A 141,484-nucleotide genomic window follows, 5' to 3' on the forward strand; every position below is an offset into this window, starting at 1 on the left:
CGTCTTGCTCATCGTGCAGGGGTCCGAAGGCCTCCTGTCTCTGTCCACATGTTAATCTTTACAGGGCACTCAAGGAAGTGGCGTTGACAGCCTCGATTTGAGGTCAGGACGAGGCCAGGGGTCAAGCACTTCCTGCTGACATGAAAGCACATCCAAGCACACCTTGCTCTTGGTATCTGTCGTCCTCCCCTCTGACCATCTGTACCTACATAATCTGGGGCTCATCGGGCCCAAACAAAAGCCATGTGTTAATTACCTTTGAAGGTGTAATGACTTCAGGGCCGCAGCCGATCTTCATCTGGTTTCAAAGCGAGGGCCGGAGAACAGGTTACGCTTCAGACATGTTACAGTTGTCCTCTCCCCTACCTGCCTGCCGTGCTTTCATTTTAGAGGGCCTTCTGGGTTCCCCAAGACTTGAATCCTGTCCTGTATCAAATCCAGAGGTACGCAGCCGCTTCACTCTTACTTTTGTGGACTCTTAAATGAGTAAATTAAGGAGAAAGTTCTGACACACGAGAATTAGGCCTACACCTGCCCTCCAGATGTGAGGGCGTTCACTTTTGCTGGAATTTCATCTTATTCTCCTGATGTTTTGCCTTAATTGTGTCTGCGGCCCTCACTTTAGGAATATTAGTTAATGGTAGCAATACAGAGTATTTACTTCTACCTTCATTTTACTTACATCCTACATTTTCTCAGTTTACAGAGCTACAGTGAAGAGGAAAAATGTGGAATCACTCATAGACTGACGAGTAATCTATATATAGTTCGCAAATATTGCCTTCTCTGTTTTAGGGAGTGCCCATGAGGAGCCTGATTCTTGTGAATTATTAACAGATCAAAACCAGACAGACATAGCGAAAGGTGCTGGTAGAAATCTGCCCATTAGTCATCGCAAAAACAGGATGATGTGTCCCGATGACGGCTCCTCTTGCACTCTTTGTGAGTAAAGCCTGAGTAACACTTTCTTATTCCCACAAATGACCACCTTCTTCCTGCCACAGGAGAAAGGGAAGTGGGTGCCGTATATTCCAAAACAGATACAGATACCTTTGTTTTGAATAAATGTTTCCACTGGCCGACCACAGGTGACCTCATAAGCATAAGAGGAGATCTTTGCGGGAAGACACCCAGATTTCAATGGCTTAGGTGGCTTTGTAGGAAGTAGTACTCCACCTCGGTTAAATTGACTTCAATGCATCTCAGTCCGTGTTTCTAATTAGATCACACGATGATAATTATACCGACTGGTGTTTGTAAGAGGATACGGGCTGTATGCATCCGAATACATCAAAGAGCAGTGCGGACATGGCAGCCACATGAGTTATGTACTGTCTATCCCATTTCAGCCTCTTGAAGATATGCAGTCATTCTCTACGTCCCCTCTGCTGAGAGTAAACAAACACTCTCTAATCCTTTGAAATGTTTTCTTCTTTTGAAAATCCTAAACTCTGGCTTCCAGTCAGAGGATGGTCAGGGGCCCGCAGACATGTCTTGAACCTCAGGGCATCTACAGGAGAGTCTGTATGATGTGGGGAGGAGAGGCCGTCTGCTCCTGACCTACAGGTGAAGACAGGCGGCGGTCCTGTGGAGCCGACGCTGGGCAGAGTGGCAACGCTGCCAGCCAGAGGAGTTGGTTATAAATATCCACCTCACACGGCAGTTTCCTCCAAAAGCAAACACTTTAGGTTCTGCCTTGTAATTTATCACTGCTCTCTCCACCATGGAGGGAAAATCAAAGGAGGGGAAATGTTGAGTTGAAAGATTGCAGTGTGTACAGTTGTTGTTATTTTCCATGCTTCATTTTCTCGCTTCATGTTGCTTATTAATATTTATTGAGCTCTATCTGATTTCACAAAGTACACTGTACAACGTGTACACTGTACACAGAACAACGCCTGAGAAAATCGAAAAGCAAATACCTCACAGTACCAACAGTTGAGAGGTATTTGTGAGTAGCTTTGAATGCAAATGCTGTATGTATGCCACACAAGCTTATGAGCATCTCAGATGTGCTTTTTATTTTTAGGCTAAGGGTGTAAAGGCGGGGATGATGAGTTCAGATTCCTGGGAGAAAATTCCCAGGCCTGGAAGAGCCTGTGGAAAGTAATCAAGTAGCAGAGTGATGTCATTTTGATGAAAGGCAGCCTGTCAGACAGTTGGCGACGATGGGTGCTCTTTGGCATGGGCCACAGCCCGCTATACACCAAAATATGACATCAAAGCAGGTACCAGGCCAGGCCAAGAGGCTGGCACTGATCATTGTCTTCTTTGATTACAGTAGCTTCATCTTCTTGCTGAGAGGATAAAAGAAAACGGCTGCTTGGTGTTAAGAGAGTGTCAGAAATAATGAGGTGCATACCATACGCTAATGGTGTCCCTGTGGCTCTGTGGATGGAGGCACATACCATGTATTCACAACATTATGGGCTGATTTCCCAGAGAGGGATTAAAGGTAACATTTCTGCATGAAAATGAGTGACAATGTCGAAATGTGTAATTTTATTCAAGGAAACGGTGTCATGTCCCTTTTACCATCTTTAGTTGTTCGAACCTCCAGGGGAATACAGGAAACACTGGATGATACGTCAAAGGAGTGAGGAAAGAAGTTAGCAAACTAGCTAGCTAGCCATTTTACTGTTTACTGTTGTTTGTATTGCTCGTGATGAAGCACGATTATTCATTTTCGCCTGCAATGGTGGTTAAACAATGAAGACACCAACTCCCATTATCCAAACAGGATGACATCGAGCTCCAGCTTTTGTTAATGTTAGCTCAAGAGACCCCTAGTGGTAGAAATCAAGTCTAGTTCAAGACTGCGGCCTGTTTTAGTGGATATTTCCAATGAGTTCTGCCTTTAGCCAAGAATTAATCCTCATCCCTCTCTGAAAAACTGGCACCAAGAGTTTTGACCAAACTTTGGATTCATGTTGCGGGTCGACATCTCCCTCTCATTCATTATTTGTATACTTAATAAATCAAACATATTTCAAAATGATGTTAATTCTGAGCTCTTCCTTCGTAATTTCTTCCAGGAAAACAGCCTCTAAACCGTTTCACATACGGCTCTCTCATAATTGAATAATGACCATGTTTTACAGCAGGGTGTGGACTTTAAAAAGAATTTCCCCAAAGAGACTACCAGGTTAAAGGACAGAAAATGAATAATGTGTTGTGGCTCTACTGTCATGACCTGTAATAAGGGCTTTTCCATGTCCTTTGGCAAATCTGTGGCATAAATAAACATTTCCGAGACAAAAGAGCCCAATTCTCCTTCTGTCTCGGTGGAGATGAGAATAAGCGTAGGGGAAGGAGGGCTGCCGCCTCTCTGATGATAATAATAGCAGGGTTCGAATGGTAATTGGTCTCTGCTCCATCCTCTGTCTACCTGGCAGAGGGCATCGCAAAGGGTGATTCAAGCACTAGGCATGAATGGAAAACTCCTGGAGGAAGGCCGCGCACTCACACGCCGGTACCTCCAAGACAGCCGGGTCCACCTCGCTCATCCTCCTGTACGCCGGCACATGCAGGGGAAAACATGCACGTACCTCCAACCCGACAGACACAAACATCCATCTCGGCTGCTGTGAATGATGTGGATGTTTACGGGCAACAGCAGCTATTTTGTGACCATCATTCAGATGAAAGATGGACAACAAACAGCTGACCTGTCAGCTGAGCTATTTGATTACCCCTTGGTGCCAGAGAGACCCCTAATGCAAGCTGTCCTATCTTGAAAGAGTTCATTTTTATCAAACAGGGCATCATCTGTAACCAATAGACGGCCTCCTCTTACGAAATGAGAGCCTGCTCGACAGATGTCTCCTGCCTCTCTTACTCTCTCTTACTCCCCATTTACATCCACATCTTAGATGGCACTTCTTGACTTAAGTCAGGATCAAGGTTGTTTACTGATTCTCTGGGTAATATCAGGAACATGTGGGTGGGGGGGCACATGAAAGGAGCTCCACAGCGTGTTAACACCCAAAAGCTCTGTACATGTTTGTTTTGGGTTTGAAACAATAGTTTCAACATGAAATTAATGGGACCTGCTTCCAGAGGTTTGTCTCAACATGACACAGAACAGAAGCTCAAAATGTTCTCTCAGGGGCAGATGGTCTAAAACGTCAAAGCTCTCTAACATTATAGTCAGAATGGCATGTTAATGAAATCTATATGTCTGCATGAATAACAATATTTATTTTTTAAGTGCAATATTGTTACTCAGTTCTTTCCTATTAAAGACAAGCAGGAAACAATGCGTCAAACTCTGGTGCAGCAGAGAAATGTTAGCCACAGGAGAAAGCAAGATTACTACGATACAGACAAACCTCGGAAGGTTTCAACAACTTTTCGACTAATTCGTAACACCTGAGTTGTGTCCCATACACTTCCACTTCCCCTTTAGTCCTGGCTTTTAGCAGATTTCCACACTTAAACACTTTGTGGCCGTAATGCCACTAAGTCTCAGGCTTTGCTATTGTGACCTTTATGGGATTTAGTGCTGCAGCTGAGTCCCACCATCTCCAACCTGCAATCATATGTTTTATGCTGGTGCTGTGGTGTTTGTGCTCTTTGCGTAGGAGAGGGTGGCAATTTAAAGGAATTTAAAGAAACTCCTCGATGAAATATAAAAGTTTTATAGATGGTGATCTCTCCTTTGTTCTTCCAATGAGGACCTCCACCTGTTTCTGATGATGTGAGCCAGAGCCTGTCCCTTTCAAGAGGCTGATCCCTCCTGATCTCTTTGATGTAACCTGACCTAACAGTTCCAACTAGTGGGATTTGATGATCACGGATGGACCCTCGACAACAGCATGTGCAAATCAAAACTAACAGGCATGGGGAGACGGACGATGGGGATGTGTGAGCAGAACTGGCAGGCTGCGCAGATGGAGAGCGCTCACAGAGCTATGATGTGTCTAAACGCCAGGCAGGCAGCAGTCACATGATCAATGCTGCCAGCCCAGACTTAAGCAGTAAAACCTGTGGATCTGTGAGGGCACATGCAACTGATCGGAGATGAAAGACAGGCTTTGACTTTCACAGGAGGCCTGGAGTCGGGGTGGGGGCTACAGGGGCTACAGGAGCTACGGGGGCACTTCTGAGGGACTGCCATCGGAACAGCTGGGTAATTTTCAAATGACCTAAATCTAGGATTAATCCATTCGGACTTGCATGGTTAAATTTGTGTCCACGCTACACACAGACGATGGGAGGCAAAGAAAAAGGGAGAGAGAATTACCAGTGAGAGCCAGAAAGGCTTAACGCTTGGAGTTCAAACAAGGTGCACAGTAGAGAACAAACCACTGTGCAGCAATAGCAGCAGAGCTGACCAGTGTTTCTAAGTCTCTCTCACACTGTCAGGTAAGTTTATCACAGAATCCTCCACGTTGGCTCACTGAATCTACACGTTCAGATCGCTCAAAGTCGCAGCATCTGCAGCTCACACTTCTCACTCATTTGGGTCAGAGGACATTTCGACACACCGCCGGGGCATCTCTTCATGGTAGTGAGTGTGTCAGAGGCCAGCGTCCATCTGCGAGTGATTTAAGGGTTACATTTTTGGGGATGACGTGTGATAAAACAGGGAGGTATGGGTCAAAGTGACTAGGCTCAATCTGTGACAGAGCCTCTCCTCCTGGGCTCTACCACATGTTTTAATCTATACAAGGATCTGTTTGAAGTTCCCAATGAATACCATCAGTCCCGCTGGTGACTTCATATCCATCTTACCTGGCCCACAACAGTTCGACATCCTTTAGGCACACTGATTAACCACGGGGATAGAGCTTCTTTCTGTGAGAGGAAGCGGACCAGTTTTACAGATGATGTTGTTGTGTTCAGGGCACATGTGAGTATCGGCTGAAATGTTTTTTCTGGCTGAGTTATAATGATATGATGAGGTATGATTATAGCCCTTAAAAACATGAACAATCATGGGGAAAAAATGACTGAACTGACTAACACAGGCTTGTAAAAATCACAGTGCCCGAGGAGGAAGGTGTCAGACTGAACTTGGACAGAGAAGGTGTCCGTCAATGGTTCTCACAACTGATATCTGAAGAAACGGGGTCCCAAAGTGAGTCCCCTGAGCTCTCTCCAGTTTCACCACCAAGGCTGATACTGCATCAGTTAGGCCATATAAGTAAGCTACCTGAGAGTCAGCAGCTTGTTCCTTTCATATTAATATGTACAGTTGTTAAAAAGGTAGTGACGTAAAGGTGTGCACTTGTAGTTAGTACTAGCAAAATTGCCATGCATCACTGCAATGCCCATAAAACTACACTGAGTTACAATGTCAGACTGTTTCACGCGGTAAGAATGAGCTCAATCAGAGAAAAATCTCCAAAACACCACCATGAAGTGTTACCTTGATGATTCATCACTTCGGGTCTGCAGGCTACACTTTAACTTAATGGTGTCCTCAAAATGAGAGGTTGTTCGAGGGAAGCCTTCCTCATCCGTAACGAGGCATTCCTGTGTTAAAAAGCTGGCGTCCCATCAGGATGCTCTGCTCGACTTCAAATATACAGTAGACCAGGAAAGTTTGGAAGAGACTAAAGAGGGACGGAGGAGGCGAGACGAAGGGGGGAGAAAGAGTGATGGTGCTTTGATCTTTGGAGGCCCCGTCTGGATTAAAAAAGTATCCAAGTCCCCGATTCACGAACCTTAAGAATACATCAGCAATTTAATAGAACTGAAACTGATTCTTAAATAGAGGTGTGTGTGCGTGCGTGCGTGCGTGCGTGCGTGTGTGTGTGTGTGTGTGTGTGTGTGTGGTGGAGAAAAGGATGATACTCCATAATATCATACTTTGATGCAATAATAATAATAATAATAATAATAATAATAATAATAATAACCAGGTAACATCTCCTGAGATAAAATTTGGCCAAATATTGTTGGAGCTCTGCACGCGTTTTGACGATGTTTTGTTTTTTTTCCCCACTTGATTTTCAGGCAAGTGTGTAACAAGATGCGTATTCTCACTTCATAAATTTGTGGTGGAATGGGAAATGGGCATTTCAAGGCCAATAAAAGCCACCACATCAAATAAAACCTCGCGGATCAAAGGAACCAACGCATGGACATTTTTTCCCTCTATAAATTAAAAAGGGGGGTAGTCTGCCACGCTTGATCATGCCCTGAGTCCTGCCCCGCTCCTGCGATTGGCTGGACGGACACACAAGGGGGGAAAGTTTGAATAAAATACAAGAGCATGGCACGAGTGTTGTCGTTCAGGCTTGTGCGCTTGGTCCAGCAGCGCTTGAGTTGTACCAGATTGGCAAGCGGCTGAAAGTTTTGAAATACATCCAGAGAATTCAGCGGATGACTGTGACTGATCTAAAAGGACTTTTTATTTAGTTGACATTCAATTTATGCGTTCCTGGGAGCGGATGACAAGTGTTGTGGCGTCTTTTAAACCGTGCGTAATTTCTCTCTCAGCTCCATCAGTTACATTTTGTGTTTACTCGACGAAACGTTACATTTGGAGGAAGGACATCTAACGCGGGGATACGATGACAGCGATCAGAATGGTTTCCTCAGTGCTGCTGCTGGTGCTGATGCAGTCCGGAGCGCTTTGCGCACGGAGGTTCCGGGGTGGCCGCAACCCACAACCGCGACGCGCACCACCTCCTCCCACATACCGGGCGGACCGGGGTGACACTACGGAGAGCTTCCCTCTGGATTTCACCGCCGTGGAGGAGAACATGGATAACTTCATGACACAAGTGAAGAACCTTGCGCAGTCCCTCTACCCGTGCTCGGCGCAGAAGCTCGACCACGACATGAGGCTGAACTTTTTGGAGAATACATCAGTCACCTGCAACGACGGAAGTGCCGCGGGGTATGTACCAACTGAGAATGCACATGCACAGTGTGATAAATCAGGATTCCCGTGTGATTGGATCAGCGACAGGTCAGAGCAGGGTCAGCTGTGCACCAGTGCGCCCTGGAGCTGCTAGGAATTGTTATTTCGCTTCAGCAGGGCGCACCCCGTCCTGCTGGTCATCCCGCTGCCCGAGGTAACCCACATGTATCTGGCCTGAGGACAACAATGCTCGTCTCAATGGAGGCTGCACGCAAAACACTTTCGTGATTCGGGCTGCTTTGTTGCAAACGTTAAAAAGCAGATTTCGATCCCTACAATACTTAACAGCTAAAAATTCAAATTTAATATATAAATAAAGCGAAAAAAATAAATGGAGAGCAATGTTCTGGGACAGAATGAGTCGGGATAAGATAGACAGCTGCTTTGCGTCAGCGAAGCGTGAAATTTGCGGATAGCCACATGGCCTATGCTTCATTTCCTTTGCTTCAAATTAGAATGCAGGATTTGCTCTGCAGAAAGTTTAGATTTAACTTTTCAGACCCCCGCCCATCTCTCTGATGATTGCAGCCATGCTTGTTGAATTGTGATTTTACAGCCGTTTAACTGTATGGTTTCTCTACTTGGCTACTGCAAAACGTGTACAATGTGCTGCCAGTGTCTCCGAGGATTTCGTTGTTTGTTTCTGGGACTATTATTGCTCTGTGGTCCATGCGGTAAACAGCGGATCACTAAATTTGTTTGCAATGATATTCACTGTTGACACTGTTAAGCAGAAATCCATTTGGCACAGGCAAAGCCTGCGAGCACGGGATAAGCCATGGCACTAAAAGCATATTAATATCAGACCCATCCACTGCCTCTCCTATTGTATAATACATAAACAATGTATAGACTCCAGACATTTCTTTTCCATTTGGTTGCAGGGAGTCAAATTGTGTACTGTAGGTTAAACAGATTTTTCTACAAATAACTGAATTCAGGCAGGTTTCAAATGAAAAACAGCTGTAAAAGGTGCTGTTTTTCATATTCCTACATGTCTTTTCTTGAACCTTAAGAAAAGCCACAGCCCAAAAATCAATGGATTCCACTTGTGACTCTAACTATTCTGCAGCACAAGAATAAAGTTTTAACATTAATGTATTAATTGTATGCCACTTATTGAGCAGTAATATAGCCACACCGAGAAGCACTGCCGAATCATTATCATGTTGTCTTGCTATTAGTATTTGCTGTTTTCAGTCTTATATAAATGCTTTGCTGTTAACGTTGTTTGTGCCATATCAGGAGGCTTTGATGACTGTCTGCCGTTGTGCACAAGAACTCATCTGGGACCAGTTCAGTGCTGGGCAGACTCGACTGAAATGGGCTTTGCTATACATGTCTCTTTATGGATTTTCTATCCCATCTAATTCCTGTTAAACCCCAAAGTGGTAGACAGAGCTGTCTGTTAGTGCCGTAAAGCTCTTAGCTCTTTAGAGACGCAGCATGAGGACTAGAGCAGGGGACAGTTACTGGCAGATGGCCATTTCATTCATGACCGTAGCTGTTGTCAGTTGAGATGCTAATCCATCAGCTACTAGCAGTATTTTCCAGAGAGGTGTTGTTCCAGTTACACATAAAGGAGGATGCAAAGAGAAAAATCATTCTCTAGACAGAAAGGTGGAACAGTGTGATTCATCATCTGGAGTTGCACTTGTTAGAGCGCCTTTCCCTCTTGGCTTGGTCCGCCTGCCAAGCCCGCCTTCACTTTGTTGTTTGGAGGTAGTAAGTTGAGTGCACTGTCCTCAGCCTGCATCATTGACTGTGGCTCGCAATAATAGCACAAGACATTAACTGCAGCCAAAGTGTGATTCAGTGTCTGAGCAAACAGCTCAGAGCTTCAGCCAAGTCTGTTTTCTTTAAAGTCACTGAAATGTTTTTGGCTCTCTCTTGAGTTTAGTCATTGGTAAAGTCGGGTGGATACTGATTGGATTAAAAAAAGAAATCTCTCAGCATCACAGAAGCACATTTGGAGCATTTTGCTTCTGTGACTAAAGCTACTTTACACACTACAATTGTTTTTAATTTTCCTCATCTGTGAATCTTATTTCCTGGTACTGTATTAAATAAAAACCCTGTTGCAAAAAAAGGATGATGAAGCATCTGACATGAGTGTGTCCTGCAGCATGGGAGAATCACGATAGCATTGCCCTCTTCTGGGCTGACAACATACAGCATGCTTCTACTCTAGCGTGCACCCACTTCTTTCTAAAGTCTAGTCCAGGGTGCATTTAAGCGACATTATCTAAGACAAATGTGGGTCCTATGCAAAAGACAGACCGTGTGTTTACATCTGCACAGACCAAATGTTGTTGTGCTATTTCTCCGTATCTCTTATCATGTGATTCCTCTGGGCGGGAGCCTTGATTTGATCTGCATTTGATTTTGCAGTGAGGGCACTGCTGAGGAATGATGAGCTCAGAGAGGAGAGACTATGATGCTACATTAAACACGATGAACACCATCTACTACTGGCATCTAGAGTACAAACAGGATAGGGGACAAGATGATGTTTATCTCCTGTCTATATCAGTTACTGTACACACAACCTCATTGTTCTCCCTGTGCGCACTCACTGAATTCACGCTGGCGGAATTTCATTTTTGCTGTTTTCTGTCACCTTTTAGAGATAGGAATCAACAGAGTAACAGGACATGCTTGTTAAGATGAAAGTGATGATGCCGTATGTGTTTATATTTCATGCTTGGATACCATAGAAACAGTGAGGGTATTTCTTTTCAGTGTTTATCTCATCTTTCTGAAGAGAGAACACCATATCAAAATTGTGGAATGTGGCTGTATCTATCCGTTGGCAGAGTACAATTAATTTTGAGGAATTTAGCATCATATTCACATATTTTTTTAATATTTGCATGCAAATCAAGCATATGATGTGTTGATTTTTTTATGTCCTCTTGTAGGTACTACTTGAAAGAATCTCGAGGCAGCAGACGGTGGTTGATATTCTTAGAGGGTCAGTATGAAGCACTGATTTTACTAACGTTGCTTGTGCTCCTTTAATGCCCAGTTAAGAATGATGAATACTTAAAAAACAGTTTGTGTGAGAAATGCTCCATGTTTTTGTTTGTCTATGTCCAGGCGGCTGGTACTGCTACAACAAGGAGAACTGTGACAGCCGATATGAGACCATGAGGAGATTGATGAGCTCATCCAAGTGGCCCCAAACTAAAACAGGTTAGCCTCAGCTTGTCGGTATAATTCACTATACACACCTGTAAGCACCACTCCACCTGCAGCAAATCCTGCCCCCCTAACATAGTGATAAAAGTATCCAGATCCCACTATAATGCCTCAGTAATTAAAAGGATCGGATGTATCTGTGCTCATCTGCAGTGTTATTGCAACCGACGCCCCGTCATAATGTAGCTGCGGTGTAGGGTTACCTGGCGCCCGCTGCTGTAGGAAAAGAGACACCTCCCTCTGTCATCGCAGTGTAATAACTGTAATCCATGTGGTAATGATGATGAGGAAGAGGAGGATGTGTCTGGGAGTGCTAGGACGGCTAATGATACATGTTGATCTGTCTCTGCAGGCACGGGGATCCTGTCTCCGCTGCCCGAGGAAAACCCTCACTGGTGGAATGCCAACATGGTGTAAGTTGACTCGTGTTTGCGTGCTCATCCGAGCTCGATTTTTAATCATAGCTCACGATTTTAACTTTATGTTTGTTGCACAGGTTTGTTCCGTACTGCTCGAGTGATGTGTGGAGCGGCGCTACAGCCAAAACAGAGCAAAGTAAGACATGACTGAATCCTCAAAGCGCACAATAACATGCAGCCCTCTTTAAGAAAAGTGCTATTCTACAGTTCTGTTGTCTTTGTGTGGTGTGTAGGTGGCTATGCCTTCATGGGCTCGCTGATTATTCAGGAGGTTGTGAAAGACTTGCTGACCAAGGGTCTGGACAACGCCAAAGTTCTCCTGTTAGCAGGAAGCAGGTATGTTTGTGCATTTTGATTCTCACTTCAAAAATCTACATTTCATTCCTATTCCTGTATGGGCACTCACAAGAATGTCATATTTCTGCATGCAGCGCGGGTGGAACTGGAGTTCTTCTGAACGTGGACAGTGTGGCAGAGCTGCTGGAGGGACTGGGGCACACTGGGATACAAGTGCGAGGCCTGTCTGATTCCGGCTGGTTCCTGGACAACAAGCAGTACCACTGCACAGACTGTGTGGACACTGTCAGCTGCACTCCCACTGAAACAATCAAGAGAGGGGTCAAGTATGGGACCCAGTGAATATTATCATAAAATGTCAAGATTTTATCAGGTGGACTATTTTTCTATTTTTACTAATCATCAGTTCGCTAAAATCTGTCCTGCTCACCTGTCCCATCAGGTACTGGGGAGGAGTGGTACCAGAGAAGTGCAGGCAAGCCCACGAAGGAGAGGAGTGGAACTGTTTCTTTGGATATAGAGTCTTCCCATCAATTAAAAGTGAGTTTGGGGCGTCATTCTGTACTATGTAAAAGGCACACACTGTACATGCTAATGTTAGCGTGCTTCCCCAACATGTCCCAAACATCTGCATAGTACGTTTGCGTAGATATATACTATATGTTAATCTTACGTGTCACCTTCTTCCATTCTCCCTGTGCAGGCCCTGTGTTTGTTGTACAGTGGCTGTTTGATGAGGCCCAGCTGACAGTGGACAACATCCAGCTAACAGGCCAGCCTGTGCAGGAAGGCCAGTGGCGCTACATCCAAAACCTGGGCATTGAGCTGAGGAACACGCTCAAAGATGTCCCGTAAGGCCAAATCTCTGCATAAATACTTTAATTTAAAAAGGATTGTTGCATGGATTCAGACTGATTTTTTTGTAAATTCCTATTTTCAGGGCTATGTTTGCTCCAGCGTGCCTATCACATGAAGTTATCACCAGAAAGTGAGTAGATCCAATGTATCCTGAGTATCATGTGCAGGGGATGCCGTGAAGTTTGTGTTAGAGACTTTGTACGTGTGAGCTGACAGCGCCCTCTTGTGTTGTGTTCTAGTTACTGGATTGACGTGCAAGTTAAGGGCACCTCCTTGCCCCGAGCACTGCACTGCTGGGACCGCAGCCTCCACGACAACAGGAACAACAAGGCTCCACCCAAAGGCTGCCCTGTGCATCTGATTGACAGCTGCCCGTGGCCGCACTGCAACCCCACCTGCCCCACCATCCGAGACCAGTTCACAGGACAAGAGATGAACGTCATTCAGTTCCTCATGCACATGGGCTTCGACGTGCAGAAGATGGCCCAGCAGCAGGGCATGGACCCCAGCAAGCTACTGGGCATGCTCAGCAGCGGCAGCTAAAGGGACACATGTTACACACAGTATCTCCAAGCTAAGCCCACGCAGGGCTGGCTGGTCTCTCTGGCCAGTCTCCCATGCCTGATACCTCCAAGCACCCATCCACCCTCACAACCCATTCTACCTATAGTCGATTCCCCTCTGACCTGCCGTTTACTTTAGTCCAAGCCTCAGTCAAACACAGGGGGCATAGATTGGTCCCGCAATCACTTTCATCACAACTGGTGACAAGTACAGGGGCAACACCCCTCCACGACAAGGCACAACTCTCTGCTACTCTCCATTTGAATTATCTTTTGCTTTGAAAAAGAAAAAAAAATCACGAATGTAATCCAGTTTTAAGGATGCTCATTGATGTTTTGTTGTTGTTTTATATTATTTTCATCCTTCCATATAGAGTCTATTTCGTCATTGTTAAAGAAAAAATGCCACAATGACGTGAGGATGCTGTCTTTGTTAAGTAGTGACTATAGAGTATATAAGGGGATAATTTGTACAAACTGGTTTGTAGTTGGGTTCCCACAACATCTCATCACACCAAAAAACTGACATCAAGGCAGAAACAGGGACATATTACGGTGAAAAGCACTGGATCAGGAAGGAAACTTTGCATTTAAGTGACACCAAATCTCCTGTAATCGACTCGCGGTATCAGACCAGGCTCAGTGGTGGAATGTAACTAAGTACATTCACTCACTTTTTCTTTTCAACTTTAGTTACTTGTGACTTTACAAACTGAGATTTTTGCAGACAAAATATTAAGTTTTAAAAGATGACGTTTTGTTATAAAGGAAACTACGCAACAGTTTATACAAGTACAGCTGAAATGATTAGTCAATTAGCCAATTAATCAGGAAGATATTTTGATAATCATTCAAGTTATTAGAAAAACACAAAACATTTGATGGTTCCAGCTTCACAGATGTGAGGAGTTGCTGCTTTTCCTGGATTAAGTACTTTCAATGCTTTAAGTACATTTTCCTGATTATTCTTGCATACTTTTATTTTCTGAATGCAGGAGTATTTTTACACTGCGGTATTCGTACTTTTACTTCAGTTAAGGATCTGAATACTTCCTCCACCACTGAGCAGGCTGGATTAACACACTCTTTACATAGTCAGGCTGCTGAAATTAAAGCTACAAACAGACAAATATCAGATGCTCCTCCTTGCTAATGAAAGGAAACAGTCGAAAAAAGAGCACAAGGCATACTGTATATCGTAGTTGTGACTGTCATGGGTTTAGAGAAAAGATCCCTGCAGAGGTAACTCATTCCCGACAGCGCTGAAATCCAGGCGGCATATTTTCAGTCGTTGAGTCATTGCCTGAAACTGATTGTGGTGCTAAAGTAAACCTGGAAACACTTCAAGGTCTATGAGTACCTATACATACACCACAGTGCCATTACATCTAGTCGATACCTCTTTCTCACAGGCTACATCGTCACAAGAGGACTGTTAGAGCCCGAGCATGGGGCACACATTCATATTAAATCACCTCAGTAGTTCAGCAATCCTCAGATCAATGCAATGAACATTTAAAGGGAGACAAATATCGTGTATTGTATATTTTTTTTAAGTATCTGTATAGGTTCTTTCAAGTGTTCACCATTGTAACTCCCTTCTTATATTTCATAATAGAGATCGCTTTTTAATATAATGACGACGTTGTATGTAATGATGTCTTTATAAATGTTTTTAAAGGACCTCTATTTCGCATCACACCAGAGAAGGAAAGGTATTACTAATTGTAATTTTATTCTGTAACATATTTTTTAACAGAAAAAAAAAACTCAAGCTACATTGGTAATTTACATATTTATTTTGTTATGTAAATCATATTTATAAGTGCATTTTTCACAGAGAAGTGATTCTTTGTAAATTGTAAATACATTGCTGTTTTTTCTCTTTGTGTTGATTGCATGTCTTTGTATCAGACCTAAAGGAAAAGACACATTACATATTCTACAAGGTAAATACTGCCGTACAGTCTTGTTCTTATTATTATTATTGTTATTATTGTTATTAATAGTAGAACATGTTTCATTGGGGTCTGCACAGTTCTCACACTCACAGCACAAAAACCTTCAGCAGGAGGTAAGGTCAACAGCTCCCTCAGGATCCAAACGCGGTTTGTCACTATTTTTGACATATCTGATAATAGATATGAGGCTTAGTGTACACACACACACACACACACACACACACACACACACACACAGTCAAAGGTTTTTCCAGCACCTCATATTTTAGCAGCTTTTGGTACATATCAAGAAAGTTGGTCAATCTTCTACAACAGGAACATTTTTCAGAGACGGTAAAGTGAATTTTTATTTAATTGACCAATACCTAAATGACCAAACCAGTCTACAATACATTTTCCAGTTAAGACTTACATTCAGTAGCCAAAGCAAGTCCCTGTTTGATGTGCGTGATACTCACAAAATTTGTGACCCATATTCAGCTCTGTCTTTCTGCTTGGTGCACTCACCGTCTTCATGATGAATGGGCTGCAGTTACTTATCCAATGCACCGTGTAGGCACTGGACTCACCATCGGGAGCCCACGGGGTTCTGACTCCAGGACAATTCGACATGTGGTGAGGAGGAGCCGCAGGTCGAGCCACGGCCATCTTTATAAACCCATATCAGCCTCTTTTTCGATTGTAGATCCAAGTATGTCACATACTTAGTTTGGGCCACGTTAATGTACCACAGTGCTAAAAGACGACTCCCTTATTACCACAATATCATCTGTGTATCTTTTCCACAAAGAAACCTTGCACAAGGGTGTGCTTTGGAGTAGATTATGAATGAATGTCTCTTCATGCACCCATACCAACACAAGAATAGGATGAAGCAAAAGCACCGCCCATAGCTGTGCCCTGAGACTGCAAATAATAGGAATCAAAATAAAGTCTTGATTGACTCATGGGAAAGAAACATAGATGATATCACATTCATATGGAGATGTAATAGAGTGATTTCCTAATTTCCTGAAATAAATTCTCCGACCAACTACCTTTCTTTCACTATGGGACAGCGTGATGCAGCATAATTCACCTGGTAGACTCAACACTTCACAAAGGAAACAACAGTATTATGGAGAAGCTGAGACTCATCACCCAGAGCAGCTGATCAATATTCCAGCTGGCTAATTCCTGAGAGTGTGCAGAAGCTGCAGTACTGTTAGTTCCACTCCAAAGCTTGTTGAAATGAAAGTGCTCTTCCAGCAAAGGGATCCCTCCTGAGCATAACCGTTCAGAAGTTTGGAATCACCTACCACAAAAGCTTGGTTCAGTACAGTCAGATGGCTCAGAGAACAACTCTACAGTGTATACAGTGAACGCTCGTTCATGCTTTTGGGTTGTAGAAAGTCTTCCTTACAAAAAGAAGCTGTTTTGCGTGTAGGATTTTTATGTTTTGTATATGGAGAACAAAATGCTGTGCAACGGGACAACCAGACTGACAAATGCAAGGGCAAAAAGAGACAAAGACACAGTTGAATAAGAATATAAGAAATCACCAGTCAGAGGTAACATAAACTGGAAGCTTAGCATTAAAATCTGCACAGATTTAAGTAGGAACAGATTCCCATAAAAATCCGCGTAGCAGAACCAGAGATATCATCCCATTTTGTTCCATGCATTCTTCTTCCTTGTGAAAACCTGGTGCCTACATTACCCACAATGCAACTCCACATCCACACTAGCAGTGGCTGAAGCAGAGATGAGGAGTGGGCTTCAGAGGTCTGCTGGGCTTCTTTATTCCTCCTCAGCCCCAGATGTTTTCCTGTGTTCTGGAGCCACAGGAGGCTTTATACTACTTTTTTCACATGTGTGGTGGTGCTGCCCAAGACCTGTAAGCAGATTTTGATGGAGTGGAGGTCTCCTTTAGAAACACATAGTGGACTGAGACCTTAACTATAAGACAAATATGCTGTCTCCACCAGCCCAATTAGAGTAATCTAATTATTAATCAGGGGTGATCTTGGCCATTTCCATTAAAATACAGAGCTATAAACATTTCTTATTTCACCTATACCCATTTCTTGTTCATATTTTGATTTTCACATTAGGGTATTGCCTGCACTGCATGGGACTAAACAAAAACATTATGTTAGATTGAGTGTTCAAAAACTTTTGATGAGCAGTGTACAATTTTAACATCTTCAAGAACTATTTTAGGCAGTGGTTTTCTCTAAGAATCATCTTGCACACTGTAAAGCAAACATCACAGCACACTAATATCACAGGTTAAAGTATTTTAAGTGACTAGTGATCCATTTCCACTTCCCTTTGACTTGCATCGCTCAAATCTGTCATCACTGATGCATAATCATCCCTCTGGACCTGTATGTAATTTCTGTCTCTAATGGGAGTCTTAGCCTTCCTCCCTGTCATTACACTGCGTATAAATGCCAGTTTCTTACTGAGGGAGCTCTGACTCAGCCTCTCTGGGTGCTCCCAAGAAATACGACTCCCATATTGCCTGCCACATGTAGCCTCCCACCCCTCTGTGGAATATAGACCCCCTATTTATAGAGCTGGCGAGGCCTGTAACCCTGGGCTCGGCACAAACTTTCATTTAAACAGCCGGCCCCAGCAATCCACCGAGTGCGCACTGACACACACATGCAGGAGGAAGAGGGTGTGTGTTTGTGTGAGCACGAAACAGTGGGAGACCAAATCCAAGAGGCAACAGGAGACAGAAACACTGAGACAAAGAGGAAGAGACAGAGCCAACAGTTTGACTGATTTTGACGGGCACTTAGGGGCCTACAGTGAAAAAATTACAAGGACCGAATCATTGAGTAATGGAACTTGACTGACAGGACAACAAACCAGTCCACCTGTCCGCCACTGAGGGCTATTGTTGGAAGACTGATCTCTGGATATGACTTGTAGAGGATCTCACTTCACTTTGACCGTTTGATACACTGGGCAACTTGGAGACTGAAGAGAGCAAGCAGGGGAAAACCGAGATTTCAGAGGACGAACAGGACAGCTTTGAGTAAGACCAGGATCAAATTCTTAATCTCTAAAAACTTTTTAAAAACACAGCAAAAAAGACCTTGATGTGATTTACAGAAATTAGACTCTATCTCTTATTTACAGACTTTTGCAGCCAAGTAGAGACATTACTTTAAAAACAAAGATTTCTTATTTCAATGTCTCAGAATATACCCTTTATAATTGCAAGCTACTGTACGCACTTGTACATAACAGTGTCTAAATGTAACTTGATCTTAAACACACCACTGTAATTACAAAGCAAGCTTAGGGAAAAATTACAGACATTTGTAATTAAGGGCCATCTATAAAAGGCAACCAAGGACAGGGTGAGGTCTGTGACGAAAGAAGAGTGGGCAGCAAGGACTTCAAGACCGAGAACAGGGCATCAAGGATCTCACCAAGGAAGACAGCTGCTTCTGGGGGGACCACAAAAACCATGGATTCTCATGGAGAACACTACCTCAACAAAGACGCTGTGTTGTCACTTTTAGGTGTCGCTCGAATGTGTCAGCTGCTACTTGGTTGCACCATAATGGCCCTTGTGTCCCACAGTGCAGGTTACAGCGCCACCTATGGCACCTTCTGCATGTTTGTGTGGTGCTTCTGTTTTGCTGTCACACTGGTTGTCTTCACCTTGGACATTACCCGGCTCCATACATGCATGCCCATATCCTGGGATAACTTCACTGTGGCCTTTGCCATGCTGGCAACGCTCATGTACATCACTGCCTCCGTGGTCTACCCTGTGTACTTCCTCCAAACAGACTGCCCAGATGAGGGTTGCGAAGTCCAGATATACCGCATTGCTGTCACTGTCTGCTCCAGCATCTGCAGCATCCCTTACGGCATTGAGGTGTTCCTCACTCGAGCCAAGCCAGGGGCTGTGGTGGGTTACATGGCCACCGTGTCCGGCCTTCTCAAGGTGGTCCAGGCTTTTGTGGCCTGCATTATTTTTGGGGCCCTTGCCAATGACAGTGAGTACAATCTCTACATTGCCACCCAGTACTGCGTGGTGGTGTACAGTCTGTGCTTCTCTGTCACTGTTATTGTGGTCATAGTGACAGTTTCTGGGAGGACCTCTGCCCTGCGGTTCCCCTTTGACCGGTTTGTGGTTGTCTACACCTTCTTCGCTGTGATCCTCTACCTCAGCACTGCACTGATCTGGCCCATCTTCAGCTTTGACAAGAAGTACGGCACCACGACTCGTCCTGAGGACTGCCCACGAGGAGAGTGTCCATGGGACAGTAAGCTGGTAGTGGCAGTGTTCACAAACGTGAACATGATCCTGTATTTTGTTGATCTTGTTTACTCCCAGAGGATTCGCTTTGTCTCCAGCTCTGCTGTCTAAAAAAAATGTTCCCTCCTCCAGACTGTTTACACTCAGAGACAAATAAAGAAAGTTTGAGGCGACATCCACCAGCCCTCCATAGTCCAGTCTCTGTGAAGGACTCATTCCCTTGGATTATTCGATTCATGGTGTCATATGCATGTGTGACATTTCTTATTATCACTATATGTCTAGATTTGAGCCTGTAGGCAGCAAAACTGATGCTACAAACTTAAAGGCCTTTCTCCAGTTCTGCAGTGACCTACCAGGAAGAGTCTGGCAGGTGCGCCGATGAGCTGATCTCAGCAACTTTGTCCACAGAGTACCCTGGAAAGCACCAAATACATCCCTCTGCTCCCAATTCCTTTTGGTGGTCACATACAGGACAGAGCAATGGGAGTATGTGATAATGTTCAGAATATCAGAACGACGTTATGTCAGTCAGTCTCACGGAGGCTGAACACTTTATTTAAGTATTAATGTGTGTATTATATATTGAAAGCCATATTGAATATCTCATAGAAATGCATAGCATATGTTAAGAACTGTATGCACTGAGCATAGCTTTTGGTTTTGGCTTTCAAGCCATTTTGCTGTATTTTTTTCCAATTTGTTTTCATGTCCTCCTACATATATAATGCCAGATGATCGAGTTTTTTGGGCTTTTCCTGTTTTCCACTGAATGTTAAATGTATATAATACATGAATTTTATATGGCAAAATTTTGACAGGAGTATGAAATTGATTATTTGGGATAAGCACAGTCTTTCGCTACGTTTCTGACATACTCCATGTTTAATAAAATATCAAACAGTATGTTTTGTTGGTCGTTTTGATTTCTGGATCCTTTGCTTTGTCTTAACTGATATGTGAAGCTTTACTTTCAACTTTGAGAAAACTCCTCTATTACACAGTGAAATCAGTAATCTCATTTGTGTATTGTTAAGGTTGAACTAAAATCAATATTTAATAGTGAACTATAGAGTATTCTGTCTAATTTTAAGCCTTTGTCAGATCCATGCCAAAGCTTGAGTTTTACAACCCCTGATGAAACATTGATAAGCTGAAAGTAGCTCTGCTGATCAAACCCAGGGCCTATAAGGTTAATATGATGAAGATTATGAAATGTAGTTGCTCAATGGAGGCAATAAAGAAACACGTGTATTATTTACTTCCGGCTAGAAGTTGACTTTCTGGGTCAGGACAATATGTTCCCAGGAAATAGTCACCACCATGCCTTTCAAGCGTTTCACCAGCAGATGATAGCAAAGTACGGACACCCTGACCAACTTTTCTGCCCCACGGCACAACCTGATGCAACTGGCTTTTCCAGCTTAGCAAAAACCCGCCCAAAGTTGTTCTAGTGTTACTGCGATTGGCCGAACGTGTTACGTGTCCTCTGTTTCTGTAACCTCATTGGTTTGCTCGCTTGCCAGCCAAATGTACCTCGGCAGGTACAGTAGAGCGCGAGACGGCCGGGCCACGTTGACAGTGCTGGAAATTCAAAGTGTTTTTGTGAAGCGGTTTCTGGATGAGTCGGTCGGCCAAGTGAGGAGCTCTCAAGTATAAACGTAAGTCTTTTCTTTGCGGATATATGGCTGCTGCCGCCATGTTTCCAGATCCGTTTGCTCGGCTTTAATAAGGAAGTAAGAGTTAGTTTACTACCGCAGCACAGCGGCCCCAGCCAGACTTCGAAAATCCTCAGCTTTTGTTGAGATAAAATGTTTCCATCCGTGCTAAAGTTGTCACCTCTGTCCTCACACAGACAGAATGAGTGTGGGTTTCATTGGAGCAGGCCAGCTGGCCCACGCGCTGGTCAGAGGCTTCACAGCAGCGGGTGAGTTTTCAGTCATACTCCACGTATGTCTAACTCACATTTGTGTTGTTGATGTATGTTGATTGCAATCAGACACTGAAATGATTTCTGGACCTTTTTTATTTCCCCATTTCAAGGCGTGATTGCCACCCACAGAATCACAGCCAGTTCCCCAGACACAGATCTCCCCACTGTACAGGGACTGCGGGTGGGTAGGCAATTAGGGATGTCAGTGCTTTATGCCATCAGTGATTCTGTTTCATTACAAATATGTTTGTATGTGTGGGTTTAAAATGTATATAATATTGCTTTGCTTACATGTAATGGATTTCTATGTGTACCTCCCCGGCAAAGTGCTAAATGATAGTATTTTTTGCAGAAATTGGGTGTCAATTTCACCACCAGCAACAAAGAGACAGTGAACAAAAGTGATGTTCTGTTCCTGGCTGTGAAGCCACACATCATTCCTTTTGTACTGGATGAGATTGGACCAGACATCGAAGATCGGCATCTTATTGTGTCCTGTGCTGCAGGTGTCACTATCAGCTCTATTGAGAAGGCAAGTCACAGCCCTCTGAACAGAGTTTTTTAGTAGCAGAACTGGATAATATTGACATTATCTTCTTTTTTTTCACCCACTACTTACAATGTCATGGGTCAGAAAATACATTATTGAAACTGTAATGTTGCTCAGTTTTATGATAATAAAAATTTGAGATGATTCATAGTTCTATGACATGCCATTTATGAATCATCAATCATGTTTTTACACATCTCTCAGCTGTAGATGATGGCCAGTGCTTGTGAATTTTGGGTTTCGTTGTTCATTTTAACATGAGGCTCTCTCTCGCTGTATTTCTGTGCTCTGGTCTCAGCAGACCCTCAGGCAAAACAGTCACATGATATAACCAATGCTTTTCCATTTAAGAAAAAAAAAAAAAAACATGGATGACAAATGCAAATGAAAAGTCAACTATTCTTTTGTCAGTGTGTAAACTATAAATGATCCTCTCAGTCCGACTTTTTGTTCCTATAGTTTCAGGACAGCTCATTGTAGAGCTGCAACAATCAATTAATCGAGATAATCTGCAATGAAAATAAATGTTAGCTGCAGCCCTGGTTCATTCAGTACTCTTTTATCCCTTACAGAAGCTGCACCAGTATCGCCCTGCTCCAAAGGTAATGCGTTGCATGACCAACACTCCAGTGGTGGTGCGTGAGGGGGCCACTGTGTACGCCACAGGCACCCATGCAGAAGTGGAGGATGGACAGCTACTGGAGCAGCTGATGGCCAGCGTGGGATACTGCACTGAGGTGGAAGAGGACCTGATTGATGCCGTCACCGGCCTCAGCGGCAGCGGTCCTGCTTACGTGAGGCTTTTACATAATGTCGAATGTGTTTTACAATCTTGCCTTACCCATAGCAAATGTGAAACATGTTCCTTTTGCATTGTTTTCCCTCATCCTTACACCTCGGCTTGCGGCCCTGCAGGCGTTTACAGCTGTAGATGCTCTCGCTGATGGTGGAGTGAAAATGGGCCTGCCCAGGAGACTGGCTGTGCGCCTCGGAGCCCAAGCCCTGCTGGTATTACCTTTATCTTTTTAACCAATGTATGTGCTACATGTAGGTGCTTTCTTTGCTTTGGTTCCTGTGTCATAAACTTACTGTTGGTTTGGGTGGTTTTAATGAAGGTTTTCAAGATTTGCGGTGCCTGATTTTTGTTTTAAATCAGTTTTATCAGCTTTATTTTTGCACATGGGGCCATTGTAATGTTCTCACGAGAAAACATAAACAGTTTAACGTACACTGTCCCTGTAGAATCTATAAATCCAGATAGAGTCAGCTGCAGCCTGTCTTTGTTGTTTATAGACACAGACTGAACACACAATATCTGTGCATATAATCAGTGCTGTTAGTCCAATGTGGCTCTCCCTTTTTGTTCCTTTAAAGGGGGCTGCTCGAATGCTGTTAGACTCCGAGCAACACCCCGGGCAGCTCAAGGACAACGTGTGTTCACCAGGGGGCGCCACCATCCACGCCCTGCATGTCATGGAGAGCGGCGGCTTCCGCAGCCTCCTGATCAACGCCGTGGAGGCCTCCTGTGTTCGGACAAGGTAAGCTGATAAGAAAAGTGTGAGACAAACACATCATGTTTCCTGTGAAAGGGATGCACAAGAAAGGCTTTTAAGTTAATTGTGATATGGAAATGTCCAAAGGGTGATATATTTCTTTTGAAGTTTATAATTCAGACAGCAGATGGAGCTACATGCAAATAATGTTACAATGAGAGTTTGGCATGTCTCTGGTTACTAATAAGATGATTATGACACTACTGTACTATATGTTATGCTAAATATGAATGCTTTATACTATGTTGTAAATGTCTCTATGTTCCGCCCTTACCTATAAAGGGAACTTCAGTTTCTGGCCGACCAAGAGAAAATCTCGCCAGCAGCCATAAAGAAGACAACTCTGGACAAAGTGTTGCAGCAGCCAGGAGTGACTGCAGAAGCTGTTGGAGTCAGATCTCGTGGGATCAGTATGTTCAACAACAGTAACCCGAGGACCAAGAAGAAGTGATCTTTGAAACAGCACATTTTAATGTTGCCTGTGACATCAGTGAAGATGCAGTATATGCTGTAAATAAACCACTACTTGCAGATTTGTGTTGAAAAATAAGCTAAGCTAGTGAATTACTTTCTAGAAAAACAACTAAATTTGGGACAATACTGGAAATATATTCTTTTTGTAATAAAATTTCTTTGTGAGGCTTTATGTTTTATATTTGTAATGCTGCCCTATTTAAGGTTTAATTCCTGTGCTGTGACATCATTTGTCCCCGTCAGTAGTAGTAATTTCTTTTTTTTATTGGTGCAAAAAAAAAAAAAGAAGAAGCAGTGACTAGCAGTGATAGAAACAGGAATAAAATGTACAAGGGCAAACAGGAAAACTGTGAAGATTTTGACATGATAAATATATAAAACAAAACAATCACGACTGAAATAATACTAATAATAACATCATTCAGCAACTGTGATTTAAATGAATGCAATTTTTAAGTGGATTTCTGCTGAACATTGCTGTGTATGGGCGAGAAAGACAAAAAATATTGATAATACGTGTTAAAAAGAAATAATAAAGGAAGAATGGAAAACTATATAAATAGTAATTTAATCTGGGGGAGTCTGGCAGGGCTTGAGAGTCCTGTTGAACAGTATGTGGAAGTGAGGGCAGCAATAACCAGCAGATGGATACCGGGGTGAGAACGTGTGTATTTATGTGTATTTCAGCAGCGGTTCAACTGAGGAAAGATCTGCTGGCAGACAAAGAGAATAATAATTTCAATAAATGTGCTTGATGTGGATTTTTAAACCTTATTTTAGTCAGTCCCGTCTGATGGCAGCTGGCAAAATTAGGTTTATTAAATAATCATTCAGTGTTATGCAGTGTAGCGGTCAAGATCTGCACCATGCTTGTAGTTATGCATGTTTTAAAACAAGATGTGCCACATGGTATATTTAATGACGCAAATAAACTGTTCTCAAACCTCGTATTATTAAATAATAAGTAACAACGTGGATGTGATTAATTAATGCGAAAGTGCAAGCAGTGCTGTTTTCTACCCACTAAATAGTCTTAGCGGCCGCACTAACAATAGGTGGTACAATTTTGGTTAAAAGGTTTTTTTTTTTCTTGTGAGGAAACATCCTTCATGAATGAAGCCACGTGACCAAACACGATGACGTCTGGCTTCGATACAAGAGAAAGGAATCAACAAGGAGAGCACGAGCTGGCGTTTGGAAGCGCTGCCGCTTCTTTCAGTGAAACTGAAATTTATCCGTGCCGCTAATGTTCGCTCGTCGTCGTGACGGTATAAGAAGAGGACATTGACAGCAGCGACTTGAGACGGCGTCATTTTTAAGTCAGGTGGGTCTGTAAACCAAACAGAGTCGGTGTTGTTATGCTGAGTGTGCATGCCTTCGCCTCGCCGCTGACAAGCTGGCCGCGGCTAGCTTCGTGGGCTAGCACACCTAGCTTCGTACATCTGTCCTCGTCAAGATAGCCCGATTTGTAAAAGAAGTGGTTTTCAAACTAAGAGTGTCCGCATGACTGAAGCGATTAACACGCGTGTTCTCACTCGTCGCGAGTGTATTTTGAAAGCTCCTACCGGAAGCGCTGCTTGTAGTCGCCGGGAACTGACAACGGTCGGGCTGCTACTATGCTGAGATGGCAGCTAATCTTTTGTACACACTCATGATCTGCGAATAAAACATGTCAGTCAGATTTGCGGTTTGATGTCGCGCGACGGCCAGCCGTTTCGCGCGTAAATGGCGAATTCTCCCCCCTCGGTTGAGGAATCGCTCCTTGTGGTGTAATGCCACAGTTATAGTAGGAAGGCTGAGCACGGGGATTTCCTCGCTTGCTTGTTTTGTAGGCGGGGAGTTGTTTGCCACTTTCACAAGCAGGCGATGAGCGGCTGGAGACAAGAGTCGCGGAATGTCAGAAACTGTGTAACTAGGCTGCTTTTGTGCTAAATAGTTTGCCCAGGCGTCGCGTGCCCCCTGTATCACAGCGCTTCTTGGTGGTTTGTCAACTCATGCGCTTCTTGCTGTTCAAACCTGCTGCTTCATCACCTCGTTGTGAAAAGGAGCAAGAGCACGCCGAGGCAGCGGTTTAGCGAGATCAGGTTGGTTCTCAATGTTTTCCTCATGACATTTCTGTCAAAGATGAGCGGGATCGCTAAATCTGTGCAATGTTGTTGTGCTTTTGTGCGGCTTTAAATGCGTGCATGGATGCCGTCTGTTAGGAAATGCGTCCGAACCATCGTTTCGTGTTGAATTGGTTCACCTGAAGTGACAATTCATTTAACCAGTGGTTAAATTGTAACAATGGCAGAGCCAAACCTAACCCGCCGTCCTTGGCTTTGATATCAGCCAGGCAGTTAACCACACTATTGTTTAATTATCACAGCCAACAAACAAGTAGCGGTATTTTTATCGTGCTGAATCATCACAATGATGTATTTAGACGTTCTCAGAATCCACCCCGAAATATGGCACCACCGGACAAAGGTCTGCTCGGTGGAGAAGGGTCGATGTTTATCACCAAGCCGCCGTTATTAAGGAGATGGATCGAAACGGTGCTGATCTGTCGTGCAAGTCAGTCATCAAGCCGTGAGCATCAAGTGATGACCATCATGCATTTATCAATAGCCTCATCTACATTCAGCTGAGAATGTGCGTTTTATTGCAGTGCTGTCATGATGCACATCAACAAACACGGTGTGAGTACATTTAGACTAAGTGCTTAAGTGTCAACTGCGATGTCAAATCCATTTTAAAAATGCATGATAAGCAATATATTATGCCTGTGTTGTTATAATGGAGTCTTGCAATGAGTGGCTGTTTAAATTGGGTCATGTGTAATTATGGGATGTATGGGAAGTTGAAAACAACACATAATTTAGATAGCATTTGAAATACAATGCTTGTGCAGGAAATAAGTATTTTGGATTGTGCCTTAAATGCCTCATATTTTTTATTTTTTTTTTAATTGAATTGTATGCTAAATATAAACACAGCTTGCTTGTGACAGTATTTAATGCCGTATAACACTTCATTTCTTTTATTTTGGGTTGGCAGATGCTCTTGTTTCCCTGTGTGACATGATGAAATTTGCTGCCTATTAGAGTGCACGCTTATGGAGGGCAGGTAATGAATTATCCATGGAGAATCTCTGTGCAATTTGAAAAGTCACCTTGGAAACTGTTGAGCATATATAGGCAGGGCTAAACCGATAGAAGTTACCCATTCTTGCTCAGATATCCAACTTATTTCATCATCTCTGTTCATGCGAGCAGGGCATTGAAGTGTGTTTAGCAGACAGGCCAGCCCTACATCAGAAGCTCAGCTTTGCAATAAAGCGTAATGCCCATCGCTGCCTTTCTCTGCAGGTAACCAGAACAGATGAGGGCCCGTATAAGAGCCCAATGGGGCTGGCAATGGTGTGCGGATGGAGGCAGGGAGTGGTGGAGATCAGCTCCGAGATTTATCGCCTCTTGCATTGAGGTAGCGATGATAAAATAAGGCAGGATACCACAGAGGTGAACCGAGTGCACAACTCATACCCAGTGGCGTTGCTCAGAATGGGCAGGCGGCGGAGGGTAGAAGAGGATATTTGAGGTTGACGAAACAGGAGGCAAGACTTTGCACAGCATAGAGCGCAGTCTGGCCACCAACACCTCTGTATGGCCAACACAGCTGTGCCTTGGGAGTAGTTACGCCTATTCAGGACAATTAATAGCCTCCAGAAAGGAACACAAATGTGGGATTTGTCCACAAAAGTGCTGCTTAAGCTGCACTGGGAAATGGGAATGCCTGGAAGGAAGGGAGAAAAAGATCAATATAGTTTTTTTCCCCTCTTTTTGCAATGGGGAGGGAATGTTGGTGATGAAACCTCTTGCAAGTGTGGTGCGGATTATGATTGCTTAGCATTGCGATATGCCCGCTCCACTTCTCAAAGCAGTACTTTCATCCAGACAGAGTAGCAAGTGTGTTTGATGAATTTCTGTTTGGAACTTGAGTTAGACTTGGCATGTTCATTACTGCTCTCTGTGTGTTCATAATTTAGATTAGCCAATATCGGACAGAACATGGAGAGCATAAGCGGAGAGCCGTGCACTAGCTGCTGTTTTTCATGTAACCTACTTTTATCTCGGCTGATGCATGTTTGGGACACATCAGTGGTGAACTGACATTAAAAACAAGCGATTAAACTGGACCCGTGCTTGTGTGAGAAGCTGAGTCAAATGAAACTAGTGAATGACATTGGGAAGAAATCAAGAGTTTCCAGAGTTTCAGGAGACAAAATTAGACTGTTCTCGCTTTGTTCTGACTCGTCCCGGGCCAGATATGTATAAACAATTTTTAAGGAGGTTAAAGATAGTGAGACCTTGTTCTAAGATAAGTAGTGTAACCCACATTGGAAAGGAGCTCAGGCGGATCATTAAACCGCCACTAGTACTGCCTGTATTGGTGCTTGATAACATTAACAGATTCATTGTAAATGATTCTGGTCTTCCCAAATAAATGCCTACTATATTTGTATTGTACCTTATTACGCTGTATAAGCAGCAGTTAGAGCATTCATATTTTTTGTCACTTGCTTTGTACAGCCAGTGTCTTTTTACTGACACCAATAGACAACATTACAATCAAATTTTTATAAATGTGAGGTGTTTATTCATGCAAAATACAAATTTACAAAAGCAGAATGACATAGATGAAATGTATAAAAGCTGGTGTTCTCTATCACTAAATACAACAGAGAGTTATTTATTTGATATTTATTCAGCTATTTATTTAGCTGTGGTACACAGGGTGAGTAGGCTGTGGTTCAGTTTCTTGCTCAAGAAAGAATTCAGCTCATCTGTGGATGGACGCACTGACTGCTGTGGGCATCAAACTTGTGACCTTACTCTTAGAAAATAAGGTTTCTAACCATTAGACCAAATCAGCATTTTTTGTCCTCTTCTGCATCCTTTGATATGTGATTAAATTAGCTGTTTGTCCCAGTACTCTAAGCTTTAGTTCAGGCTAAAATAAGTGCGCAGGGCGTCACATTGAGGACTCTGTGTGCTGGAGTGACATATTTGTATTTTTTTTTCTTTTGGACAACCACATTGGGTGTGAGGCTCCATCAAATATCCTGTAGGCAGACCTCATCAATCACTGGGCATAATTTGAACTGAGCGCTGGCAGTGTTATTAATAGAAATTAGCATCGATGTTACTTTCAGGTAATAACTCTGCTAACTGGCTGCACTTGAATCAAAGCACTCCCCAGGAAAAATAAGGTGATAATTTTTTTTTTTTTTCTTGTTTTTTTTTCTTAAATTCAGTGATACTGCTGAGCTCTGTTTGTTTGATGGCATTATCACAGAGTGGTGTTTCAGTTGAAGAGAAATCACAGCTGTGCAGTGATACCTATCAAAGATGTGAATTCATCCAATATTATTTTACATTCAGGAGCATTAAAATGTGTTGAACTGCTCTAGTTTAGCCTTTTGTGCGGCAAAGACTGTGTTGTAGATGTTAGGTCAATGCAATATGCATTTAATATGTATGCAACCAGTGTAGTAAAGCTCCTGGATATTTTGCCAGTGTGTGGGTTGCCTGCAACCCTTACTTCCTCTGCCAGTGCAAGGCCGAAGTATCAAGAGCTATTCTCTTCCTGTTTAATCAAGTCCTCCAGGCAGATGCTGTGGAAGGCCAATGAAGTCTCTTCTCCTGTCATACTGCTTGTACTAACAGAGCAGCTATGAGAGTAAACAGCAGCTACTGAGCTTGGAAATAGATTCTCTATGTATCGAAACATTGGTTAATGCAAACCAGTCTAACCAGAGTCCCTTTAAATAAGCTTCACATTATCAGTTACTTCAGAAAATGCAAAATCCCTTGAGGGTGGTGATTCATGTTTTCACTTTAAACCACATGAACTGGATGTAAATTTCAGACATACATGTCTCACATGCTGCTCTGGATGCTGTAACTTACTGGGTTCTGTATGGGACTTTTTTCAGTGCCACGGTTTGTTATAGTACATCATGTTCTGGTGTCTGTTTTCACATTATGACAAATCCTCAGCATGCGTCAGTCTGCAAACTGCTGTCGAAGAACATATAATGATCAAATGTGGAATATTGTGCACCAGGAAGCTCCGGAAAGTTATGGAATATCTACAGATATTTAACTTTCATCACCTGCTATTTGTCTCCATCTTAGAACCAGATATTAAATAAAGCAATACTGACAAATATCTTAGAAATTCATCACAAATTTGACATGAATAAACCACAGAATTGCCACGTTTGACTAGATTATTGTTTGCCTTCGTCCGGAAAAAGACTAGTCTAATCTTAGTTTAGTAATGATTGAACAATTTCACATTTTAAATGTAAATTCCACAATTATGATTATTTATTATCTCTTCACACTGGCTTCTCTAAATGAAGGCATCTAAATAAGTGCATTACAAAAAGGTTCAGGGTGAGCATTGTCTGCTCATATATTTATATTATTTGACAGTAGACTGAACATTTACCCTGGTCTGAGTTAAAATGCAGTGCTTTGTAAAATTAGAAACATGTAGGCTACAAAAGGGACTGGCCCAGATTTAGGTGCTAATAAATAGGCTCATGAGCACACATGCAATTTCCCCCTGGTTTTTATTATGCAGCAGGTAGAAATTCAGTCTTTTTCAGATCTTCATTTACGGTATTAGAGGAAAGGGCACTTCTGAAACAGGAATCACTAAATCCTCGGATGAAACATCAATCGCAAATTTCCTTTCAGAGCAAATTATGTTGATTATAGTGTGTTTTCATTAAATCAATGTAGTCAGTAGGGCTTAGGAGGGGGAACCATTCTTAGATGCATCCAGATTCTCCCTTAAAAGATTACGTCTCGATGCAGAAAGGTCAACGATCGGAAATTTAAAGTCCAATTCTCTCCATTATGATCGCCCGTAACAGTTTTGTAAGACCAGGCTGCTCGTTTCGTAACGTTGAACCAACTGGATGCTGAAACATAATGGATTACGACGCTAGGCTATTTCTTAAAGATTTGGTGAGAGTGAGCAAAGATAATGAAAGTATCCATAATTCATTTTAATTAGGGATCATTACAAATCCATCATGTTTTAAAAGGAGCAAGTAGTTACACAGTGAGAGAAAAAAAAGCTTTGATGCATCGATAATCATTTTATAATCACAGAATTGAGTCATGAGGTGCTGAGAAATTCCCGAGTATTCAGCATCTTTTCTGTGTCCCTTGACTTCAGGTGAGAACAACATTAGGTACAATATCAATACCGGCTGTTGCTACCTACTCTTAAACCCTTCAGCCATAGTCACGGTTTGCATTGCTGTAAGATTTTGTTTAACTGCTATTTTAGCATCGCCCTGAACTTCCTCTGGTCAAAAGTATTGGCTCAATATTTCCCCTCTGCTACAAGCGTATCACATTTCCCCCTGAAAGCTGCTGAATGATTTCCCCTCTCCCTCTTTTTGTCACTCTTATTTCACGCTCTGAATACTTAGTAGTTAATAGCTTCCCTCCCCTCTTCCCATTGTACCTTTCTCTCACACAAACACACACTGTTTTCTCCATACACAAGTTTACACCAGTTTTCCAGTAACTCTTCCAGAGCTATCAGAGGAGTCTGATTTTTAATTTGCAGTTAAATGGCGCCCAACACATGCGGCGTGCTTGATAATTGACTTCACTCAGCTGAAGGGAGGAATGATTAGATCTGAATATCTACTGTAAGCGATCATTTCAACTCCAAACTAGAAGGGAGTAAAAGTAGTGACTCTGCTCAGGCATGAAGTGTTGAGAATGGCTATTTATGGCATGCAGGGTGACAAGGTTGGCTGAGTGCACTGACAGTCTCAAGCCTGATAGAGCAAGTGGACAAGAGAACAAATAAGCATTGAGTATATATTAATGAGCCAAAGCTTAATAAGAAAGTGCTTTTGAGTATCTTTGTGGTCATCGTCCTATTTCTTGTGGAAAGTCCATGATAATCGAGCGAGAGGCTACAAGTCTGATGCATTATTGATCAGGGAAACTGAATAGGTGATCATACTGACTTCACATCTAGCTCCCTTTTTTTGTGTTGTGTTAATCACCTAAAGCCATATTCACACGGGACTACTAACCCCCCAGCCCCCCACCCCCCCCACCCCAAGGGTTTTTTTTTTGTGCGCCTTTTTTCTGCTTCTTTCCCAATTGAGAATTATGGAGATGTCCGTTATTAGTTAAAGTTTTGACAGCATTTTGGATGCAGTTTTTTTTTGGATGCTAATTCAGGAGGTGGTTGTTAGGCTGAGCCTCGACAGCACACCCGAGGGATAATGTGAGTAAATTCAAGTGAAATACAGACGTACCCCATGCGAATTTGCCGCACAAAACACAGACGTGGGAGATAATTTCTAAATTAAAAAGATCCCCTGCCCCCTGGTACTGCCAGTCCCGTGCGAATAGGGCTTAAGATGTGCATGTTTTGCAAAGACAATGGATTGAGAATGATGCTAAGATGCTCTATCATCTAAGGCTGAATTTGTACTTGAGCCAAAGCTCATATGTCTCTTCTCTTGGCTGTACAAACCTTTACAAGTCCGGACTGGTCATAGCAGAAGAAAGAAATTTAAACTCGGCATATGAGCAAAACAAGCCACATTGTTTGTCCTCTCTTTTGGAGAGAAATGCATTGTTTGGTGTGAGATGATATTCAGCTGTTAGTTTCACAGAACTGAGTTGCCGTTGTTGGATGCTGCCTGTGCTTTCCCGAAAACAGTCCTTCATCAGCATGCACCTCCACTGTCTAGTTTTATTCACTTCATTAGCAAGCTGCCAGTGCCAAGTGCGCGGACGCTTCTTCTCAAGAATTGATCATGACAAGTTAAATTTATATGTGCTTGTGTGGTTTTGGTAATCTGTCTCGGTGTGGATACATGTGCATGTGATTAGGTATGTGATATACAATCCACTGTCATGTCTCAGCAAAGCCTCCTCCCCAGCCATGTTTAGTATTCAGAGAGCAGGCGCTGTTGTAATCTGGATTCTGAGGCAGGTTGCTGGGGTTTTTGTTTGCTCTTATGGCCCTGATAATCTTGTTACACTGCTGTCAAGTGGAGCTGGCTCTCCCTGCAGCCCTGAACCACCATGCGTGCCACCTCGAGTACCAGAAATCCAGCCCCCCATCCCCCCTCGCCGCCCCACCAGCCCACCGCCATTTTGAGACAGCCGTTGATGGAAGAGCCTTGGATGTATCCTTGAAGAATCACCTCCTGAGCATCTTTATTCAGCCTCCCACCCCCGCCTCTGTCTCCCACCCCCACCTTAGGCAGCGAACGACAGTGATAAATATTCATCAGGGGACGCAGTGCGTGGATGCTGTAGCCTCGGTTCCCCCTCAACAAAGGGTCCCCTAGCTAATGGTGTCCATCTTTGGCAGCCCCCCTGGAGAGATCCTGTGGAGGGGATGAGATCATTAAAGCATGACACGGGCTCAAGGCCGGACCTATCATGTCACATCAGCATTTATCCCACCAGAGCCCCCCACCCCCCCTTTTTTGAGTCTCAACCCAAGCCAACCCCACCTTCGTGAGCTGCCCTCTATAGATTCAGATGAACACAGACAGCTTTTGAAGGTTGGCTGGGGTTGTTCGCGTCGTGTTAGTTCAACTTCACAACTTCCTAATTGGCACCTTGGTTTTGGTCCTTGCTGAGATCAGTATCTTTTTTTCCCCCTCAACCTGTTCTTCTCAAGCTCCTCCAAATGTGTCGAGCGTGCATTTTTCACAAGGCTGTTTGCTCTCTCTCTCTCTCTTTTCTTCTCACCCTCTCTTTCCCGCTCTCTCCCTCTCTGTCCGTCTCTCTCACCATCCCCTCCTTCCCTTTCTCTGGGTGACCACACTCAGCGATTTCTATTTCCTGTGGGTGTGATGTCTCTCCTCCACAAGCAATCAGCTCTGATTTGTCAGCGTTCTTCCAGGCGATTCATAAAAATTCAGCAAGCACCTACAAAAGACGTCTTGTGTCCCTGCACTTGCTCCCTACCTCTGCTGCCCCTGTGCTCCAAGCTGCAGCTTTTTGCCTCCTGTTCCTTTTGCTCGGCACACACAAAAGACCTGAAATCATTAATAGGAGGTAATACAAGTGTGCAAGGAAGACACTGGTGTCCACTGGCCTCGTTTGCGACTGTTAAAAGGGTGAACTTGTCAAAAGCAAGGGCATTCTGTTGCAAATCAATGCAGCAAGTCTGAAATTTTGCCGTCACATTTTTGGGAAAATTACAGGTGTGTTTTTCCCTTTCTTTTGCTGTGTGTGTTTGTGTGAGCGGGCCTCTTTGTCTCTGCGAGGTATGACATGCCTGGTAGTGGAAGGGAGCAGCTGTGCATTGGACCTTGTCTGTGTTGTGCTGCCATGCCCTGTCATTGGTAGCCGTCTGTTGGCAGCAGCCTGTGCTGGAGGGTTGCAGCCTGGGCGCAATCCTTCCACGGTGTCATATGGTGAGCTTTCAGCCATGCCAAGCCATGCCTACTGTGTTACCCTACACAGCTGTGTGACCGAATACGCCTCTTCAACCTGGACAATGTGCCATCTCTCTGCATTTTCAAGATTTCAACTGGTTATTGAACAATGTTGGGTCTAGGCGGCTTAGGAGAAAATGATAGGCTTGTATGAAATTTGGAAGAAGCAGCCTTTTTTTTTCCCGCTCTCATCCTAGTAGCTATTAGTGGAGTACTTTCCTGTCTATTTGTCCATTATCTGTGCATCATCAGGCAGACCATTATCCCATTATGTTTTGCATCTGTGGTCCAAATGCTTACTGGAAATGAGTCACCACAAAGGCCAGTGAAAGGTAGGTGTTACTATCAGTCAGCTATTCATAGCCAGCCCAACGGGGATGAAAGTATCACATTTAAAAAGTCCTCCACAGAACGCGAAAGGCCTTTTTATATGGGCATCTGCAGCACAGGGAAACATTGCTGTTTTATGAGGAGCCAGAGGACTTTTTGAAGTGAAAGCATCAAGAATGCGAGTCACAATCTGACCCCATGTTATGTCCCCAGCCTGTGTGATAGTGTCGTATTCAGGTCATTTTTAACAAGCGTCTGTCTCTCCCTGTTTGGCTCAGGTGACCGGTCCACCTGTAGCACCCTTTTGTTGCCATGGAAATATCCTGGCCATCTTAGTGCACCTCAGAGCTACATCTCATCTCTTATGTTTTTTTCTCTTCCTCTCTGAGCTTCTCTGCACACATCATACATGATTACTCGCTTAGTGGGCGTGTAGGCTGTAAACACATGCACACATGAGTCTACAGCAGTGTTTTTTAGTGTTTAGGGTTGGGGCGATATGAGGGTGTATATACCATTTGACGCTAGAAATGCGGTCACTAATAGAGATTTAGCAATACCGTTTCCACTGCAAGAGATAATCCCTCAGTGTCTGTGCTATATGTTTGGGACAGGCTGTGTAGTAAATCAGGGGTGGATTCAGCAAAAAAACACATGAAGTAACATGATTTGTGCGGCAGGACTGCTACCTAGGTTCTCAAGTGACATGAGAGTGACAGAAGAGAGTGACAGAACAACATGAAAGAGGACAGTAGAATTGGAAATAAAGAGCAGGAGGCAATATTTTTCTCAATAATATTGAAGCTGGAGTTACACTTGTACACTGTAGTTTATTTTGATAGACTTTTGTCAGCTTTTTGACATGAAAGATGAAAAAAATATTTTGATATACTCAAAATACAGATTTTTGTGATTTTTTTTTTTTTTTGGCTTTTTGACAGAAGTCAGCCTGGTATTTATTTGCACCTTAAAACCTGTAACCCTTGAAATTATTGTTCTCATTTGCAACCTTAAAGCTTTGATTTTGAAAGAATGTCAGTTTTATTGTCGTCTCATGTGAGGCAGGTGTTTTTGTTTGTACAGAAGTTCCAAAAATAATTAAATGTGATGAAGCACGACTTTAAACCATTAGTTAATTGAATGTATAGAACAGTTACTGTATGGTGATATGAACTGTTACGGTACTATGAAATTACATATCCCATGATAGATGATTTTGTCCATATCCCCTACCCCTGCTTTGTTTCCTGTTTTGATACTAAAAAGTTGTAATAGCCCACATGTATTTGTTTATGTGCTCAGCACAAACACACTCTGCTGGGCTGTGTAAATCAGCTTACAGAGGCAATGTGCTGGCTGGGCTGACTGTGGTGGGTGCCTATGTCGCTGACACAGCATTTACTGTGTGTAGTGTAAAGCACCCAGAGCCACAACTGTGTGTGTGAGTGTGTGTGTGTGTGTGCGTGTATCACCATGTATTACTCACATTGTGGGGACATAAATGTGTTTACACAGTCACATCGTGGGGACTCGCCTTACTTGTGGGGACAAAATTCAAGTAACCATAATGCAAATCATTAGATTTTAGGGTGAAAACTTCAGTTAAGGTTTGGTTAGGGTAAGGGTTAGACAAGTAATGGTTATGGTTATGCTTAAGGTAAGTCTCCAGGAAATGAATGCAAGTCTATGTAATGTCCCCAAAAGTGCTGAAAACCTATCGTGTGTGTGTGTATTTATCCTGGGACAGAGCTCACACAGTGGAAGGCACCCAACCTTCTGTCTGTCTTAACACCAGTAGGTTAGGTTTCTTGCCTGCGCAGCCTCTCTTGGTGTTCCCTCAGTACTGACATGACAGAATAAACTGCAGTGCAGCCCTGTTATTCTGGATGGTAGCTGAGGCTCTGCAGTCGTTACAGCATGTCCCTCTTTCATTGATTTATGGGATTATAGTCGCACATCAGCCAAATCTAGACAGGTGTGACTGTCTAGACTGGATAACTCATAAAGCAGACAAAAGCCTGCCCTGCGAATGTATTTTAGCTGAGGTTGTATGTACAGTAGAAAGGCTGAAGGCTTTGCTTTAGTCCGTCCACGTCCTCTGCTGTTTCTGCTCTAAGAGGCTGCACTTAACGAAAGTGACTTGAGTTTTGTTTTCCAAGAAATCATTTGTGAACCACTGCCAGCCAGCTAAATGTCACCCTCCTTGTGACTCGCCTCGCTGCAGTTTGAATTCAGCGCAGGACTCAAGTGAGAGTCCGACGTTGGAGGAGGAAATGCATACCACCAAATTGTTTGTTCTTAGTGACAGATGCAGTAATAGTCCAGGTACCAGTTGCTGAATAGACCTGGCATCGCTTACAAAGGAAGTGTTAAGTCCTTGACCCACTTTGTGCTTTGTGTATTTGAAGGACTTAGTCATGCTGTAGCTTCTGTGCCAGAGAATACTTGTTGTGTGTTTCACTGAAATGTTCTTTCTCCAAGCTTTTTATCTGGTGGGATTGTTCTTACATACTGACGTTGGCTTTTCTTACCCACAGACCGACCAGCAGTACAGGTGGACGCGGCTCTTGTGGCATGACTACCACAAACAAGGGAAACAAAGCCTTGAAGGTAATTAGCATGTATGAAACAGAATTAAATTTGTCAAAGTGTGAAGGATTTTCCGTGCTAAATGTTAAATGCTACTGTAAAGACCAACACTAACGAATCCCCCACCCCTCAGGTGAAGCGGGAGCCAGGGGAAAATGGCACCAGCCTGACAGATGACGAGCTGGTGACCATGTCAGTGCGGGAGCTGAACCAGCATCTACGGGGCCTGACGAAGGAGGAAATCCTTCAGCTGAAGCAGCGGCGGCGTACCCTGAAGAACCGGGGCTACGCTGCCAGCTGCCGGGTGAAGCGTGTCACCCAGAAAGAGGAGCTGGAGAAGCAAAAGGCTCAGCTACAGCAGGAAGTGGACAAGCTGGCCACAGAGAATGCCAGCATGAAGGTGGAGCTGGACGCTCTGCGTTCAAAGTATGAGGCCCTGCAGAGCTTTGCCAGGACTGTGGCCCGCAGCCCCGTCACCTCAGCCAGGGGACCTATGGCCTCTGTCATAGGGCCCCTCATCCCCGGTAAAGTAGGTGCCACCAGCGTCATCACCATCGTCAAATCCAAAACGGAGGCTAGGTCGTAGTAGCAGAAAGAGGCGGGAGGAAGATTTTCAAGACTAAACTCTAGTCAGTGCATTGTAACACGGCGCAGGATCACCTGTGTAAGTTCTCCGTTTTAACCCTCGTCACTAACACTAACAATATGCTTCCCAAATTCACTCTTAAGGTATGACTCAGCAGCCTGCACCTGACGACAGACGCACCGTGCTTTGGGGCGACACAGTCTAATTGTACAATTGTGGAGATCAGTCGGTTATTGTAGAACTGTGAGATATTGGCTGTCGTGAAGCGTTTCATTTAAAAAGCAGATTATTGTTACAAATATTGGGCGGTAAAAGTACAAGTGACAACAAATTCAGACTTAATAGCTGGCTGAGTCTTGGTAAGGTGCGGTCTGTGATGCGTTTTGTTTTTTTTTTTAAGACTGAGCTCTTAAATTTCCGTCCTAAGAACTGACACATGTAGAGTCTCACAACCATTCGAATAATAACCTCGAGACGTTACTCCTCGCCCACTCCACAACATGAACTGTAAAAAGAGCCAGCACGTATCTGACCACGTATGAACCGCTTTGCTTGTTATTATGCACTGACTTCAATCGGGATGAGTAACAAACGGTCAGAAACTCTTGGTGTGGATGCTACAGATGTCTTCAAAACAGCCTGACTAACCCAAAACTAGCAAATTAGTCCAATTTGTGATCTTGTTGGTCGTCTGTCAAGAATATAAGCATGAAATAATGCTCCCAAATCTAGCATTCATTTCTGTTTATGCGTCTGTGACAGGCTTTAATGAACTTGTCATTATTGATATGACTGGTAGATGCAATAATATATGTATGCACTGAAAATACAAAGAGGTCTTGCATATTTATGGTTAAGTGGAAACGTTAAAAATGATCAGCAGTTCTTAATGATATTGTTCCAGAGCTGAGTGCCATTCCAATATGACAAGATTCTTCTACAATATCTGAAAACCTGAATGTTATAACAGTAATATCCTCGTGTTTTGTGGGGACAGCGAAATCCACAGACATTTTGAAACATCGTTTTTGCTCATAGAGAAAATAGGTTCAAGTTGTTTTCTTTAAAAGATATATATTGCATTTTTTGTAATTACTTGTCGACAGGGCCGTCAGATATTTCCAAAAGAAAATCTTTACACAAGCTTTACTGTTTGAATTGTTAAGGTGTAGAAAACTTTGTCTAATGTTGAGTTATTGGTTTTTATTACTAGGTAGATTACCTTCCATTGTTTCTAGAAATACAGATAAAGAAAACGTGAAAAAAAAAAAAAAATCCTGTGACATCTTTTTTGCAATTGTACCGAAAGTGGCTTACTATTGAAGTCTGATAGCTTTTTCTAGTGACTAGGCGCGTACTGTGGGGTAGCGCGTGATGTGATGTGTAAGTGACAAGTTGGCAGTGTCGTTCACTGTATAGATGTCAATGCTGTGCTATTTAAAACAAATCTGTAGAGCTAAACTAGGTGGTGTAAACAAGGTCAATTGTCTTTGTGCGTATTGGCATCTGTGATATCCTCCGCTTCCTTGGTGTTAGTTACGAATCATACTGTCATTAAGAGTTTACCACATTTGAGCCATGTAAGACAGAATTGGGTGAAATGGCATTAGTGGACATTAACTCAAAAGACTTTTTACCTGAAGCTTAAAGTGATTCTGTCCTCGCAGAATCTGAATAATGGTTGCAAACGGTGCTGGATGCCCCTCGGAAAACGTCCTCTGTAACCTGAAAGTAAGTGGCTTCATTGTTGAGAGGAAGATTTCATTATCGTATTCATTCCAGCCATTTAATTGGTCTGAATGAGATCGCAGGGCTGGAAATTAATAACCCTTCAAATTTCGCTTTTGACAGATTCAATGAAATGTGAAGGTAGCGGTTTTGTAGTTTACCTGTGGGCTTTTTTTTTTTTTGTCTCTCCAAGTGTTGAGAAAGTTTACAGTTTGTCAAGACTACAACGAAGAGATTGCATCAATGAACTCAAAGGGTAATCGCCAAATGGTGCAGCATCACTTGTGCAAATTTATCCAGTGGTCTTCAGATTTTCAGATTAAAAGCGGTAGGGTTTGTATGCACTAAGCTCCTGCTTGTTTTGCTCAGGACAAAACAGGTCACTCTAAAAATGAACAAACCATTCTAGATGAGAAGAAGGCAGGCAGGGATGGCAGCTCCGTTCATTTTCTGTTTCCTCTTTTTTTTTTTTCCGGTTTTATAATAAGCATGTCATAAAGGGCTTCAATCCACACTCAGACAGAGACACAGCACGATCACGTAGAATTACAATCAGCAGCAGCTGCCAGCAGCGCTCCTTCTGTGCCAAGTGTCGCGTCACTCTCCTGGTCCTCTAAAAGGAATTTAACAGTGAAGGAGTTTTACACCTCAAGGTGAAAGTAGTCGCGTAGTGACATTAACAGGATGCACTTCATCCAGATCTCGCTCTCCTGGTGGTCAGAATGTCTTACAGTGTCGGCGGTGTTAATCTACAGCCAAAAGTCCATGCCAGAGACCTGGGTGCTGGTTATACAGTCTGTACGCAGGTATCCTGTCCTCACTTTGTCAACATGCTTAGCTATCTACATTGACTGGTTAACTGTGGGAAAATATATATCTGACTCTTGACATAGCCCAGTATTGATGTTGGCGTCCTTATTGCTGTGGCAGTCTTGTGGAGTGAATCTTTTTTCGTGTCAAGTGTCTTTAAGGTGTTCGAGTGGCACCGTCAACCAATCTCTCAATCTCCGCTCGAGGTGACGAGTCTCTCTTTCTCACACATACAGGTGTATAATATGTAGCTACAGTAGGTATTAATGACCATTGTGAAAAAGTGACCCTTAATATGCAACTCAGTGGAAAGGTGTGAAAGAGTAGATGTAAGAGTAATCAATATTGTCAAAGTGACTATGGTCTGTTATTTAATGATTCTTGCTGTTTTGTAGTTTTTTTTTTTGTAAAGTGTGTTTTTATGTTGCCCTCAGATTTTTGAACTGGAAGAAGCAATTGGCCCTTGTTTATAGTAGCTAATATGTTAACACTGTAATAGTGTTTTTAAAGGAATCACAGGACAGTTGCACGCAAGCCTTACTCACTAACTGCTCTGGTCTTGAATTAGCTGAATTAGCGGATCCATGAATTGGACTTGGTTATCTGTCTGGAACATATTGCTATGATAGAAGTGTTCTGGGTGAAACGGATGCCACAGTAGATTCTGTCACAAGGGCCACTTGCAATATTTTCTTTTCTTGTGTGCGCGTGCGTGTGTGTTTGTGCGTCCGAGGTCCCTCTGCTGCTACACCAGTCATTAATGCTCGTTGTTTGCTGTAGCGTCATCCACAGCGTTTCCGTTCTCATCGTGTGCTGAGCGCGTGTTTGAAATTGATCTTAACACTGTAATTTGTTCTGCAGATTTCATTTTGAATTCGTTATGGCTTTTTTTTGTTTGTTTGTTTGTTTGTTTGTTTCTGTGTTGTTTCTACAAGCGACATGTTAGAGAGGATAAATAACAGCACTTGTTGAATTTAATAGCTCTCGAGACATTGGCTTTTTTCATGATATTATGCTTTGTAAACAGGTGACTGTGCAGGTTTTTTCCTCTTACTCCATGGAGTGGGTCTGTGTTTCAAAGGTATAAAAATCTGACTAAAGCGAGTAATACAATGTTAATAATCTGTTTTGTTATTTTTCTGTATGGGTTGTAATAAAATATTGCAGTACTTTGTATGAAAACAGACAATAGTTAATTGTAACTATTTATAAATTAAATTATTGTACTTTTTGCAATCTGTAGATAAGTACTATGTATTCATATATACAGTAACAACTGTGGATTTAAACGTGATTCTCTGAGGTGTCTAAGTTATTGATGTATATATTGTATGTTTGTTGATACAGCTTACTTTATTTTCTATAAGACCAATAAAAATGTTTTGAAAAAGGATTTTAAGCACTGCTCTTCTGTCTTTGGAGGCGTTTAAACGCTGTTGAAATTGGGTTTTGTCATATTCTGTGGCGTCATTGACCCAGTTTGATACTTGCAAAAATAAACTGGCGGGGAAGGCTTTTTTACCGTCCAGGGTGGGTTTTAGAAGACAGCGATCATTTAGATGGCACGATTTCTTTTTCTGTGATCCAAAAAAAGCCGCTGGGCGACCCACTTTGGCTAACCTCGGTGGACATATTTTTGGCCCGACACGAGTAAAACATTAGAGTCATGAAGGATGTCTAGGTGTGCTTGTCCTAGATTAGGAGGAGTAGTGAGTTAGTCATCTGTGCTCCCTGTGGGCCTCCTGAAACCCCCTCTGTCTGAGCGCACCTCATCAAACATCACCCTCCTCAGCAGCGTTTCAACCCCGGCACATTCAAAACGCATCTCATGAGACAGCGCGCAGAGACAAAGAGACAGATGGCTGAAGACGGGCTACATCTTACCACTCCATCCTGCAGGGCAAGTCTAAACCCCAGTGCCTGTGCACCGTTGCAGCGTGGTATTGTTCTCCTAAATGGAGGAGGCTCCTACAGGTCTGTGTGACCTGTGCCTTAAAACAGGCTCCTCGGATGCCTGCCCCAGACAAACCGGATGGCCTCTGAAGAGTTGATTAATTTGGCGGGTTGGGTTTAAGGTGAGCTGGTGGGCAATCTAGGACAGCATTCTTCATCTTCACCCACTTCTGCAGCAGGTGCCTGCCCCAGTTCTCCCGACCACAGCCCCGCTGTACAATTAATGTTGCCATCCCCATCAGCGAGGCCGTTCATTTAGCACGCCTTAACGCTGCCAAAGCTCGGCATGGGGCTCCACTCCGCAAAATGTCACCACGGCAGAGGACATGCCTGTTTGTAAGAGATACCACAGCGGGCGGGAGGTGCGCTTCTCCCCTCACATCAGCAGTTATTTGAAATCACTTGAAGGGACACAAACTCTTATCCTCACCTCCAACAGCATGATTTTTCAGATAGTCTGTCCCAGCAGTGAGGAGAAAGCCAATGCGCGTTCCTGCCAGATGAAAGAAGAAAGACAAGACTACAGATAGCAAGATATTAAATATTACTGCATGGGGGAGTTTACCTTGATCCAGTTTGGGATTATGTGGGTCTGGGTTTCCCTCTGCTGGCACTTGTGTGTAAAGGCTTTGTGTGCTTTAACGGGGTTTTTCCACAAGATGACGCCATAGTATCATAACAGGAGGATTTCCCCAGCAGTGCACAGCTTTACTACACCAGAGAAGTCATTTATTTCTCCACACTTGTTGAATCTGATATAGTCCTCAAGCCAACATCAACACTTTTGTAATTTTGACAAGCAAGAAGTCTCACAACATAGGCTATTGATCTTATAGAACAGGGTTCGTCAATAGTTTCTCTTTTACCAGCGGTGGAAGAAGTATAGTACAAGTACTAATACCACGGTGTTAAAATACTCAAAAGTCCTGAATTCAAAATCTTGCTTAGGTAGATGTCCAAAAGCATGAGCATCAAAAAAGTCCCAAAAGTAAAATATTATTAGCTTATAATTATAGATGCATTCATGTGTTCATAACTGTCATTTTGCAGCAAGTAAAGGTGGAGTTGAATTACTTGATATACTGCTGGGTAGCTTGACCTGTAATAATGCAACATCATGTTTTATTTATATTTGTATTGATAATGTAAAAATTAAGATATTGTGAAGCTACAGGTGCAATTTTTGCCCCTAAAATGTTGTGGAGTTGAAGTAGAAGTGGCATCAAAATTGTACTTGAGTAAATGCACTTAGCTACATTCCAGCAGGGCCTTTTGCATGCTAAAACAATAGGAACGCCCGTGTCATCCAATGCAAACTAAGAGCAGCAATTCCAGGAGCCAAAATCACTGATGTTGGATTGCACAGTTAGACACACACTTCATTTATAACACAGTCAAAACAACAGAAGTGATCTCTGTGTTGAACTCTGATAAGAGCGTTCACGACAGGCCAATCTTTATGAGGATAAGGATTTATTGCACGGCTTATGACACACTTATGATTGAATCTGCCTTAAAACAAGTAAAGATGTGTTTTATTTTTTTGTAGTGACATTTTAGTGACATATTAGATATATGATAAAGTGATACATTCAGAGGGTGTAATGTCACTTTGACCAGTGCTTCTGTATCTATATAAATGCTTTACAGTCTCTATCTATTTAAACTTAAACTTATTGTTTTTTAGTCTTATTTTATCATCATCATTATAATGTTAAATTATATCATTGATGCCTTTCCCAGAAGCATAAGGAAGGCACACGTCCAACAATTATTTTTCTTTATTGCACTCGGGATGTTTACATTTTTTGAAAGATAAAATGAAATGCGATTAAAATATAATATTTTTTTTATAACAAATTGGAGATAACGCACAGAAACTGGCCTCGTATCAAAGGCAGCCTTGGCGGACAGCCTGCTGTCTGTGTCACATGACAGTGGAAAACGCCGCTATTATGTAACAACATGTCGACTGTGCGCACCGGCACTTCATCGTACGATTTAACCTGTGTCGAGTCCACTGTAGTAAAGAATTGATATCCGGTGAAGATTTTTCAAAATAAAAGACTGACCCCATCCATGTGTCGCGCTGAGTTTTACGCTTAGCGCTCCTTTCCTTCACGGTGTATCTGCCCTCTTTGGCCGTCTTGACGTAGCGCGCGTCGTGCGTCGCTGACGCTGCGTCGCCGGCAGAGGAGGCGTTGGCGCATCGCATTGCTGCCGCCGCTGATGCTGACATAGAAACCGGCTGTCCTGCACTGAAAGCGGGCACACAATTAACCGACACGGTCCGTTCACCATCTCATTCGGAGGGTGTCCCTCTGCAGCTATAGTTGCACATTTTTTTTTTTCATCTCACCAGCTTTCAAAATGATCAAGAACGGACATCACCACCACCAAGTGAACACAGCAGCCGGGAAAGACGCAGGGACGACCCCAGGCGCCGCAGTTTGCAGTCCCGAGAAGAGGAGGCGAAGGATCCGGGTGTGGTGTGACGGCTGGTGAGTAGCAGATGACTGACGCGTGATGAAGATGCTACGGTGTGGTCGCTCATCGTTCACATCGAGCACGTTTGAATGAACGCATCAGCGTGACACCTACCGTACTACCGGGACAGGCCTGCTGCAGGTTGCAGAGCTCTCGCTGGACCGCTGCTTTAATTCTCCAGTGATGGACACAAAACTTGTAATTCGATATTCTGTTGTTTTTGTTCTAGCATTAGAGTTTTAATGGCCAAACATATAGCAACTACAATTCAGAAACTTACTGCATGACAGTACTTTTCCTTGACCGTGTCCTCGCCTCAGTTTTCCATTTCGATAGACACACTCTTACATAACAACATCAGAACAGATTTACATTGATCTTTGCAGTTCATCATGACTCTCTGTCATGTAGAAGGAGCCTCCTGACTTTGACCAGCCCTAAGCTTTAATGCTCACACTGGCAGTGACACCTTATTTTAAGTACCTTGGACCAAAAGTGTCTCCAAAATGCATGTATAGTAAAGCCTTTTAAGTACTGAACAAAAGTTAGAGACAAAGAAATAACAGTTACTGTATCAGCAGTGATGCTGTCATATACTAAGATATCACGCTCAAGCTGAGTGTTGAAGTTATGTGTAAAGTTTCACGTAGATCCTCCTAAAGGTCTTTGGATGTGGCCCCTAAATGTTGCTGCATTTCACCCTCTAACCACTGTCATTAACGTCTTGTTTATTGTTCTCCTTAAATCCAAAAACACATTCCTCAAAATTGACTGAACATGAAACTAGCCCGAGGACACATTAAATCAAATCAAAAGCAGTTTTGCAATCTGCTCCTTGAGACACAACCAAGAAGTCATACTGTCACGGAGATGTTCATGGTGTATAAATGCACACTGATCTTCAGGAGACACAAACTAATTAGTCTTAATTAGCGTTATTAGCATGTGACCGTATCAGTTTCATAAGTAGGATTTTTTACAGCCCAAAATTATCTCTGAAATCTGCAGTATCTAAATCACTCGTAAAATGTGTATCTTAATTATATTTTTCTAAATAAATATGAGCTTTCTTTAAAACAATAACTGAGCAGCCTCCTATACCGTCTCTTTCCTGTTTGCTGACAGAACGTGATAAATGTGTAAAAACAGCACACATCCATCTGTGGCGTTCTCTGTTGTGCTTTTTTCTTGCAATCGTGACAGTAAGAAAAATGGAAACTGTAATTTCAACCAGGAAATCCAGCCATCTCTTTGGTTATCAGTGGGCACACAGCAGCAGGGAGAGCAACGACAAAGATCCTTCACATAATGCACCTCAGGCCGCTCTGAACATGCTTAGTCTGACTTTTCTTGGGATTACTTTCATGATAACATAATGACACCTCGACGAACAGGGTGTCTTCTTACAGCTTGATGTAATGGAATACAGTACAATCATATTAGCGCTGGGCACGGTGATCACGGAGCGCCAGGCGTGGCCTTTAATGCCGGACAGGTGATGGATGAATGTGAACACACAGCTGCGAGGAGGGCAAGGCTAACCATGGCAAATTAGCATTTGTGTACACATCAATTGGCTTGTTTATGCTATGAGCCATGACAACCAAACTTAATTGTTAGCCACTCTTCATGTGACAGGCGAGCCTAATGCCGCTTAACACACTGAACAGGTTTCATGAAGGTGGAGTTCAGAGGTTTTCGATTCATTCAAGGTACGAAAACACCTGTCACATGTATTACTGTCGTGCCACCTTACCACTGTCAAGTCCGTAGCAGATGACATTTGAAAAACTTAACAACAACCCGTCTTTCCAGAAACATTCGATGTGAACAGGTTCCATTATTTCCTGCTGAGTGCTGAAAATGATGAAAACGCAATGCCAGGTCTTTGGCTTATCAAAAGTAAACAGGACATAGCTGATAACAAACATTCTTTTCACTCCTTTTTGCAGAAGATAGCTCAAAAAATCAGGGGTGAACTGACTAGAGCTGTAAAGATGAGTCCGTTAATCCACTGACAGAACATTAACCCCAATGTTTTGATAATTGACTGATCGCTTGGGACATTTTTCAAGCAGATGTGCGAAATATCCACAGGTTCCAGCTTCTCAAATATGATGATTTGGTGCTTTTTGCTGTTGTACGTGATAGCAAACTGACTCAATCAGTATAACAAACTATTTGAAGAAGTCACCATTTGCTGCATTTTTCACTATTTTCTGTTTTTTTTTTCTTCCAGACAAAACTGTTAATTATGAAAATAATGGTTAGTTGCAGCCCTAGAACTGACCCTTTAAGGTGGCACCAGCCTTGGTGGACTGGATCTGGCTCCATCCATGGTGCAGCAGTGGCAACATAAATGTTTTGAATTTCTGTGTCTGAAGGCCAGGATTATGGTCCCTTTCTCTAGTAGAATTCCTGCCATTTAGGTGTGGCTGCCTATCTGTGGTTTGATGGAATGTTACAGAATATTTGGGATGCCAGAATATTAACCGGTGGGGTGAGCATGCAAAGAGAGCCAATGTCAACAGAGCTCATGTCATTAACCCCTCTAACCCCTCCAGCCCACACCTGCTACGGCCGCTGCAGCTTGCGCCGCCGTGCCCCCGTCACTGAGCACATTGTTTCCCCCAAAAGCCCTGCTGGACTTGACTTGCTCTCTCTGACATTCCAGCGGTGTCAGCAGCGACAGAGGAAAATTCCAAGGAGAGAGCACCATGGCATCATCTGTTGAGACGTCTCTGACCCGGCCCCTTCTTCCCTGCACACAGACTGCTTTCTTTTCTTATTTGTCACCCTGAAATGAGGCGATGGGGGTTAAAGATCGGTTGTCAGAGAAGCATCATCGAGGAGGAGTGTAAAGTCCACCTCCACTGTGTATCTGCTGAGGTCGTGTGTCCATGCCAGACTATAAACATGCTATTTAAAGCCTCAGTGAGGTGTGTGTTCTCATTCGCTATCTGAGACTGTTCGTATCCTGAGAGTATTCAATAAAAAAAATCAGCACTGTTTCTTCAGTTGGACAAATCCAATCAAACAGTGTGGCGCTGAATTCAACTGAAACCTCAGCAAAATGTCAAGCCTATAACATTTGTGCCGTGCCCTACACGTGTGTTCTACCCCTGTTTACACAGATGTCTGTCTGGTTTTGCTCTTGAGGAGCTTAGGTGTGCTGTTTGGGTGTCCGCTAACAGGCTACGCTAATTAATATTTCATCCTCCAACGGTGATACTGTCGTGATCTATCCCTGCTAAAAAATACAACAGGAATACAGTGACACATGTAGCTAGTATAAACCCCCCAAAAGCAGCCTCCAGGTCTTATGTAACTCTGTCTGGGTCTCAGAGTTTTCTTCTCCATTCATTCACCTCCAAATGCCCCCCACTCCACCCCACCCCCGCTTTACTACATTCTTCTGGCCCTGCGCTATCGCCTCAGAGCCTGCACACATGGATCCCATTTCAGCAGACTGACAGCACAAGACGCACAGGAAATCTCTTGGTTTCTGACGAGCTTCCTCGACAGCAAGCCTCTTTTTTTTGCCGGTTCACCTTTGCAGCTGAATCACACGGACGAGCCCCACGGTCTACGGCTACGGTTGTGTTTTTAGTGCAGTCCAACCTGTTTTCCGTACAGGCTGTGCGTGGTGACACTGCAGCCAAGGCGCAGATGCTGTCTTTCATTAGCATTGCCGGGGGCTGAATACAGCATGGGATTCTGTTACTGTCGAGGCTGTGTGCATACTGTGGTTCTGGCAGTGCTCATCTGTGTACTTATTGATTTTTGCAGAAGCTATTAATAGTGCTGTTTAACACCTGACTCCTGAGAGTGCCGATGTGTAATACAGTGTAGTAAAGAGGGCACAAATTTGCCAATTTTAACATCTTTTTCTCACTTGGGTCCCCATTTTTTTGCTGTTGCTGATGCTTATAGCAGCCACTGTCACTTAATAGATATGAGCAGTTGCTCCTAATAAACTCAGTGCTGCCTGCAGTCACTTGTGTCAGTCAGAGCACATTCTTCTCTTTTTTGTGCATGTAAGACGTCAATATCATATTCAAAGTAGAGCAGAAAGACAAATGATCAGACTGATGTCAGCTGTTGGCAGTAGTAATAGTGACTGAAGGCTAATGCCCATCTGTTCTCTATTACTGTGCCAGATTACCCTGTTACAATCTCAGGCTCCAATCTGTGCTAATCTAATTATCTACAGATGGTATCATAGCCGGGGTGGAGTGAAGAGGGAGGGAACAACACCCTGCCCTGTTGATTTTTTTTTTATGTTGAGACTTTGTTCAGATATCTGGCAGATCACATGAAGCTTGCAGATTATCGATGATATCACTGTAAATATCAAAGGGCCGTGCTGGGACGTGCCCGTTTTAGCACATGAGGTAAAAATGTATTCATCTCCAAGCAGCCTTTCAATCAGTTTCTTTGCCTTTTTTGGTTGAAGTTTAAACACCTCATTGGCACGTTCAAGAACGCTCACACATCTGAGTGTTCTAACTTTGAGCGCGCTGCAAGCTTCAAACACAAAACATGTCAAAACATGTCACACAGCTGTCATCGCCGTGCTTTATTCACCAGCATGGTACACTGGAGAAGAGTTGTGTTTTAAATTTCTGCCAAACCTTATTACTGTAACCCAAGAAATGACCAAATTTAACACAATTCTTTATCTTTGTTTTCTTCCCCAGCAGAGTTGTAAAAATCAGTCCTTCCCTGCTGCTACTGCACCTCGCTGATGTAACGTTTGTGAACGTTCATATTCTTTCGTCTTATCTTTTTTCCTCTCAGCTACGACATGGTCCATTATGGCCACTCCAACCAGCTGCGACAGGCCAAGGCCATGGGAGATTACCTCATCGTCGGAGTACACACAGACAGTAAGAACAAGCTATTGTCACGCACAAACATTGTCCCTGCCACACCTCCAGCTCGTCCATGCATGACTTTTCCCCTCCCCTCCTTCCTTCAGCTTGTACCTGCCACCTGTAACTTCTGTTTGCATACTCAGTCCCTTCATTACCAGCCAGGCACCAGATGTTCCTTACACACTTCAGAGGGGTCATTGTGACAATAGTGCAGCAATTTAGTGATTGTGCCTCACCCTCTTATGGCTCACCGGGGCATTCTGACCCATTATGATAACCAGGATGACTTCATAGTCAGGGCCAGCACAGATACCAGCACCCTCTCCCTCAGCTGTGATGATAAAATATCTCAAACTGCAAATGGAGATTTCTGTCTGTCTGTTCTTTCAATCTCAGTTGACATTATTCGTGTGTGCCAACGGTATCGCTTGAGTGTACATGTTCTGCTTTCAAGGTGAGATTGCGAAGCACAAGGGTCCGCCAGTCTTCACTCAGGAAGAAAGATACAAGATGGTACGGGCCATAAAATGGGTGGATGAGGTCGTGGAAGGAGCGCCTTATGTCACCACCCTCGGGACCCTCGACAAGTACAACTGTGACTTTTGTGTACATGGAGGTACAATATATCACTACCTTGTGTCCTTATATAGATATGCTAATAGATCAATGGCCTTAAACAGTGCCGATCAGGTCCAATTATCATGCTAGATCACTGATTCTGGGTCTGTTTAGTTCGTCATGCCATGTGTGCTGTTGTTCCAGATGATATAACACTAACAGTGGATGGAAAGGACACATATGAAGAGGTGAAGAAGTCAGGGCGGTACAGGTGAGTTTCTTTTTGAAGTATGCAGAAGATGATAACAACAGCCAGGATGGGATGTTGTGTGTGTTTCTTAAGCTGTTGATTTATGTTGTTACAGGGAGTGTAAGAGAACCCAGGGGGTTTCAACCACAGACCTGGTCGGCAGGATGCTACTGATGACCAAAGCACACCACAGCAACATTGTGAGTACAGCCTTGTTCTCTCTATGTGCCCTCAGTACACAGTGCACGCCCTAACTCAAGCCTCCCTTCTCTCCTTAGGATAGTTCAGACTATCAGCAGCACACAGACAACTTTGGAAAGGTAGGTACAAAACACATTTCCAGAGTGTTTTAATGCTTTGCTCGTCACCTTGTCAATATCAAATCCTCAGCTTTACTGCCAGACTCTTAATGAGCGTATGCTGGAAGCCGAATTTAGCTTCCTCTTCCTCGACTGGTTTGTCATTCAAGTAGTTAAACTTCCAGTGTGGGCCAGATGTCAACCATTATTAAGAAAAAGCCTTTACTGTGGACCCACTTTATAATCAAGATGCAGGCCTTGCCAGTAAACAGTGAATGCCGCTTCTGTTCCTGGATGGAGAAAGTAACTCTGAGTTAACATGCTGGGCTTTTAAATAGTGTGAAAGCAGTAGAGGGCTTCATGTGAGGCTGGAAGAGTAATGCTGTGAATTTGGCGAGGGTTGAATACATGTGCTGGGGCTGTGTGGACCGCTTTGAGTTAGCTGGTGACTGAATAATGGCTCTCGCACCACTAGGTGGCGATGATGCCGCGCTCCGGTCTCATAATCCAGTCACGATACTGTGTCTGTGCTGAGGTGCATCTGTTTTATAGCTGGCTACACTGTCACTTTGTACTCATTGTGCCTGTTTCTGGATTACGGGGGTCACATGGTCAGAAGGGCCACAGTCCCTGGACGGGGGTGTCTCAGTTCCTGCAGACTTCACAGAAGATCATCCAGTTCGCTTCAGGGCAGGAGCCTCAACCTGGAGACACTATCATCTATGTGGCAGGAGCCTTCGACCTCTTCCGTATCCTTTTATAAGCTCACCAAAAATTACTTTTTAATCAAACAGCACAGTTTAGAAAACTGAGAAGTTTCTGAAACGCTCTGTCAACCTTGACCAGTCTCCTGTCCAGACATTGGCCATGTGGACTTCCTGGAAGCCGTGCATAAGCTTGCAGAAAAGCCATACATTATAGTGGGGTTGCACTTTGATCAGGTGAGTGCATCTGCGTGAGACGTTCGCTGCCTCCTAGAGTCAAGCGTTGACGTTTTACGACACCTTTCTTCTGTGTTCATGCTTGTCAGGAGGTGAATCGCTACAAAGGGAAAAACTACCCCATCATGAATGTCCACGAGAGAACGCTCAGCGTCCTGGCCTGTCGAGTAGGTTCTGCTTCTTGATCTCTTCCCCATCAACGCAGTGCATTGCATGTATATCTCATGTGCTTTTTTTTTTCCGCAGTATGTGTCAGAAGTGGTGATTGGTGCACCCTTTGCAGTCACAAAAGATTTGCTGGACCATTTTAAGGTACAGGCACCACCGTTTTCTCTCACCACTCGATAATAATTCCCTCCAATTAAACATGAATAAAATAGCGTATGTTTTTTTCCACAGGTGGATCTCGTATGCCATGGAAAGACAGAAATATATCCTGACAAGGATGGATCCGACCCTTATGCTGTAAGACTCGAAACATGCTCCACCTTGGAAATGCTGTAATCCACAGAGATGATAAGTCACATTCACTTGGCAATGTTTTATTCATGTCCAGGAGCCGAGGAGGAAAGGAATCCTGCGTACTGTTGACAGCGGGAACAGCCTCACTACAGACGCCATTGTGCAGAGGATAATCAAAAACAGGTAAAGAAAAGGGCAAGTTCCTTTCAGCTTCGAGAAAAATCCACAAAAGGTCGGCTGCAGAAAGAGCCAAATTTATATTACTTCCACTGAGTAAAACAGTGTTTTTTAAAGGTGAATGAAATGCTTACTGCTGTAATAAATACTGTTTTAGATAAGCTTACTATATGCTGTTCTTAATTTGATTCAGATTGCTATTTGAAGCAAGGAACCAGAAGAAAGAGGCCAAAGAGATAGCTGTGATCCAGGCCATGAAGCGACAAGAGGAGGAAAAGACTAAAGAAAGACCCCAGGCTGTGCTGTAGAGAGGCCCCAGACAAGCACCATCAACCAAGTGTCAACATAACACTGACGAGCTCAATTAATCTCATGTACAGTGAAAAAAAAAAAAGAAAAACAACAAAATCAACCCTTTTATATATGTTACGACACCCTCCACACACGATCCTGGCTAATTACAGCAGCCCGTTTATAGCCAGGGCGGCTCAGCCTGCTGTGGGATCATCAGGTATACAGCGTGTGCGTGTGTGCGTGAGTGTGTGAGTGTGTGTGTGTGTGTCTTCAGTGTATTAATATATTCTGCATATGCAAGTATATGTCCACATAAGTCAACGATCACCCCTACAGAAGTCCTACTGAGTTATGCACAAAACAATAGAAAAAAGATGCGAAGCAAGGAAGATATCACCACATCTTCAAATGTCTACTTTCTGTCTTCAGACATTTGGAATTCCTTAAGTATTTTTTGCCTTCAAAAGATGATTTTTTTTTAAGTATGATATCATGGGCTTTGGACATATTAAGGAAAAGTGTGGGGGTCGTTGTTGCTGCTTCCTGCCCACCTATGGGTGTAGCCCCTCAACTGATATGTCTGTGTATATACTGTATGTTCTGTATGTATGTATGATAAAGTGATCACAGTCTCCCTGGAGGATGCAAAAACCACTAGAGAATGAGGGGAGAAAAATTCCTCCTCTTCTCTGCATCTGCCTCGGGTTGTTTGAGAAGGCGTTGATGGACTCTTTCGGGACCTCATGTACATATCAGACCTTGCTCCCATCGGACTGCACTGACTGCTCAGAAATCGTCAGAACTGTTTTATAGGCAGAGCAGGTTTTTAACTCAAAAATGCACACCTTTGAGACCTGCGCGCCTGGCCTTTTGAGTGCAATTTTTTTTAAAGCAACACTCCTTTGATTTACCTTAACACTGCAGAGTTTTAACGGACTGCTTTTAACCTTTAGTTTTCTTAGTGTAACTAGAGAACTACGGCAGATGCTCAGTGTTGTTGACTTGATCATGAAATAGACCTCTTACTGTCATTGAGCCCTGAACAATTTAACCTCTGTCTCTGTATCAAATGGGATTAAATAATATATTTTTTGTAGATGTATATTTTACTCACCTCCTCTCCATTAACTACTGTATAGATACATAATTGTCTAAAAAAAAAGCATTATAATCTGTCTGTATGTCAAGTTGGAATGTATTCAGTGTATAGGCTGTTATCTATGTTATTGACAACTCCCAGTTGACAAATACTGTAGAAACTGATTGGACTACAGTATACTATTGCTGATAATAATAACATTTTAATCTGAAAGGCTATTTGTCATCTTCTTTTCACTAAAACAGAGGAAGGTTCCGGGTTTACGAGGATTTTAGTGTCTAATTTATTTCTAAGTAATCCCACATAATAGTAATGACTCTAACTAAAAGCAGCAAAACTACACTAAAACAATACTTCAGTCAAAATAAAAGCCCTGCATTCTTACATCAAATGCAAGTCTTTCGTAAGTAAAAATACAGCAACAAAATGCTCTTAAAGTATCAGAAGTACATACTAAATATGCAAAATGACCCCAATCATTGTTGCATTTAGCATCTCAATATGACATTGAAATATTATGATTGATTCATGTGAGCAGCATTTAAATTGTCATGGTAGAGCAAATGATAGACCTTTCATCTTGTTGGATCGTTTAAACTATAACATTGCATATTTTGTAAACTGATGGTCGTATAAAATTAATTTGAAAAGCAACAGCAGCTGTGGCGTAAGTATTAGTACCATAATATAATCAAAAGTATTCATTGACCAGAATGGCTGGGTTGATGCCTTAATATGTGCATCACGTTAATGTTGCAGCTGGTGAAGGTGAACTTAATTTCAGATACTTTATGTAGCTCTGGATGGCTTAATCTATAGTAATACATAATCATTTATTAGTTGAGTTTTAGTATTTTGTATCTCCAAAGGCACTAGTTGCTGTCACATAAATGTGATGGAGTAAAAAGTACAATATTTGTTTATTTATGGAGCAGAAGTATGAAGTAGCAGAAAATGGAAATACCCAAGTAAAGTATTTCAAAATTAAAGAAAATGTACTGAGTTTCATTCCAGCCCTGAACGCAGCATTAAGTACTCCCATCATAAAAATCCATCATGACAAAATCTACACTCCTGTCGTCATTTATCATAATAGCGTCACACGTCATCACGTCACGCACGTGATTTTCCTTGTCGTCTCTCGAACTGGCGCTGAATCAGCACACGTGCCCCAAATTATGCTAATTAGCGCTTCCGGTCCTCGCTAACGCCGTTTGTCAGCAGTTGGGCTGTGAATCAAACGACCCCGGCGAGCAGACGAAAGCAGAGAGATGTTTTGCTGTCTCAATGTTCTGCCAGTCCCACTGCAGGTACTTCATTCACTAAATGAGCAATTTAAACTCGTTTCAAAATGAGAAAGTTTTGCTTCTTATCAAACCATAACCAAAATGTGAGAGGTGCATTCTCATAATAAATTTTTTGTCATACTCTAGTTTGGTCAAATTATGGTAATATTTTGTCATCATTCACTTTAAATTGATATATATTGTCAGTTATAGTTAAAAGAAAAAACAACCAAAAATTTGTCAGGACTTTTGTGACTGTTGAAAAAACATTTTACATGGACATTTGCCACAAAATGTGGGCGACTGACGCTAATTAACCAAACATTATGAAACACCTACAACAATGGCTTCTTTTCAAAATGAAAAGGCTTCCAGGCTATTGCTCAATCACACTCGCATGATACATTTGAGTGCTGTAGGAAACTGTAGCTGGTAACGTTTAAGAGGAACTTCTTCAGCAAATGCACTTCTAGTGAGCTTTGCTTTAAAAAGTTAACAATAAAACACATCCTAAATCTGTGTTTTAATGTGAAATGTCATTATTAGCCATAGGAATGGTTAACCACTGCCCCAGAGCATCCAAAACTGAATTCCTCTGTAGGTCTGCATGGGAATGTGTCTTCACCAGGATGTCACAGAAGAGGGTAAACAGGCTAAACTCCAGAGCTCTAAAATAGAGAAAGACCTCTGTGAACATGCCAGGAGTGAGATGAATGTGGTGAAAATCCTCATGCTTGGTAAGTTCAGCTGCGGCAATGTAAGTGCCTCTTATCACAGAAGTCTTGACATTTTGAAGTACTTTCTGCGGTTTGTGTGTCAGGAGCTGCAGAGAGTGGAAAGAGCACCCTGATCAAACAGATTAAGATAATCCACAGTCACGGCTTCTCCAAACAGGAGCTCATCACCTTCAAGGTATTGGGCAGATGTTAAGCAAACGGAGCATTTGTGTACTCGCCTCAGATATTAAAGCTTCCTGAACCCCGTGAGTTACACTGACAAACTGTCCGCCATCAACAGCCCGCAGTACTCGACAACCTGCTGACCTCCATGAAGTTTGTCCTCCGAGGAATGGGCATGCTCAGGATTAACCTCGCGAACAAGAAGAACAAGGTGAAATGATAACAGGTTTTAGAAAAAGTCTCATCAAATGTGTTTTTCTGTCAGTTTGATCTGGTGGCTCACTTTGCATTGCAGCCCCTCTTCATCACACTAGATGTCAGTGTTCATCTGCAGCAGATACTGTATGATTGGGTGCAGTGGTGGAATGTAATGGAGTATATTTAGTTACTTTAAGAACTGTACTTAAGCACAGACTTGAGGTACTTGTACTGTATTGTTAAAAAGTGACTTTTCAAAACATTTAATAGTTCAGAAATGTGAACATTTGCTGCTTTTGCTTTTCAATATTTTGATTTATTTTGAAGTTTGCAACATTGCTTTTGACAAAACAAGCTCCACCACTGGATTGGTGTTTCTGATGCTGATTTTTTTTTTTTTTTTTTTGTCCCACTGACTGTAGGTGCACGCCCGCTCCATCCTGTCCTGCAGTCAGTGTTTGGGGGACGACCAGGAGCTGCTTCCTTTTGTGGCTCATGCTTTCTGTGCGCTCTGGGCCGACCAAGGAGTGCGAGCAGCTGCGGCCAGAGGTTACGAGTTCGAGCTGAATGACTCTGCACTCTAGTGAGTAGAATGACCTTAAGTGATCTAGGCCAGCCAATTATGACTGACAGCGGAAATGTCAGGGGAAATTGCCCAGTAAGAAGCGTGTCGTCACATCTTATCAATACAGAGCAACGGTAAAGCAAGTGCTTAGAATAACTCATCTCCAGGAAATGATTCCTGTGACATTTGTGAAATGGGAGCCTTAATTGGGACCAAATTATAAAGCACTGTTTGTAGATATCCGGGAAGGTGGGAATTAGGGTGGAGTAGATGAAAGACATGATTAATGACCCAGTTTTCTTGTTTAATGAGTAAGAAGTCAAACAACGTTATCCGTGTGAAGCTGTTAAATTAGAGGGAACAACCTTAGAGGTTCTGTTGAATCTATAGCATTAGCTTTTAACTTAAACTTGGATTTAACCGTATTTTACCACAACATGTCTCACTCCAAGTTGTCTCTGTGTGTTATGAAACACAGTTTAGCGAGTGCCCCCCCCCCCCCCCACCACCACCACACACAGACACACACACATGCACACATCTTTATACGGGACATTTTATATCTATGTGGGCAGAACTGGTTTTTCCAGTCGCTGTCCTTCTGTCCTTCGGTTATTGTGCCCTTTCAATTGTTCATCAAAAAAAGCTGCACTCAGCATAGATCATCTGTTGAGTGTGTGTTGCATCATCAGCTGAAGTGTGGATCATTAACTGAAGTGTTGTGTGGAATACATTTTGCTAAATGGCGTTATTGGCTTGCGCTCTTTGTCAAATTAAATGTTCAGTTTTTTTGGTAAAAAAAATCACCCGAAATACATGTACATATACATGTATGTGTGTATATACATACATGTTCATATATACACAGGATGGAAATTGACATGTTAACCAGGAAGTAGTTATCACAAATGACACTTCTGATCGTCCATCAGTTGTGTATCGTCTTTAAAGTGAAGGTGGATTTTTTTTTTCCAGCAAGTTTTCTTTTAAATAAACTTTGAATAAATGGACTGAGCAGAAGTCCTTATCTCTGAGGCAACAGGGAGGTCTGCCAAGTCAAAATGTACTCTAGCTGGCCAGACTGAGAGAGATGAAGATGTGACAGCTTCATTATCGGAACTCAATAAAGTTGGAGCTGGAAGATGATATGAAACTGGGCTTGCTCTCTTTCAGTCTTCTCACTCTGTTGGACCCCACATTGATTTCTCCCTCCAGAAATATTGGATTAGACTCGAGTCGTGACACACTTGACTTCCCCAGGACCTGAGGGCACCTCGACGTGTGAAATGACTTCTTGAATGACTTTTTTTTTTGCAGTCACAGAAAATTAACTGTTAAAGTGACCTGTGTTTAGATATCCAGTCTAATTAACACTAATTTTTATAAACTTGAGTCACTGCTGTTGAGAGAGAGAAAAAAATCAAATGGAAGTCAGCAGGTGGAGTTATATAGAAAATCAGAGCTGATGCACCTTTACCTCTATGCACACATTATATAAGTTCACCCATATATTGACAGCACAGTCAGCGGTGAAAAGTTTGTGTGTTCTGCAGCAACATGAATCACACAGAACAGACCTGCAGTCAGTATTAAAGGTGAAAACATCCTCTGAGTAGAGTTCATGTCCTGCTGCAGGAGCCACACATCTGGTGAACAGTAGCTCAGGTAACAGCAGATATTGGAGGTTTTGACAGCAGCTTTTGTGAGTGTACCAGGTCAAATTTAAAAGGTCCCTCCACCAATTTAGCATTACACCCTGTAACACTGTCAGACTCATGGTGGACAGTTAAAAAACCCTGCAGCAGCACCAGATATCATCTTTTTTTTATTCCATTCTCTCTCCTGCTTCTTATCATGAAGCCGAAAACACGATGTCACTACTTCCTTTTAAAAACAGCCCAAATATTTGCACACAACTGACTTTTTGATATGTGAACGTTTTCTCCTCCTATTCCCTCTCCAGTTTCTTTGAGAACATGAACCAAATCATCGCTCCCAAATACGTTCCCACCGAGGCAGATGTTCTGCGAGTGAGAGTGAGGACCTGTGGAATCATCGAGACGCAGTTTCAACTTAATGAAATGATCTTTCGGTAAGACTTATTAAACTGGCAGTGTAAATTCAACAGTGGTTGCAACGTGATATAATGCTGTGCAAAGATATCTATGACAACATAATGCTGTATGTTGAGTTCATAAAGGTAAAAGCTTTAATGATTCACAATGGGCTCACGGAAAACTCTGAGGAAACCATATAATGCATTTATTGTTAGTGGGACAATTGAATTCCTGAATATTTCACCTTCCTTCAGTTTCAAGGGACAATAGAACCGCTTGCATCTTCTGCCTTCAAACCAAGCAAAGTCAAGCTGTTGAGGTTTTATGTCACAGTGAAGTGTCTTATTACCTCGAAAGAGCAATCCTAAGAAATCTTGATTATAAACTGGAGTCTCAAGGCTCAAGATATATTACAAGATTCAGATAATAAATGTATTTTATTATGTACCTGCAGACACATACAGATATTCCGTATGTGTAGATCACAGACTGTGCTGTAAATCTGCATTCTTTCTGATGGCCAGCAGGGGGCGAAAAAATAAGTCTGATTGTATGTAAGCTTATGAAAAAATGGCTGTATTTTTCCCTTGACTTAGTAAACATTAATGAATTTATGGTCTTAATCGTCATCTTCAAGTCTTCTTCCATACAGCCCCATGTTCCTTTTGTAAATTACGGTCTCATTTAGTGTAATAAACATTGTTTGTCAGTTCCAGTCAGGATAGAGGTATAGAAATGCGTGTCCTCCCCAGCTCCACCCTAAATCTGGTTAAAATCTTGCTCAAAAACCACAACTGCAAATCCAAACCTGAGGCACAAACCAACGGGTGATGCGCTGGCTACGTCCACTATTCATTATACAGTCTATGGTGTAGATATAACAACTAAAAGAGCTGATTGTTTAGCAAACCTGTGCCTGGAATGTGTTGATAATTTTGCATAGTTGCACTGTGTCATTTGGATGTGTTGTGTGAACTTGCTTGGTGACGATGCACAGCATTTACGATTGGTGGCTTTTGAGTTGTTAGAAAGTGTAGTTCCTCATCTTTTTTGTGATCATTGTTGTGCATTTTTGTCCCTTTTATTGGACAGTTGATAGCAAATAGACGGTTAGTAGACAAAGGGAGAGAGAGCACAAAATGCAACAACGCTACCCGACCAGAACTGAACCAGGAGAGCTGTCGTCACATGACACCTGACCAAATGTGTGGATTGCTTACAAGCACATTCACAGAAGTTGATCTTCACTGTAACTGGTGGCGACTGAGAGGGTATGGAATCAGTCAGCAATGCATGATTAAAAAATTTGCTGAATTCTGCTTCAGTTACTGTTCATGGAGTCGTCACACACACATTAACATGCTGCTGTCCTAGAAAGCGGCTTGTCGAGCCTCTGGAGACTCAGCGTCACCACCAAGTCTTGAAGGGTCCCTGACGAAAGCTGAACTCTGAGGGAGGCGGCTGCCTGAGTGTGACTCAGACATCAAATATTGATGGCTTCTCTCCGCCTGGTTATTCCAGGAATAATACCACAAATGTGGAGGAAGAATAGCAGTGAAACATTGAAACCCCAACCTCCCTCCCTTCCCCTTTGGATGTGTGCTTTCAGAGCAAGCAAGCATTCGTCCCTGTGCTGCGATGCCATTCAGTGTGTCCGGGTCACAAGAAACTGAATCCATACAGACCAGGATTCATGAATATTGTATATACTGTACTGTAGCTTCTTCAATGATGCATCAACATGCATTACTTCATGCAATATTAAGTCTTTTTTTACTTTTGCGTTGATTAGAAAAACACATTTTGAAGGTGGTTCAAGGTAGTCAAGCAAGACTTCTATTCAGGCACCACTAAGCCGACAACGAAAGCAACACAAAAAGCCAAACTTGTGCACCACAGCCGACCATGTAACCAGTGTAACACAGTGTCTTTGTGCAGTCTGTTTCCATGTTCCCTGCAGTAGTTCATATTTTTATCTGCTTATGTTTACCATGTATCTGTTTACAGTTCAGATGATCTGGACTTTCTTTCTAAACTTCCTCAGAGTGAGTCAGTCTCACATCTCTTGGCCTGATTCAGAAACATGGCTTCCTCAGGTCTCGTAGGAGTTCAGTTCACAGGTCTGGTCTTGCCCCTCCACTAAATCTCGAAACAACAGAAAAGCCTTCTTGTGGTCATGAGCGACTATTTTCTTCTCTGCGGTGCGGAAGCTACTGCTGTCAAATGCTACAGTCAATGCTCATTGTCCCCCAGCTTGTTAAAACTGACTCTTGACCCAGGCGATAAACGCTTCATTGCCTCTGACATGAGTACCGCAATCATACACCTGGAGACTGTCTGGCCCAAATGGGAACTCATTACCTGTGTCACCAAGACCCCTCGGCTTCACTTGGTGCCAGATCATATTTTGAAATAGATTGCTCCAATAGTTTAAATGGGTTTGAGTGTTTCAGTGTAATATTATCTCCTAATACTGCCCTATTGCCTATGAATAAGACACTTTATCGGTAGTTTAAAAAGGCTTTAACTGTCTTTGCAGTGAGACTTTTCCAGCACCAGTGGCATCAGTGAAGCTTGCACATGATATTTCTACAGCTAATCATGTTCTTGGAGAGTTCGGTACCCACGAGCTCTCCACAACTAACCTTTTTTTTCCCTCCATATGATCAGCTGTAAGCAGCTCATTGAGTGAATTCAGCATGAATGGGTTTGTTTTGCGTGTTGACAGGTTTTATGATGTCGGGGGTCAGCGGAGTGAGAGGAGGAAGTGGCTCAGCTGCTTTGACTGCATTCAAGCCGTGCTGTTTGTCGTGGCCCTCAGCAGCTATGATATGACACTGATGGAGGACCCTTCAAGGGTATGTTATGAAAAAGACAGTCAAATCAAATGTAATACCATGTGTTTCCTTTGCTGAATGTGGTGCCAGCCTTTCCCAACTTTTCTTTTCCATATATTCTCTTATTAGAATCAGCTGCAGGAAAGTCTTGAACTTTTTAAATCCACCTGCACCAGCACAGTCTTTAGGAGCTGCTCACTGGTGAGTTTATGTGCACTTCCCTCAGTTGGTTTTCACTGGAGATTTGTTCGTCTACCTGTGTGTCATGCACAGGCCGTGCCTCATCTGAATGTGCGGAGATGACTAAAGCACTGAGCGGCTTTTTTTGATGATCGTTCATGCCGAGCAGACAGGACGCAGAGTGGCTTTGATTGCATCTGACGTACATAATTAGCACACAAAGCGTAATTGAGATGTGGGGCTGGTGATTTCTGTTTAGTAAGTTGGCTCTGAACACCGTTTAACATTCGGTGTAATTTGATTTCTGTCTAACTGTCAGTTTGCCGGGATATTTATATGAGCATGAATGACTCACTTGTCGGCCAGTAGCAGTTACATTTGCTCTAGATTGACTGGAGGCCTTTATAGGTGCGGGTTATCTTCCAGCCACTTCCTCTTACGTCATTTTTTTCGAAGGTTGATTGTGTTTTACAGTAAATGCTGGGTATTCAGGTCTTTTCTCAGTTAGAAGTATGAAGAGATTCTATAGAAAATGACTGGAGATACCTTGGAATACCACACGAAGCAGGTTAACTTGTAATGGCAATGATGACCATTATAATGCATTCAAGGCAAGGCTGCTGGAAAGTAATCACACTCTCAGAGCATAATCAATCAATAAGAAGAAAAGCAGAAAGGTCAACAGGGCTTTCCTCTGTCTGTTAACTGGAGCAGCACTATGTGAGTTTAGTGGGGTTTTTTTGTTAAACTGACTCCAACTTTCACAGTCTTCAGTGTTTCTATACAGCAGTATGGAAATAATAGTTATGAGGCTGATGCTGTCAGTTCACACTGTTAAACTTCAGTTTATAATGTCCTAATGTTACTGGGGTTAGACCAAAAATACCAGCTGTTGTTGAGGTGAAAACAGTATTGGGCTTCAGGTAGACGGAGCATGTCTGTGCAGATACTGAAGTGAAACTCTCCTGAAAAGGATCAACTGGAGGGTTTTTTGAATGTTGTCGTTGTAGATTTTATTCTAAATTCACAGCTCTGGTGACTCTCTTTCTCTCTTTCCTTCAGATTCTGCTCATGAACAAAACTGACCTTTTCCGGGAGAAGATCCTACACTCTGGAAGGCACTTGAGATTTTACCTTTCTAGTTATAAAGGCAAGTTGAGTTTTCATGTCAACATTTTTTTTTTGTCTCTTTGTCCTCACTGAGATGTATGTTCTTTTTTCTATGCAGGTACATTGAGTGCAGTGTTTAAACTGGAGTGCTTGCGTGTGACAATATTTGGCCAATAAAGCCAATTCTGATTCTGAAAGCAACATAAACAATATCAATCTATTGGGCCTTGGAGTCTCTGGTTTACATTGCAGCTGCCCAAGTGCTGGCAAAGTTGAGAAACTAATGTGAACTCTGAGGTATCTAAATCCCTCGAGGAGTTGTTCACATGTGCATCTCTTCCTTTTTTTGTTTTGTGGTTCACTGCATCGCTCCTGTCCTCTGGGTAATCAGAATTCCTCGTGGTCAGAGATTATCACTGCACTCACGTACAGTCCTCTGTTCATGTGTCTATCATTCATTCTGGTCAGGCCCTGGTCATACATATTTCATACTCACTCACAGCACTGACAAGCAAACTCTGTCATGTTTTGTTTGCGTATTTGCAGATTGAGAAGGAAAACTTATGCACAGATTCTCACTGGAAGCCAGTGTATTGTTTTTTTGTATGAATATTTAATGAGTTAGTCATTCTTCTTCCTTCATCCCCATCCAGGAGCAGACGGTGACGTGGACGCTGCAGCCCACCACATCACTGCCATGTTCGCATCATGTAACAGCCGCCCCGGCAAGCCCGTGTACCACCACTTCACCACAGCCACAGACACCGCCAACGTTCAGGTGGTCTTCCACATGGTCGTAGAGCAGATCATCAAGGAGAACCTAGCAGCTGTCCAGCTGCTATGAAGGTCTCCTGAAGACTGTGTAGACTGTGTTTTTAGTCCTTCAGCACTGGAATATTCATTTTTATCACATTGTTTTAATGTGGGCAAATATTTTTTCTTATTTTAAGCAGCAAATAAGGTTAATATGAGGTTATTTAAGCTGCACGTCCCTCAATTTATTTTAAAACATTTTAAATAAAATATTTATTGATAAGTACTTTAAATGCTGTGTATTTATTATACCTTTTCCACTTTAAAGAACAGCTGCTTTTAATATATGCATGTTAACTATAACTTGAAAAAATGCACCAATTATAAGAGGTTTTCCTGATTTTAATCTTTTGACGTATTTAATGCTTCTAAATCACCCATACGTGAACTACCAAGATGATGCAAGTTACCTGTTTATTCAAAAAAATAAATTAATTAATAAAATGCAGCAGCTATCTCCAGTATAGATGAGAAGAAAATTCTTTGTTTTGCATTCAGTCACTTCAACAAAGGGCTGCGATATGATTCATTTATTAATGAAAACTCAGATCAAATATGTACATTAATACATTAACAGCGTAAAGTTTTAAGACAGGTTTATCATAAAATCAATAAATAAAATGGTGAAATGATAAATGAAAAGTAGCATATAACACCGGCGTTAAACTTGAAATTGTACAGTTTTTAAATGTGACGCCTTCAACAAGTAGGCTTGATCATCCATCCCAGCTGTTCAGTCTGCTTCACAGTCTGAGGAGTCCAGAGAGAAGAAGACGTCTGCTTTGCACTTAAATGAACCTTTGAGTTCCTGGAGGAGTTCACAGCTCCGCAGGTTTGGTGTAATGTCTTTGATACAAACAGGCTGTTTGGAGAGAGAGAAAGAAATGATGCTGTTAGATTAAAAAAAGATTTTTAATTCTGTGCCCTTGAATCAAATGGTGTGATTTCACAACAGATATCCCTGCGGAGAATTAATACACAAATCAGTAGTAAGTTTGTATGGACTTCATCTCCTGTCATACTGTAACAGCAAAATGTCAAGTACATTTACTTGAGTACTGCACATGAGTATGATCATGAAGTCCCTCAGTGTTTCTATTTTATGCTGCTTGATTCGAAATCATTTCAGAGGTAAATGCTGCACTTTGTACTGCATTTGAGACTGTAGTACTTGCTGGTAACTTTGCAGATTGTAAAATAGGATGCATTATTTCAGACTGAACTGCCAAAAAGTACTTACCTCCACTATCTGCGCTGAAATGCTTCATTTATCTCTATCAGTAATAATCCATGACAGACTTGTCATGAAAGGGATTTACACTGCGCAGACCTGAACACTTTGTCACCTGTGCTACAGTGCAAAAACAACAATCCTTACACCAGTAAGAAAGCCAGCAGCTGGTGTTCAGTAATTTTAAAGAAAATGCCATACTCAGGTTAAACAATCAAACTTTTAAATGTGGATAATTCACTTTTGCGCTCATGCGTAATGGCGATCCCAACCAACTAAAAACGCCTAGATGAAATCGAGCACTGACCATCGTCTTCAGGATGAAATTTTGGGGTGTTAAGTCAGAAAAGACGCTGTTGGTTGGAGACTCTCCGCTGTCTGACGGCTCCGACTCGGCTCTCCTGACGTACGGTGACCTGCGGATACCGGACAGCAAGCCGGACGCCCTGCCAACAGAGTAGTAGCTCGGACCGGCCACCTGCTTGTACCATGCCTGCGTCGGACTGCAGGCGACCAGCACGGAGATGATCACGATGGGGAACACGAGCTTAGCGAGCGTCTCCATGTCGAGCACTGATGCTTGGTCCTTCTGTCTTCAGTGTGGTCACCGCTCGCTGCTCGGATCCTGCTTTTCACAGTCTACTTATAGGGACCCCGTGATCATCCCAGCAGTTTCGTCAACGACAAGTGGCCCGGAGTGGGCCATTCACACACCAACACACGCACGCACGCACACATGCTCCTCCTGGCCAGCTCTGGTTGAAATATGTAATATAATATAATCCTCCAATGAAGGGTTGATGGTAACGATGATAATTAAGGGAGAATAAAGCAGATAACTGACAAAACTGGGATGTGTTGAATAAAATAAAATGATTCTTGAGACACTTTTAAGATTCATAGGTTGGTTGAAAGCTAAAGTGCTCAGACATGTGACAGTACTACCAGAATGCATACAGAGGCTGACTCATACAATGCACTACCTGAATGCCTTGTTGTTGAGAGGTTTCTCTCTTTTTATTCAGTCATAAAGTGATTTTACACTATAATGACATTAGCTTTTCCCATGTGTTTATCACTGTCAAGGAAAAGCATTTCACATTCAGCCCAAATCTAATCCTACATCCACAGTACTTTACTTTCTCGTTATGAACTGTTGTTGACCATAAATTTGATCAAATGGCAAGTAAATGATTTAAAGATACAAACCTCTGACACACTGATGCAACAGTAATAGTTACACTTGGTCTGCACCTTGCTCATCTTGCCAGCTCTGATGTGACCACAACAAAGCATCACCGGGCTGCACAGGATGCAGGTTTTCTACTTACATTCAAATAGAAAAAAATGAAGTGGTGCACTGAGTCTGTGGTGACAGCGACCTGATTTCACAGGCTGAGAACTTTCAACTTAAGGCCTTATTTTTTTTAATTACAGGCAGCTGTACTTACAGTGTGGCATTAAGAGCCAGAAAAAGACAAGACAAATCCTCATTCACTGTCTGTTTTGAGTAGAAGACCGACAAGTACAACCATAATTTGACTTGATTGTGATTGGAAACATGTACATTGACCACAGAACCTTGACACAGACTGGTAAGCACAACGCTGACACGTCATTTAATGCTTTATTATAACGATTTAATCTTGAATGAATCCATCTATTTCAGGTGTTCTCTGCAGTGCATGGCAAGTGGGATATCAGCAGCGACGTATCTGTGCAGTCAAAGGATCATCTGCCGTCGTTCCTGGCTCATTTCACCACTGCGACAAGCTGACAGGGAAGAGTCATGTGGGGTCACGTAAAGTCTCGTCGTCTCATGGGTTCAAGCCACCACGAGAGTTCAGTATGTTGGTGACAAACATCACAATTGTTAATGATGCAAGAAGATACATAGTCTGATCTATTGTAAACAACAAGAAAAGCAGGTCTGGTCGTGTTAGGCCAACGTTAAGGGCTGTTGTTGTTGCAGTCTTTTTCCTTCTAAAACTTGCAACCTGCAAAGTTTGAAACAGTACATTGCTCTTCTAGATTTGAACATTTTGATGTTGAAGGAAGGCATCTCTGTGAATCTGACCTGCATAAACGGCTGTGATGGTGGTCACCTTTCATCTGCTCCTCATCTCTCCTGGTGCAACAACAATCAAGAAACAAAGGAAACTACACCAAAGACACACAGAGGAACATCGGTCTCCGTCAGCCCATCGATGGAGGTCGACGCTGCAGCGACATCACTCTTACCTGCGGCAGCCACGCATGCCCTGAATGGAGAATTGGTTTGAAATAAATGAAAATGATGACATTATGGCTGTAAGGCATCACCCTGTGTTCTTCTCTGATGATGGAGGCCAGTTTTTATGCTGTGCCACCAATAAACATGGAGGTCAGAACTCTTCTGAGACTCTGGGTGGGGGAGCCGCCTCTTCTGATGTTCTTGGATTTTCGGTTAAAGCCCTCAGCCCCCTCTTCCTGTATTCAAACTAGAGACAAGGGCGAGAGAAAAGGAAAGAGGGGTTTGAGGGGGAAGGGGTGAGAAAACTGAGTCAAAGGGAAAATGAATGACTCAGGTAAGTCAAAATGCTTTCATGTGGAAATGGGATGTGTTCAGGGCCTGGTCTTTGTTCCTGAAGCCACAGCAAGGTTGTACCAAATAAACAAACATTTTGTGTTTTACAGGATATACATGAGCAAATTTCTGTTTATTTTGTCATTCACAGACAAACAAATGTACAGTATTTTATAGTGATGTTCCTTGTTTGGGGCAAATTAGACCTCTTGTTAGCAACGAGTTAGAAAACAGAACATTACGATAAATTGAATTAATCTCTTTTGTATTTCATGCCTTGTGTTTGGAGATTGAATAAAGAAACAAAGCTCTCACAGAGCTTACATACTGCCTTTGTTTCACAGCATACTACAGGGTTATATTTGCCAAAGATGTACTTACCATTCTTATTGTCGCTGTGCTTCTGATTGTGACCACGGTTATTGCCGTCAGGAGGTAAACTGTATTTATTATCCCTTCCACACGTTAATCTGACAGCAGTGTAACATGTTCCATCTCTGAAAGGGTCTCATATCATCTGCTGCTGTCTAAGAAATGTAGATAAGGAAGGGCAGCTTCTTCTCTTTTGTGGGGCCATTAGGGTTGAGAGGGAGCATCCTGATTGGCTGAGCACATACGTGTAACTTCACAGGGACATGCAGAGATGAATGACGAAGCCTTTAGATGAGGCTCTTGAGAGAGAGCAATGCTTGTGTAAAGTGCTAGATGGCCTGAAGTATCAAATACCACAAATAAGGTCCTTGCAATATGTTATTCATTGCTCAGGTTCAGTGGTGGAAGATCTTGTACTTGAGTAAAAGGTGCTAATAGCACAGTGTAAAAATACTCCATTACAGCTAAAAGCCATTCATTCAAAATCCTTGGAAACTGGCTTCAAGGTGAAGGTAGTTTTAGCTGCTTTCTATACAGTCAGAGTTTAGTCCAGTGGTTCCAAACCTCTGGGACGGCCCTTCAGAAAGGTCACAAGATAAACCTGAAGGGCCGTGAGATGATCAGTGAGAGAAGAAAGAAGAAAAAACAAAGTCCTTATCTGTTTGAAGTTTTTGGACTTTTCTCAAATCTTTGCTGCTTTTTTTGTGAAATACTGGAGAGTTGTATGTAGTGTGGAGTAAAAATTCTGATATTTATCTCTGACTTGTAGTGGACTAGAGGTATAAAGTACCACAACATTTTACTTAAATACAGCGTTTGAGTGCATTTACTTTCCACTGCTCAGGGCTCTGCTCAGGATTATAATTAAAAGCAATGATTCCGTATCTCTGTTTCAGGCTCAGCAGAAAAAGGAAGTGGGCACTGAAGGCAGACTGTGGGGAGGACGCACCAGTGGCTCTGCTATTTCTGACTGTTTAGCTCATCGCTCCTCTACATTTTTCTGTAGTCTGACTTTCTTGTGGCCTGCATTATATACATTAGACTGTAATTCAGGCTGTCAGTTGCACTGAGGTTGTCTGCAACGGAGTTAAGCAGGTGAAAGGCAAGTGGAACCCACATCCTAAGTCTCTGCTAAATAACAGATACATGATGCACCTCAGATAAGGAAACACAGATTGTTTTTGTTGTGTGGGTAGAAGAGTCTCACATCAGCTCATAACCAAGATACAAAGATAGACTTAAGAGGAGGACTTTGTTTGACGCAGATTAATCTTGTTATTTCTTCATGATTGTGTGCGGAATATAGAGCATATCAACTGGCTCATTTGCAACTCTGGAATTTCCCCTCGCGGGACAAATAAAAGGAATAAAAACGAATATTGACCAATCACAGGAGGAAAGTCAGTGTGAGGCAGGAACAACCCAACTTGTTTATGCAACTACTGACGTCAACAACGAAAAAAGGTCAAACGTGCAAGGTGTTTTTACAGTTCTTATCCCCTTCTGTCACATTTGTTGCCTCGGCGGCACACACACTGATTGACTGTATCACCTGCAGTAAACGGCAGATGGTCTCCCATAATGATGAAGATGTGATTTACAGCGTTACACACGTTAATTTGACAGCAATGTAACATATTCCATCTCTTGTACAGTGTGCAAGTAAAGCTGAGGAAACTCTTACACATTTAATGAACAATTATTTGCTTGAGGCAGATTGTGTGCAAAAATCTTCTCTCGTTTTCAGGAACCAACCTTTTAACCCTTCATTAATTGAGCCTCCCTAATTTGACAACAAGCACTTGCCATTTCGCAGCCATAGGTGTGCAAACATAATGCTTTGAGGGTATTTGCTTTTTTTAACGTCCTTATATTTTACAAGGATGCAGTGCATATGCGTTACGATAAAGATACATATTATAATCCATACAACAATAAAACATGGGGAAGTATTTGGAACACATCTTCCCCTTAAAACTTTGTAATTGTAACTAAAAAAAAAGACACGACCAAGAGTCACAAACGTGATGCACCCCTTGGCATCAAAACATAATCTGGTGGGAAATTTATTCAAACATGCTTTCCAGGGAATAAATGTTTTGCTCATCGTTTTCCGCGCTGCTGCAGTGATTCTGTTGGCTGTGTGTAGGAGAATTCATAAAACTTCACTCCAGCGCAGTGTGCTGTTTCACTGTTCTCCTTAAAGCAACTGAGTCAGAGCCCCATACGGGCACACGACGCTCTTCAATGTGTCTGCTGGCAACCCAAATTAATGTCAGTAGATCAAGCATGTCTCAAGAAAAAAGTCTGGTATTTGTAATGCGTGTTTTTGCGCCTCTTTCATCATGCCTCTGGGTCAAATGTGTGTGGATGTGCACGCACCCACTGGATGTTAAGTTGCTTTCTGGTGCTCAGTGTTCTCAAATCACATACACTCCTGTTTTGTGGGTTTGGCACTGTTAAAGTTCATTGGCTTTGAATCTTCTTTAGTTCCTGAGCTTCTCAAGAGTTGTCTAAAGTGTGCTTCCAACTGCAAATAAAGCTGCTGACAATTGCAAAAGGTTCGATTAAAGACTGGAAATATGTGAATGAAATAAAAAAAGACAGACATTTATGTGAGATACATACTGTTATTATTGGACAAATAAGAGCAAAACATTCTTTAATCTGCTCTGTGGTCTTTCTTAGAAACTTCATTTGTATGGCACCTTTCATACAGTTGAGGGCGGTTCAAAGTGCTTCACAGAGGACTAACAAGCCAATAAGACAGAACAAGCGTAGACTGTCATAGAGCGAAAAGTAGATTACATAGATTAAAAAGACAAAATAAAAATGATGAAAATTGATAAAATAAAATAGATTTAAAAGCTACATTAATAATATTAATGATAGTTATACCATATAATGAAATAGATCAAAGTTAGACCAAAGAATTGAGTAAAAAAGCCAAAACAAAATAAAAAAGCATTTAGACCTTACAGTAATAAAATAACATAGAGAGAAAATAAAATGAAATACATTTTTTGTATTTTATGTGACATCACTTGACGCAATTTAACAGACTTCATGCAGCTCTGGACCCACAAAAGGCTTCATAAAACTTATTTTTCAAATGCAGAAGTACTCACCTACACCAATAAACAAAAATGTGTAAAATTTCCAGAGTTCCCATTTAATAGCTGATGTTTTGCACTGGCACAGCATATAAAATGTACAACAGATCACTTATTGTATGCAGACATTATAGTTTGGCAGTTAAGATTCAAGTTACCAAACATTCAAAATGCTAAAAGAAGTGAGTGCAGTCAGTGCTCGACTGCAGCACAGAGACACTTAGTCAGTATTTTCTAATTGTGTTAGCAAACATCACTTTGCCTCTGACTCTGCTTTACCCACAAGAAAACACCATCATTAACGTGGGGTATACTTCCTGTGTGCAGAGCCTGGTTTCATATGTATACCACTCAAATTAAGCCGTGCATTGAGCCCGTGGCATGCGTGACCTGATTTCAGGGGCTGAGCTGACAACGATCCAAAACTTTACATTACAGGAAGCTTTGCTTAGTAGAGAAAGAAGAGAGGAGACACCCCTAACTGTGCACTTTGAGTATCAAAACTGATCAAATAGGAGCTTTGTGATTGCTTGGAAAGAGTTTCAACATGTGTGTTGAACACAGGAACCTGAAGTGGCCACTGATGCTGCTGCTTTTATGTGGTAAGTACAACATTTAAATCTCATGTAAGGTTACTTTAAATCCTTAATTATTTATGCGTCATTACTTTTGTTCCAGGTGCTCTTTGCCATCCGTGGAACGTGGAATACAAACAGCAACACATCTGTGCTGTAAAAGGCTCATCTGTGGTCATTCCGTGTTCATTTTACTATCCTGACAAACTGAGAGTGAGCAGAGTTCTGTGGGGTCATACAAAGTATAATATTTATCGTGGTCCTTTCATATTGGACAGCAACACAACTGATAATTCCTCAGGATTTCAGTATATTGGTGACAAACAACATAATTGCTCTTTAAAAATACACAAAGTGGAGCATGCTGATGCAGGAGGATATGCCTTCAGATTTATTACAAACAAAAAGAGGAAATGGACTGGTACAGGCGGCCCAACATTAAAGGTTGTTGGTAAGTTTTTCTTTTTCATAAGCTGACTATAGCTGTGAATCTTCTCTGCACTTCATCCCACTGAAGCCGTACATTCCTCTTCCAGATTTGAACATTTTGATGTCAGAGGCTAATGTGAATGGAAGACTGAAGGAAGGCAACTCTGTGAATCTGACCTGCGTAAACGGCTGTGATGACGGTCAACTTTCATCGGCTTTCTCCTGGTTTAAGAACAGCGAACCCATAAATGAAGGACCTGTGCTTTATTTACGCAACATGACCTCCACAGACTCTGGAAACTACACTTGTTCTCTAAAGACGCACACAGGAACAAGTTCGGCAGTTGTGATTATTGATGTTGAACGTAAGTATTGGACGCAAGATCAGCGGATTTTAGATAAGGAAAATTAAATCTACAGTACGGCGTCTCTGAATGTGCTAACCCTTGTAAATCACCCCCTTGATTTGCACAATATTCCAATGCTAAAATAACCAATGTGAGAGTTTGCCACATGATTTCTCTGACAGATAGCAGCTCTGGTTTTCTTTCAGACGGCCCCAAGAACACATCAGTGTCTGTCAGCCCATCGATGGAGGTGTATGCTGGCAGCAGCATCAGCCTGACCTGCAGCAGTCATGCAAACCCCCCAGTGGAGAATTACACTTGGTTTAAAATAAATGAAAGTGATGACATTATGGCTGTAGGACACCGGCCTGTGTTCCTCTCTTTTGACGGAGGTCAGTTTTTATGCCGTGCCACCAATAAACATGGAAGTCAGAAGTCCTCAGTTGTGACTGTAAAGATTAAAGGTAAGTTGATTTAAATGCTCATACCAGTAGTCCTTTAGTGGACTCAGGCTGTTTGAGGGGCAGTGGTAGGTAGTGGATTTCCTCTAGCCGGACACTTTCATGTTGTCTTGAACACTGGGCTTCTGTAAAGAGCACTTTATCGTGTTTCATCGACTGTCGGGCCACATTTGCAGCATCTTTCTTTTGTTTGTTTCTTTAAGGATCATTTTGACTTTGAGGATTTTATTATCGTGCTCTCACAAATCTAACACGCTCCCTTTATCACACAGATTACTGGGCAACATTTTTCAAAGCCGTACTTATTATTCCCACTGTTACTGTGCTTCTGGTTGTGACTGCTGTCATTGCTGTCACAAGGTAAGCTGTATTCACACTGTATCACCATTATATCTCATATACAGCAATCATTCGATGATGAAAGCCTGTTTATGTGTTTCAGACTCAAGAGAAAAAGGACAAGAGCACCAGAGACCGACTGTGAGGAGGACATACAGGTGGCGCTATCATTATATCAACTACTCAAAGTTTGTTATGGTTCTAATGTGCTTCTTATTTTTGGATGACATACGTACGGTATGCAGTACATTACATGTTAAAATGTCAGATGCATAGAGTTTGCGAACATGTTAAGCAAGTTATTATAAGCAAACTGAAACCTCACCCTTATTGGATGCTCTTCACTCTGTTCAGCACTAATTCATCATGTGTTGTTACATTCAGAACACAGACTATGTCAACTGGCCTGTTTTTGACCGCAGCCAATCAGAAGAGAGAAACCAGTGTGACGGAGCCACGGCAGAAATCATCTACGCAACTGTTGACTTTCACACCTGGAGAAAGACAAACATGTGAGCTATATATACATATTCTCTGTATTCTTACACCTGTTACCTGTTTCTCAAAGAACCATTTACGTTGCATGACGAGCACGTGTTCATAAACGGTATCACCTGCAGGCAGCAGCAGATGGACCCCCGTCATGATGACGAAAGTGTGATTTACAGCACAGTGTGCAGGTAAGGCTCAGCAAGAACTTACACATTTCACCAGTAATGCTTTCTGTAAGGCGGTTTTTAAGTGCAAACATGTTTTTCTTCTTTTTTCAGGCACCAACCGCTGAACCCTTCATATATTGAGACTCTCAACACAATGTCTTGAGGGTGTTTGGTTTATGATTTTTTCTCTACGTGTAAGATGTACTGTACAAGCATCGCAGTGAAGATAAATCATTACATCTTCTCATTAACACTAACCCTTTAAACCAAAAGAGCGCTCAACAGAATCTCGTTAAATTTTCATCTGAGGTTGCAGTCAACGCATTTTGAAGATCAGCACTGAGGCTATCGATAAAGAAAATGAGACGTGTGAAATTGATTTCTGGAACATGTGAAATAAAATTTGCCATCAGCTTCTACTCTCATATTGTTATGTTAGCTTGGTCTGTAAAGGTGATGCACATCCTGGCTGTGGAAACATAATCTAAGGGGAAATTTTTACATGCCGGTCAGGGAATGAATGTGTTGATATGCATCATTTCTACTGTTGCAGTGATGTTGTGAGGTGCACCTAGAGAACCCAAGTGACTGTGAGGCTCAGTCCCTGCTGACACTCCTTCCACTAGTCTGCCAGCAAGCAAATTCAATATCACAATCATCAAAAATATCTCAGTGTTTCATCGAAGAGAATGTGCTTTTTTTAATGCGTCTTATTGTATTTCTTCCTTCATGCCTCTGGATCAAATGTGCACCAACTGGCTGTTAAGTTGCTTTCTGGTGCTCAGTGTTTTATAGACACTCTTGTTTTGTGGTTTTGGCACTGTCTTTAAGTTCATCTGCTCGCTGTAGTGTTCAGTTCCCGAGGTTCCCAAGAGTAGCTTCCTAAAATGATACACCCAACCTTGGCTACAGACAATTGCAACAGGTGCAACAGGCTGTGCTACATGGAAATATGTGAAAGAAATGTAATCGACTTTTATGTGAGGTGCAAACTATTAGATTGGACAAATGAGAGCAAAACAACAAAACCGCGACAACTGCGCTTGTGGTGAACGTGAAACAACTTTACTCACAGCTCATAAGCATTCAGTAGTCTTTCCTTCACACTGAAGGTTGTCCTCCAGAACTTCAGTCATGAATGTGGGTGAAACAACGCACCTGCGCGTTGAATATGCAAACACTCATCATGAGTAACTACACATGAATGCCAGCTCTTATTTGCAGTATCACAGTGGACAAAATGGCTTTGATGTGCTTCTTCTATAGTGTACCTGAGACTTTATACGTGCAAGAATGGTTTCAATACCTTTGTATCTGACAGCCTGAATGTAACACCAGTGGCATGGGAGTTGGCATGGGTATGCTCCTGCACAAAAATGAAACAGAAATACCAATCTAGCAAGAAAACTTTTTTCCCCAGGTGAGCCAATGTCCTCATGTGAAATCCTTCAGTTCAGACTTCTGGTTGAAATAAAGAAAATTGCAGGGTCCTTGCACTCTATGGTGCACTGTTACCCACGTCTTCAAATTCCATGTTATTGTGCCCTCTGCTGACAATTTAAGGGCACAGCATCTTAAGACGGGTACATGTTTTGCCTCCCTTGCTCCAATACATGCAACACACAACCCTCCTCAGTGGGTGAGTGGGTATCATGTGAGAGCTGTAGAGAGGCACAGCTCATAACAGCACAAAAGGTCATCAGACAGGCGTCACAGGAGGCTCAGTATAACAGTAAACATCTGCAGGTTGAGCATGTTTCCACTGCTGTGAATCTGAAGTAGAAGTAGTAGTATATGTAATAGTAGAGCATTATGCAAGAGCTACAAATAGTTATGTTAACATTTGTTAATATACATTAAATCTGTGCAGCTATCTTGAGCAATATTACATTTTTTTTTTACTGCTTATATATACATTACTTATATATTTTTTACTGTCATATATTTTCTACAGTGCAATAGTGTCCTTCTCAAGACAATCTTATTTTTATACTATTTTTTGTACATAATGTACATGATTATTGATTTTATTGTGTGTTTGTTCTTTTCCTACGTCTCCTTTTTGTTCTTGCTGTCTGTAACAATGACATTTCCCAGGTGTGGGATCAGTAAAGGTTATGTTATCTTATCACTCGGCCTGAATCCATGCAATGAAACAAAGCTGTCTCTGTAATTCTCACAGTTTCTTTTTTAAACGCGTCAAATGTATAGTCTAATGTTTCTTATATGTTTTAAGAAGTCTTGCATTGTGTCAAATGCCTCTCATGTTTTGTTTATTTGGTGTTAAAAGCATGCGTTCCTCCTTCTGTTTAGATTCAGTCATTATTTTAGTTTTCTTTCAACATGGGTTATGTGTTGAATGTTTTTCCTTATATTGATCAAGTGAGAGTTATTTTCTTACTCACACGTCTGAGAGTTTCCATTACTGGCCACTGAGCAACATGCAGCTGGATGTGCTCATAGCCAAAGAGACAGTGAAACACAGCCACCAGCAGTCATGTTTCTCTTCAGACCCGAAACCTTTGACACATAACTAAAGAGTGATATCATGGAACAATACTTATTTTAACTTCTGCATGCATGACTGGAACAAAACATGTGCCCACTTGTCTCACAATCCTTATGTGAGACAGAACATCACATTTTTAAATATGAAGAGTATCATTTAAATTGGAGCTAAACGCCATCAAGCAGCGTGACAGTGTTACTCTTCAGTACGTTTAATATTCCATGACAGCTTGGAAAACGGCTCCTAATGAAAATAATACAAAAAGAAAAATCCCCACAATCCATAAATCATTTTAATGCACCACGTGGTTCATGGCTCTCTATCTACCAGCCAATCATGCTTTCCAGGGCTGACCTTTATTTCATTATGGGGTTTCAATCATGTGTGTTGAACTAGCTTCTAATAACCTGCTGAGCATGTTTTGCAGACAATGTCAGTGCAACTACCAGCTTAAGCTGTAATGTACTGCATGTCACCCCAGAAAATTAAAAAATTGAATTAGTGAGTGTCAAAGAGGAAGTCGATCGGTTCCATTTGACAGTACAGAGAGTACTGATCAGTCAGGGAAACTCCATCATAAGTCATTAAGAAAGTCAGCTTTGATAGTTGACGCCCATTTCTTACAAAACGAAACTTTACAGGACATGCGGAAAGTGGAGGACATGCATGTGACTGCCGGTTCATCGCAGGTTCGGCAGAGATGACTTCTGGGCTTCCCGTTTTGTGAAAGCAGAGGAAAGAGCCATCAGTTCAGGTGAGACTCCGAAAACGTGTGTCGCTGCTTTGCACAAAGCAGCGACTCATAACGTCAGACATTACGTTACGACAAACAAGGAATAAACTAATCCGACGAGCTGCAGCAGCCATCAGACCTCGGTGCTACAGGACTCTTCTGTGTAAGTCTGGCTTGTTTGAATGTAATTTGTTTGACACTTGTCCTTGCACCTGCACATTTTATTGCGCTGTTTTCTTGGTCTGGGAAGCGAGTCAGGAGCAAACTGACCCAGTTAATGTTTTTTTTAGCAAATATACGCAGCTCAGTACAACACTGGCGGGCTATAGAGCGAATTAGTAAGCTAGTTAGCTAATTCGCCGCTAACATGTCGCCAGGACACTTATTTAGTGTAGCACAGGGTCGTTCATGCAGTTCATTAATGTGTCGTACGTGCAACTATAATAACAATTGCTACTGTTTGTTTGTTTAGTTTCCACTTTAGGCTGTTGTCAAATGAGGTTATAGGTTGGAATCGAAACAGGAAGTGACCTACCAGAACGTTTTACGAAGAAAACACGTGATTGGGCAAACTATATAGACAAAGATCTTTTCATTGAAAGGAGGAATCACTCCTTACTGGAATTACTTGTCCATTCTTTAAGTCTGTAAATATGAAAACTCTCTTTCAATTATTTGCAATGTTTTCTCTGCATTTTTCACAGTCATGATTTGCAGACATGAATTTCTTGTATGGATTTTCATAAAAATAATGATTCACAGTGTGAATGAAAGTTTGGCGCCATAAACTTTGCTCAGAGTCTTTTTGCCCTCTGACTCTGATTAACCGTTTAGATGAGACAGACGATTCTCAGAAACATGTCTGGACAACTTCGGCAAAACTCAATCACAGCTCTGCTCTGTGTGCGTTTAAACATTCAAGCTAAGTGTTTCCCCAGGTTGTAGCCACAAATCACATGGGTTTTGATGAACGGTTGTGTCCTTAAAAGGAAATAAAGTACGTATAGATCATTGCAAGTGACGTCACTGAATCCGTTCTCGTAATTTTCACTGACTCCTAACAAATATGTTGCGCGTTTAATCAATTATATTAAAAAAAATCTATCTTGTAGTTGTGATTCCTTATGAAAGATAAAATCCTATCTTATGAAATACACTGCTTTGCCTAATGTAGCTACTGTCCTTTACTATCTTCTTAATTTCTCTAGTGCTCAGTGAGGCTTCTTAGTTTTTTCCCCTCTTTGGCTGAAGTGAGTTTAATGTTGGACATTATTGGGACTGAAGGTGGGCCTGCAGTGGCTCACTGCCACTGTAACATCGTCATTTCCTTTTCAAACAGTTAATGAAATGTTTATTAGTCACTTGGTTAGATTAGATTAGACTGCTCAAGTCCAAATGAAAGAAACCCGGAGGATGTTTTGCAACGCTGAGCACTGTCTCGTGAGGCCTCAACTGGCAGAACTGAAAGTGAAAGGGTTCTGCTACAGGGTTGGTCCTTAATGTGCATTTCAGTTTAATCGGTCTTCTCCCTTTGCAGAGATCACTGCAGCGTGAAGATGAAGTGCTATCGTTGTGGCCATGATGCTTTGGAGCAGACAGCCAAGTTCTGCAGCCAGTGTGGCCAGAAGCTGTATGTCCAATCTGCAAAGACACAGGGTGAGTACATTCATTCAGAAATGTGGGTTAATATCAGATTTTTACTGACAGGATTTAATTAATTAAGTCCACACAATGTATAAAATGTTGTGTTAATTCAGCATCCAGAGTTTAATTCGTCAGACATAAGAAGTTTCCTCTTACTCCACATTAACACTGATAACCTTTATGTGGTCATCGTCAGGGTTATTCTCTTACCTTAAGATGGCAGCGTCTCTGCGTTATCGGACCACACTTTTGTAGACAGTAGGACGGGTCGGGCTTAAACAAACAGTGTCTTTACATGCTGTGTAACTCATTTGAGATCAAGGTCTATACTGTGACCTGCTTTATGCAGAGTCCGTGGGGAAAATGCAAACTTGTGCCGCGTGACAAACTGTTCAAGCTTCGGCGTTCTTTGTTTTTAACCGGTAATTAAAACAGAAGTACAGATATAGACCATCTTGTTGCTTGATCAAGCCAGCAGCGACACCCGTCGACATGCTGTTGACCCATGAGTACTCAGCAGTCATTGCTGATTATGTAAGTGTTCAGTTCTCGTGGGTCGGACCACACCCACCTTCATACTTGGCCTTCATTTTGATCTCAACTACACACCTGTATGGTTTCATGTCTGCATCTTGCACCATTGTGACACTATTGCACTGACAAAATCAGACCACAGAGAGACACACAGACATATAAACATCTGGCAACTACTCAAAACTAGTGCTGCGGTGTCTCCAAGACCATATTTTGCCCTGATCGCACACACACACACACACACACACACACACACACACACAGACTCACAAAGTGAAAACAGTACCAGCTGTTATGGCTGGTAAGCAGTGAAAGGCCCAGATGGGATGCCAGTAATAACACGTGCAGCTTTTCCATGTTATGATTTTATTCATTCATTTGGAGATTGCTGTCAAAACAATATTCATTGCAGGGTTTGAATACATTATTCAAATCTTGGTCTCGACAAGGTCAGAGTTTATACCGGCTACATGATCTGATTTGATTTGGTTTTGGTTGGAATGCAAATTAGCCTACAGCAATAGACTGTTGATTACTCCCAGAGCACACAGCGCTGTGTGTTCTCATTCAGTCTAATAGTCACAGGCACTTTCACACGTCTCTGGATGCGGTCTGATTTGTATACCATGTATATTTAATCCAGATAAAGAAGACCAGCCCAAAGCCTTGGTGTCAGACTCGGAAGGTACGGCTGAGAAATCAGTGTCACAGAAAAACACCCCACCTGTGGACAGCAAGGATCCCAATAAATCCTCCAAACGACCGAACGATGAGACCATCAGCAACCCAAAGAAAAAGGTGAGTGTAACTCACTGCGCTGCCTCGCTTCCCAATTTTGACCCTGGAAAACATCATTTAGTGACTTTTTCATTGTTAATCTCTCAATTGTCAAACAGGCTTTTTTTTAATGTTAGGGAAACTCTAAAACATCTAACATCTGTTTGTCATTGCTGCCCAGTATTTTCTCTTAGTGCAAACAGTTGCAATTGTTTTGTTTATCAGTGTTTAGTTAAGTCAGAAACTACCAACTGAGGGCAACAAAAAGTTATTCTATGTGAGAGAATTTTCTATCACAGGCCTTCTGTACAGTCAGGCACCCAAAGGTCTCAAGGTTGGATAACACAGAAATGTCAGACACATTAACATAATATTTAGAGACCATTCTAGCAGACATCAGACAGGAATTCTCTTCTCCTGATGTTACTACAGAGGTAGCCAAGGTCTTATAGATAAACTGTACAGACAGATACCGGACCGATTCGAGGAAGAATGCTTGAGGTCTCATTTTAAAGGAATTATGTCAAAGGTGTCCTCGGTTAGAGGGTTGGATGTCAGGGCATACGTAGGTATGGGTATTTATACACCCCATTAGAAAGGACATCTTCAGAGTTTGGTGTGGCACTACCCTGGTTCACTTGTGGACATTGTGTTGCTCATCAACTTCTTCTTGATGCATCAAGCCTGCAATAAATACTTCTGCCTAAGACATCTGAAGTCTCCTGGTGAACTCCCTCCGTCAGCTCACAAGAATTTCCACCACATTCTACAAGGCAAAAATTCATTACGCAGGAGTTAAGTCAGAATGCCTTCATCTCTTCTATTGATGGCATTGTAAAGAATTATTATGATTATATTAAGGTTTGTTCTGCCTGTAGTTGATGTTTGGACATGCTCAAAAGTTCAGTTCAAAAGAGTCCATCAGTTCTAATAATAACATGCTAATTATCATGCACTTGCATAATTTGGAACAGCTTTTAAAATAAGTAGCTTAGATCTTTAGAAAACTAAAATCTGCCAATGATACCAAGAATATGTTGACTATAATTAGATTAAACATTAACGGTAAAGGAGTTCGTAACTCTGACCCTATACCTTCTGGTCATAGAAAAAAAAGAGGAAGAGGAACAAAAAGAAGAAAGATGGCAACCAGGGGCAGAAGACGAAGGCTGAAAGAGAGTCCTCTGACAGTGAAAGCTCAAGCAATGCAATGGATGAAACGCCAGACTCACTCCAAGACGGGCTCACCTCACTGGAGAGCGAGCCAAGTTCCTTAGCAGCGAACGCTCCTGCTGGGCCATCTGAAGACACACAAGTCATTCAGAGTGGAACCGCTGCCACCACAGAGGCAAGAGGCTCCGAGGAAGCTCCAGGTAACCCTGATGAGAGAGAGAACAATGCACCGACATCAACTCAGGATCAGACACAGAAGACGGCACCGACTGACAGCCCGACTCAGCAGCCCATCTCAGAGGACAGCAAGGGTACGACTCCTCAGTCAGGTTCAGGCAAAGGGACAGTGGCCACTAACCCTAAAGAGCAAAAGGAAAACAGGAAAAACTCAAAGAACAAGAAAGACACGGCCGCCACCAAACAGCCTGTACTCGACCAGAACGCCAACGTGGACCCGGATGAGAAACAGACAACAGATAACAACAGACAAACCAAACAGAAGGGAAAGAATCAACAGGACCAGAAACAGAAGCCTGCAGCTGAGCAAAAGATGGTTTTTGGCCCTCAAAGACCATCAAAGGTAATGCTGACTAAAGTGGATGAAAATGAATCATTCTCAACAGAAGGTGTCATTTTATTCTTTTAGCGTAAGAGTTTAAGGTATATATGTAATGCTACTTGAACAGGCTGACAGCACAGGCTCCAGTGTGGACCCAGAGGGGAGAGGAGAGCCCATGGTGGTTCAGGAGTCCGGCAGCAAGCAGGACTCAACCAAAGCTCAAACCTCAGACGCTGACAAGGAAAGTAAAGATGACAGCAAGGATGACAAAGAATCTGTGCCTCCACCCAAAAGGTGATAATGTATTCTCAGATGGTTGCACACATTAGTTTTAGATCAGCCAGTTTCATGTCTGTGTTATTTTTACAACATGTGTATTCACTGTATTCGTTTTTGCTTTGTAGGCTGACCAGGAGCAAGACCATTGCTGCACGTAACAGGCTCACAATTTACTTCCATGCGGTTCTCTCAAAAGATTTCAAATTTAATCCAAATGAAGATCGTATTTTCATCCGGGCTGGAAAGTGCATTGGGTCATGGGAAGAAGATGCTGTTGAGCTGTCTGTGAGCAGGTACTTATTTTTCAATGAAGTGTCAGTGAAGAGTCAGTGAGGTTCAGGTGGAGGTGAAAAAATGTTCTCTGTGACCATGTCTGGGATTCGACTGTTTAATTCCCTGCACCAGCAATTCAGAGAGCGCTTGCTGAATTAACACTGCGTACATTTACATTTCTTTTCCTCTTCTCGCAGGGATCTTGGAGAACACGGTTTTTTGGTGGAGGGCAGCCTGTTGACTGAAAAAAATGAAGCTGAGTCTACGTCGATACCATATAAATATATTGTCTATCATGCTAAAAAGAGCAAATATGAGTATGAGTACATATACAAACAGGATTCTACACAACACACCAACAGATGTTTGTTTGTGAAACCCCATCTCCTCAATGAAGAAGGTAAATGCAACCCTCATTTGGGTCATTTGTAATCACATCTGCCTGTTTGGTAACAGCATTTTGATTACTAATCTGAAATCCCATGTTTTTTTCTGAAAGGTGACTGGCATCAATATGATGACATCATCTGTGTGGAGCCATCGAAGGGCATGTTCACACGCCTTAAAGAAACGTTATGGCGTGAAGAAAAGAAGAATGTGATTCAAGGCAGAGAGATTGCTGGGAATATTATGCTGGAGACCATATTTGATCTTCTCAGGAGCTGGACTGATGTCAATTTGAAAAGTTTTCTGATCCAGCTGAATCAGTTCTTTGTGGTTTATGGGGAACCTTTCGTGTATGAAGAAAAACAGAAGAAATGGTCCTCCTTAGACTATGGAAAAGATAATGTAAGTTCAGAATCTTCACACAGTAATGTTATGCATTGTCCAGGTAAGGTAATCTCCAATGCATTCATTTCCTAGGTGAGGAGGATGCTAAAGGAATTCATGCTGACAAAGGTGATTCCTCAGTTGCTGAAGGACAGAGAGGGGAGGATGCTCTACGTTCAGGATCCCTTGAGGGCGGCTGTGATCATGCTCTGTGTCCATCGTCAGTATGGTATCAGTCTGGATCGTGCTGAACTTCATCGGCTCTGCACTGCACTGTGCCTGCCCAAACGTGGCAAAGAGGACTTTTTAGAATACTGGGCAAATTTTTCACAGGATGTCTCTGTTCTCAAAAAGTAGGTATCAAGATTTTTCAGTAATCCAGTAATTGTTAGTAAATTGAAGTGGCAGTTATTACTCTGTAGTCAGTAATGATTTATATGCTCAGATGCTCATAAGATGATCTTTTTTGTAGGCTGCCAGAGATGTTGGTGTCTCTGATAAATGCTGTGAAAAGAGAAGACATGCCCCGATGGATTCTGGTATTGCCCCTCCTACACCTCCTCAGAGGCACCACAAAACCCTTTGAGGTAACAACTCCTGGAAAGTTCAACCCATCCTGGGCAGGTTTGCAAGGCGTTGAAGCGACATACATGAGCAGTCAAGACAGGAAGTAAGAGTCCCTCTTTGCGAAAGTACAGCTTTCACAAACATCTTCCATTGCATTTATTTGGAAATCGATGGATATTGCTGTACATATGTGTACTTCCTTATCTGCTTTCAGGGCACTGGTGAATGTGATAAAAAGCCACAGTCATCTGATTGAAGTGGATGCCCTGATAGTAAAATCCTGCTTGTACTTGATGCCATTTGATGAGCTGATGGAGTCTGTCATCAGCATGAATGTCAACTTTGAGCTTCTGGACATGCTTCATGTTTTCATCAACAAGGCTCCATCGGATGTTACCGCCAGTACAGTGACGGTAAGTGCAAACCAAAATAAGAAGATATCTTTTTAAGTTGTAGTATTTTTCATTAAATGAATTGATGTTGTTGGATTTCTGTTCTGCAGACAGTATCAGATATTGTCTCACATATCCAATTACGCCTCATTGAAGAAAAATACAGGTGAGTTGCACTTTTAAATTTAGCAGATTTTCAGTAGAAAAAGACATGAATTCGCAGACAGTTTTGTTATGCAAATCATGGAATCACATTTCTGCATGGAAGGTAACATGTTTATCAGTGCTTTTATCTTCTTGTTTTGTTTCTAGTCGTTTTACTGAGGCTTATAGGAGAGACTGCCTAGCAATGGCAGTGAGACTGTTGGAGAAGCTCTGCAAAGGAGTCAAACCAGACTCATATACCCAGAACTTCCCTAATATTCCTGTAGCTTGTATGAATCTGGTTGCATCAGTGTCAGACTTTGTTCACTGCGACAAACACCAGGTATGTGAAGCAAATCTCTCAAGGCTGTAAGCATTTCTAACACTCCAATACTCTCTCAAATACTGTGTGAATAAATCTCATTTAGGAGACTCAAGAAGGGGAATCAGAGCAGCGATTTGCAAAAGACTTGATCTCTCAGGCGTTGGTCATTATGAGAGACTGGATCAGTCATTCGTTCAGAAGGGGTTTGCTCAACAGGGGTTGGTCAGCCTTGTTACAAGTTGAGACCACAACCGAGATTGAAGTGAGCAGTTTTGATATATTTTACAAATAAATCACAAAATATACATATGGATGCTCCACAACTCATCATTAGTAGAGAAAGATGGCAAGTGTCTTCTTTGTTGGTTGTTTCAGATGTGGAACAACATAATGTCCATCAACTTCAAAGACGAAGACTTCACAAAGCAATGGAGACTGACATTCGCAACGGATTTTGAGGGCAAGTACAAAAAGGTATGTGACGCACCTTTTTTTTTCTGATCCCTGGGTGATTTCTTTTGGTTCAACTATAAAATGTTTCATAGTTTGCACGTGTCCGTCTGGCTTTAGGAATCTGCTCTGGATCAAATCAAATGCTATTGCACAAAGATCGAGGAACTCCGTGAATCCCATCCACACGTTGCTGCTAGTATTGAGAAGTGTGCTCTTGAGGCTGTTACGTCCTTGTGCCAGGTATGAAGACTTCTCGTTCATTTCTAAAATCTGCACGTATTAACGGCATAGTTTATAGCAGTCCTGTCCATAGTAAGAACAATAACAAATCTACCTTTAAAAGATGCACAGTAACGTTTACGGCTGTCTTTACCTCGTTTGCAGAGCAAGTCTGAGGGGAAACTCTTGGAGAGGCTCGAGATTAATTGGAAGTTTGGCAAACTCATCTCAGCCATCATTGAGAAATCCTGGCCTAAAGACCCTCAAGGAAATTATCAGGAAGATGAGGAAGTGGTCCTTCAGCACCTCCTCTCCTGGACTGCAGCCAAAAAAATTTTCCAGCTACACGGTATTTCCCAAGAAACAAATAAACCATTAAAACAAGCACACACCAAATAGGCAAACACTCTAGGGTAGGAAGGTAGAATATGGTAATAGAAAAAGGAGTGACATGATCTCTAATTTTTAAGAGCAAACACTCTCCAACAGTAGGACACCAGTTTAAGTTAAACCTTGCAATTACTGAAGACCTTGACATGTAATTTTGGTCATTGCAGGCGCAGAGGAACAACTGATTGAGAAGCTCTCTCAAGATGCCAGGGACAGAATTGCTGTAGCCATATCAGCATTCACAGCTGTCAGTGATCAGCTGGTCAATGGAAGCATTAAGATCAGCCTGCTCAATATCATTTTGGAGAGGAGAGACGCCTTCCTGGACCTGCTGAAGATCGGTAATGATGGTCTGCTTGTCATGAAGAAATAACCCCAGAATGTGCTTGTTTCATATGATGCCATGCACTGGCCGAATAGAAATACTGAGATGTTTGCACTATATGTGGTTTAACAGATTGCCTCTCAGAGAATGAGCAGTACAAGGATAATGCCAAAATGAGGAGGCTGTTACAGTGGAGACTAGACGAAGTGAAAGCTGTGTACCATGAGAAGGAGCTTGTGGATGTCCTCTTAACAATGAGCCACAAACTTGAAGAATATATGACAGGTATGACGCTCGTGTCTGGAGAATGGCTTTGTTTGATCATGCAGTTGCAGCAAATTTGACATATTTGTATTTGATTTCTATCACAGTTGATGTTGCTGACATGGAAGAGAGGAAGCATGTTAACATTGAGCTCATGCCCCTGAACCACTTCATGGAGGTTCATCGAATTGACAAAATGCCCTCTCAAATTGCCGGGGTTGTCACCTACTTCAGACTGGATGAAGACATCAGAAACATGGCAGACGTCCTGTACACCTTCAGAGACAGTTATATATTCAAAGTGTGCTGGGAGAAACAAGCCAAACTCCTGGCAAATGAAGAAATGGAAGACGACAATCCTGATGAGCATGAAGTTGCGGACATTATGGCAACACCGCAGACTATCCATGATGACATTTTCCAACCTTGCTTTGCTGATTACAGAGATATCTACACTTGTTTGAAGAATGGCAGTATAAGGCTTGAGGAGGTAAACCAGCTCTTTGGCGCTTACAAGGGCAAGTACGATGAGCTTGCAGAGGACCTGGACATCATGTGCCGAGTTGATAAATCGACCGACAAACAGTGGATCCACAGCAGGGTCCACCAGATCGAGCAGTATCACGAGCTTCATCTAGCTGTGGCTTCAGCTCAAATTATCATGAAGGTCAAAGAAACGCTTTGTCTTCAAGGAGACTTCAAGGTTCTGGAGACACTGACAGTAGTTGTAAGTGGAAATATTTTGAACTAAGTATACTTACTCCACATTATTTGAAAATTCCTCTTTATACGGTGTGCATTAATTTACTGTATTTGAAGATGTGTACAGGTTACAATGCATAGAAGTGCAGTGTTTATATTGAGCCAGAACAACAGAAGATAAATTGTCTCCTGGTGATGAGTGTTTCTCATACCTATTCGGAAGTATTTGGGCAAAGTTAACTGACTTTTGTCTGTTTTCTCCCTTTAGAATGATGAAGACTTTCAGAGAGAACAGCTCCAGCGGATTGACAATGACTTGATGCAGGCAAAGCAGGTTCTGGTGGACATCACTGAGTCCCGCAGGCTGTGCCTAAAGGAGGTGGGACTCAGAGGACACTTTGTACAATGGGTCAAAGATGCACTTGAAGGTAGGAGTAGTTATTTTCTGCTGTAGTCACAACACCAATGTATTTTAATGCTCATTCAGGCAAATTAGTAAAGTAAACATGTCACTTTCCTTCAGACATCAACGAGTTGAAGGTGTTTGTTGACCTGGCTTCCATCTCTGCGGGGGAGAATGACATGGAAGTGGATCGTGTCGCTTGCTTCCATGACGCTGTCCTCGGTTACTCTTCAGTGCTATACGAGCTCAAACCAGACTCTGGTTTTCAGCACTTCAAAGAAGTACTCAAGAAGCTCTGGAGAGCTTTGGAGAATGACAGCAACCTACCGAAAAAACTGGTAAAATGATGCCTTTCTAATACTACTGCTAAAAATTTCAGCATGATGAAGTATTACAATTCGGCCTTTAGTCTGAAGATGTTCCTAAATTTTTTACCTAATAGCAGAGTGTCGATGCCATTATGACTCCACAGAGAGTTTTGGATGCTTGACATTAGAGCATTTAGAGGAGGATGGTTTGGGGTTTTCTACTTCTCTGTTTGTTAAGCTAGAGAACATTCCAGATATTGAGATTGTTTTACTCTCATTCACATAGAAGCTATCAGTTCCTTGCAGGTTAAGATTTTGCAAGGAATGCTTCTCTGATATACGTTACTAATAGATGATACAAATAGTAAATGAACTACAAACCCTCATATGACTGTTATTATCATACAGACAGGGAACTTGGGTTAAACATAACCCTTAATTTGTATTACACAGCACAATTAAGAATGTTGTGTTTTTTTCTAGCGGGACAGTGCACGCCATTTGGACTGGTTGAAGACTGTGAAAGACAGTCATGGGTCAGTGGAACTGTCATCTCTCTCTTTAGCATCAGCCATCAACAACAAGGGGACCTACCTGATCAGTGCAAGAAGTGTAAAAAAGGTAAATAACAAAATCAAGGATGATGGTGTCCCTATGTCCATGCAGCACAGAGGTCATCTCTGAGAACAATACTTCCCACAAACTGATGTCTACTTCGTGTGTTTCTGATTTTCAATCCAGTTGAGTCTTGACACCGTCCTGAAGCTGCAGATTCCAGAGGAGCATTATGAGTCTCCGCAGATGCGCTGCTATTCTCTTGAGGACCTGCGGGAGCTACAGAACAAACTCATGCTCATGTCTGGGAAAGGGGACCAAGGCCAGAATGAAGTTGATCACTTTGTGGAGGTAAATTGAAATGTTTCCTTTTTATTTAATGAACATAGGCTATTTTTTTTAGCCTTAAAGCTGAAATTGTGCTATTAATACTACCAGTGTTTCTGCTCAACGTCTATAATGTACTGTTGATGATAATTATGATTAAAAAAATAATTGAAAAAATAAATAAAAAACTAAAATAATAATAGCTATACTGATAATAAGTCATAGTAAGAAAATATTTTGTATCATTCAAAAGGGACAGAGCTAATGAAATGTCTGCATCAACAGTGTTGACTTGGAATTGTAATTGTTGGAATTGGACTTGTAATTAACAATGCACTGCATATGGAATAATCCTCATTAGCTCAACAACTGACAGCTATTCTGTGCATGGTGAGCTAAGATAATGCAGTATCTCCTTAAGTAACCTTAAGTATTTTAGATTTTGTTTACATAATTGTTTCCCTCTTGAAAAAGATAAGCATGCAACTGTAGCTTTATATTTATTTTACAGGTTTTCGCCAGTGTTCAAAGACTAGCTGAGGCGTTCATTGCCCTCTACACTGCTGGAAATCCTCTGTTCAGGCACTGGGAAGCACAAATCAACTGCTATTTAAACAGTGAGGAACCTAGCATTAAGATGGACTTCAACCTTGGCAGTGCTGTCAGCGTTGTCATTGTGGAGGGCAGCATAGAAGAGCAACTTCCTGAATTTTGCCGGAAAATGGAGAAATGCCTGGACTATTGGATGGATTTTGTGGACAAACAGAGATCCCAGTATTACTATCTGAACTACTACACAGCTGAACAGATTGTCTACCTGTGCAGCAAGCTGACTCAGAAAAATGTGACCATTGTAGAGGACCAAGTTCTCATGATGCTGTCCTTTATCAAGCCAAATTGCACAGCCTCAGACTTGAGGCAGGTCAGGCATGTACTCCAGTATGAAATCCTCACCAAACAAGAGGAGCAAAATAAGGACATTGAGTTCCAGACTTTTGCTGTGGTGCCAGGAAGTAAGCTGGGAGACCCAGACTTCACCAGTGAATTGGATCCTCTGCCAAGTCTTGTGGAGTCAAATGATTCACAAAAATTTGATCTGATATGGAATGCTTATATGAAAGACATGAAGAATTTTCTTCCAAACATTCTTGATATAATAAGTCTCGGTAGGCTGTTGGAAATACTGGCCAACAGAGATGATGAGAGTGAAGAAGATGAGAGTGAAGAAGACATGTGTGAGGATAACATGGGAAACCTCATAAAGAGGCAGCTGCCTCAAGGCCTGGTCACTGGAAATCCAAACCTCATTGTTTGCCCGCACGATGAGGTCTTGACATCTTGCATCTCCATTTACATGTGTAGTGAAGACGAGACACTTCCCACCTATGATGAAGTCCTCCTGTGCAACTCTTCAACACCATACGAACAGGTTGAGCTATTCCTCAGACGATGTCTCAGCAGCGGCTACAGGGGACAGAAGATACACTCTCTACTGTATGGAGATCTGCTGACTTATGATGTGAGCTCTAAAGTTGAGAACTTTTTTCAGCGAATGAAACTGCAAAGCAGGAAAGACTACAGGCTTGTTATCATCTGCAGCTCAGAAAGAGAACATGCCTACCTTCCTTCAGCCTTCAGCCAGTACAGGTTGCACATGATTCCTCAGGAGTCATTGATGAGGATGCAGTGCTACCTCCACAAACACTTTGTTGTCCCAGAAGATCAGTGTAGTGCTGCAGCTGCATTCAAAGACAGACTGTGCGTTGGTGTTGTCTCATCCAAGAGGGCTGGTGTTGGTGCGTACATATTTAAAGCACACTGCTATTTCAGACTGATCATTTCACTGATGGTGAATATTTCACTCCTAAGTTTATCGATACCTGCCATAATGACCTTTTTGTTATTAAAATTGCAGGTAAATCGCTCTACATCAAGAGGCTGTATGAAAAGCTGGAGCACTCAACCAAAAAGTCAACAATGATGAAATGCATTCGCTTGATTGAACCTAATGTTGATGAGAATGTCATCCTTCAGTCTCTGTTGAACATCCCCAAGAAGAAAGAACTCATGGTTTTCCATTTTGACATTACATCCTCGGTAATAATGAATCTTAAAGTGATGAAAGTGCTTAGCATAGTGTTATATACTACAGCCTTATTAAAAGAATATGTCTGGACAGCTAACGTATGATGTTAATGGACTGTGTTTTATGTGATTGAAGGTCCAGAAAGGTCTCCATGAGTTTCTTTTCAAATTGTTGATTCTGCGCTATTTGATGGACACTGAGGGGAACATGTGGAAGTGCAATGACAAGCAGCTCTATGTCATAGAGATTTTAGAGCCTACTGTCAAGTCAACCAGAAATGCCTCACGGCAGGTAAGAGTTTTTGCAAGTTTGGCACTAATGCTAATCATTTGTCATCTTATTTTAAACCATTGCTCACCCTATGTCTTCATCTTTGGTTTCTTCATAGGCTCAAACTGTGAACAGCACATTCACAGACGTGTTTCCAAATATTTTCTGCCGACCACCCAAAGAGGTGCTAATGCTAGAGATGAGGAAGCAAGAAGATCCCACGGTTGCGAGCATGGATGACCCACTGATGGATGACGAAGAATTCAGGAGTGCAGCCTTTCAGCGGCCATATCAGTATCTCACACGGTTTTATAACCACATTGATCTTGATGTGTTCACATATGGAGGTGTTGAAGGGACCCACGTGGAATGTCTTCAGATGCTTCTCATGTACTGTGGAATTATGGACCCATCCTGGGCAGAACTGAGAAATTTTGCATGGTTCCTTAACCTCCAGCTGCAAGACTGCGAGACATCTGTATTTTGTGATGCCACTGTCACAGAAGACACGCTAACTGGATTCAAAACCTTTGTGGTGGACTTCATGATTCTGATGGCAAAGGACTTTGCCACTCCATCACTCAGCATCTCTGACCAGAGTCCAGGCAGGCAGCAGATGGACATGACAGATGTCCGAGATGAGGACTTGGCTCCTTTTCTGATCAGAAAGAGATGGGAAACAGAACCACATCCATACATCTTCTTTAATGATGACCATAATTCCATGACCTTCATTGGCTTCCATCTTCAGCCCAATGAACAGAAGTCTGTTGATGCAATTGATCCCACCTCTGGAAGGGTGATAAAAAAGAATGCCATGACAAGGGCATTGTATGAAGGCCTGAAGCTACAGAGAGTCCCTTTCAACATCAACTTTGATAGCCTTCCAAGAGGGGAGAAAATAGAACGAGTTTGCAATGTTCTTGGTGTCCAGTGGCCTCTTGACCCTGATGAAACATATGAGCTCACAACTGACAACATACTGAAGATGCTGGCAATCCATATGCGGTTCAGGTGCGGCATCCCAGTCATTATCATGGGAGAGACAGGGTGTGGCAAAACAAGGCTTATCAAATACCTTTGTGAGCTGCGGAGGGGTGGAGTGGCCACTGATAACATGAAACTGGTCAAGGTGCATGGAGGGACAACTTCAGAGATGATTTACACCAAAGTCAGAGAAGCAGAAGACATTGCTTGTTTGAACAAGCAAGACTATGGATTTGACTCTGTTCTCTTCTTTGATGAGGCCAACACTACTGAGGCCATCAGCAGCATCAAGGAGGTCCTCTGTGACAAGACAGTCAAGGGAGAAAGTTTGACACCAGACTCTGGGTTGCAGATTATCGCAGCATGCAACCCTTACCGAAAGCACACAGATGAGATGATTCAGAGGTTAGAATCTGCTGGCCTTGGGTACAGAGTTCGAGCTGAAGAGACAGATGAAAAGCTTGGGTCCATCCCTCTCCGCCAGTTAGTCTATAGAGTTCAAGCATTGCCCCCAAGCATGATCCCTCTGGTGTGGGACTTTGGACAGTTAAATGACCACACAGAGAAAACATACATCCAGCAGATTGTCAAAAGAGTGGTTGAAAACAAAGCAATCAATCAAAGTTGCATCACGTGGATCACTGATGTCCTCTCAGCTTCACAGAAGTATATGCGGACAAGAAATGATGAATGCAGCTTTGTCAGCCTGAGAGATGTAGAACGCTGCATGCAGTCTTTTGTTTGGTTCTATGACAACCACGTCAAGCTATTTGAAGAGCTTGAAGAATTTGAGAGACAGAGAGAGTCTGAGGTCAGAGACCCTGTGCTTTGGTCTCTCGTCATGGCCATAGGATTGTGCTACCATGCCTGCCTAGAAAACAAGGATGAATACAGGCAGACAGTCAGCAAAAGCTTACCACCACCATACAGTCCGGCAAAGGTAATGCAGGAAATCTCACTCATCCAGGATTTACTTTTGAGCGGTGTGCCAATGGGGGACACTATTGCAAGAAACAGTGCCCTCAAAGAGAACGTCTTCATGATGGTTCTTTGCATTGAGCTAAGAATCCCTCTCTTCTTAGTTGGAAAACCTGGAAGTTCAAAATCTCTGTCTAAAACTCTGGTGGCAGATGCAATGCAGGGCCAAGCTGCTCATTCTGACCTCTACAAAATGCTGAAACAGATCCATTTGGTGTCCTTCCAGTGTAGCCCTCACTCAACACCAGAAGGCATCATTAATACATTTAAGCAATGTGGACGATTCCAAGAGGGAAAGAACCTGGATGAGTACATTTCAGTTGTGGTTCTTGATGAGATTGGGCTGGCTGAGGACTCTCCAAAGATGCCACTGAAAACCCTTCATCCCTTGCTCGAGGAGGGATGCATTGATGATGAGCCACTACCACACAAAAAGGTTGGATTCATTGGCATCTCCAACTGGGCTTTAGACCCTGCAAAGATGAACAGAGGCATTTTTGTCTCCCGTGGGGACCCTGATGAGAGGGAACTCATCGAGAGTGCTAAAGGCATATGCAGATCTGATGAAATGGTTTTGGAGAAAGTCAGGGATTTCTTCCAACCCTTTGCAAAAGCCTACCTGCACATTTGCCACAAACAAGGCAAAGGATTTTTTGGCCTACGTGACTATTACAGCTTAATTAAAATGATTTTTTCAGTGGCCAAGGCTTCTCAACGGAAACCTACTGCAGAGGAAACCATGAAGGCAGTGTTGAGAAATTTCAGTGGCAGGGATGATGTAAATGCAGTTAAGATCTTTACCAAAACATTGCGTATTGCACCCAACCTGGAGAACATCAGTGCCATTGAGTTTGTGAGAGAAAACATTCAGGCCGTCGGACAGGAAGAAGAATGTCGATACCTGCTCGTGCTAACAAAAAACTATGCAGCTCTACAGATCCTGCAGCAAAGCTTCTTTTCAGAAAGCAGTCAGCCAGAAATAATCTTTGGATCCAGTTTTCCAAAAGATCAAGAGTATACCCAAATCTGCCGCAACATCAACAGAGTAAAGATCTGCATGGAGACAGGTCAGACAATTGTACTCCTGAACTTGCAGAACCTCTATGAAAGTCTCTATGATGCCCTCAACCAATATTATGTCTGCTTGGGAGGGCAGAAATATGTGGACCTTGGACTGGGAACCCACCGTGTGAAATGCAGGGTGCACGAAGACTTCCGGCTAATTGTCATTGAGGAAAGAGAGGTAGTCTACAAACAGTTCCCAATACCTCTCATCAACAGGCTGGAGAAACACTACCTGGACATCCACACTGTCCTTAAAACAGAACAGAAGAGGATGGTGGATGAATTGGAAAGATGGGTGAGACTTTTTGTGTCTCTCAGCAGTCAAAACACAGCAGCTAAGACTTACAAGTACAAACCAGCAGACGTCTTCATCGGCTACCACTCAGACACGTGTGCCTCTGTGATACTTCAAGTAATAGAGAGGCAGAAGTACAGTGTAGAGATCTCAGATCCTGAGAGGAGAGTAGTGAACGAGGCTAAACTCGTACTGCTCAAATGTGCTACACCAGACTCAGTGGTGCGATTGGACTGCACAGGCCTTCCCAAAGTGGAGAGTGAACATCTGTCCAGGGTCTACTTTGAAGAACAGAGTAGCAGCTGTTTGGCTGACTTCATTCTTGCTCACACAAGGCAGGAAGGCAACTCCTCCTTCACAGAGGTACCCTTAAAGTTGTCATACAATACCAGTTTCAAATGCGATATTTCCTGAAATTGTAAGTCCTCATAGGGTCTCAATAATTGTAATTTTAAACCATAGGTGACAACATTCTCCAGACTTTTGACAGCATCTGACTTGGAACCATTGAAACAAATGTTGCATAGTGTTGAGCTTCTCTCACTCCAGCAGTTTGACACAGAGCACTCCTTCCTGAAGAAGATCAGGTTTGTAAGGATGCATGTATAGAAAAACACTGAAGAATTATGTGCAAAAATATACCTAACCCCTCTGCGCTTGAGGTATGATTGCAGTGTAAAAATCAAATCCCCGTTTTCTTGTAGGAACTTCCTCACTGCTGAAAATGGAAGCAGTAACACTGGACCCTGCAACAAGATCCTCATCATTCAGAGTGATTTTGATGAAGCCTCTCATAGTGCCAATCTCATTGCATCTGCAAAGTAGGTCCAACATTTCCTCTCTTTTGGGTATCCACCACTGTGAGGTTTTGTTATGTTGAGTTTTGCTGTTCATTTTTAGGTACTCCTCCATAAATGAAATCAACAAGGTAACTCAGGAGAGCATGGGGAGCAAGGTGTTTGTCTACTTTATCACCAGACTGCCAAGAATGGAGGGAGGGACTTCCTATATTGGTTTTCATGGAGGTGAGGGTTCTATAACTTGTGAATTGCTTGTAATTATTACATTTTATTGTTATCACATTGTTTGAAGAATAGAGACTAACCAAAGACATGTTGATTTTTACAGGCCCTTGGAGATCAGCTCACATTGATGATCTCAGACGGTCAAAAGACATTGTTTCAGACATCAAAGCCTTGCAAAACATGACAATCAGTCAAATGTTTGAAACAACGGCGAGTCAGCCAGAAGGTAACGGATTGATCGTTTCCTGAATATAAAATATTTTTACATTCCAATCTTTTTGCGGCATTAAATTACAAAGTATTTTTCTACAGCTATGGAGGTGGATGACATGCACACTGAGAATGAGCAAGATAAAGTGGAGTTCGAGCAAAATGTGAGTGCAAACAACATATATATCAGACATTTGCTGCTGTGGCAAAACCACAAATTGACAGTATATATTTTTTTTGCCTTCAACTGAAAACTTACACTTTTAACATTGGACAAACATGCATCAATTTTAGAAGAAAAAGTGTTTTCTTTCATTCCGCCACACACTGTTGTGTGACAGCAATGACAGTTTTTGACCAGTGTGCCCTCCTGCTGCAGGGCTGTGAAAATGTTGTGGACACTACAGCACTGTTGCGGAGCTGTGTGCAGAGTGCAGTGGGCATGCTGAGGGACCAGGTGGAAAGTGGCTTCCGCAGTACTCGGAGAGTTGAGATCCTGCTGACACTCCTCAGTGACCATGATGATATAAAAGGTACTAACAACAGCTTTAGTTCAGTATTTGCTTTTTGTTAAAAGAGTTGCAGCGCTCATCATGTTATCTAACTCTTGTCAGGTGAATTTCTACAAACTGTGAAGAGACATCTTCACTCACTTCTGGCAAATCATGAAGGCAACACATTCTCATCCATCAAAAGCAACTGGGTCATTAAGGAGGCCTCAAACATTGATGCCTTGCAAGAAGGAGGCACCTTCAGGTGAGTGCTTCAGCTGCAGAACATCTGTGTTTGTTGTATATACATATTCCTACTTTTTGGAACAGCAATGTTAACTTTTTGTGGTTTTGACAGGCACACCTTATGGAAGCGTGTTCAGGCTGTGGTTGTCCCCTTCTTGGCGCAGCTGATTTCAGTCATTGACCGTGACCAAAACTTGGACATCCTGCTGGATAGAAGTTGTGGCGAATCTGTCAAGAGACTGTGGTTAGATATCTTCAGCAATGATAAGCTGCTAGAAATCCCACAAGTAACACTTGACCACAAGTAAGTGGTGGTACTAATGCAGTTTGCATGAAGGATACCAAATTCCTATCACTAAAAATGTTTAACATACTGTTTACTTTGCACAATCAAACTCCTTGTTATTCTCTCTTTTCACAGCTCCGAGACAAGAACAATCCTTGTACAGAACTACATTGTCCAAGAGAGGAACATGAGCTGCAGCATGCCCTTCAGTTGGAGGATCAAGAACTACCTGGAGGAACTGTGGGTTCATGCACTTCAACATGAAGGTAATGGTCTGTTTTCAGATACTCTGCATAATTAGCATGTCGCTACTTTGGTGATGTTGTGACTTTTTGCATTTACATTAAATGTATATATCTGTTAGGCCACACTCAACAAGAGTTTGATGAGTTCTTTTGGAAGACACCACTTGGGCGATACATTGCGAAAACAGACCCAGAGATGCAGATGGAGCTTTTTCACCGCTACCTTCAGGATTTCATCTGCATGACAATGAATGTGACATGTCAGGAAGATCTGCAGGTTTGTTTTTTGTAACACTTGAAGCCCTTGAATTTCAGGCTACATCTGTATGATGATGTGGCCAAGTACATACTAATGCACATTATTTGCCTTTCTAGGTCCTATGTGGTGCCTTGAATTGTTGTGTCAATGAGCTGCGCTTGCAGCTCAATGCCACAGAAACAGCAGCATCTCTTCCATGGGTCCACGCTGCTTATCATGAGTTCAAGAACCGACTGCAGAACCTCTCCAGAATGATCTGCATTGAGCCTCAGGTGATCCAGCACCTCTTGGAGAATCATCATTCCAGACATGGGGTAGAACTGGTGAGCTTCTAAAGACTTTTAAATTATTTTAAACAATACTTTTTTTTCTCTACTTCAATGAATTTGGCATGTAAGATATTGACTTTGATATGACATTATTCTTGGTAATATTTATTTACATTGCCTTGGTGGCCAGCGATGTGTAGTGATCATATTCCCCCTGTCTCCAAGGTGCTCGATGTGTATGCTGCTTTTGCATGTGTGGAGTACCTGGAGCCAAGAGTCCTTGACACAGATGCACAAAGACAAGCCTGGCTCAGGCAGGTTAAGAAACTCCAGGTTCCCATTGAGCTGATCTGCTCAGAGGACAGTGTGAGACGCTATGGCGACAGGAGCAAGGCAATCGTCTGTAGAGTCCAGTAAGTCCAGCTTAACTAAAAATATTCAAGTTGTCTAATTGGGATGGTTGCATAGAACTTTTTTGTGCTTCTGTGTTCTTAGAGCTGCATGGAATCGGATATTTTCTCTCTCTCTATTTGTGGAGCGCATGCTGTTGGGCATTGAGGAGATAGAGAATAAGTTGACACCTTTAGTTTTGGAACATACAAGAAGGTTTGGCCAGGTTGGTTCTTTGTACTTACCTGAATTTCCATGAGAAGAATTCAGTGAGTTACCATAAAAATGCAACTGAATTTTGTCTGCTCTATCGTGAAGGTACTGGAAAAAAACTCAGACCTCAAAACTCATCAGGCATTCGAGGCAGTGGTTGCTTTGCTCAAAACCTGCAAAGATGGAGCCATTGAACGCATATTCAGGTAGAAATTCAGTTTTCTATCTTTGCATTTTCGCAGCCACTTTACTCTGCCTCGACCTTGATTCTTAACCTCTTGTTTATGTTTTATCCAGGTTTGGTCTTAGGCTGTGCCCCGTGTGTATGGGAGATCCCCAAGATCCACTCTGCCTGCCATGTGAACACATCTACTGTGTAGCCTGTATCAAACAGTGGTTGTGCCCTGGTCAGATGTACTGTCCCCTCTGCATGCATCCAGTTGACGATGACTTCCCCATGGTTCCTTCAGACACCATAAGGTTGGTAATTGCATGTGGATTAGAACTACAGGCACTGATTTTAATTTGTCTTGTTGCTCTGGTATGCACTGGTTCTGTACACTGATCCTGATCTAAATCCTTTCATGTACAATGTGCTGTTGTTAGTCTCGGTAGTGCCATGCTGCATGAATCTGTCTTGTCATAAATTGTAATTCTGTCTCTTGTTTTGTGTAGGATTCAAATCAAACAACATGCTTGGTTCAGAAAGCAGTGCAATGCTTTCTTCATAGACCTGGTGTCCACTGTGTGCTTCAAGGACAACTCTCCTCCCTGTTCAGATATCATTCTCCATTTGCTATCCTTTCTCATGGTGGAGGCAGAGATTGTGCCCCTTCTCAGAGGTAGGACACTGTTCTAGCCTTGGTAACTTGTTTGTGTGCACAACCATATCTCCTCCTCAGGTTTTGTCAGCTCTGACTATCCTTTTTTGGTTTATTTGCCAGGTAATCGACAAATGCTGACAAAGGCGCTCTCCCCATTTGATGACTCTGTGGATAAAAATCCAGTGGTTCGGTCAGTAGTGCTCAAACTCCTGCTGAAGTACAGGTGAGATGCTATGGTTGCACATTGCACGGTACACTTTTAACATGTTTAGCTGTGTTTCTCATTTTCTGTATAAATTTTGCTGTTTCTGAAGCTTCGATGAAGTTAAAGGTTACCTGCAGCAGCATCTGGTGGCAGTCGAGCAGAGCAACATGTTGGAGGAGACGGACAAAACTGAGCTGTACTTGTTGTACATTAACTGTCTGGAGGTATCACATGAATTCAGACTCCACTGTATATTTGAAATAAAGCCTTCCCTTAGTTCAGCAGCACTTTTTAAGATAAAGAAAATACAAATGTGCTTGATCACACATGTGGATTGTAGTATCTATGTTGTTTTCACATGGCATGTTAACTTTTTTTACCTTTTCATTTCTCAAGGATTCCATGTTTGAAAGGTTGCAGTTCAGGTCCGTTGCAGACCAGCAGGTGTGTCTGCAGCATGAAAGTGCCTTTCTGACTGACTACCTGCAGTCACAGTCTGCTGAGACAGCCACCGTGGAGTATCTGCAGCAGGTGGCCAGAGTCCGGATGGACCTGGATATGGCTGCTAGCCTCATCATGGAAAAACTAAGAGCCAGAGGTGTGTCAGTTTTGATAAATTACAGGTTTTTCATATACTGTACACCTATCAGTGACTAAAAATGTAAAGACATTTGTAATTGATGCATGTTTTTAGGCTGGTTGTTTTACCGAAACGTCATTCCTTTTGTTTTTAAACATCCCAGGGGCTGAGAACAGTGGTCGAAGTGGAACCACAGCCTTCCTGGCCAGTGTGGTGAACTTGTGTAGGCGCAGTGGGAACAACTGGTATCGTGTCTACTTGATCCGTAAGATCTGCAGCCAACATGGAGTCGAGTTTGTCTTGAAGCTCCTCAAAGAGGATACAATGAGCTGGCTTTTCCCTGAAGAAGTTCTGCAAAAGGTTCAATTATCCACATTGTCATTTTCAGTGTTAGTGCCTGAGTGAAGGCACATTTGTGATCTAAATGGAGTACCAGCAGTAATGGAATAATCTGGTTCACTTTTCATTACACCCAGAGTGAAGAAGCCACTCCAATAGACCAGTATCTTGTGTGTGGGGAGCACTACAAAACTATCAGAAATGCAGTGGCAAAGGTAGTTATGGAAGGAAAAGTGGACGGACTGGAAGAGATCTGTGAGGTAATGTAACATCTCTTTCTTGTAGTGACTCAGATCAGGTCCGTACTCCGTCTTTATTTGCATGTTTACACTGCTACGCTTTTGCTTTTTCTTCATAGGGGTGTGGATGTTCACCACAGCAGACAACAGTTTATCTTCTGTTGGCACTGTACAGAGAAGTCACCACTCTCTACAGAGAAGCCAATGCTAGCTTCCACCCCAAGCCTGAGGTAGACCCTTACATTAATACCCACTGAGCTACCCTTATATAATCATCTTTTATCATATTTCAAGTTTCTTTCAAATAATATTCTGCTTGCAATTGTAAATTAAATACAAATTGTGCAGTTCTTTAGTGGACTTTTCTGTCTGTGTCAGTATAGTACATATATATGTTTATGTGTCTTTGTACCTACAGCAAGTGGAAGGCCTGGTCACCTACATCCAGGCCTGCCGATTCCTTGCCAGCCCAGAGCTGAAGGCATTTGCCCGGTCTCTGGTAACCAACCAGCTTAGCCTGTTGATCATTCGTCCCGGGACCTCTGGTGACCAGTGTGTGTTGGTGGACTTAACTATTCACCTGGCTGCTGTCTTGCTCTGTGGGAACCATGGGATCTTGACTCCACTGCAGCAGCTGGCAATGGCACCTGCCAACATGCAGGTGTGTACTATTGGCAGCTGCTTTCAGTGTTTGGCATCTAGGCCCTCTCTTCTTTGAAGTGAGTTGGATGTTTTTATCTGTCGGTACAGGCGGCCTTCTTGCCTACCATGGCAGACGACATGTTAGTAGTGGCTCAACAAGCTCTGGGACAGTTGCGGTGGTACCGTAAGTCACAGGCAGAAAACAATTTCAAATTTTAAATATTGTTTAAGAATCTATACAGTCATGTTAAACACATTCATCTTAAATTTTGATTTGATGTTACCATAGATTGTCGAAATGGTCACCCCTGCACCATTGGAGAGGTACGTTATGTTCTGTCCAACTCATAATAAGTTTGCAATTTTTAGTAGTATTCTTCTCATTCTTTGTGTATCTTTTCCTCTAGTGTGGACAGCCCATGCAAAGAAGCCATTGTGTGGACTGTGGTGTTGAGATTGGAGGAGACAACCACCAGCCCGTGCAGGGATTTCAAGCTGTTCAGTTGCAGTAAGTTATAATACAGAAGACAGTTAGCGTATATTTTGTTAGGTTTTGTATTTATTTATGAATTGTCTTCTGACAGGGGTGACCGCACTCAGTCAGGCCACATCCTCGGCGACCCCAGACGCAGGGACAATCCAGACATGCTGGACACAAAGAGCATTTCCCCTGTTCCCTTCACTGTTGTCCGCATGCTCACTCACATGGCCATGCTGCTCGGTGCCTGCAGCCACCTGCAGGTAACTTGGACAAAATCATGAGTTCACTTCTAACGGAGATAATTTCTTCCTGCAATATTTTTCTTGACTATGACTATGCAATTGTAGGTGAAAAAAAGGCTCACAAACCCCATTAGTCTAAAGTTACCGCACTGTTGATGCTCTGCTCTTCGTTTTCAAGAGGTCTGATCAGTCATTCACTTTCTTCGTGTTTCTAGTCTATCTCTGCCATCATTAAGCCACCGGTACCTCAACCAGATACATTTCTACTTGCTCACCTGCGAAAGGACTTGCAACATCTTATCAGATGCCTGGGTAAGGGGACGGATGACACAGTCAGCACTGTTCACCTGCTCATCAGCAGCCTCCTGGAACTCCAACAGCAACAACAATGTAAGGAACAACTTACAACAAATGTATTGGAAGACATAATGATGCCAGAAATAAGCTGAGTTTGAATACCAACCTGTTTCAACCAGTGTCATGCAGCCATGTTACTGATTTCACCTCTATTGTAAAGTTTGTTGCTCCTACCTTTGTTACTGTAAATTTGTAGGCTGCAGGGCAGTGACACAAAATTAGGAAAGACAGGATGGGGTGGCACCTAGTGGTAGAAATTGTGATGCTGATTTTGTGATTTATGCATCCATACATGGGACATTAAGATTTGCAAATGATTGCATTCTTTTTTTATGTGTGTTCTACATAGTCTAATATGGTAACTTCTGACGACACCATACCTAGGTTACATTTTGGCCCTCTACTTGAACACTCGGTTCACTGGATCATCTTCTGCTATTAAACACAGCTGGTCTTTCCTTCCAGGGCCTGTTCCTCCCAACAATCTGCTCTCCACCAAAGAAGCTAGAAATGGATGGGAGATGGAAATGAGCAACGCCATCATCACACCTCAGCTGAAGGTACAAACACTTTTGACTTTGCATTCCTTCAAAAAAAGACTGTCAGCAAATAATCCAGCCTGTTTGGAAGAGATCTTCATACAACACCTTGTTTTCGTCTGTCATCTTCTCCTCCACAGAACTTGGATAGACAGCTAAATGAAGTGAACACATTCATCCGGAATGACTCTCGCATCTCTGCCAACCCAATCATGAAACTCTTGTTTGGCGATCCTCGTCTCTTCTTGGCCTCACTTCCCCCAAAGTCTCTGATCCATGCTTCTGCCGTGTGGAGCTGCAGGGAGAAAGTGTCTCTGCTGAGCCTCACCCACATTGTAGAGCAGAATGATGGCAAAGACACCCTGCCTGTGCTCTGGAGATTTCTGCACAAGGTAAGGAAATGGTGACCAAACATGCAAGTCCGCTGTGTCTACTTATAGCAGGTTTTTGGAGAAGTTACTCCTAAACTGAACAGTAGAAAATGTCACATTTCCCTTAAAATCAGGTCGTAATGGCATTTGATTGCAGTGTTGCAACATATGAGAGTTTCAGTTTGATTCATTCACTAAAAGAGCACTTTTTTTTTTTTTTTTTAAGGAAGCAGAGCTCCGACTGGTCAAGCACCTTCCTGACATCCTCACACTCCAGAGAGATCTGGTGAAGAAGTTTCAAAACGTCACCGAGCTGACCTACAGCACCATCAGCGAATTCCTCCGAAGTCAGAAAGCGGGTACTGAAACTAACTGTCTGCACCAGCGGGTCTCAACTTTTTTTTAACTGTATGACTCACTTACACATGAGATGCAATGTTCCACGCTGCTCCTAATTACCTCTTTCTCGGAAATGTCATAGTAAAATAGCTGGCAGCGTACGGCTTGAAAAGCTGCCTGCCAAGGAATGAGTTGTTTAAACCTGGAAGGAGACAATGATTGAGTATTCTTAAAAGTGCAAAATGTCTTCCACACGTGAGAGCCACTAATGTGAACAGCTATGTCTTGTTGTGTGTGTGTGCACTTTGGATGAGGTGTTTGTTTTCTTCATGTGTGCAGCATCGCTGAAAGCCTGGTATGAGAAACACATCAGAGTCTTCCTGACAACCTGGAATCAGCTCAGAGTGTCTTTGGCAACTAACGGTGAATATCACTGACAGTACGTACATCACACTTTGCTGCACACCAGCTGGCGTGATCTGACGTGGATTTGAATATTTCGTCTTTCAGGTGAGATTAAGATCCCGGCTGAGTACTGCCAGATGGACCTGGGCCCCAACAGTGACTTCAAGGTGCTGTTACCTCGGCGACAAGGCCCAGGGCTGTGCTCTACAGCCCTTGTCAGCTACCTCATTGCTCTGCACAATGACCTGGTCTACTGTGTGGATAAACACACTGGAGAGGAGACCAGGTGGGGGCGCTCATGCCACACTTTTCTCACTTGTTTGGCTGTAGAAAGAGAGTGTGTGAACTTCTTCCCCCAAATGCATACTATTACGTATTTATGTATTAGTTTTACTGAGATGTTGTAAAAAGCATAGAAAGGTAATGTATTCATTACAAAGTCACCGCCAGGAAGGGGTGAAGTCAGAAAAAAATGTCTTCATATATGTAATGCAGAGACACTGTCTTATGAGTGACTGGTCTTTTTATCCCCCCTCCCCCAGCTACAAAGTGAGCCCAGCAGATCTGACCGATCTGCACGTGATTCGGTATGAGCTGGAGAGGGACCTGATGCCCCTGGTTCTGTCCAACACCCAGTACAGCATTGAGAAAGGCCAGGAGACTCTTCACGAGTACGACTTGCCCAAGATCCAGCAGCAGATCGTGTCCCGCTTCTTACTGGGCAAACCTCTCATCACTTTCAATGTGAGCAAGTGAAAAAAAAAGCGCCATGTCTTTTGCCCAAAAATCCCTCCTGTTTGTTTGGAAATTTGTCAAAATCCCATGTGTCCCTTTTCCACAGGGCATTCCAACACTAGTGAACAGGCATGACCGCAACTATGAGATTATCCTGAGGGATGTCAAAACAAAACTCCAGCAAGTAAGTTGTGATATCTAGTACAGTAGGTCGCCCACTGGAACTGTCATTCATTTATCCTGTTCTAGTGCAATAAACACGTGACCTTCATGAGACGATATGACATGTGTCTGCGTGCCAACAGGAGCCTCTCCAGGCTCTCACCCTGTTTGCCGTGGCTGGGGAGCTGCAATCCTACAGCGAGGTGTGTGAGGCCTTGTCCACGCTGGAAGTGGTCCTCGGTTTCCTCGCCATGACCGGGGGAGTGCCTGACATGCAGCTGTCCTCATACCTGGAGGAGGTACTGCAGATGGAAAACCAGATGGCTCCGCACATCCTCAAGGTCAGCCTATCTGAGAGACCGGTTGTTTTATCATGCTGCACGTTCTCTCGCTTCCAGAGAATAATGAAGTTTGTTACTTTCGATACAAAGAATTTGCCAAATGTACCTTGGATGGCAGCTTTTTTGTTATTTGGCTTGAACTGGCCTGAGTATTTGATTTATATGAGCAAGATCTTAATTGTTGTAGGTCTTGTTTTTATGTGCTGGATGTGAGATAGACCTTCATTTTCTTCCTGTTTTGCCCTCAGACCCTGAGCATGTGCTGTCTGAAGCACTGTGTGGCTCTGTGGCAGCTGCTGGCCTCGCTCAAATCAGAAAATATGCTGCGGCTCAAGAGGGTAAGGCATCAGTGCTGTGGATATGCAGATACAGAGATGAAAATTATTAACATTCGCAGAAGCAGTATTACAGATGGCTTAATAAATACTGTGTATGTATATGTATAAAAGTGCAACATATTCTGCCTATTCCATGCTTTCCCTCCATTCCTCAGGATCCATTTGTGGGAGTCTCAGAGAAGTACAAAGTGGCCTTGGGAGAGGACGAGCACAGGCTGCTGACCGGCTTCTTTTCTAAAAGCAGCGCTGACACTTTCCTGCTGGAGATGCATGAGTTCCTGGTGCTGGTCCTTAAAAAGCCCGACGCACCTGATACCTTCAGGCCAGACTGGGGGTAAAACAAAATGTTTCCTTTTTTTAATTAAATTATTTGTGATTTTCTAGCCTTTTACACCTTTACAATTCTTAAAAATACAGTCTAAAATGATGTTATTCTATTTGTAAGTGTAGAAATCATGTGAAAAATGTGATTTAAAGTAAAGTTCTTTGAGGGGTAAATCCTTCAAAATGAAATTTGAAGCGTGCCGTGTTAGTGCTCTTAGTTGAAACAAAGTGGCTGCTGTTCCATTCCCACTTTGAGTCACCTTGGCTGGATTCAGCGTGTTGCATTCAGGCAAACCTGAAGTTAACTTTGGTCAGTGTTGGCTCTCTCCATGTGGGAGTTGGATGTCCTGGAAAAGACGAAAGTTTATTTTGTACATTTTGTACAAATTTCTTTTATTTGATTGGGCTCGGGTACAAAGAAAATTACGATGAACCCATCAGATTGAAACACTGTACCACAATAGATACTCAGGGCCATTAACTTGGCATCGCCTGTACTGATAATTCTTCAAAACTTACCTCTAGTCAGCCTCATTGAAGGTTCTTTCGCTACAAAGTATTATTACATTTAAGTATAAGAGAATAAAAAAATGGATTGGGACAATGTTTGTGTTTAAGTGTGATGCATAAAGTGCATGTTTTGTCTCTTTAAAAGCCTCAAGGACACACTGTTGTCTTACATGGAGCGCAAATACCTGGACGTCCCCCCTGATGTGGAGGAGCTCTTCCCAGAGGAGATCCTCCTGTCCCACTATGTTGAAGCCTGGAAGTTCATTGTGGCCTTCAAGCAGGAGCGTCAAAGACAATAAAGAAGAGATAACAGGGTTGTTTTTGCCTACTTTTTCATTTTAACATGCTCAAATTAAATCTCTCTGAAGTTTACAATCATGATGACACAGTTGGATGTGTGATATAATCTGTATTTTGCACATGTTTATGCAGAGTAGATGTGCCTTTTTAAGAGCACCAATGTTGAGCTTCTTAGTGCCACAGAATAAGTGAGCAGTTCACATTTACAGCTCACCTGTATGGAGATGTGAACTTTGAACAAAAAAAAAATTCAATTGTGTTCATGTTTTGTATCATTTTCCTTTTCCTATTTTCCATCAACATGTGCAGAGTTTCCGTACAGTTGAAAATCTTCCATCTTGCACTTTATTTGTAATGTGAATTTGTCTGACCCGGAAAGGCAGAAAAAAAAAAATCTTAATTCTACTCAGGTAAAAAATGTAGAATAACTCGGGGGACTTTAAAATCAAGCTGACCAAAGTGGCTTCATCACGTATAATGTTTCATTTTCATTTCTTTTCCGTATCACTGTTGCGATGGTGGTGTTTCATATGTTCGTTAAAGTTGCACTTGCCTCTTTTCCACTTTTTAAACTCACCGTCTTAAACGACTGCAGTTATTTTGTTTTGACTCATTAGTTTTTTGTTACGTGTAAAAGATACTGCCTTCAGTAAAGCAGAAATGTCACCTCTGTGTGCTTGTTGATGTGTGTGTTGTGTATAATGATATACATGTTTCATATGTGGCGTCACTATTCTCCTCATGCTGATAATAATGTTTCAGTGGTATCAGTCAGCCTCCTGTCCTTCCTGACTAACCACTGACTAATGTCACCATTATGTGTCTATGCATTTGTTTTTGTTACTGTTATTTCCTCCATTAGCTATAAACTGGACTCAGTGAAATGTGGGTGTCATGTTTATATTGTCCTCCTCTGAGGCTAAAATCATTTATAGACATAAGCAGGTTGAAAAGACGACATCATTTACAGGAGTGGTACCTGCCCTTACAGATAATTTTGGTTTTACTTTGCCAGATTTTGAAATTTCCATCTCGGACATTTCTTTTACAACCCCTCTATCTCTCTCTCTGTCTGCAGAAAAGTCCAGTGAAGGCTGAGTAATCCATCACAATACCCTTCATGTACGTGTAGTTGTAAACAAAGTGTTATACAGCAAATTCTCAACCACATTACTACTGTAGGTCAAAAGTAAATCACTCCTTATTTACATGTTACATCACTGCCAAAAGCCAACAGAGGCTGTCTATGATGGAGTGCTCAGGAAATGGCTGCCTGCCTAAGGTTACGTGACTTTCTGACCCTCTGTTGGTGGGAGCTCAATGTGTTTCTGATCAGGCTGATGAAAATGATAAGGACAAGACAGCCGCAAGACTGCTGCTGGACGGCTCCTTAATTCAATTTCCTCTATACCAAAGCAGTGTTTAGCATAACAGTGACAAATGGAAGCATGCGCCTGTGAACGTAAACCATGCCAGCGACCACCCTCTGGGAGTCTGCAGCCAAGTGATATCCAGAGGAGTAGTCATAGACTGAAGGGTTTCCCGATTTCAGCCAAATACCATTAAGTTTTTACTTTATCTAAGTGGCATAAAGATGCATCCATTAAGTGAAGAATCTAATATATAAATCCTGATGAAAAGACCCCATTTGACAGACTGAAAACCAGAGCTGAAAGCCGGCAGAATCCACCAGGCTAAGGTGAAGCCTGTCAATCCAGGCATGTCCTCGCTGCTCATTAGCAAACCCAAATGTGGAAGAACCGCACATGGGGTTAGTACACACACCCACAAATGGGTCATGAGGCATGATTTGCGCAACTCGGTCCTCTAGAACAAGCCTCACTGAGCAAGTTCAATCACTTTCACTTCCACTTCTGTAGGCTTCAAAGCCATCATGCCAATGGTACAATGGAAGGGATACAAAGGGGCCAAATTCTTGCCCCTGCTCTGTTTGTTTCTTGTCTTTGTCTCTTGATGAGGAGGAATTGGGGGCAAAATCACTGTGCATCTTGGCTCACATTTAATGATATTCACGGGTGATGGACAGTTGGGATCAGTTCGCAAACATGAGGGTATTATGATTAACAAAGCTGGATAATGATGTGCAGGAATTACTGCTTTTGCAGCTACAGCATGTTGAAGGGTTTGAGTGAACATTCAGTGCTTTGTTAAATAACACGGAAGAATTCAGCAAGTATTGTTGTTGTTTTACAGATTACACTATATACCTTCATCTTTCTAAAACCTGTTATGCAAGAGTGTGAATGATAGGAAGTTAGGGGTCATTTTGTCTCCAAATAAGTAGCTCTGCTTTTCCATTAACATACCGGTAATCAGGACTTCAGTCAGAGTTTTTAAAACTTTGGTTCTACTCAAAATTTGACCCCTCTATTTAAAATGACCTGGTTATGTTTCAGGGCATATTTAAAACAAATTCAGTTTTCGTGGTATCCAGATGGTTGCATGCTTTGTTTGAATGCATCCAGCAAACCTTGCTGCGTGTAATCCCACACTCATCCTCTTCTGTGAGCTGTTAGGGAAAGGCAGATGATTCAACAAAATAAGAATTAAAAAAATCGGCACTGCTGAATCTAGGTCAGCAATCTTAATCAATTCTCCCTTTCTGCTTGTCTTGAGCTACTCCTGTGTATCTATTAACCCCTCAGAGATGCCCTATGAACTTTGCCATCCAGTTAAAATAATATAAAGTTCAACTCTGAATTGTCACTGTGCCTTGATCTGTGGAGGAGCTTCAAACTTAACCCTTTGCAAAACAGCCTCAGATATTCATCAAGTTTACACCTCGGGGATCCAATATCGTTCGCAGGCGCCGTCGCCAGTCGGGCGCTCTCAGCCAAGAGAGAGCTAAGATTTTAATGATTGTGGTATGAAATCAGTACCCTGAAATACCCCCGAGACCTCCGAAAGCACACCAACGCGCTACTGTATTTGCTATGGGGCATTACATATGCTTTACTGGCCGACTGGGAAAATGTTTTCTTTAAATTAGCCCTTCAGGGTGCTGCTGTTATTGCATTATTATCAAATTAGTGTATTTTAATTACTACGTCATCTGAAATGTATGTGCCAGTGGGTCACAGTGAGGTGAGAGCAGAGACCGTGTCCAAACTCTCAGGTCGCCCAGCCTGCAATGCTGAGAGAGAGAGAGAGAGAGAGAGAGAGAAAAAAGCTCAGTGAGCACATCTGTGAATTATATTAGCTAATTGTGTGCACTTCTCCTTGCACTCAACACTTGGGTTGTCCTCCAAGCACAAGGAAGAAATTAAGAGCACTGCTGCCATGTTGTTCTATTAAATACGTGAAGAGAAAATACAATTACTAGTTAAGTGGGAACATACCACATGGGATTATGAGAGCCACAGCGTTTCAAGACTTCAGAGTGAGTTCATTTTTTGCCATGCACATGAACAGGTTTCCCAGCAACGCCATTGTAAGATTTACATGTATCTAAAATCCATGTGCTTCAAACTATACACAAACAAAACTCTGAGATTAGCAGCTAATTTGAAGCATGAATGGTTGCTCAATCTGGACATGCCTCTCCCGTCTATGTTTGGTGTAAAAATGCAGATTTCAAAAACAGCAGTTACCTGCAAAACTGATTCTCTCTCCTCCATGGAAAATGGCTCTTTTTGCACACTGTGTCCCCGGTCCAGGTGGAACCGGCTGCAAAACTCACCTTGGGCAGAGAAATCTTAACTGTACCCGATTCATTACTACAGCTTGAATTTCAATACCAAACTGTCTGCTACAGGCAGACAGCTCAGCCCTTGCGTTCCATAACAATAAAACCACATATTGAATCAGATTGTTATGGTAAGACGAGAGTATGTTTGAGAAGCCCAGAAATATGTCTTGCATTTCCCAAATAATACGAAGAAGCAAAGGCGAAACAGGGTTATGTGTCAGGCACTGAGTTACATTTACACTGCAAACTGGTGCGCTCACTGACTTTTGTTTTGGGAAAAGGGCGCTGTGAAACTTGCAAAAGCACTGGATGCAAGCCAGTATTGCTCATCTGTGCATTTTCTTTATAGGAGCGCTGTCTCAAGGCTGGGAGACAGATCTGCTAATGTTACTGAATGGTTTCTGTGTCCTGTTGTTCCAGAGGGTCATGTTTGAGCTACAAGAAAACTGTGTCAGATGTACCATCATTCTACATGTGTTGTAGCTGCGAATAGTCCTGCAGGGGCCAGTGTCTCATCAAGATAGACGCATTTCTTCGCTTGTCTTTACTCCCTGTCACACAAGTAAGTGGAGTACATCCCTGGAGGCCAGCTGGGGCCATTTGACCTCCACCAAAGAGAGTGCAACCGTACCACTGCTACTCTTGCTGCCATGTTGATCCACCAATGTGAGTCTAGCCTACATGGTATCTTGTTTTTGCTGATCTCTGCTGGTTTAAGCCCTGGGTGGGGTCAGTTCACTGTGATGTTACTGTTGGATGTCAGTTCCACCAAAGCATTGTGTAGTTGCTATTAATCTGAATGTTTTTAATATTTTGCTGGTTTTTGCATTTTGAGACAATTTTTCTGTTTTTACCTGAACACTTCATCACCCACCACCCTGCAAGGCTGACTGCTGAGCTGGTAGGCAGATGTTTATCATTCTGCTGCTCTTAAGCAGATCCTCAGCTTCCCAGCAGATACTGCATGAGGAATTAGTATGTCACCTTCATCTTATACTGTTGGTGGTGCTTAAAGTTGGGCTTTTCTAGCCTTTGGCAAACATGTCCAAATTTGACTGAGGAGCAGACCTGTCAGGTTCCCGCCCAGATCCACTTTATGTGTGTGTGTTTGTCCCTGAAAGCCCTGACTCGCTTTCTCTTTTCTGCCCAGTGACGGATGGCTGTTCTTTAAAAAAAAAAAAAAAAAAAACTGAAACGCTAGCCACTTCTAGGTTTTTAGCCATAAATGACACAAAATTGTTATTATGTAAGATTTCCAGAAATTTGACAGTGTAGAGTTTTCATTCTTGGAGGGGCTTGGATCGCGTAACATAAATCAAACAGCAGAGTATCAGTTTACATCGAGGCTGAGAAATGCCTGGAGCTCTTACAACAGAAAACTCTCCTTTGAAAGAGAGAAAACAGTTGCTGCCTGGCACACAGCAAAGAGCGTTATATAATACAATTAAATACTGTTCTCCCTCTCTCTCTCCTCTTTGTCCCCGTTTGCTTTCCCTCACACTCTTCCATCTTTCTTTCTCTCTAGCTTTCTCGCATCTCCCTTCATTCATTCTGCTCTCCCTGATGTGCTTTGTTATCTGACGGCCTTTGGCTGTGAATAGATAATGACTGTGCAAGAGGTTTTGTTTACCATGGATACCAAAGGATTAGAGTGATTACTACTGGTGCCACTGTTGTAACAGGCCGGGGAAGCCTTCAACGGTGTATGGAGGTGCTGACAGTTATCCTGTACAAGATTAGAGAACTTGGATTATGGGCTGTTTTTCTCCACCTGGTGATGAGAGACTAAAAGGAAAGGCTGAACGTCACAGTGCCAAGACCCAGAGGACCAGGGCTGTCCTGGGTGAAAGTGATCCACAGCCTCCAGATTTGTTTTGAACACCGGCTTGTTCGTTCTTCAGAGTTGTGTCAGCTGTAGCCCATGATTCGCAGCCTTGGTTGTGGAAATGACGTCACCTTCTGCCTTGACCTTTCACCTAGGTATTCCCTGATGGCTGTGGCGGCCCAAAGAGGAATACAGTTCTTCTGCCTCCAACTAAGCTTTCCTGCAGTCAGGGCCCAAGCCGGTGTTCAGTTTCACAGCTTCTTGGCCCCAGCACAAATACACAACACCCTCTCCGATTGCACTTGATAATATTTATCCTCAATTATAATTCCACAGATATGGATTCTTGAGTGGAGTACAGTGGCTGCAGACAAAAGCAGAGCGGCCTTGAGCCCCCGACGAGGCCTTGCTGAGGTCGGTTCCTGCATGAACCCTAGACAATTCATGTTCTTTTCAGCAGTGGGGCAAAATAAGCAGTGTAGCCATTAAGAGCTCCAATGCAATGGGGAAACACTTGGCTGTATATTTGTCCTTGCGATGAGTGCATGCATTGCTATGGTGAAATGTGAAGCCAGCAAGAATACGCACTAAGTGTTGCATGTGAGGGGTGGTCATAGTTTAAATAAATGGATTCTTGTGAGCCTCTGCTGCATTAACCCACAAAACTTGGCAATGTCAAAGATAAGTGTATTAATGATTTGAGTTGAACAGCACTGTGATCTTGATCTGTGTCTTTTTCTGTTTATTGAATCTTGACACATTGTAATTTCAAATTGGTCAAACACACATACAGAGGTATGAGAAAAACCCCTGAATGGAAAGACTCGACTCAGCCTGAGTCATTATAAGATGATTGAATATAACCAGATGATTAATAACTTCCAGAGTGGAAACTACACAATCAGGCTGTCAGTTTTGCATGCAGATGAGTTTTCAAACGAGTCTGAGGGAAGGAGGGATTGTCTAAGTCAGGGTTTGGGGTTTAGCATTGGTTCACTAGTCTAAAATTTCCCCAGAATATCTGGCCAAAATGTTCAGATAATAAATGGTAATGTTAAACCGGCAATAGCATTTTTTGGCCACTTGGGGGCAGTGGAGACAAGCTGTTAACATATACATCTCTGTAGACATCCAGACTGTAGACTCTTAAAAAGGTTAAAATGGTTAAAATCACTGGACCATTAAAAAGAACAATCAACAAGACGGTTCAGTGATCATCAAAACGAACAGCAGTGCAAGCACACCTCAGTGGCATTCCAGTAGTCATGTGACTTTAACAGCTCAGGTCATGTGCTGATCATGTGATCAGAGTTACTTCCTGGTACTTTTTACAACCCATGATGGTGTTTGGATGGACACTGAAATGTCTTGTTGCTGGTTCTTTTTAATGGTGCAGTAGCTTTGATAGACCTTTTTAACAGATCAACATATATGATCAGCTTTAAGTGTAAATGCTGAACATGTTCGCAAACAGTTACCTGTTTCCACATCCATCATGTACAGAGCAGCACCGTGGTCTGTTGGATCAGTGTTTGTGTCCACCTGGCAAATGTGAGTCCAACATTCAATCTCTTTTTAGCTCTGTTTTTAGTCTCCACCAACTCCAACAGATGGATTTTTACCTGCTAAATACTCCACTAGCTGCTAACTTACCTGTCTACCACTTGGTGCTGAACGGGTTTTTTTTGGTTTTCCAGTATCAGCTATCTCCTGCGGCAATATGAGAGCAATGAAAATCAACCAAGATGGTAAAGTTGTGGACCTTAAAACCAAAAACAATGAGCTGAAGACACTACAACACTGTACCTGAGGGAAACTGCAGAGCCAGGTGAGTAGTCATGTGACCCACTGTTAATATAAAACTATCGATTGTTGCCTATGTAGCGTTTTTATGAGGTGGTGGATATGTCAAGTGAAAAATTTATGCCATATGTGCTACATTAGACTCAAAGTAAAAATATGCGGTTAGCTAGCAGTTCCTTACTACATGACGTCAGACTAACCTGCAGTTGTGATGGAGACTCATAACATTTCATATATTTTGGGGTAAAAATCCCATTTGTGTACACGAAGAGCAATATTTAGCTTGGCCAATCAGCGAGTATATGCATCCCATTACCTATGGACCTCTCTGGCTCAAGCTGTGGCACCCCATATGTCTTGAGATCATCCGTCTCGTTTCTGGTCCGCCGGCATCCACTCTAAGCTGGAGCTCTTACTGAGGATCAGCCTGTGATTTGTTGATTGTCTTGGCTATTAGAGATGGCATCAGAGGATTGAGGATTTTCGAGCAGGGGAAGTAGATGGAAATAATGAGGGGAAGGAACGGCTGCCAGCCTCTGCTTTTTTAACCTGCGCACACATAGAGAGATCTGTGTGTAATATTGTTGTTACTGGCAGGGCCTATTTTGGGCAAGTCAGCACTACCCTGTGATGCCCAGGAACGACATGCGTGTAATTTCCTGCCAGGGGCAGTCATTTGGTTATTACTGCTGCTCACTGGCAGCCCCCTCATGTTCTGTCTCTGATTTCCAAAATGAAACATGTATATTTTTCTTTTGTCGACAGCAGCAATATTTCCAGACAAATCAAGATTGCCGATCGAGAAGGTTTGAGGTCGTAGAAAACTTCGCTTAATAATGAAATGTAGGAAATGTTTGAATCGGACCATTTATAAATACGCTCCAGAAGTGCTCTTGGCTTTGAAAAATAGCCTGTTTACTCTACCTTGCAATGCCCCATAGTGTGGATTTCCAAACTGTATACATAAAGCTTGCACAAACAATACAGACTAATTACAAGTATCTTGAATTACATGATGTTTAGTTGGTGATAACAGGAAGGTCACATGCAATTAAGTGTTATTAATGAGCATACTGACTAAAATGAATGTTGTTTGAACATTCAGTATCTAAAGCAAATGAGCTCCACCTTTCCGAATGTGATTTGTAGAATTCGTTGGCCTGACGGAGCCACTGTCTGCTTGGATTACGTTTAACCTTTAGAGAGACAGAAAAATGATTTAGGCGAAGTCTGAGGCTCATTCTCAGTGAGATCAAGTTAATTTTAAACAGTTTGTTCTTCTTTGTGAATTTAGATTTAATCAGGCAAGTGCATTTTGTGTAAAAATAAATAAATAAATAATTATGGTTAAACCATGTTCTCAATACCAAATTCATTGTGACGCGGCAAACGAATTGAAAAAGATCAAATGCAGACTTTGAAAACAGCTCCATCCTCTTAACAATGTGCAAGCCTCAACTCATTCCACCCACTTTACTGGCAATTTATTTCGCTTTGGTCTCCCATTATTAAGACAAAAGGCAAAACTAAAGGGACTGGCACAAAAAAAAAAAGAGCCTTGAAGTTTCTTAAAAGCTTGAGGTTCACCCTCACAGGGCCCCACAGCTGAGCATCAGTATTCCACAGCCATCAGATAGTTGGCTCGGTTGATAGCACAGCCGGTGGTGTGGGCTGTTAGCCAACAAAGGACTAATGGCTGAATAACTGGCCACAAGCAGCTGGGCCCATCAAGCAATAGACACAATCACATGAGGGTATATGTGTTTGAACTCTGTGCACTTTTAAAATCACGAAGATTACGTGTCGTGAAAGGAGACACGTTTGGAGAGCAGCCGTGAGATGTCAGAATACACTCGTATGTGTTCATGAAGGGGAGGGTCACGCTAACCTCTCAACCTCATCGGTCTAAGGCTCCGCTGTGAGGTTCTGCAGTTGATAACGATAATAAGCTCTTGGAAACAGAAGATAGTGTACTTGAAGTTTGAGCATACAGCCTCATACAGTGAAACAGGGGTTTTCAAGCAAAGCAGAAAGACATGAATTCTGCAACTTCTGCAAATTCCATTCAACGCTACAGCAACTACACACTGTGTATTTGACAGGCTAAGCTAGAAACACACTCACAGTTAAACAAATTCACCCAGTGACACACACGTCAGAGCTGTGAATTATGTGGAAGCAGGAGGAAGCGCAGGCCATGTTGTAGTTTGTGTCTTTACCCCCACTGACAAATAGGCCGGGCTTTATCAGTCGTGCCGGAGCTGTGTGCAAACTGTTACACTGCTGGAGGCGTAGAGGAGGAGCAGTGGTGGAGGAGGCACAGGTGATAACCTGGGATGGCCTCCCGTTCACGCAGATAACACAGAACTGTGAGGTAACCAAGGTCAGCTCAGCTTGAGGAAGACACTGTGTTATTTAAGTGCTCGTTTAACCGAAATGAGCAACTTTGAATGAGGATTCAATGGGGATTGATTGTTGTGTGATTCATTTCAGCCCATGTGCACATATCAATAATTGATTTGGAAGAGGATGTCATTTCACACTGTAACCTGCAGTTCATGAACAAAGGGCGAACAGACAGTCGTGCTCTTTGTAACTTAGGCGTTTCCACTCATGCCCTCATAAATGGAGTGCAGTTTCGTTTCTTCGGTAGGTATCAAAGTGATGCAGTTCAGATTACTGGCACGTGAATATGAGCTGAACTTCTCATCAGGAGGAGGACGGGATGGTGGTGGTGTGGCAGCTAGGTGACAGACTGCTGTTCAAACTGTGTTTCTTGTGACAAAACCGCATTTTTTTAAGGCAACATCAGCACATTTTCTAGCCTAATGAGACGTCAGGCCATTTTCTAGCAGTGTTTGTGGTGGCAAAACTGAGCGTTTTAAACAAAAATCTCACCAGACCTTAACCACAGCATTGCCACAACATAAACTTAAAACTGAAACATACAGAAATATAAAGTTTGAATGTAAAAAAAATATAAAGTTTCAGCAGACCCGTGGTTTGAGAAGTTGTTGATTTATATTGATGGTGTTAGAATCCTGATCGTCCTGTGTAAATACATATTGATCTGACCTCATGCAATGTTTCAAGAGGTACTTTCAAGAGGTTGGAGAATGGCCTGAAAAACATGTGCATGCGTCATTCACCACAGACATTTTGTCATTTCATGTTTGCAAGATTCTGTATTTATACCCCAACAAGACTCCATATTATCGCTTGTAATCATCAGTTGAATGATGATTGGCCGACCATGTTTTGTGCACCAATTTGAAGACAAGTTTGAGATTCCACAGGGTCAACGCGAGCAGTTTGTCATTTTAAGGACGTTTAGACATGCCAGTATATCCTTTTCAGTGCTCTGGGTCAAACTAAGGGCTCTCTTCATGTTAGGCTCACTATGTCAGACCTTGGCACCGGACCAAAATCTGGTCAGCCATGTAAATCTCTGACACACATTATGCAGACGACCTCAAGAATAACATTCATAAATCTGGTAATGGGCAGGATGGAAGGGAAGCAGGCTGCTTGGGAGGGAAAAAAAAAGAAGAAGCAAAAATCAAATAAGTATTTCATTTCCTTTTGAACTCGCGGAGAAGCCTCGGTGTGTGCCTGCTTTACATCACGGTGTGATGACTTTACCACACAGCCCTCGTCCCCCCTTTGGACTCATCCATCTGTGGGTCTTTAGTGCAGATAAGCAGACAATGAGGGATCAGAGTTCATGCCAGAGAGGTGTTTAACATGCTGTCTGCCTCACTGCAGAGCAAGAGCTGCCAGACCCAGAGAGACATTCGGGCAGTGTCGTTCAGTTTGGGTCTGTGTAGGATTTATGTCCACCGTGGCCCTCGGTGCTTAAAAGACATATTCTGTTGACCTGTGTCTACATTGCAGTCATGTAAATCTGTCAGTTGAATAAAGACGTGAGATCTTAATATTTCAACACAATGCTCCCCCGAATTCAGAGATTTACACCTGTCCATACCTATACATCTCCTCTCTGCACTCCTCTTGATCTTCATCTATGATAACAGACAATTTATCTCCCCATTTCTCACCCCTGACAGGACCCATTCCTCCCAACACATTGAATAAACCTTACAGCTCTGTTTAAGGTTCTGCAACACATATGAAAACAAACAAATGGTATACTTATGGCTCTGTTATGAGCAGAAAAAACAAGGATTCTTCAGCTGTTTTTGAACCTATCGCGTTCTTCAACAACAAACCTGAGAATTTCTGGCCTTAGATCTATGAAGTACACAGCGGAAATATGAAAAAAATATCTCTGTATTCTTGTATTCGAGTGTACGAGTAAAAAAAACTTCCTTGCTTGTACGTTCAATGTCTTGAGTCTTCTCATACTGTATGCCTCCTCTTAACGTCATAATTCCTTGGTATTTCCACTCATACGACCGTCGCACTCAAAAAGGCACACACTCAGTTATTTCCAACCGGTGGCTCATATTCCAGTGAGCGAGCTTCTATTAACAAACAAAAGTGACATTTTCTCTTGTTTTTTCAGAGCCTTTGTCTAGTAATCAGCAGACATGTGGAAAGGTTGTTGATACTAATGCTGCACGGCACGGCCTTCCGTCGCGCTGCTGATGGACTGTTTGCTTGGAGAGTTCTCCTGCGATTGAGAGGTGATGATGGCTGGAGGGAAGTTGTCAGTCAGTGTTGGCCGGTGCTGCCGGTGCTAACAGGTGTGAATGTGTCGCCGTCTCTGCGTCTTTAGCCGAGCTGCATGGAAATGCACATGTTCAACAGCTGCAGGGAGCGTGTGTACATATATGTCTACCCTAATGGCAGGGTGGTGGGATTAATCTCAGAGGGAGGAAGCCCCGTACCCCTCCCTCTATTTTCCCTGAGTCTGTCAGCGCTGCAGCTCCTCGGGGTCTCCGTGCTCCAAGATACTGAATCAATATGTCAGCTAAATCCTTCTCCTAAAGGTGAAGGTATCGGAGTCCTGCTCCAGACGTGACCAGCGAGTCGCAGGAAGTCAGAGCGCCGGTCCTGAGCGCCGGTCCTGAGCTCCTGTGTCCCCCTGTGCCGTATGTTCCTTTATAAAAGCCACCTCTGAAAGTCAGCGGCCGTGTTTCTGGCTACTGGGAAAGCCAGCTTGACTTCCTCTGTGTTAGCCACAAGGAGCTCTGGGTTTTCAGCAGATTTTTGTAATATGGCTGAAAGTTGTGGTTTTTGGAATGGCCGGCTTTATTATCTACTGCACTGGCTGAGCTCACAGGAACAGCAACTTGAGCTTTATTCTGCGCAGACTGTGGTCCGTGGCCCTTAGCTTATGAGTCTAACATGCAGTGTAGTGCTATTTATGATGGGCTTTATAAAGGCTAGTGGTCTAAATAAAAAAATAAACCAGCAGTTTACAAGCAAGGGTAATCTAATGACTCAGCTTTTTTTCCCCATATGATGACAGATGTGTAGGGCTTTGCAGTATTCTATATTTGCTAAGCCCAGCAAACGTAACACTGCGTACTGCAGCCAGAGGGTGAGTTCAGACCACTCAACACAGTAACGCATACGGTAAGAGCTTTTGCACTGTGTTTACCACAGAAACTGCCAGTGGTATACTGACACAGCATCTCACATACCCAGCGGTCTGCAGCGTGATTCTGGATGCCTGTCCGATCGCAGAGACGTCAGCCTTCCTAATCATCACATCCTGAGGAAGACGGAGGACGCCAGGGGATGATGACATGTCACAGCATGGGACAGCATGAGCTAATCTATGCTCTGGGGAACTCCTCCCTGTGCGCTGCCCTATAGGGCTTGGCAGGAACCAGTAATAGGCAGTGTCACAGAATGACTGAGGTCTATTTTTTTTGCCTTTTCTGCACATGTGCAAACCACTTTCATTTCTGCCCAGGCGTTACCAGCGGCATCTGCCAATTTTTGCATCTTTGACGTCAACATTTGGTTTTCTCTTTGATACTATTAATGGCCCAGTTGCCTTTTGCCAGGACTGTTGAAATTCATGCATTATGCTCTGTCACATCCAAGACAGTCAGGCTGGGACACACAAACTGTATAGTTTTGGTTGCTTGAAATAAGTATGTTTGACAGACAGAGACATTTGTCTAGTTTCATAACATGCTGGCCGGCCAAAAGCCCGATCAGTAAATTGCATGGTGGGTAGATTTACTCTCTAAGCTCCCCAAAGACTGTATCCTCCAATCCATTCCCGACAGCATTACCTGTTGTTTTCTAACTATTGAATAAGACACAGGTACTTACGCAGAAAAGCTCTATTTGTCTATCTGATGTTTTAATCTCAATTTTCCATGGAGCTTGAAATTCCAAAGGCTTTCACTGGCAGAAAGTATTCCGCTTTTTTCCCCCCGAACATCTGTTAAAATTAACCTTGGTGAAAGTATTGGCTGCACATTTAGCCATTGTTATTTTTCCCGAGCTTTTCTGCTGAGGATATAATGACCTGTGCGAGCGAGCGCCGTGTGCCCAGCGAAAAATAATGGCATTGTTAAAGCATCAATTAAACACCTCACAGAAAAAAGAAATGCAGAGAACATTTGGGAACCTTAGTTGTATTGTTGTTGTTACAGGAATGTGTGAGACAGAGAGAAAGAATGTAGGAAATTGGGCCCCGGGGCCAAACTGTAACACCACAACTTTTGCTTGCTTTCATCTACAGGCTGAAAAAGCCAAACTCTCACCTTTATCCTGCATCCAAACCAACTAAAGAAATAATGCCCATGCTTGGCAAAGGAAGGTTTTTTTTTGTTTTTTTTTTTTGCACAAGGGCAAAGCAAAGGTCTTTACATGAGGCATACAACTGAAACAACACTGTGATGCTGTGGACCTCCCCCACACCTTCAGAGGCGAACAAGTTCAGTCGCTGATGATCTCCAGAGTGTCCCGCTCTGGCTGTGATGTCTAACGTGACGCCGGCCGCAGGGAAAGCTGGTCTCAAGCTCGTTTTGTTCTGTTTGCTGTGGCGTGGAGGACCCCCGCGGAGACCCGTTCCATCTTCGTAACAGGGCACACCACAACCTAACATCTGTGAAAAATCAAAGCACTCATTGCAATACTATGTAATGCAAACTAATCTGACTGCTGTCCAACGTGTTCATGGCTGGGTTTCTCAAACAACCACACTGTCCAATGCCAACATATCGTCTTATGGGTAGTTTGCATTGATTTATTTATTCATGAAATCATCTATTTCTTCATTTATGCCTCTTGTACCATTGGATTGAACTTTGCATGTCGTTTTGAAATGGCCTATCCAAACAGATCATCTGTGGCTGCATATATGTAATTAGCACATCTTTTGGTGGTGCACAGGTTTCCCTCAGTTAATTTAGGAGTGAGTAAAAAAGTAGGATTAAAATTAATTTCTGTGAATATCTTTATTAACTGCATTAACACTGAAATGCTCAAACCACAGTTTATGATTAATGGGATTGTTTTGAACCTTTGATTAGTATCCACATTACACCACACCCAGGTGTGCCAATATCTGTTTAAACACGTGAAACACTTCCTGTCTCACTGCTTATACAATTGAAATGTGTCTCTCTCCTCACACAGAAGGTATAATTTTGATTATGATAAAAAGCTGAGTCTCAGCTTTACTGCCTTGTTCCAGAATGAAAAAAAAAAGGTGTTCTCTCCTGCAGTACCCTTACTGATCTAGTGATGGCAATCTGGCTCCATTCAGACAGATACACTCCAACTGTTTGACACGTTTTTAAATGGGCCTCTGTCCCAGCATGTTCAGTCCAGGAAAAGGTGAATTACAATAAGTTATTAAGATGTATTGACACCAGATGTGCCCTGCCCCTGTTCTTGAGATGGAGCAGAAAGGGTTCAAGCACTAATTGGCCATCTGACCAGCCAACATGGTTCACGAGCAGTCAATTAACACATGCACATATGAATACATACATGTTTGCACACATGCCGTTCTGTAGCCTCACGCTCGCAGGTTTCACTAATACACACTGCTTTCATAGCCGTCATGATGATGCACGGAAAAATGAAGAAAAGAACACATGGACCGCTTTCTATGAATTCCTGCTTGCATTTACTAGTAAAGCACAAGAGAAAAATGCTATAATCAAGTCTTTTTTGTTATGATTGGTAAATGTGTTTTCCCATATTTCTCACAGAATAACAGTGCATATGTGTGTGCTCACAGGATTAATGCTGAGATGAACAGCCGTTTACATGATCCAACACATCCAACACTACGACACAGTGCAGCCTCAAACATACCACAGCCCTGTTTGACATAGTTTAACAAGTTTTTTTTTTTCTTTAATCGGATTGCATTGCATAGTACAAGTTTCTATTTTTCTGGTCGCTGAGTGTGGTCTTCTCACATGTGAGTGCTGCATGTTTGAGTGTGTCACCAGCCCCCCCACTCTCAGTTGTAAACCATTGCTGTTTCTGTAACTGACAGCAGTGCGGAGTCAAAGGTTATCAGCAAGAGTCCTCTCCCTCAGCAGATGGCACAGATAGCTGCTAACAGTGTTTGTGTTGAAAGAGATCCCTTCAACATAAATGCAAGCTGAAAGCAAATTCACCTGTGATGACACATTTAAATGTATCCCCAGGCTGTATATGTAGATGCTCCGTTTGTGTTTCCGATGTGTTCATTTTGCATAATGGTCACGGAGGTCGTCCCTCAAACTAAGGTATCTGTCTTTGATCGGCTACACGTGTCAAAGTGTCCTTTCACAGGATAGCTAAGCTTGAGCCACTCAATCACTTCTCCAAACTGTCTGACCTCATCAAACCCCTTTATTGTCCGAGACCTGTAATTCTCGTGCAGTTGCAAACTGCCAGAATCCTGGAAACACACAGATGAACAGTGGATGTCTGACAATTATCAACTGGCCAAACGTCTGACACCACCCTTCAGCATAAATTGTGTGTACAGCTGTGCACATTTTTGGAACTGAACAGAGGCCGTTAAGGTGTTGTAGGTAAATAAAAGTAAACTGAATATTTTTTTTACTTAAAAGAGCCAGCACCAATACAAAGACGTCTTTGTGCTTCCTGATTTGCCCATCTTTAAACTGTATTTATCTATTATAATATAGTCCTTTGGGCAGTCGTACAATTGAACAAGAGACAAGAGAACATGTCAGCTGAATGATATGTTTTACTGTAGGTTTAGTTAAGTATTAAACTAAGTGTTAGACATTTGCACTGTTTCTGAAAGAATTACCAAAGGCTTTCATTTGATTATTGAATGGATTTGTGGATTTCCTCAAACCTATACAAGTGGCATGATTTGAAAAAAAAGTATTTAAACTACTGTTAACATACTGTAGGATCTGCTCATGTGCATGAACACAACGTTCAGGACACTCAGCAGGGCGTCTTTTTATTGCTCGTAATATGGGCTAAAATCATTTGTTCAACAGTAGTTGAAAACCTCCTTAGCTGCTAGCGGGCAGGAGGGGGCTGAGACTTGGCCAGTGTTGAAACAGCAATGTGGGCCCAAGGTGCCATTAGTGGCTGTGGAGCAGCTGGAAGTGATTCCAAAAACATGGCGAGAAGGAGGCAGTTTAAAACCACATGGTTTCAACTGGGTTTTCACACTGTTCTTGGCAATTTACAGCTAATGGCTTCACGCAGCCTCAATGTGACTTTGTTTGTGTTCAGCAAGGAAGACAACAGTGATGACCGGATTAAAGATGTGCAGTTGTGGTTTAACGCACAGCGCAGCAGCGTGACTACTGTATTGTAGGTGTTAATGGGCTTATGGAGGGTATATGATCCCACATGGAGAGTGAAGGAAGGCCATCTGCTTCCTGTCTTTGACCCACAGAGAGTCTGTTTGGGGTGTCCACAAGTGCTGCCTTGATTTTGTTGTAGATGGAGCTCAAACCAGATGTTTTTTTTGTTTTTTTTTTAAATATACATATATATGTATCTTTTTCTGTGTAAACTTCAACTGATGAAAGCTAGCGAAGCAATAGTTTGTCATAAGTAAAGGAAATAACTTGACAGCGGTGGAAACGAACATCTTAGCTCCACAGATTTTTCTTTATATTTGCATATCACATGTTTGTGTGATGTGGGATTGGGCCTCAAAAGAAACCAACAGAACAGATTTCCAGAAGCCGTTATCAAATAGTTAAATCCACACAGCTGGTTTTGATGATGCATAAACACACCTTAAACATGTGTCGCCTAATGCAACCAGACAGCCAGATTTCAACCAGCGAAAACACAGTTTCTCTGATGGGATTCTTGTGCATAATCTTACAGTCTTGTACATGTGGAAAGCACCTAAACAGTCTCTCATTTCGAGGCTTTTGTGCTCGGCTTGTCTCTCGTACAGTAGAGTAGGCAGGCAGGCCTGTTTAAAGAGCCCACCTGAATAAACTTCCTGTGCTATCTGCTCTAATTATGGGATTATCCCTCAGGAATTCTTATGAACACAGCAACACATAGAGATACACACATGCACACAAAGAAACAGACACAGTTACACACATAAATTCACACTGTTTTTTTTTTTTTTTCTTTAGTTTTGTTTGGAATTTCCAACATGTTGTAACAGTAAGTAGGTAGTACAATGCGATATTAATGACAGTTTGAAAATCACATAAAGGTGCAGCAAAAGTGTTTTAAATTTGGAGGTTTTGTCAGTCAAACAAGTCTGCAAAACACAGTTTGTGTGGTGGAAAATAAGTTCTGACTCATCCTTTGAACTACTATGTACAACCTCCGCATGCACCCCAATCTGCTGGTCAAAACTAAATGACCATTATCCAGTGTTAAATTCACCAGATCTAATAGGCTATGAGTTAGATTGAATTTATCAGATTTGCGATGTTATTATCCAATCTAAAGCATGCATATTTTCCTCTCAGTTTGCACAAACAGGCTCTCACTGTAGATTGAAAATGAGGGCGGTGCGATGTCAGCCTAATCAGCTTGTTGTTTCCATCTCTTTGAAAATAAATGGTCCTAATAGCACATAAATGTAGCCTGTTTTGTTAATCGCTGAACTGGCCATTTCATCCACAGACCAGAGAATTTGCTCAGTATCTCCGTGATGTCTATCTTGCATGTTTGCAGTCCATTTGCACAAGTGGTTAAAGATCCAGAGTTGTACGTTTTAAACAGATCTTAGATTTCAAATACTTCAGTGATTTCAACTCAGGCCATTATGAGCGATCTGAACATATGCAAAAATCTGAAATCTATTTACTTATGGTCTGCAAAAAATATTTGCAATGGTATCGATTGCTTGAAGCAGACAATGAAGAAACAAAATGCGTTTATTCGCCAGATCTCAGATTGCACGAGCCCACACATGTACATGCACAACACAAACACACATGCACGCAGGTTTCTGGTTCATTTCTTTCAGTCCTTGGTCCACTGTGAACACTTTTCGTTTCCTCTGAGTCTTTTAAGCATTAAAATGGCTGTGATGCATTGCTTCAGGGGTGTCTCTGGTGAGGGTGAGGAACCAATGAGCTTCCGTAAGAAAGCACTCTTAAAGCGTTTCCCAGTCTGAACCAAACTGCTGAAAAGATCCACTTGAAATGATTTAAAAACAGATTTCTTTTATTAGGCCTTTCTCGTAGCGGAGCAGTGGACCGCCAGCAGTGTCTGACTGCTGACCTGTTGCATCATCTTGAAGGATGCTGCTGGAGTAAGACTAATCCTCAGAGGCCTCTGCTATAGCTAGACTGTATATTTCTTTCTCAGAAAAAGCCATGCTGATTTACATTTATGGACCATGGCAGCCTTACTGTATACAGTCCCAGTGCATCAGTAAAAAAACAGACTGCTTCTCAAAATGTGCAAATGTCTGTATCTCTGGCTTCGACCCTTTTATTGTATCCCCGTCCGCATATGAAACAGAAACGTACATAAGATCTTATTGTGAAATGCAAAGATTTTTTTCGAATTTAATACATTTTTTCCATTATATTTCATATATCCACGCTGGTATATGCTAATTTCCATAACTGGAGCTACAATTCCTGTGCAAAATTCAATACATGCGTTTTGCTGCTGCCTCATGAACATTAATGGAAAAAGCCACGCGGCATGGCTACAAGTTGTGGGTATTCTTATTTCTGCCTTGCTTCCTAGAAAAACTTTATTATGAAATGCTATGTATCTGACTTAATTCATCATGTATCTGTGTTCAATCTGTATTTTATTTCATCAAAATAAAAATCTTCTATCATTAGTTGCAAGGCAGCCATGATCAGTGGATTTCTCTCAGCAAAATCGCTCAGTCTGTGACATGAACGTCCTCATTTTTTAACACAATTCCAGTATAAAATGTCTCTAAAATGTTCCAGATTAAGTTGTTTTCAGTATAATGTCATGTTTTTAAATTAAATACTTTGTTGCATGTCATGTATTTTGAAAATGATCATGCAGCTTCATCATATTCTTTGTCTTTTTAGAACATTACGTTATAAATGTTGTCCTTGTGGTAATGGTTGAGGGAATAGTAATTATTATTGAGGGTCAGTGAAATTGAGGGTTAGAGTTACTTTGTTCTACATTTATGAACTTTTATAGCGGCTGCCAGGAAATGAACCACTTCAGATTTGAACCACTTGCAGAAATTGTGAACTCGTGATCCCATTTCGTTTGCGAGGCTGCCGTGTTTTTCACATGTACAATACAGTACGTCTCCTAAAAGGCACTCATTCACCCAAATCATAGATAAAAGAAAGCATTAAGCCCAAATGATGCAACCAATTTAAAGTCAATCAACATGGCTGCTCCTGGCGGTCTGTGTGCTTTTGTCCTGAGCGCATGCAAAGTTAGCATGACCCACAGAGTCACAAAGGCAACTTCTATGGGAAATATGCCGGGTTGAAATATACCAGAATTTCAGTTTAATCATCCTCCCATATATCTATAACAGCTGAGTGTCTGATGACTGAGGATAGGGCAGTATTGCTTGTGGAAGAGGGAGGTGGAAGGGCGAGCTGCGTAAGACATGTGTCTGTCACGCTGGCAGTTTCCTGGCCTTGACTTGTGTCTCCACCACCTGGGGATGATGGGATATTTACAGAGCGTGTGGGGCGGGTGGAGTGAGACGAGAGGGTGGCCAGGCGCCCTGGCTCCTGCATCCCGCACGCATGTGCAGGAACGTCTGTATTTTTAACATGTGATGTGTTTGGGGGAGCGTATGCACGTCCAAATATTTTCCTAGCTGATTTTCTGTCAGCAGCTTTCTCCAAATCGTGCATCGGATTCGTTCTGTCATGGATGAAAAGGTCCTTTCAGTGTAAGCGCAGTCCTGACCAACCTGAGCTTCACACACAAACACAAAAGACGTCTTACTAAATCTTAACCAACCTAAGCTCTGGTTGGTCAGTTGCATTTAGTGTCCAATAAATTCGCTTTAAACAGTAACCTGAAGTCCTTGACCCCACTTTTTCTGGCATTAACGTGGATTGCCGAATGTTGAACACACACCAAGCCCCATTTTTTATTTATTTTTTACTGCCAGCAACGCCTTCTGCATTTGATCGCTGTTGCTATAGATCTCAAATATTTAAACACTGATTTATTCGGCCACATGAAAATTCTCCTTAAATGATGTGTAGGCCATAAAGATGACAATCGCAGAGAAGTGCTTTATGGGTGTGTGAAGTGCAAGAGCCAGACAGGGAGATGTATTTCACTTTAATTTCCTCCATAGACGGCTGCTGCCGCCCTGGCAAGGCACACGCAAGGATGTTTTTGCTCCGCTTTCACAGTCTGATACTGTACAAGATAAGAAAAATAGCAAGAGTCTCTTGGCAGAGAGAGTACAGTGTATGAAATTTATGAGCCGCTGAAAGTGGCGCTTAAACAGATATTTTAACTTGTGACATTATACCTCAGAAAGTGTTGATCATGTACTGTAAAAAAACAAACTCTTGATGCTGGTTATGCTAGTTACAGCGAATCATAATATTTCATTTTCCCTAAAAAAAGAAGAAAGACTATTATGTAGACATTTTTTAAAATAATTTTTTTGTTCATCTTTGCTAACGGGACTCTCATGGGATGTGCTTGCAGACCACTGATGTTTAGGGTCTCTGTGTGATTTGACAATTAATGATGCTTTCAGCGGCCTGCATTCCTCTGTTAGAGGAGAATATGAGGGGTCACAGCCTCATGCCTCCTGCACGGATGACTGAACCTTCGATTTACACTACAGGCCAGCCTTTCACACTGCATGAGGACAGCTTGGCCTTTTTTTAATGTAGCTGTCGAGATGATTAAGAAATCATTATATTTTCAAGTGAAATGGATATCAGCAGTTTGCAGTTTTACAACTGCAAGATTTTCTTATTTGTATAAATAAGCCACTTTGACCTACCTGGTGTGATATGTTTTTATGTATATTAAGTCAAATTTAATAACTTAACAAACCCCTCTGACATTGGCACAATGGCTGCTTTCACACTTGATACCTAATTTCCCACCAGTTGTTCCCAAGCCAAAGGAAACAAACAATATATTGTGTTTTCTCCTGAGAAAAGTTTTACAAGCCGTTAGCAGTTAGTAGCTGAATTCTGTTGAGCTAACCTGGAAATCTGTTTTCTTTTCCTTTTTTTTCAATAGAAAAGAGGTGTTTAGAACATAGGTGCTGGGAAAATGATCACATCTGCTGTCGTTAACTCTAACACAGAGATACTAGTTGTATCGCTGGTTTAATGCGAGGGCACGCACGTTGCCAGCCGTCCAGGATTATTAGCCAGGACACTGAGTAGTGAATGTAGCCATTAACGCCCGGTGGAGTGGTGTTGTCAATGTTATGAGGTGAGTGACATGAGGCAGACCACGACTATAACAGGTGGAAGCAAAGGTCAGGAGGGAGCAGGTTTCTGGAGGAGGCCATTATCAAACATGTAGAGCGGGAAAGGAAATTTAATTTCCTCACTGGCCACTGTCAAACTCATTGTGGCTTCTTGCACAGTAGCCAGAAATGACCGGACTCCCAGGGCAAGCTCGGCGCGATGGAGGTCCACCGCTGCAGACTGTAGCGCTCCTGACTGTGTGGCCTCTCTTGCACTTTCCCCTTTTCTAAAATCTTTGCTCATGCCTATTCCAACCACTGGCTAGTTGTAAACATGGTAAACATTTTCTATAACCCAGGTCAGAGAAGTCTAAAATGTCAGATTGGTCTTCACAGTCCTCTAGAGACCTGTATGGCTCTTTTGTCCAGTATGTGAGCTGCGGTCCTGCCCTGCATGTCTAGACAGAGGAAAAGGGAGAAATATCCGCCAGCGTGTACTGTAAAAGGACTCATTCTGAGGGGAGGGAGTTTAATTACTTTTTCCTTCCCGATAACCTCTTATTAACTCTGACATTTACTCTCTCTTGCCAAAAATTAAACTGAAGACATACAGTAAATACTTCATCTTCTCGGAAAATAAAACAATTGCGGGCAAATTTTGATTAATGCACTAGACGTTTGTCGACATGCCGCAGCTACGCTGGGCACCAACTGTGACTAAGCTCACTTGTTTGGAAACGGAGACAGCGAATGTGTCATCTAAACATGGTGTGTTAGAAAATGACATGAAATAAAGAGCCTTGTTGAAACCTAACTTTTTTTTTGCTTTTTGGCCAATAAAAGTACGAGGTGTTACTATTTTAGCCAATTGAACATTTCCAATGTTTTCAAGAGCTAGCAGAGCAGCTCTATTTTTCCTCTCCATTATGCCACTTTTACACTAAAATTAGTACCTATATGCAGGGGTTTTTTTAAACATAGGTTAACCCACTAAATATAGGCAACTGACTCTGTCCTCCTTGCCAGTAGATGAGTTTGCCTTTCTGCTTTTTTCTGGTGTGTCTGTGCATTTGATGTCTGAAACGTGCATCATGGAGACCAGTGACAGTGTTATGGTTGTTACCTTTTTATATCTTTCATGAGATGAAGATGACATGGAAAACGGAGAGTAATGAGTTGAGAGTTCAGGTAACATATCAGGTGATATTTAACGATCGTCGTCATGACTACTACATTTGACCTGGGAATGAATGTCGATTGTACCCTTTCCCACTGAAGACAAAAGCCAGATGTTTGTGGGTTTCAGTGGGTTTTTAGTCCAGTGTGACAGGGCTAATAGAGAACGCATAAAATCAGCGGTGAAGTCTTCTCACTGTGTGGCCTTAAGTTATTAAGGGCAGCAAAATGCGCCTGAAAATAAGAAACACGTATTACAGCTGATACAGAAAATTAGCTCAGAACTGATGTGATCTGAATGTGTCAGTGTTTTCTTCTTCCCTGTCAGTAGCCCCTCTTTGCTCAGCCGAACCGAGTCAGCTCAACTTTCAGTCATTACAGCATTTTAGTTGACTGACAGACTGAACAGACCTTGTCCTGCCTCCTCCCTCCGTCTCACAGCCTACTGAGCATCTCCTGTCACCAGGCCTCGCCGTGTAAAACCGCCGGCTCAGCCAACGTGCCGTGACTGGCAGCGGAGAAAAAATAAACAGCCCTGGATTATGATAATTGGTTGGTCAGCTCCAGCTTGACTGCAGCACTGAAGACATGCTCAATTAATCAACTGTTCTGCTGAAACCTTTTATAACGAGCACAACAATAACCTTTTAACAGATGGGAATCATTTTCCTTAATTAAAAACAGAAATAAATACTGCCTTATGACAACAAAGCCACTCTGGTTGTTATACACACTTCAGCCAGTCCCCTCAAGATTTTTCTAGCTAAGCCACGGCTAATCAAGCCAATTGCAGGGTGTCTTTTTTATGACCTTGCGCCTGTTATCTTAATTGGACCTTAAATCTCACTACACTACCTTGCAATTGACATAGAGGACCAAGTTGTGAAAAAAAACCCCAAAACATTTCCCTGTGATATTGCTGTAGCATTTGCAATGAAGAATCGATTTTGTGCGAATACAAACGTGATCAGATGTATGTGATTGCTGCAGGTCATCATGGGTTCTTTAAGCAGCTCATTAACATTAACAGCACTTTCTGTAATTATACATAAAGTCTCATCTAATGATGTGTCAGTTGCACAGTTGTGTGAACTAAGAAACCTAAACTGTCATGTTTAATGAAGCGAGCTGTGGGCGAAGAAATGAAATGTTATTTTTGGGTGTTATTTAATTAGATTAGATTCGACCTCATTGTCATTGTATACAGTACAGTACAAAGACATAAATCAATAGGGTAGTGTCGGTAAAGAGGATGTGACTGCGTTACATACAAAATAAACAGAGGAGAGTGCTATGTCTTATGAATACGATACTGGACAAAATGAATGAAGAGTATGCACATTTTTAGCTTCGTTTGTTTGCACAACAAAAACCTTTAATCTCACTCTCAGGGCGGAGCCGTTGGCACTGAATCATACTGTACATTCCAGCACATCAGCAACAATGATCTGACTATATCTGAAAGCTGCACAGAGCTTAAGAATGGGATTAGTACAATGTAGAAACTCCTTCATGCTTATCCATCAGAAGTGGCATTAGGTGGATCTTTGGTGTGCAACGTTGAATAAAAGTGGTTGGTGAGACCTTGTCGGTCGTGCTATCAGCTGTAGGGATGGTAATGTTGGTCTGTTGGTTCGTCGGTCTACTTCGGTCTAGCAGTTGGAGGGGTTTTCCCATAAAATTTTGTGTTTTTGTTCCATTCATTCCCGGGCAATTAACCCGGGAACCTCTGGTGATCCCCTGACTTTTGATCTCGCGCCACTAACAGGTCAAAATGTCTGACCAAATACCTGCAAAATGACCACCTCAGCTGTATTTTTAGTGCTTAAGCATTGTGAACATGGTAAACATTGTCTGTACCATGTCAGCATTGTCATTGTGAGCCTGTTAGCTTGCTGATTTTCGCATGGCTGTCGATTCTCAATCATGTTGCGTCTAACATTCATTCATCTTTTCATGAATGAATATCGTGGAGTTTATTCACGGAGAGAGCTCCTCCATCAATGTCACAGTTGTTTTGGCTTGGTATGCATGAACTTGTTCCAGCAGAGATGTGAAAACAATCTTTTCAGGTCTGTGAGGACTGGTCACCTGGGCCACACAGTCCACAAACTGGCTGCCCACTGGCAGACAGGACCGGTCAGTCTGAAGAGTTCCCAGGCACATGTCGATAGCTGTCGCTCCCTCCGCCTGGGTGTCATATATCACTGCTCCTCTGTCTCACGCAGTCTCACCCTCAACCTCACCCTCACCCTCTTTTCACTCTTTATCCTCCTCTCTGAATCAGCCCCTCTCCCTCCTGTGGACCAATAAAAAAGAAAAAGCCACTGTGTCACTGAAACCACACTCAGCCAGACAGACTGTAGGGCTCGTTTGAAAGGGCCTCTCTCACTGAGGCTATTTCTCTTCAGAGTGACCTGGGCTGCTGGCGCTGGGCTAGTTTAGAGCGGACTTTGGGAGGAGACAGACCGTAATCTCACCCTTAATCCATTTTAATCAACAATAACACACTACCTCCAGTCCCAGGGCGAGGCCACAGAGCCTTTCTGAGCCCCAGATTTACATCTCAGTGAGGCAACGCTGAAATATGGCTTTGATTTATTCAGGTTTTATTTGGCACAAATTGTCTGAGTTACAGATCACATAGCTCAGCCCTTTTTCCCCAGGCGTTAATAGAAAGTACTTTGAGCTGTGCTTAATTGCAAAAGAAGGCTGATGTCACAGGAGCATTTCAGCTATTATAGTGTGCTTTTCTCTCGTGGCTGCTTCAGGTTTTCTAAAATGACACGAAATAAATTACTTTTGAGAACTTTAACAGACTTAGACTAACTTTGGCTTTCAGCTAACAGGTATTAAGGAATTTAGGGAGACGTGCAGACCTGAGTGATGTTTCATGGACATTTTCCGTTGTCACAGGGAGATTCATGCTGTATTTACTTTAATGAACTTTAAATGAACATACTTCAAAATTCCCAGTTACATGAATCTTAGTTATTATTATTACTAGACCTTATTGGCCTTATGGCAATGCACAGTGCAAAATTTAAATAGGCATACACAAGAAGTGTGTATGTGCTGCTGTGCTGTGACACATCGAACATGTGACAGAGGTCAGTGGCTAACCTTTTAGCTGCTATTATACCTGACACTGTCTTGTGTGTGAGCATGTTTCCTCAATACTGGTACCTCAGTGTTGTGGTAGATGTAAAATAAGTAATAGAGCCAGCAGCCGAGGTAGTAACGGAGCTGTGATATGAGATGGTTGCACTCTCCAAAACAGCTTGCAAGTGGACCTTTTAGTTGAGATTATTTTGTTACACCAAGTTAACTGAAACCAAAAGAAGTTCTCACCCTCTCTACTGTGACACCCCCACTGTATTTTTAGACCAGACACAGCATGACTCTCTCAACAGTACACAGAGGTAATTACACTTGCTGAAGTTGTATCCGTCCCCATTACACCTCTATTACTGGTCCCATCCAACCCTGACAAGCACCTTCTTTGTTCAGCAAGTCTCCTCCATGTGACAGGATATGTTAATATCACTTGGATGATTGGATGCGATAAGTCTTACACATTGCCGATTTTTTTTTTTCTCTTGTGTATTCAAGCCCGGTGTCCATCAGAAAGGTCTGCCTGCATCCAGATCTCTCGGGTGGCTCTGAATTGGCCTCTTTGTCCATCCCTGCAGATCCAGATCATCAAGGCCAGCGCTGTACCCTTGGACGCAGTGGGAATGGGGACTGCGGCTGCCAGCAGGTTTGCTGTTTGCTTTGGCTGGAAATCAAAGCGCAAGTGGAGGTGGGGATGCTTGGGCTAGAGTGGGAGGTGATGTGGCTTGACGTGGGATGGTAGGGGTGATACAGCGTGAGGTACACCGTGGCTTTGTCCCCCTAAACAGGAAGCCACAGTACACTGCTCCTCCCTAAGGGATGGGATCAGGTTTTCTTGACCACCTCTGCCTTGTCATCAACCCAACATGCTCCTCCTGATCCTGACAAGATCTGCATGTGTCACAACCTACATGACCCCACCCCCTGCAAAACCTACCATACCCCCCCCTCACTCAATTTGTTTGCTTTGGCGCACATGGCTGAAGCAGACACGACGCACTGTTCTAAATGTGACAATATCAACCGCCTCCCGAAAAAATCAATGACGCTGCTGTTCACAGCCCATAGGCTCAGCAGATCGTGTTTCATGACTGTAGCATGACTCTGTCGCGAGTGACAGGTACGCTTTTGTTATCGTTGAGAGGTCTAATCACTCTTGAAGCTACTGAAAGCAAACAGTCTATTATATACCAGAAAACCACACTGTTGCTCTTTTATTCCCCACAGGATCTCCACGAGATTTTTCTTACAGAGTACAGATCACTTATGTGCCAATTCATCAGGTGTTGAATTTGAATTTGTATTTATCGTCAGCCCCGTTGTGCAAATAAAGTTATCATGGTTTGTAATTTTTGTGGGCGCAAATTCATATTCGATGGACAAGGCCATTTATCACTGTCAGAGCCAGGACTCACTTAAAGCCCCTTCACCAAAAGAAATCCCTGTTTTGACAGGCGTTCTGGAGGCAGGCACAGCTGAGGCTGGGACAGGCGCTGTAGGGGGTCTTCTGGCATACAAGGTTCTGACGTCCCCAGGCCCTCTCACATTCAGGTGTAAAACCCCTCGAGCAGCACAGGCAGGCTAACATTGCCCGAGACTTGCAGCGCCACAGTGTCTGCTGCAGCCCCCGAGCCTCCCTGCCTGCTACTAAAATAGAAGCAACCTCACACCAAGACATGGCTTCACATCTAGCATATAAAAATCTGAATATTCAAAGGATTTGCAGCTCGTCCATCATTTTCTCCTACTGGAATAAACCTGATTTGGCCTTTTTTTTTTTAAATTTTAAAGTTGTGTGGTGAATTTAAGTATCTTGGGCAAACCCAATCACACATTATCTATGTTCTAAACGTCCGTAAACTTCAGTTCTTTTAAGATGGATTCGTTCTGTTGGTGAAGGCCTCAGACAGATGTCACAGTCACAAAGTTGCAGTTGAAATGTAATTTTTTTCACACACTGTAAAACTGTTGTGTCAAAGTTTTCTGTAAGGTACAGGTGACGCCCTTTCTGGCCCAATATCCCAGATGATCAACAGATGATTCCCCATGCCATTCACCTCTGTTTCCTGCTCTGCAGCACAGCGGATATCAAAACCACACATGTTCCTTCAGTGCTCTAGATTCCCTGTCTGGGAATGGCCCCCCGAGGGTCAAACCTTGGCTTCTTCCTCCCCTTCCTGCTATTTGCAGGTCAAAGGCGACGGCCTGCTGCCGAGGCGTTTCCCACTACAACTCCTCTGGATTCCCACTGAAGCTGACACGAAGGACAGCGCAGCGGCAACCAACGCAGATAAAATCTTGCGAGTTGATGCAAAGTTGGTTGTGTTTGCTAAAACAAGCCGGGACACAAGCAGAGAGCTTCTAATCAACTGACCCCAGGAGGACGTGAGCAAATGTGAAGGAGAAACAAGCCAGTTTGAAGGGAAGACGGCAAGATGCCTCATCGGGCCTGATGAGAAACTACAGCTTGCAATAGAAAGGATACAGCACATGATTGTTGTCTGGACAATGTACTGTTTGTTTTGAGTGCAGCACATTCACTGAAGATGGCTTGAATAGATTGTTTGACAGATGAAATCAATCTGAAAATCAACCCACCCCACAGAATATTATGAATAAGGGGAATTTGACTGGATCTCACAGCATTTTTCTTGGGCCTCATTAGTGTCATGACTGATTTCCCTTCCAATATTGAGCGAGGGTCTCCTTGAGGGACCCCAGTACCATGGAAGCGGATCTGTCGAGTGGAGTGATGATGATGGGAGTCTTTTGACACACGTGTACTTTTACAGTGAGAGGACATGCATAATGCATGCGGCTTTAACCAAACACTTGCGCCCGGCTCTACTGGGGTGTTATCTGGTGTGTGACTTGGGCTTTCTTCCTGAGTGGGATGCTGTATCAAATTCCTGGAGGCCCTGCTTCCTCCAGTGTACGCATGTAAATACTCAGGCTGCAAAGCATGTGCACGCAAACACTGACTCACATGCATGCAGGAAAACACACACACATACAATCATACATCTCCCAGCTGATCGCCACCAGCACCAGATGTTGTGTTGCAACATCCACATTCTGAATTTAATTGGAGGGAGAAATTATCCTGGATCCACAAAGGATTAATGCAGGATAAGTGGTTTTCTTCATGAACAAATGTGGCAAAGGTCACTAATAAGTTATTTTCCACTGCATAATAGCACCTTGGCAAGCCCACCAACTATTCTGAAAAATATCAGCTGGTATCGAGGATGTATTTACAACCACACTTAAGTTCTCCTCAGATGAACTAGAAAGATGTTCATGGGAAGAAGAATAGATTTAGAGCCTCACAAGCCTCATCTTTCTGGCCATCGCACAGCCATGTCTGGCCTCTCCCAGGAGCCCCAGAGGAGGCTGCGTGGGCTAACTCCAAGACATCTGGCATGATAGAGTATGTCTGCGCTGTCGGGCCAGGTTTGCAGACAGAAACACACGTAGTTACAGGCTTATTGTTGTTGTCATCTACCATGAAAACATTTCAAATATGAGGCTCCAATAAATGGAGTAGCAGACAGAATTGACAGGTTATGTAATAAGTGAGGCAGCTGGAGGCATTTGATTCATGCAATAACAAGCAGTAACATGCTAATGATGCTTACCAAGCCCAACGTTTGCTTTGCATTTCATATTCACACAGCATGCCAGAGAATGTTTGTATGTGAGTGGGTAGTTTTTGGAAGGTCGTTTTTAGTCTTTTTCTCCTAACTAGGGACTTCATACATTAAATAGCAGTTTCTACCTATGAATATTGCAAAGTTGGTTCTTATTATGGGGCTAATGTGTGAAAAGGTGACATGAAGCATCAGTTCTTCATGATGTAAACATTTTCAAGAGTTCTCCTCGTCTTTAAGTTAACCATACAACTTCATGTCAACATGACTATCAACCTTAATCACAGCGAAATCTAGTAGAAGTGTTGAATACATACATTTGAGGGGTATGGTTGCACTAGAGGTCTTGTAAGACCATCTTAGCCCCACAGTCATCCTGATTGCCAGGGAGTGCAGGAGTTTTCTGAGCTTCGGCTGAAAGGGAATCGTACCATGGGCTCTTCCAGGGCCCATTTGACCGGCTTTTACGCTCTATGTGCATTATATGACCGCTTTGTGGTTTCAGCCAGCTGTGGGCCTTTTCTGAAAATGAAACACTGCCTGCAAGGAGCCGACTTATATCTCAGATTCAGCGCCGTGACTGAGGCTCCTCTGCCGTTGTCAAAGTTTTGATACTTCTCTGATGCGTGGAAGTGCCCTCCAGCTAGCTTGTTGTGATTGGGTCCAGGGGAGTATGGATCTGAAGATTGAGCAAGTGTGCCTATGGTGTCAAAAATAAGCTTATGACGAATGAAATTTCTGTAGCTTAATGATCTCTAAAAAAAAAAAAAAAAAAAAAGCGTTAAAACCGCAATTTATGCTGCAGTGGTGTGTAAATGGGTCCAGGCAGGATTTTTGGGATCAATAGATTGTTATCTTATCTTATAAGATTCGCATAGAGAATAGCAGGCCTAATGCTGGCTTCATCCAATGTTGTGTAACACAGTAAGTGTGGCAGGCTGTAAGTGTGTGAAGTGCTGGGGCTGGGGCAGCTTTCCCTCTCATTTACAGTTGGTTGTGTGAGAATATGCAGAGCGCAGGTCCAGGCCTACAGCTGCTTATTTACTATGGAGCACTCCCGGCAAGAAGACAGGAGCGAGTGCAGCAGCCAGGAGGGGTTCTCTAGAGGCCTGTCCTGGAGGCCAACACAGTGTCTGACAAAAGCATAAACACAGGGGACCTCCAAACCCGCAAGGCTGCACCACTGCCAAACACCGCCCACCATACTTACCGCCACCGTCACACCCGTTACATTCACCACCGTTTCAAAAACCTCACTTTCCCAGCAACAGTTTGTTTTAGAAACGAGCATTTTGGGCAGCAGGAACCTGACACTGCTTATGTTATGATTTTGTAGTCATGCACTAATTAAGCATAACAGGAACTGTGCAGTATTGGCCCTGATGAAACACCGAGGACGATGGACAGAAAAGAGGTCCAGTTATTCAGGGTAAGGCTTAGTGTGTTCATTCAAGCCTTACCTGTCAGCAACAGATTTGGTTTAAACATACACGCTGCATGAGCATGCCAAAGTACACTAGAGAGTGAATATATACTATGCTATACTTCTGAAATACATGTTTTGACTCTCTCCCATTTGAAAAACATCTGACCTCACTGAATTTGCTGAAATTGAAGGGATGCAATCTGAACAGGTCTCCAGAGCTGTTTGTACTGATACGAAAACAGCCTTATTGAGGAAGGCTGTGGGGACATTGGAAGTCTTATCGCTCTAAACTGTTCCTATGGCTGTCACTCGTGCAGCCTGTGAGGTGGCGTGGGTGGACAGCCAGAGGCCTGCAACTTCTCTTTATTTGGTACACTAGTGTTTCCAGAGTTGAGCCCTGCACAAGCTCAGACAGCGTTTCAACACCATGGAGCCCGTCTCTGCTGCTGGTCAGGCCTGCAGCCTCCACCCCCTCCTTCCCCTATCACTTCCGGAGAAAGAAAGAGAGATGTCTCAGCCGGACTCACATCAAGGGAAAAGGAAGTGGAAGAGGTACTCTTGAATCACTTCAAAGACGGACCTGCAAAGATAACTGCAAAAGGCAGCCTGGTCCGGTCAATGTTATTCTGTACCTCATAAACATATTCTCTGATGGAGCATCTTCAAACCATTTGCCTTCATCTGTTTGTGACCAATGTTTGACCACAGCGCTGTCTTGTGGCTCTTTCTTCACAGACGTGAACAGACTTGGATCTGGTTTTAGCCTTTCAATGTTGAGTCATTGCCCACTTTAGAAACAATAGACGGCGCTGTGTTTAGTCTGAGGTGCCCAGCCTCAGGATGTTGCATCATTAAAATACAGTCCAGCAATGAAACACACAGCGTTTACAGCCATTGCAGGCATCTCATTTGTTCTCTGTTGTCAGTCAGGTTCAATAAGGAAGTAGATGGAGTTTTGAAAAGAAATGTCAGCCCATTCTCTTCCTGCCTTGCATACTTCCACCACTACTTATGAGTCAGTGAGACTTTTTTCTTTGCTTTCACTTAATTTTGAAGACTAGAAGCCAATACAGTGCACGCCACACTGAAAAAAAGATCCCTTCAAAATAAATATACTGTAACATTTCTGCCCTCTATGAGCCACCACGCTGTGTGCAGGAGCATCCCTCTCGTCAGTCATGTCATATTTGGACGTTTGTATTACTCCCTCCCTACTCTGGTGGCCTGGTCACGCTTTAACAATGGCTGAGGGCTGACTGACTCCAAGACATACAAACGCATGGGGTGGAATGTGTCTCATGTTGTGGAGGGTTTCCTACAGCGAGCTAGCAGGCTGAGAGGTGTCACGTTATTTAATTACATACAGCTTAAAACTCCTGTCTGCCAAAAGGGCCACCCCTGGCCTTCATCTGGTTTAATACGGTTGCTTTTGCAGAGAAAATATGAATATGAGCTTTTGTTTGCATAACTTTAATTAGGCCTTAATTAATATTGTCATCTCAAGAACAGGCCTCAAATCAGGCTGGTAAATTAAGGAGACAGTGTGTGTGGAATGCGGCTCCATTTCAAGACAAACTGAAGTGAGAGACGGCGGACAGACAGGGAGAAATCCTCTCATTATGAAAACAGAATGAAATAGATCCCAGCCTCACGCGTGGTATTGCTAACATGACAAGACAACATCTGTTTTCGTTGGGCCTCCAGGCTCAGCCTCCAGACAAAATTATGTTTTATTAAGGAACTAATATTTCCTCCTCAGTGGTGTTCAAGTTGGAGGGAGGTTTTGTATATCAGAAATCGAAACCATTACTTGTTGAAATTTAGAGTTACCTTGGTGATGGCCTTGTCTTTGTAATTATAGAATTTACTGAAAACTGAAACCATGTCCCATTGAGGGAAATCAGTATTTGCTTGTTCGAGAAATCACACTGTACCTTCGCTCCTTTGCAATTATCCCACCCTAAATTGAAAGGATAGGATATATATATATGCATAGTATGCTGGAGCAGCAGTGGGAAAGAAAGACAGTGTAAACTCCTGCAAATGTCAAGAGTGTAAATAACTCCTGTGCTTGATTTTGGGCCGATGGAGTCTCACTGCCACCTCACATTCTCATTTCCAGACACACAAAACCAGAAGTAGTCTCCAGGGCTGAGTGAACACCACATGAAGGCTGTCTTTGTCCTCTGTGGCTGTGGTACCGTAGCTTGCTAACACTGCAGCCCTGGCCTGCAAACAGCAGCGTGTCACCCAGGAGGTGTCAGCCCGAACGTGCCGGTGACTCTGACATCAGCCTTTTTTTTTTTACCACAACGTTTGTATTTTCATGTGTTCCTGCATGTGCATGCCTATTTGTTTGTGCTGATGTAGATTGTTTGTCTTGTTTGGCTTTGGCTCTGTTGTGTGTATGTGTGTGTGCTTCTGTGGAAGCATGGGAGTCACCTATGGATTTGCCCTGCTCTTAGCTCACTTCAGAAAGGCAAGGTGGTATTGTATTTATGAAGCAAGCATGACATTTGCTGCCACTGACAGTCTCCCCTATTAGACTTATAAACAGACTCCAGAGAAGGCCACCTCCTGTAATTATTCGCTCACTTGACCCTGAGTGAACAGAGAACTTGCTTTCTCCACGCCAAAGACGTTTGCATTTGCATGAACACAAGCATGCAGGCATGGAGATTTGTATATTTGTATGCCAAACTGTACCTCTCTGACACACACATATGCCTACACCAACACACACAAACAAACTTACCGTACTTGCTGGTGGAATCATTATTTCCTAAGGTGTATGTTGTCTTAGTGCTTTTACTGTTTCAGTCCTGCCAGTGTCATGCCTCTATAAAGCTGTCAGTGTCAGTGTAGGCCCCTGCAAGTCTGCTGGCTGAAATGCCTCTAAAGGCAACAGACTTGTGTTTCTGTGGACCTGTTTATCAGCTCAGGTGAACTGCCACCTTGCTGGGTCACGTAAGTGCTGTAAGCCTGTTGGCACCATGTTTCTCAGTGGTCTTATTATCTGTTTTAAAGCAGGCAAGCTGCAGCTCTAACAGTTTATCTAATAGGATGATTGTATGGTTGTTGTCTAGAGGTAACACAAAGCAGTCAGAGAAACTGCATTCTAGGACAAATATCTATTCGCAACGATTATTGATACTTTGCAAGAAGTATAATTGAGGGCACCCATCTATTGTCAGTGGGTATCTAAAATTACCTACCTTGTTTTAGAGCTTGTAGACTGTGAGGCATTCTATCGCCCATGTCTCAGTTTGGCATGCAGACATAAGGCTGGTGGGAACCACTTTTTCCAGAAGTCACATGACATGTTTCCAGTCTATTGGCAATGCCAAACCAAACGGCCAACCTGCATACGGTCCACACAGTACATGCAGCTGGTTTAGTTCCAAAATATTCTGGGAATGGATCCACCAGAGTGTGTGTGAGTGTGTGTCTGTCTGTGTGTGGTGAAGCCTGTGTGCGGACATGTGCATGTGTGCTTGTCATAATGAGTATGTATGTACCACGCCAACCTCCAGTGCCCACATCCACCTATCCAGCAAGCTGTAGTTGCAGTACACATGTCCAGCCTGGGCCAAGACAAATAGCTGCTTACCCTCCTATTCTCCCACAGCCTCAGAGCCGGACCAGCAGACAGCAGACAGGCACGCTCCACCTCTTAGAAAAACCAGAGGCCAGATACCACAGCGAAGCACACCTTGCTCACAGTACATAGCAGTGTGCCTCAATATACCGCAGTGTGCTGGAAGCCTCGTTGGACAGCTTTGGCCATTTGGTGGAAGGTTTTATTACAACAGTTTCTTTTTTTTCACCGCGGGTAATCCAAATGAGAATTGGACCCATGGCACTCCTAAAGAAATTAAA

At 42.6% G+C, this 141,484-nt stretch overlaps 8 protein-coding genes and 2 long non-coding RNA genes across 14 annotated transcripts; 9 read left to right on the forward strand and 1 right to left on the reverse strand.

Annotated features, from left to right (window-relative positions):
• The first annotated feature begins 7,236 nt into the window (after positions 1-7,236).
• On the forward strand, positions 7,237-15,165 carry notum1a (notum, palmitoleoyl-protein carboxylesterase a). The gene is made up of 11 exons (XM_076752883.1): positions 7,237-7,852; positions 10,798-10,850; positions 10,976-11,071; positions 11,430-11,490; positions 11,574-11,632; positions 11,730-11,832; positions 11,928-12,119; positions 12,236-12,333; positions 12,497-12,644; positions 12,734-12,781; positions 12,891-15,165. The coding sequence occupies exons 1-11, from the start codon at positions 7,524-7,526 to the stop codon at positions 13,192-13,194; spliced, it is 1,491 nt and encodes a 496-aa protein (XP_076608998.1). The 5' UTR covers positions 7,237-7,523; the 3' UTR covers positions 13,195-15,165.
• Positions 15,166-18,641: 3,476 nt separating this feature from the next.
• Positions 18,642-19,553, forward strand: myadml2 (myeloid associated differentiation marker like 2). The gene has a single exon (XM_076751496.1). It carries the CDS (start codon positions 18,642-18,644, stop codon positions 19,551-19,553), a length of 912 nt encoding a protein of 303 aa, XP_076607611.1.
• Positions 19,554-20,970: 1,417 nt separating this feature from the next.
• On the forward strand, positions 20,971-24,499 carry pycr1a (pyrroline-5-carboxylate reductase 1a). 2 transcript variants are annotated; one of them, XM_076752680.1, is made up of 8 exons: positions 20,971-21,103; positions 21,298-21,369; positions 21,486-21,556; positions 21,728-21,907; positions 22,498-22,719; positions 22,841-22,933; positions 23,300-23,463; positions 23,761-24,499. In XM_076752680.1, the coding sequence occupies exons 2-8, from the start codon at positions 21,303-21,305 to the stop codon at positions 23,927-23,929; spliced, it is 966 nt and encodes a 321-aa protein (XP_076608795.1). In that variant the 5' UTR covers positions 20,971-21,103; positions 21,298-21,302; the 3' UTR covers positions 23,930-24,499. The 2 variants fall into 2 exon arrangements, with proteins under 2 accessions (XP_076608795.1, XP_076608796.1); XM_076752681.1 differs by having other exon boundaries at positions 21,081-21,103; positions 21,302-21,369; positions 23,761-24,057.
• Positions 24,500-25,081: 582 nt separating this feature from the next.
• Positions 25,082-39,209, forward strand: LOC143334143 (transcription factor MafG). Of its 2 annotated transcripts, none has more exons than XM_076752697.1 (3): positions 25,082-25,276; positions 37,312-37,384; positions 37,497-39,209. In XM_076752697.1, exons 2-3 carry the CDS (start codon positions 37,349-37,351, stop codon positions 37,947-37,949), a joined length of 489 nt encoding a protein of 162 aa, XP_076608812.1. In that variant the 5' UTR covers positions 25,082-25,276; positions 37,312-37,348; the 3' UTR covers positions 37,950-39,209. The 2 variants fall into 2 exon arrangements, with proteins under 2 accessions (XP_076608812.1, XP_076608813.1); XM_076752698.1 differs by having other exon boundaries at positions 25,261-26,036.
• Positions 39,210-44,617: 5,408 nt separating this feature from the next.
• LOC143334539 (ethanolamine-phosphate cytidylyltransferase-like) lies at positions 44,618-54,097 on the forward strand. Of its 2 annotated transcripts, none has more exons than XM_076753366.1 (13): positions 44,618-44,941; positions 49,728-49,816; positions 50,259-50,420; positions 50,567-50,633; positions 50,728-50,812; positions 50,891-50,932; positions 51,528-51,660; positions 51,770-51,852; positions 51,942-52,019; positions 52,099-52,164; positions 52,252-52,317; positions 52,409-52,497; positions 52,685-54,097. In XM_076753366.1, the coding sequence occupies exons 1-13, from the start codon at positions 44,811-44,813 to the stop codon at positions 52,797-52,799; spliced, it is 1,206 nt and encodes a 401-aa protein (XP_076609481.1). In that variant the 5' UTR covers positions 44,618-44,810; the 3' UTR covers positions 52,800-54,097. The 2 variants fall into 2 exon arrangements, with proteins under 2 accessions (XP_076609481.1, XP_076609480.1); XM_076753365.1 differs by having other exon boundaries at positions 44,654-44,941; positions 50,891-50,931; positions 51,512-51,660.
• A 1,058-nt stretch (positions 54,098-55,155) lies between these two features.
• Positions 55,156-63,860, forward strand: LOC143334453 (guanine nucleotide-binding protein G(o) subunit alpha-like). Its single transcript, XM_076753265.1, has 10 exons — positions 55,156-55,194; positions 55,772-55,907; positions 55,991-56,082; positions 56,188-56,280; positions 56,690-56,850; positions 58,796-58,924; positions 61,618-61,747; positions 61,856-61,927; positions 62,969-63,056; positions 63,670-63,860. Exons 1-10 carry the CDS (start codon positions 55,156-55,158, stop codon positions 63,858-63,860), a joined length of 1,131 nt encoding a protein of 376 aa, XP_076609380.1.
• A 485-nt stretch (positions 63,861-64,345) lies between these two features.
• On the reverse strand, positions 64,346-65,678 carry LOC143334428 (neuropeptide B-like). The gene is made up of 2 exons (XM_076753230.1): positions 65,368-65,678; positions 64,346-64,691 (listed from the first exon to the last, which is right to left on the reverse strand). The coding sequence occupies exons 1-2, from the start codon at positions 65,623-65,625 to the stop codon at positions 64,563-64,565; spliced, it is 387 nt and encodes a 128-aa protein (XP_076609345.1). The 5' UTR covers positions 65,626-65,678; the 3' UTR covers positions 64,346-64,562.
• Positions 65,679-71,799: 6,121 nt separating this feature from the next.
• Positions 71,800-72,791, forward strand: LOC143333454 (uncharacterized). Its single transcript, XR_013078278.1, has 3 exons — positions 71,800-72,137; positions 72,223-72,480; positions 72,669-72,791. It is a non-coding gene; the product is annotated as an uncharacterized LOC143333454 (long non-coding RNA).
• Positions 72,792-73,699: 908 nt separating this feature from the next.
• LOC143333662 (uncharacterized) lies at positions 73,700-74,190 on the forward strand. Its single transcript, XR_013078293.1, has 3 exons — positions 73,700-73,774; positions 73,883-73,942; positions 74,033-74,190. It is a non-coding gene; the product is annotated as an uncharacterized LOC143333662 (long non-coding RNA).
• Positions 74,191-77,083: 2,893 nt separating this feature from the next.
• On the forward strand, positions 77,084-107,011 carry LOC143333770 (E3 ubiquitin-protein ligase rnf213-alpha-like). Of its 2 annotated transcripts, none has more exons than XM_076752054.1 (67): positions 77,084-77,326; positions 78,701-78,819; positions 79,985-80,139; positions 81,227-81,871; positions 81,978-82,144; positions 82,255-82,422; positions 82,600-82,802; positions 82,902-83,191; positions 83,267-83,526; positions 83,646-83,843; positions 83,955-84,153; positions 84,243-84,298; positions 84,445-84,619; positions 84,705-84,863; positions 84,977-85,075; positions 85,172-85,294; positions 85,439-85,622; positions 85,831-86,004; positions 86,121-86,273; positions 86,360-86,979; positions 87,223-87,382; positions 87,478-87,695; positions 88,149-88,286; positions 88,407-88,571; positions 89,059-90,343; positions 90,463-90,644; positions 90,769-90,924; positions 91,022-94,591; positions 94,691-94,815; positions 94,933-95,049; positions 95,129-95,253; positions 95,357-95,479; positions 95,566-95,627; positions 95,843-95,996; positions 96,078-96,219; positions 96,313-96,504; positions 96,622-96,752; positions 96,851-97,008; positions 97,107-97,313; positions 97,485-97,672; positions 97,755-97,875; positions 97,968-98,068; positions 98,160-98,342; positions 98,538-98,704; positions 98,807-98,909; positions 99,001-99,115; positions 99,288-99,489; positions 99,635-99,831; positions 99,948-100,070; positions 100,169-100,279; positions 100,468-100,710; positions 100,800-100,875; positions 100,981-101,015; positions 101,099-101,199; positions 101,276-101,432; positions 101,630-101,804; positions 102,237-102,331; positions 102,451-102,702; positions 102,908-103,040; positions 103,360-103,443; positions 103,531-103,711; positions 103,968-104,169; positions 104,267-104,344; positions 104,466-104,663; positions 104,912-105,001; positions 105,157-105,335; positions 105,981-107,011. In XM_076752054.1, the coding sequence occupies exons 2-67, from the start codon at positions 78,720-78,722 to the stop codon at positions 106,132-106,134; spliced, it is 15,582 nt and encodes a 5,193-aa protein (XP_076608169.1). In that variant the 5' UTR covers positions 77,084-77,326; positions 78,701-78,719; the 3' UTR covers positions 106,135-107,011. The 2 variants fall into 2 exon arrangements, with proteins under 2 accessions (XP_076608169.1, XP_076608170.1); XM_076752055.1 differs by having other exon boundaries at positions 77,084-77,184.
• The last annotated feature ends 34,473 nt before the right edge of the window (positions 107,012-141,484 follow it).

Source organism: Chaetodon auriga, chromosome 16, assembly GCF_051107435.1.
Source record: "Chaetodon auriga isolate fChaAug3 chromosome 16, fChaAug3.hap1, whole genome shotgun sequence".
Lineage (NCBI taxonomy): Eukaryota > Metazoa > Chordata > Actinopteri > Chaetodontiformes > Chaetodontidae > Chaetodon > Chaetodon auriga.

Excerpts from the sequence above, each read along its gene's own strand:
- notum1a (XM_076752883.1), top strand. The coding sequence starts at position 7,524 with ATGACAGCGATCAGAATGGTTTCCTCAGTGCTGCTGCTGGTGCTGATG. Across the intron at positions 11,072-11,429 it reads GTGGCCCCAAACTAAAACAG|GCACGGGGATCCTGTCTCCG; the intron begins GTTAGCCTCAGC and ends CTGTCTCTGCAG. Across the intron at positions 12,334-12,496 it reads AGTCTTCCCATCAATTAAAA|GCCCTGTGTTTGTTGTACAG; the intron begins GTGAGTTTGGGG and ends CTCCCTGTGCAG.
- myadml2 (XM_076751496.1), top strand. The coding sequence starts at position 18,642 with ATGGATTCTCATGGAGAACACTACCTCAACAAAGACGCTGTGTTGTCA.
- pycr1a (XM_076752680.1), top strand. The coding sequence starts at position 21,303 with ATGAGTGTGGGTTTCATTGGAGCAGGCCAGCTGGCCCACGCGCTGGTC. Across the intron at positions 21,370-21,485 it reads CAGAGGCTTCACAGCAGCGG|GCGTGATTGCCACCCACAGA; the intron begins GTGAGTTTTCAG and ends CCCCATTTCAAG. Across the intron at positions 23,464-23,760 it reads GCCTCCTGTGTTCGGACAAG|GGAACTTCAGTTTCTGGCCG; the intron begins GTAAGCTGATAA and ends TTACCTATAAAG.
- LOC143334143 (XM_076752697.1), top strand. The coding sequence starts at position 37,349 with ATGACTACCACAAACAAGGGAAACAAAGCCTTGAAG. Across the intron at positions 37,385-37,496 it reads AGGGAAACAAAGCCTTGAAG|GTGAAGCGGGAGCCAGGGGA; the intron begins GTAATTAGCATG and ends CCCACCCCTCAG.
- LOC143334539 (XM_076753365.1), top strand. The coding sequence starts at position 44,811 with ATGATCAAGAACGGACATCACCACCACCAAGTGAACACAGCAGCCGGG. Across the intron at positions 51,661-51,769 it reads AGGAGCCTTCGACCTCTTCC|ACATTGGCCATGTGGACTTC; the intron begins GTATCCTTTTAT and ends TCTCCTGTCCAG. Across the intron at positions 52,318-52,408 it reads ATGGATCCGACCCTTATGCT|GAGCCGAGGAGGAAAGGAAT; the intron begins GTAAGACTCGAA and ends ATTCATGTCCAG.
- LOC143334453 (XM_076753265.1), top strand. The coding sequence starts at position 55,156 with ATGTTTTGCTGTCTCAATGTTCTGCCAGTCCCACTGCAG. Across the intron at positions 55,195-55,771 it reads TTCTGCCAGTCCCACTGCAG|GTCTGCATGGGAATGTGTCT; the intron begins GTACTTCATTCA and ends ATTCCTCTGTAG. Across the intron at positions 56,281-56,689 it reads TCGCGAACAAGAAGAACAAG|GTGCACGCCCGCTCCATCCT; the intron begins GTGAAATGATAA and ends CACTGACTGTAG.
- LOC143334428 (XM_076753230.1), bottom strand. The coding sequence starts at position 65,625 with ATGGAGACGCTCGCTAAGCTCGTGTTCCCCATCGTGATCATCTCCGTG. Across the intron at positions 64,692-65,367 it reads ATTTCATCCTGAAGACGATG|CCTGTTTGTATCAAAGACAT; the intron begins GTCAGTGCTCGA and ends CTCTCCAAACAG.
- LOC143333770 (XM_076752054.1), top strand. The coding sequence starts at position 78,720 with ATGAAGTGCTATCGTTGTGGCCATGATGCTTTGGAGCAGACAGCCAAG. Across the intron at positions 95,050-95,128 it reads AATCTCATTGCATCTGCAAA|GTACTCCTCCATAAATGAAA; the intron begins GTAGGTCCAACA and ends GTTCATTTTTAG. Across the intron at positions 105,002-105,156 it reads ATATGCTGCGGCTCAAGAGG|GATCCATTTGTGGGAGTCTC; the intron begins GTAAGGCATCAG and ends TCCATTCCTCAG.